General features: G+C 39.6%; 2 protein-coding genes across 4 annotated transcripts in view; both read right to left on the bottom strand.

Moving 5' to 3' along the window:
* olfm1b (olfactomedin 1b) overlaps positions 1-5,897 on the bottom strand; it is a 16,895-nt gene extending 10,998 nt beyond the window's left edge. Inside the window, exon 1 of one of the 2 annotated variants that reach the window (XM_072371991.1) lies at positions 5,397-5,897. In XM_072371991.1, the coding sequence (XP_072228092.1) occupies positions 5,397-5,462 (66 nt within the window). In that variant the 5' untranslated portion in view covers positions 5,463-5,897. Of the gene's footprint in view, positions 1-906; positions 1,846-5,396 lie in introns of those variants that run through there. The other variant, XM_072371990.1, reaches the window with a different exon arrangement.
* Positions 5,898-55,776: 49,879 nt separating this feature from the next.
* col5a1 (procollagen, type V, alpha 1) lies at positions 55,777-125,515 on the bottom strand. Of its 2 annotated transcripts, none has more exons than XM_072371446.1 (66): positions 125,037-125,515; positions 107,158-107,325; positions 101,925-102,138; positions 101,314-101,476; positions 91,429-91,554; positions 90,502-90,606; positions 90,019-90,420; positions 89,311-89,856; positions 89,135-89,191; positions 87,955-87,996; positions 87,489-87,551; positions 87,312-87,386; positions 85,633-85,725; positions 85,237-85,293; positions 85,013-85,066; positions 84,793-84,846; positions 84,637-84,690; positions 84,447-84,500; positions 84,310-84,363; positions 83,870-83,914; positions 83,087-83,140; positions 82,603-82,647; positions 81,925-81,978; positions 81,781-81,825; positions 80,768-80,821; positions 79,715-79,759; positions 79,456-79,509; positions 78,594-78,638; positions 78,215-78,268; positions 76,430-76,537; positions 74,645-74,698; positions 74,158-74,211; positions 73,359-73,403; positions 73,113-73,166; positions 72,986-73,030; positions 72,840-72,893; positions 72,693-72,746; positions 72,559-72,607; positions 71,872-71,984; positions 71,637-71,726; positions 71,030-71,083; positions 70,663-70,770; positions 70,451-70,558; positions 69,594-69,647; positions 69,404-69,457; positions 69,209-69,316; positions 69,056-69,109; positions 68,848-68,955; positions 67,356-67,409; positions 67,070-67,177; positions 66,880-66,933; positions 66,740-66,793; positions 66,599-66,652; positions 66,425-66,478; positions 66,197-66,304; positions 66,020-66,073; positions 65,884-65,937; positions 65,555-65,662; positions 65,260-65,313; positions 65,136-65,171; positions 64,974-65,027; positions 64,596-64,863; positions 62,842-62,954; positions 61,290-61,358; positions 58,285-58,518; positions 55,777-58,072 (listed from the first exon to the last, which is right to left on the bottom strand). In XM_072371446.1, exons 1-66 carry the CDS (start codon positions 125,134-125,136, stop codon positions 57,926-57,928), a joined length of 6,021 nt encoding a protein of 2,006 aa, XP_072227547.1. In that variant the 5' UTR covers positions 125,137-125,515; the 3' UTR covers positions 55,777-57,925. The 2 variants fall into 2 exon arrangements, with proteins under 2 accessions (XP_072227547.1, XP_072227548.1); XM_072371447.1 differs by lacking the exon at positions 61,290-61,358 and adding an exon at positions 61,162-61,230.
* Between the last annotated feature and the right edge of the window lie 18,664 nt (positions 125,516-144,179).

Below are 144,179 nucleotides of genomic sequence, written 5' to 3'. Positions count from 1 at the left end.
GTGTGTGAAAGAGAGAGAGAGATATGTAAGAAGTATGACGTCAAGAATTTTTTTCATAAGAGAGAACTACTCCATTCACTAACCCGCTGATCGGATAAGAGTTTGACTCTTAGATATTAATTACTGCATCTGCGGTTAAATAATGATAATAATATATTTTTTAAAAACACTGGACAGACCTGCTGATTGCTTTAATTAGTAAGAACGAGTGACTTCACAAAATCTAAAAAGGAGCAATCACAACGACTGTCTGTCAGCTGCCTTATCCAGCTACGGATGTGCTGACGAGACAATGGATTTCAATCTGTCTACTCTCAGCTTCTCACTGCAAAAAAATAAATAAAATAATGATTAATAATCTGTGCGGGAATCGTGATATCATGACAAAAACATGGTGCATTCAGGATACAACCCACAAGATTAACCGTATCCTTTGCTTTCACTGTCTTCTATTTTTAACCAGAGCGCGCGGGAGCATAATGAACGCTTCATTTTGACTCGAGCCACGGCTTTGAACGCCTCACTCATTCACACGTTCACATTCACAGATAGCGGAGGGAAGAACCGAGATTCCTGCTGTTTCAGAGGAGAAGTGATGACAGCGCTTTGACATTTCACCTCCTAATACCTTCTGGCAACTCGAATATCTAATTCAGATGAACACCAGAGAAAAATGACCAACTTCCCACTTAGTGCAGGCTGCTAATGTCCCAACAGCCCAGTGGCAGTCGGAGCAGCATCAAACGCAGGAGGAAGAGTCTTTGATGCCTCTCCAAGTCTTTTACTATTGCAGTCGCATGATAGAATCTCTCCTCTAAATTATGGACTACCCAAGCGCGCATGATTTATTTGCAATTCCTTCAGTAAAAAAAAGTCAATCAGTCATAGGAAATCTGTGAAACTTACTCCTGTACTCCGGTCTGGGTAGCCTCCCTGTGCCGCCGTGAGCCTGGTAGTATTGAGCCCCACCAGAGAGGGGAGGGTCTGCGACATCCAGTTGGTGATCATCGCCATGGTACTCAGCACGACCCCGATCTTCAGCAAAGGCACCGTCATCTTTGCGCTCTGCTCGGACTTTATTTAATCCTTCTTCATTCTACAAACTCCAGAGAGAAATAAGGGAGGCGAGTCTTGTTGCCCAGAGCATCCTGATGTTTCAACCGGGACTCCGGCTCGGCTCGTCTTTTCGTGGACATCTCCAAAGGAAGCACTGTCAGTGGCGACAGAGAAGACCGAAACAATAGGGTCGGGACAGAGACAAACCTATCAGACTTGATCCACTGAAGGACAAAAGGGCGCAAATTGGAAGCAGCAGCTGGAAACGTCCTCTGGACGGCTTTTCTTCCCTCGTTGTCCCGCGTACTGCTGCCTCTCCAATTCACCGTTACTATCTGGTTCACGCCCGACGGTCCGCCTCCTGCCTTGGTGCGCCCTCTGATTAAGTGCCACTGACTACACGCGCAGGCGGCTCCAAATGGATGTGAGGAGGAAGGAGGAGGTACTACGATCCCTACAGCGCAAGACGCAATGATGTCAGTCAGGTTGGGGTTCGATCATTGTAATATCCCATCTTGGACTGCGCTTTAGTCGTTCATAGTTGTCCGACACAGACTGTTTCCTGAGAGGGTGGCAATTAGCAGTGCGGCTGAGGTCAGCCGACTATGATACTGAGCGATTATTTATAGCAAACCCTGACATTTCTCTCTAAACTGCCCTGATTGTCATAGACGCGAGCCTCCTCGGCACACAGATTGTCAGAGCTTTCCATTTTAAAACAGTCACCGCAGAGTATGCCTGCACAGGCCACATAAACATAATACACTCACAGGATGTCGCGTTGCAAAGGCAGTGAAATGGCAGGGCTCATGCTTTATAGATGCGTTACAGGATGCCTTCAGCTCTAACAAAGAACGAGCATCTAATTCGCGTGACTCTGGCGCCATCGTGCAGCTAAATTTGGTGTTGCGGGAGGAAAATAAATGGTTTCTTTTTATCTTTTTTTTTTAAAGAGAACAAACGGCACACAATATGAAACATCTACACATTTGAAAAATATTTTTAATGAAACGTTAACGCAAGCAACCTATTTTTCATTTATTAATCTCATTGAGTTTGATGCATGCTTTTCCTTAACATCACATCTTTCAGAGTTGGCGTATTTATTTCAACAGTGCAGATAGACAGTTAATGAACGTTAATGAATCTTTGTGGTGAACTGTATAAAATACAGAGTACACGAGCCCTCCTAAGTTTCATAATGCATTTCTCGAGTAAAAAGACTGAAGGGAAGTTTGCATAAACCTTCTCTTGCCTCCCCCTTTGTCTCCCTTTTCCTTTCCATCCATCTACCCCACATTTACTGTCAGTGACTTTTCATATTTTAGCTCACATTGCTGGGATACTGTAAGGTACTGGCAGGGTCACAGAGGTATTGGCGGGGGTCAGTTCACCGCTGCTCTGCTGGCCTGTCTGAAGTTGTGAAATGAGGTATAGCACAGAGCTGATAAAAGATGATTCAATGGACTGATGAATCAACCATGTCAGAATATCAAGTATTTGTATGTTAAGGATAATTTCATTATGCACAAAGATCAAGGGGGTTTCATAACGACGACAAGATCTAAAATATCTATCTAGTACTTTTCTCAGCTGCATAATGACCATGCATTGTGGATTTGAGCAAATTGCTTGTTAGGTTTGACTTAATTAGTTTCACCTTTACAACAAGACACGTGTTATAAATTAAGGTGAAGGGAAAAGGTTTCGATTTTTCTAAACAAATAAGCTGGTAAATATCCAATACACATCAGTAATGACCAAACGTGGAAAAAAGACGAACAACAAAGCTTCATAAGAATAGTAGTGTGCTGTAGTAACAGTGTTTGTATTTTGTGTATGCAGTAGGATAACCACGGTGTCACATTCAGCATCCATTGTGTCAAGTGCTCATGAGGTAGTGAAAAATCCCATTTCCAGCCCGCCAGTACATTGCAAAATGCACCGTACCTCCACCTACTCCTCTTCTGCTCACTTTCGCTCCCCCTTGCTTTGTCACTCAGCCAGCCATACTGAATAATAAATAGCTTCAACCCCAGCTGCCAATCACACCACGCATATTGGAATGTAGTTAAACTCTGTCTCAGTTTCTCACATACCACCACTTATTTATTTATTTGCCTATTTATTTTCTTTACACCACAAAATTCTGGAACTTCAAAATGCTCCTTTACTGCAACCTGTGTATGTTGAGCACTGAGGATAGTTATTGCCATACACAAAGTCCTCATATTCATATAAACATCTCCCACACACACACATTTGCAATCATGCACACAGCCTGAAAGACTTATTTACAGCTTTTTTTCTGTTTGTAGGCTGATTATTAGGATGCATTATGTCCAAGGAGCGGTCCGAGCAGTGCCATCTGTTTTGTCAGGTGTCATTGAGACAGTTTCGGATGTCGGCCCGCAGCCATGGGGGAGCCACAAGGTGAGCAACAGATGCCGCTCTGCCTGCTATTCTTCTCGGTGTGAACACAGAGTAAAACCACCCAATCTTTCAGTGAGGTGGGACAGTGGTGAATGACTGAGGGCAGACTGGATGAGAGGGTGCGACTACTCAAACCTCTCACTGCTCCTGCAGCCAGATGTTAAGAAAGGAGCTGCCCTTGTTCATACTGTCCGAAACTAAGGCGTTTAATGTGGTCATTGAGGGCGCATCAATGCTTAACATCAGAGGTCAACGCTTTCTTTATACGAGTAACCTGGGAGTTAACGGGCGCTCTGTCTTTTTTTGTGTGCGTAGATACACCTCTCACTTTTTATATCTGGCTTCAATCAGAGATGAGATGTGGAGACGCCTGGCTTTCCTACAGTGAAATGTGCTGTGAGCTTTATGTAGGAGAGGTTTGCAAAAATAGAGCCTGTCAGTGTGTCTTGTCGTTCTCTTCTCTTGGAAGACAGCAGACAGGCAAGGTTCTCGTCTAATATTGACTTCCCTTCAAGAACATGACACACACTCTCAGGTCATCAGACAAAGACTGTCATTGTTATGTGGACCTTGACCTGCACTGTGCAAGACTCATACCTTCTGTCACACAACCCTAAGTGAAACCAGCTCGCTTTCCTAATTTTTTCCGATGGCTTCCATCAATCTATGAAGCTGTCCTGTGCTGTATGTCCACTTCAGATTAGAGACTGCAGGTTAAAACAGGCCCCCTCCAAATATAACATCACACCTGGGATAACTGTGTGTAATGATCAAAACAACAGCTCCACATAAATGAAGCAAGCTGATACGATCCGAATAATAATAATAATAAATAAAGCTCCCCTGTCAGTGCAGTGACATTTCACATCATTTTTTGGAAATCAATTGCTGGCATAATTCTCTCAAAGCAATATTCTGTCAATATTGTTCTAACACATTGGTTATCAGGGCCAGTGGGGCTTGCAGCAAACAATTTCACACCCACTTTATTGAGTTTGTGACTTGTGATATATCAGTGGAAACAGAATTTATTGATGGTTCCTTGTTCTACATTTTACTTTCTTTGTCTTCTTCTTCTTCTCCTTTTTGTCTTCAATTACCAACCACAATTGGATTCACACAACAGAGAAGCCCATGAAATATGGCTTGGTGCTCAAGCAAAGGCAGTTGAATAATAACATTCTTCAGGCCAGATGCAGCAGGCCCTGGTGATAAATAAATCCACCCTTCCAAGCATGAAAACCGAATATTTATGATGTGATGTTTATGACTGCTGTGCACATAGTTCCAACAAACAATCACACATACGCATGTTATTAACTGCCAATTGTGTGCTACTTCTGAGCTGAGTGGCTCTCCATTGTTGAATTGTTCTGCTCTCTGTGTCACTCTGTGGTCATTGGGCATGCTCAAAAACATCTCCCACTGTTTGACACACACAGTATTTGATTGTGGAGCCCTGATTTACAACACTAAAGAGCAGCAGCCCATCATTCAACGATGGTATTTGTAGAGAAAGGCACAAACAACATATCACACCAGAATAGTGCTGCAACTGATAAATATGACCATTTACTAATGAGAAAATTGACCGATCATTCAGTCTGTGCCCCCTTATCTGGCCCGTTTTTCAGCCCCGGCGGTGGAGAGAGCGGTTGGGGCTCTGCTGGATCTATCCGCGCCAGTTAAGAGCGATGCATTCACATCATGTAATCCCACCCGTTAATCTGTTTAAGCGGGGTAAAGGGCCAATTCACTGGGGCTCTTTATTCTTTTTTTATGAGTAACCTGGTAACCTGGTAATCTCTCGGCGGATCTGGAGCCAATTAACCGCGAGGTATAGCTTTTAAAATAGGAAGGTTGTGGCGTTCACAAAAAAAAAAAAGAAAAAGAAAAAAGAAACCTACTTGGGTGAGTTCTGTGCCCATGAAGATGAGGAGAATCAGAGTCAGGAGCTTGCTCGCAGGCTGCATCTCTTGCCTCCGGTGTGTGAGGACCAGCGGTCTCACATGCAGATCGAGTCCCTTCGCGTCCCCCCGCACAGCAGCCCTTTCCTCTCGGTTCTCTCTCTGCGCTGCAAGTCGCTCGATTCTTTTATTATTGTGCTTGTCGCTCTATACCTCAGCAGCCCGGTTGCAGATAACGGCAAATCTGTTTCACGGAATCGTCTCCGTGCATATTCATTTCATATCGGGAGCCTATCTTCGGTGCCTCTCCCTTTCGGTCGTGGCAGCACTTATTTAAAGCTGCGGCGGACTGTGATGAACATTGGGCTAAAGACGCACAGACAGTACACACGGCAATAAACCTTCACTCGGATATTGGCAAAAGTTTACCTCTCCGCCTCAAGCTGCCGTATAAGCTCTCGATGAAAAAATGAGAGACACGGCGCTGTTCATGGTCTGAAAGCGGAAGTTGCATCGCCAAGAGAGGGAGATTCAAATTGGCAGGCATACAGCAGAAATGATGCCTCTCCAAGATGATGTGCTGCCAGATAGTGACCCACAGAAAAAGAAACTACCGCCAGAGCTACATTTGTCACTTAAAACAATTTACTGATCAGATGAAACCATCTTAGAATAAAAAGTTTACATTGTGAAGCCTGAAAATACTGAATAAAAATAATGAACTATAAATCTAAATCTCCTGGAAGGAGCTCATGCTGGACTGTATTTGATTTATTTCCACTTTTCATGCACTGTATGTTGTAGGCTGATAATACCCTAAAGTGCCATATTTACATGTAATAAAGAAATGCACAACCCTTAAAATACAACACAAACATATGTTATAAAGGTCAGTTTTCTATTGAGAGGTTACTTTATTTAAGTGGAACCTGGCCTTTGTAAGCAAGCCACAAAAATACCATCTCCAAAGCAATCTGTTTTCTTTAGAAGGTTGAAAATGTTCACACTGTCAGTTTCTGCAGTCATCTTTACAGGCCAGTTACTGACACACCTGTGACACTGAAACTGCAGCTAGACTCTTAAAAGTTTGTTGTGAAGGAAGAGATCAAATGCGACTTTGGTATTTTTCATACTGTCAGCAACACTGAAACAAAGCAGGGAAGAAAAAAAACATGAGAAATGTGTCCAACTAGTCAACAGCTAGAAGCCAAATTAAGGTGTGCAACGATTGTAGTTTTTCCCCCTCTTCTTCTGAGAATATCTGTTTTTTTACATAAACTTTAGAGTATATTACATTAATGTAGTAAACATAGTCAGATTACAGTTATTGAGTTTTGTTCGTTCAGCTGTTGAATGAGGAAAGGAGGTACAAAATTGCTCCAGTTTTTAAACATTTTTCCCACAGATGAGGCCTCCCTTCATACAGACTGTGGTTGTTGACTTCTCCTTCTCCTTCTGCCTGTAAAAGCCGATGCACCACTTAGGGCAGGACAAAAATCACATCTCAGACAGTCCATCCATCCAGTTTCATCCGCTTATCCAAGGTCGGGTCGTGGAGGCAACAGGTCCAGGAGAGAAACCCAGACATCCCTTTCTCCTGCTCCTCCAGAGGCATTTTCAGGCTAGAAGGGACTAATAATTCCTCCAACAAGTCCTGGGTCTACTCCCAGTGGGACATGCCCGGCAAACCGCCAAAGGGAGGCGACCAGGAAAACTCTTTTCAATGCGGAGGAGCAGCGGCTCAACTCCGAGCTCCTCCGGATGGCTGAGCTCCTCAAGCTTTCTCTAAGGCTGAGCCCAGCCAGCCTCCAAAGCAAAACCATCTCAGCCACTTGTATCTAGGATCTCCTATAGAGTTCTCAGCTAATTCCCTTTATAGTGCAGCTTCATTAGAAGCAGACATTTAGTCAGCAACTGCAAATAAAGACACCTGTGGGTACAAACAGGGTCTGAAGTTTCTATTCTGAGGTTATTTAGGAATCTTTTTTGTTCCTGTGTCCATGTAATACTGGCAGGAAGCACAATCACCCTTCATTTCTGTGTGGGCTGTACAGCACTTATCCTCCTGAGAGCAGTAACAATGGACACTTAATTGGATGGTCATGTGGATCTAGAGCTGCTCTGTCTCTGCCTGCCTGTGAACCACATTACATACTAACAACCGTGGACTGCAGCACAGTTGTGACCAGTCTGCACATCTGAGACAAACTGTATGTGAAAACTTCTTCAGTTCTATCTTTAAATTGGCAGAATATTGATTCTAAAGATGATGAGATAAAGTGCATGGCTCCTTCTTCCTTTATGCAATGTTTTCCATCAGATTTTTAAACCAAACATGAGTAAGTGTTTTCTTGTACTACGAGCAGTGCTTATAACTGAGTTTCAGCTCATTCAGATAAGATTTGATTGCAGGGCAAGATAATGCATTCTGTGAGTAATGAAAGTGGAATGCTCCAGACATAAAGAGGAACATTTGTTTGTTGGCAGGAGCCCTCCCCTGCGTGGTGGTACACAGCCCACACACTGGACAGCAGGTGACACATTTCGCTGGCATGTTGGCCAATATTTAAGTTAATTTCAAAAGCACAAAGCTGCAGTAGACACCACTGAGATGAGCAGAACCTTAAATTATTAAAGACACACAGCTCCAATTACACATATTAATACACAGAGGGATTTTTTTTGGGGCTTATTCTTATTTTACAGGTTTAGCAAAAAGAAAATGATCTAATCATGGCACCAAGTTTCATTATTCAGTTTGAGATGGGGGGCGGTGAATTGTCTCTTCTTACTTCCTGGGGGCTTACAGAGAGAGGATGATGGTAAGGGCAGGGGTGAGCAAGTGACACATGGAAAAACAATCAGAGATACTGAATGTCGACAGGGGAAATAAGAGATGATGGAGCACCACTGTGATGTGGAAGGAATTCGATGAAAGAGCTGTTCAAACACATCAGAGCTGAACGGGGATGTTGATTCAATGCAGCTGCTTGTATTGATATTTCTCCTCAAGATTTATTTCCTGCCCACTGAGCTGAGAATGTAAATTATTTAGCTGTCTTGTTTGTATGCAGTCATATTTAAAACATCTTCATCACATGTGCATTGAGATTTGGTGGGTCGAGGGTGACACTCTTACCTTTAAACTCATGTTTTGTAGTTTTTCTGCAGAATCAACTAAAAAGCAGATAATTGGTTTTGTTATCCTAGTTCCACAGTAAAGTTGATTGCCCTTCTGAAATTAGCCTTAATTTCAGAAAGGCCCAATTCTTTCATCATTTGAGTTATTTTCTTTTTCACAGTTCGGTTCTGCGTGTGTGTGTGAAAGTGAGAAGAAGCAAGAGGCACAGAGTAAAAGAGCTCAAGTTTAAATTTAGGTCTAAATAGAATTAGTGCCTTTCCTCTTAGGCAAGCTCCTATTACTTCCCCCTTTCATCACTTTCTCTGTTCTTGCTCTCCACAGGGTTGATGCCACAGATAACTATTGAAGATGTGTTCCATTCTATTATATTCAGTACTGCTCTGTTCATTTACTGTGCCGAGGACCTGGCTGTGATAGGTCCATGACCTTGATCAGTTCTGTGCTAACAGGGAGAGCTCCATAAAAAGTATGATTTAACAGCCCCCCGTGTGTTGATCTTGAGTCAGTATTAATGCTTTGGATAATCACTCTATCAACATTCAGCTCTCAGACCTTGAAAAGACGAAGGCGAATGGGCCTGCATGCTGCACGGAGAATGAGAAACAAGAGCTGTGGAGGGAGGGGATGAAATAACGGCAAAATGATGTAAGATAACTGAAGTATGTGGAACAGAGATATAAACCATCCATCTGTCCATCTACAGTACACATCTGTGAATGAGTTGTGGTGGTGTTTAATAAGATACATGTATCAATTCAAAGGCTACATTTGAATAAAACCAGATAGCCAAAAAGTGGCTAAAATGAACTTGCTGCCACTCCTACAAACAGCACATAATGCTCAACTTCAATTAAAGAAGCACATATATTCAAGGCCAGTGCACATATAAAACCCTGTATAAATCCTCCACTGAAGATTTTTCCTTTTTTTGGGTCCATTCTTACTGATTTATGGTTTCAAGAAATAGAAAAAAATAAAGGTATTTTAAGCTCCGAGTCTCTTGCCTGATGTTGATGTTCTACTACACAGTGGAATGATACAGAGAGCAATCCACTGTAAAATGTTATATCACCGGATTACTTGGCACTGCTATTGAGAAGCTGAGGAATGTTAGACACCGTTTATAGCAATAGCTACACACAGCAGGTAAATACTTTACATCCAGTGTGCTCCCATACTACAGGGTTATAATGTCACAAAGCAAGCTGCTACATCCACTCAATGAGCACTTTTATCGATGTCAGAATCAGTCAAACACATTATGGGGCTCCTCCAATCACTAGATGCAAAATCCATTAAAACCCTTTTTGGAATAACAGCAGATGAATTAGATTTTCATCATCCGACCTTCTTGAGATAACCCTGCCTTCTTGAAATGTCTAACACACAGTATTAGAGTGTTAGTGAGTATTTCTTGATAAGGCAGCTGTTCAGTTAAGCAACCATATGAAGTAGTGGCAGGTCCGTGAAGATATGATTTGTCCAAATGCAGATGTGGTTATTGTGGAGAGAAATGAATCAAAAACACACACAGAAGCTGCAAATGAACCTGGGGACAATATGGACTCCATGTACTGTATAACCCTTCTCTTAACACTATTCTGTCATGAAAACTAACTTAAACTAATGATTTAGGCCATACATTTGACTCTTTATCTAAGTAATTAAATAATAAATGACCTTAGACCTTAATACAGTTGGTACTAGAATATTTAAGTGGCCTCTGAAGAAGGTTTAAACAAACTTCTTTTTTTGAAAACCAGAGCACACATCCATCTTTGAGCTGGTTCTATAGCCTCTTCACTTCAGTTAGCCGACAGTACCATTAGTCTGAAAGCCCTCCAGAGTTAAAACAGGTAGTGTAAAGTTCTACAGCTTGAAATGCATTGATTGTATTATTAATACGCCTTTATTTTTTATAGCTTGACTAATGTCTTACGGGAAGGTGACAGTGGATTGTTGGATATCCGTTTGGCTCTTATTTGACGTGCTGATCAGACACTTGTTGGCTTAAAGTGGAGCCAAACACTGGAGCCCAAAACAACCCAATTCTGCAGTGGATACAGACTGATAATGCGTGCACCTGTGCATGGTAAGACTCATGCTCAGAACATATAAGGTATGATCTTTTGCATGTTGCTGAAGTGGTTACTCTACAATGTTAGAGTTATATGTATCTGTGGTTTTAAGGGGTTATAAAAAAGTAAAAGGGGACTCTGTTATACTCTGCTGGTTGGGTTATGTTTTCACATGTTAAATACAGACTGAATCATAAAAGTAAAATATAACAAGTAGTACAGCATGACACTTGTTTTTGAGGACAGAAAAAGTATTTGAATACCATTTTAAAGTGAATTGCTCAAATTAATTGGCTATGATTGAATCATATTTACCAATACCAAATTAGTTAGTTCTCATCCCATTAACCTTTTCTTAATAAAGAGATTTTGAAACTATGAATGATTAATAAATCTCAAATGAAATGCAAATTAACATCTTCAAATGCATAAAATGGGATTATTCAATTTTCATTACAGTAAATTTTATTACTCATAATTAGCGTAAAAAAGAACAATATAAAAAAGAGAGCTCACTATTGATACAGTGGAAGAGCAGGTGTATTAAAATGTTTGAAAATGAGCATTTGGAACCCTTGTGAAACAGTTTTGATACAAACAACAATGAATGAAATAACAAAGGAACCTCTCAGGGTGTTGCAGTTCACCAGCTTTATATTCTAACGCCATACATGAAGGACTGCAGCTCTCACAGAGCATCCATTACATTACATCATCACGTGAGCATGTCAGTCTCATCTGATGACATTTGTAAGAAAAAAATACCATTTACCGTAAGGGCAAATATGACAGTTTTAAGGGTGATGCATTTGCCTTGGCATAACTGAAATGCTTTGTGAACAGAAAAATCATCGTACCATACTCAATGTTGTGCTTTCCGAGCAAATGCCACTCTGCTGTATTGTTAATCCGCTGGTGAGGATGCAGACATGAACGGAGGTTCATAGCAATCTTGTTTCAAAAGCTACTCAGGGATGGACTTCAATCAGACAGATTATGCCAATTAACAACACTGAAAACTGCAGTTGGGGTGTAATTATCTTATATTCGGACACTAAACTGTAACTGGTATATCATTATATTTCTTTCAACTCTTTCACTCAAACATGACTTACTTTGTCTACAATGTGAATTTATTTGATTTATCTTTAACCTTTAAGAGATGTGAAATTCTATAGGCCTCCTTTGTATTATATAGACTTAACAGCAAGGCTGGAAAGTTTCCTTTTTTCAAATTGTTTTGATGTTTTATGTGTTGTGAGAGTTAAATGGTCTTACATTTTATCAAATCACAATCCCTCTCTCCACTGGCCATAAGAGAATAAGTGAATTTGCTTTTGGTTTTATATATATCAGGGCTGTGTATGTACAGCTGCCAGCTGGAGACTGAAAGCCTAAATCAGTCTAATGTCTCTGTGAATTGGAGGGCTCATTGTTTGAAAAATAATATGAATAGTATTCGTTAAATCTTGTTATTGTACATATGACTCAATAACAGAGAGTGAGGCTGACTGTATATATTAAACAATGGTGAAATATTCCTCCTCCTCTCTCTGAATCCATCTTTTGCACTGATGTGCCAGCACATGATGAAGACAATTAATGCCAACTGACTGTTTCTGTAGGTGTTGTAGGCTGATGTGAGTGTTACTGAACCCACACAGTTTGCCACAGTAAACACAGGCAACTCTCCGCCTGGGGTGGAGAAGCCTACGGGCCCACCCTCAGGCCCTGCCTTTGATTCACTGATGAAGCCCGGTTATTTGACTAATGCAGACATTTACAGCAGCAGCACAAAACCATGAACTGACAAATGTTATGCATCCTGCGCACACACTCTGTTCCATAAGTGCACTCATTCCAAAAGATCCATTGGGTCTGGGACATTTTCAGTGTAGATGCTCTTTTTATTAATCCTCACAGTAAAAGAAGAAAAAAGATAAGCTGCTGCCAAACATTTTACAGCTGAATGATTATATGAATTTTAAAAAGTCTATATTAGCCTATTTGTTATCCATTCAGTTTCAACCCTCTATTAAATATGAGGTTTGTGTATTTCTAGCTTCATCTATTAATTATCCGTCCCATTTATTTCTTTATTCGTTAGATCCAGGGTCTGTGCCGATGCCCACTCAGCCTGAGCAGCCGTGCCTCATATTTCCCTGCCTGTGAATAGAGGCTGCAGTGCTGTTTGTGTATGTTTTTGCTTGGGGGCTCATGTCAGCAAACGACTGCTACAGCTATGATTTATGCTTGTGTGTAACATTGTGTGTGTCGGTGCCTGACATGGCATTGCTCACATCCCTGGGGAGGGGGGCACTGCACTGCCATAGAAATGAATGTATCATAGTGCATCAACTATAAGAAAATTTATGATCCGAGGTTACTCGGGTCAGGCCAGACTGAAAAAGTACATGTGCACAAGAGACGGGGTGAGGCCGAACAGATAAACATGAAATAGTCAGTGATATTGAAAAGTATAGAAGCAAAAAGAAATGACTGAAAACAAAACTGGGAAGAATAGAGTAGAGGAGAACAGGACGGAACAGGACGGAGGGTGTTCAGTTAACCTTGATGCTAGTAATTTTGTCGTATGGTAGAATCCTTTGTTTGCTCATCAAACAATGCCTCTCTGTGTGGTTCTTGTATTCATGTCAAAGCTAATTATGGGATGTTGCTGCCAGTTGCCAGATCACTAGTTAATAGGACAGAGCTGTATCTCAGCAATGTGCTTTCTACCCCACCGAGTTGCCAGGTTTGTGAATGTCTTAATTATGCTGCATGAGCTCGCAGCAGTGCCTTACCTTCTGTACCCTTCTGCATTACTCGGCTCCAGATTTCAGAAACAGTGCATTTCAGCGTTCACTTTAGTAGTTTTGTAATAAATGTTGTAAATTTCCCTCTGTCTTCTTCAGTATAACTTGTACAACATAAACCCTCAAGGTAGATAGAAGCCAAAAAAGAAAAAAAAATAAGTTAAGAGAGTGTCGGAAAAGAGAAGAACCTTGTTTCAAAATGCAGAACAACATATTTTTCCCTGACATAAGCTTTGTAGGGCTTGTTAATTCCTCTCAGTCAAGAGCTAGAATCAAAGATTCTAGATCACCAATGGATCAAATGATCGCTAATCTGGAAGATTTTGCTCAAAGAAACAAGTCCACTGACAATTGAAGCATAACTTTGCGAAATAGATTAAAATTATTGTCATGTTAGCTTAAATTGTCATTGGACTCTGACAGTAAAACGTGAGGGCAAGACTTTTAAGAATCCCCTGAGCCTGAGTGAAAACCTGTTAAAGCAATGATGAATTTTTTAAAAGCTTTGCCTTTTCTGGAGTTAATGTAGTTATTGACCTGTGTGTAAATGACACCTTCCTCTACAGCAATGGGCTTTGGAGGCAGGCCTGCAGCACAGCAGAGAGGGAGGGACTGGGAAAGAAATTATATTTAAATCCATTCAAATTGTTATGCCAAGTCCACTTTGTTCTCAAAGTTTCCAGGTTTTGCTCTCAAATCTACAGTTTCTCACAGCTCTCTACTTCAAAGTCTTTACATCTTTGATTTAAAAAGGCACCTCTGTTATTGGCATAATGAATAAAATGTTTTTGCTGACATTGCTTTAATAACCTATCTGCAAAGATAGTAACTAACTGCCTAAATATTAACTTTAATTCTATGTTAGACTCTATTGGATTTTCTCAAAGTGTTCACAGAACTACTCACTGCCTTAATCATACCCTTGACCTTGTGCTGACTTATGGAATTGAGAGTGAACAGTTAACAGTGTTTCCTCATAACCCTGTCTTGTCTGACCATTTTTTTTTTTAATTTACATTACTTGACTACACGGTTTCTGAGAAGAATTCTACATATAGAAGGTGTCTGTCAGAGAAAGCTGTAACCAGATTTAAAGAGTTGATTTCCTCATCCTTTTCTTCACTGACGTGTGCTGATATGACAGAGGACTGCTACCTAAATTTTACTCCAGTAGAACTTGACTCTCTTGTTGACAGCACTATAGCTTCAATGCGTACAACACTGGACAATGTTGCCCCTCTGAAAAGGAAGGTAATCAGTCAGAAGAGGTTGGATCCTTGGTATAATTCACAGCTGCGTGCGTTAAAGCAGACTGCAAGAAAGCTGGAGAGACAGTGGCGTTCCTCTAATTTAGAAGAGTCTCAATTAGTCTGGAAAGATAGTTTAATAACGTATAAGAAAGCACTTCGTAAAGCTAGAACTGCTTATTATTCATTATTGATAGAAGAGAATAAGAATAATCCCAGGTTTCTTTTCAGCACTGTAGCCAGGCTGACAAAGAGTCCGAGCTCTGTTGGGCCATGTATTCCTTTAACTCTCAGCAGTGATGATTTCATGAGATTCTTCATCAATGAAATTGTTTCTATCAGAGAGAAGATTGATAGAATCCTTCCCACTATTATCACTGATGTATCATCAAGTAGAGCAGCTTTAGAAGTATCTTTCAAACCTGATTTGTATTTAGACAGCTTCTGCCCAGTTGATTTTTCTGAGCTAACAACAGCAATAGTCTCTTCTAAACCATCAACTTGTATGTTAGACCCAATCCCAACCAGACTGTTCAAGGAGGTTTTCCCCTTAATTGACACTTCCATATTGGATTTGATCAATCGGTCTTTGTTGACAGGATATGTACCTCAGACTTTTAAGGTTGCTGTAATTAAACCTTTACTTAAAAAACCTACTCTTGATTCAGAAGTGTTGGCTAATTATCGAACTATATCCAATCTCCCTTTTTTGTTTAAAGTTCTTGAAAAAATAGTTGCAGTTCAACTTTGTGATCATTTACATAGAAATAATCTGTTTGAAGAGTTTCAGTCAGGATTCAGAGTGCATCATAGCACAGAAACGGCACTGGTGAAAGTTACCAATGATCTCCTCTTAGCCTCTGATAGCGGACTTGTTTCTGTGCTTGTCCTGTTGGATCTCAGTGCTACATTTGATACGATCGATCACAGCATTCTGTTACAGAGACTTGAACATGGTATTGGGATTAAAGGAACTGCATTAGGCTGGTTTAAGTCATATTTATCTGATAGATTCCAGTTTGTTCTTGTAAATGAAGAGTTCCTCAGGGTTCTGTGCTTGGACTAATTCTTTTTACTTAATACATGCTTCCATTAGGTAACATTATCAGACAGCATGGCATAAATTTCCATTGTTATGCTGATGATACTCAGCTGTACTTATCTATGAAACCAGATGAAACCAATAGGTTGGTCAGACTACAAGCCTGTCTTAAAGACATAAAGACCTGGATGACTCAAAACTGTCTGCTTTTAAATTCAGAAAAAACTGAAGTTGTTCGCTTTGGACCTGAGCGCTTCAGGGAGAAATTGTCTAGTTATATAGTTACTCTAGATGGTATTTCCTTGGCTTCTAGTTCTACAGTGAGGAACCTTGGAGTTATTTTTGACCAGAATTTATCATTTGACGCACATATAAAACTGGTTTCTAGGACTGCCTTCTTTCACCTTCGTAATATTGCTAAAATCAGGAACATCCTGTCTCAGGGTGATGCAGAGAAACTAGTTCATGCATTTGTTACTTCAAGATTGGACTACTGTAATTCCTTATTATTGGGCTGTCCCACATATTGTCTGAAAAGCTGATCCAAAATGTTGCAGCCAGAGTTCTGATGCAAACTAACAGGAGAGATCATGTTTCTCCAGTTTTAGCTTCTCTTCATTGGCTCCCTGTTAAATTCAGAATAGAATTTAAGATTCTTCTCCTCACATATAAAGCTCTTAATGAGCTCCATCATATCTTAAAGATCTCATTGTAAGATATTTTCCTAACAGAGCACTTCGCTCCCAAACTGCAGGTTTACTTGTTGTTCCCAGAGTTTCTAAAAGTAGAATGGGAGGCAGAGCCTTCAGTTATCAGGCCCCTCTCTTGTGGAATAAGCTGCCACTCTTTCCACTTTTAAGATTAGGCCTTTTTGATAAAGCTTATAGTTAGGGATGGCTCAGGTAATCCTGAAACATCCCATAGTTAAGCTGCTATAGGCTTAGACTGCTGGGGGACCTCATCTGTCACACTTTCCTCACTTTGCTCTCTTTTTCCCCGTTTAATTTCTCAATTGATTTTATGTACATGTGACATTATTGTGGTTATTAACTTGTGTTTCCCTGTTCCAACAGATATCCTTTGAATGGCGTTATGGTGTTTTTCCCCCCTCTTTTCCCTCTTTTCTGTCTTCTCAAACCCCAGCTGGTCGAGGCGGATGGCCACCCTTCCTGAGTCTGGTTCTGCCAGAGGTTTCTTCCTGTTAAAAGGGAGTCGTTCCTTTCCACAGTCGCCACAGGCACGCTCAGTACGGGAGATTGGACTTAAGACAAGTTTCGGTGCAATCTGTTGGTTTCCTTAGCTAGGATATTAATTTTTGAATTGGCTCTATATGAATTAATTGGATTATGATTACAATGAATTGAATTCCAATTGGCTTGAATTGGACTATATTACTTAAGTGCCTTGAGATGACAATCGTTGTAATCTGGCGCTATATAAATAAAATTGAATTGAATTGAATTGAATTGAACTGGTGAACACTATATTGACGTTAGAGTCAAATGTTGACCTTTGCAGTTTCATTCCCACAACGGTGTAAGTAATGTGTTACATGAATCTTTGCAGGACTCTATCAATGCACAGGGTTCAGTTGATTTCTCTCAGCAACTTACTGTATGTCTGACTAATTATTTCCTGAAAATTGGATTTGCAGTCTGACACCAACTGTTCCATACATAATTTGCAAAACAGTGCACGTATACACAACTATGTGTTTGTGCGTATAATGTGTATAAATTAAAGGAAAGATTAGCAGACTAGAAAAACAACTTTGTATTTGTAAGTCTGTGCTGAGACGTATTGCCACGCTCTTTACAGTGATTTATGAGTTTGAATATGTGCAATTTTCTGCCCTCTGTTCTAACAGTGATTTAAATGCAGCTCTATATGTGAGCTTTATACATGAGCATTATACAGTAGAATTGTGGAGTTGAGTTAAACACAATTTCAAAGCCCCTAAAAGGGAGTTTTTGGATTATGGTGATATATTAGCTACTCTGAGACAGCTCAGTGTGAGTCTTACAACTTCAAAGTGGTAACTCCAAGTTCTGCTCGCTTTAACACTTGGGTACCATAGATACCCAGGAAATAAATCCCTCCGAGTAGAAATATAGAAAGCACATATATATCAGACAGTACTGAACATCCGCTGTGCGCTGAAAACTGTTTATCTTTCAAACATCTGAAAAAGCTCTGGATTGTATCTGCATGCCCTTGTTCCTATTTGTTGGCTGTTTTTTGAAAATGTCAGTTGCACCAGCAGGGGGTGGTTACAATTTAATGAACATCTGTATAAACTGAGCGTACCACTTTGAAGCTCATGACATGTAATTTGCGCTGAGAGACCATGTCTCAAGTTTGTTGATATCTCTAATGTAACTTTTTTTTAGTATTTTGTGATATTATGATGTGTTGGGGAAACTGTTATTACTGTTAGAAAATCTGAAATTTAGTCTGGACAGTTTGTCTTGAGGTAAATTATTTTCTTTTTGCAATCAGGATCTGACACAGAGTGACAGGAAATCTGCAGAAAACTGATACGTCTTCCTTTTCTTCATTTGTGAGTTTGAGACAGAAATATCGTCGTTGTCTTCCTGATTAACATTACCAGTGAGGTTTTTCTAGAATCTGCCTGTTTGTTTGAGATTTTTAAATATATTAAAGGGCAATCTGATATTTCTCTAAGCAGAGACCAGTGAGAACAAAAGTTATCATTTCAGCTAAATTCAACAAGACTTGCTGGATTATTTCCCTTACAGGTGACTTGAAGGTGATTGTAACATGAGCTTGAATTGGAAAAAATAACTAGATACATCTTTTCACCTCAGTCCTTGCACTTTTCTACTTCCCTCCCACTTGTAATTATTTTTCGACTGAACACTCAATCAAAAATGGTTAAGTTTAGAATTAAGATACATGCTTACATGCTTACACATTCTACAATTCGTGACTCACACTCCCAAATGCTCAAAATTAAGATTCTTGCCCAGGGCCTTGAACATAACCAAATCAACTCTTAATAGGTAATTAAGTGGAGTTGTAAAGGTTTACAAGCACATTGCTTGGAGGTAATATATCTAATGTATGAACAAAACTATGCAATAATAAACATGCAAGCCTAAATCAGTGATAGAATGTTCTGTCTCACTCCCCCAAATGTTTCTGGAGGAGAGGATTTTAGGTAAGCTTACACAGAGGATTATGCCACGCATCCCAAAAATGTGATGGAATCTTTCCACCTTAACAGGTGAGGTCACATCTTCAGAATTACTGAAACATGTCATGTGTTGGGCATTTTTTACCCTTTTTTTTAACATTGATGGCAGGAAAGATTCTGCAATGCAGAAACTGAAAAACTGACCAAATCACCCTTAAATCCACCTGTGATTAACTGTTGTTTATTCTGTTGATACTCCGAGCAGCAATCCTGGCATTTCCCTTGTTTTATATGTATTCAGACTTCTCTCTGAACTCTGTCTGTGACATATTTTTCATATTTCTCTGCTGTATCTGGAGGGTGTCCAGGCTTGGAAATTCATCATCCTAATACACCGTGTATAAGCACTTGTTAAAAACCCCCACATTGCGTTTTTTCTATATTCATTATGGTTGTAATATTTCTGCTTTGGGTGCCTGAGGCAACTTCCACAGCCGGTCAGAGAGCATCACTGAAAAGCATGAAATCAAGTGGAATTTCCAGATATGAAAGAGATAGCTTTTCAGGGATACTGCTTTGACTGGAGGAGAAGACCAATACGCACAGTTAAAATTAACAATTAAAAAGAAAAAAAAACACAAGAAAATGTGTCCTTTCACAGGGAAATTACATCATTATCATCAACTTAATTTGAGTAGAACAATAGGTTGTAAACAAATGCAATGCAAACACATCTACTCACACTTAGAAAACAAGAAAATAATTAATAAAATGTATTGTTTCTTACATTAACTGTGACTTTCACTTGACTACAGGCTGTATGACCAAGATATTTCATGTTTTGTCATGTAAAAAAAGAAGTTGGCAATTTCTAATTGTGATTTGATACAAAAGTAGTATCCACAAAAGGTCACAAAAGGTAGAAGGAAAGACGAGCAAATGCACTCATTTATCAATAATTGTGTGAGAAAATAACTAAAATGTTGAAAAAAAACAATGTTGCTTAAAGAAAAGCTGGAAGGGAAAAGCATTTTTTCTTCCCTCTATGTTGCAGAATATCATTAAATGATTTGATGAATCTGGAGGAATTTCAGTGTTTAAGCAGTAAAGTTGCTGGCCAAAGCTTGACACTTGTTATCTTTGATCCATCAGAAGGCGCTGCATAAAAAAATCTCATTCCTGAATTCCTAATATAACCAGGAGGATAAGAGAGAGCATTCAGGAAACCTTTGCAAAGCGTTACAATACAGAGTTACACTCACAAATGCCACTTAAAACTTTATTGTCCAAAAAAGAATCCATATGTTAATCTTGTCCTGAGGAGACATTGATTTCTCTGGGCTGGGGGGGGGCTTCCTGGATGGACCATCACACAGGAAAGATGTACCATGATCAGCCCAATCAGTGTTCCTGATCTCTTTGTGGAGGAATTAGACATGCCATGCTGCAGATAAGATAAGTACCACACAGATGGTTATTCAGAACAAGACCTAAACTTAGGGTCTGACATGGTATGATGTTGTGTCAGAGACTTTGAGAGCCTGCACTGCAGCACACTTATTTTTAGTGTTTGTAGGAAAAAGGGGACGAAATAACACCTGAAACTCATCGTTACTTGGTATTTTCAATGCCAGAATGTCTTAAGTGTTTTAAGAAGGAATAATAATTTCACAAAATGGTGAAAGCTCAAAAGTCCCAACCTTTTAGGAAGGTCCTGCAAAAATGTATCGTGTATATTAACATATGAAAGAAAACAAAGAAACAAAGAAAAAAAATCTAAATATTCAAAATACTGTATTTTTACTTATCTTTCCTTCATTCTCTGATTTGGGATGGTACACATATCTGGACAAAAGCCAGTCAATCATCTTTGAATTTTTTAAAGTAATTGTACCACACACAAACAGAAATGCCTCAAATTGATTGAATAACTCAACAAATTTTCCAGACTCTATAGGTGCAGTTGTGGTCCTCTGGCTTGATGTCAAGCCAGAGGAGTTGATCACTGGAGTTGATTACCCAAAGAATGATTAAGAAGGAAAGAGAAAAACTGTTGGACATAATAGACAATGCTACACATCTTCTGCACAACATAGAGATCAAACAACAAAGTGTGTTCAGTCAGAGGCTTCTTCAGCTCTACTGCAACACAAAACACTATTGGAGGTCATTCCTGCTCTCAGCAGTTACTATACACAATTACTTTTTTCTTTTTTTACAATGGCCGATGACTAGTAACTGCTTTGGTTCCTTATACTCAAAAATAAATTCCCATTTTGGGATTAATTAAGTATTATACAATTCCATTCAAGTAAAGCCCAGTTTCTGTCGGTACTAACCACTTGGATCCTCAGGCTTGCCAGTTCTTCTTACTTCTAACAATTTGACTTCAATAACTGCCTGTTCACTTCCTTACTAAATATCACATACATTGAAATACACAATAACTTGAATTTTTTATTGCTGAAAGTTTCTTAGACGTGTTCTACATTGTTTGGTGACATAAACTACTGCTGTTACAGTAGCAACCTGTAAAACTTTGCACATCCAAAATTGATGCTTTTGAGGTACCCCATGCTTTCAAAACTGACACAGAGGGATCCTGCCCAAGCTTATATGACAAGTTGAGAGTGAGAAATGGTTGATACCATTATAATGAATGCTATTGTGACCATCTGTCAGGGGTTTTTGATATTGAAGGCCATATGTGTACTTTTTCTTATCAAACAATAGATAGTTTTCATTTGATATCATTATTTTGAAGTGTTGTTAGATGTCAAAGTTTCTCAAAGTTACATTTTGAAATTGTGACACTTTAATAAAGTCACTGAGCTGCCTAAACTGAGAACATAACAAAGAACATCAAGCAAAATGTTAACTTTTTCCATTCAGTTTTTACAACAATAATGACATTCTTTCTAATTTTATTAATTTATTTTTCCTGATCATTTATTAGTCCTGACCAATCTTCTGCTATACCAATCAAGCAAAAATGTCAGCAAATAATATCAAATCAACAGCAGAGCAGCTAACTGCGCTTCTTAACCTTTCATTGAGGGTTCTGTATGTACTGAGTAAAGACCTTATGGAAGATATGGCTGAGCCCCTGCTGGCAAGTCCGTCATACAGCACCAGACATTAGTGTTGATTGCATGTGTCCACAGATTCTGATCCAGTGAGTGTGAAATCAATAGGATAAATATTTGGACCAGCATGGAAAAAAAATAGCAAATAAAAATCAATCACCATGTCTGAGGCTTGTGCATGAACTAGTTACAACTGTGCAGCAGCACACACATGTTGGTTATTAGATATGAGCAAGCCTGTGTTTGCCGTTCAGCAACATCAATGTAACATTGCAATGTAGTAGTTTTACAACCCCAATTCCAAAGAAGCTGGAATTCTATGTAAGATGTAAATAAACAGGATGCAATGAATAAATTAATTCACATTAGAACACAGAAAACTGTCACATTGAAAGTGATGTTGTGAAAAATGTAAACTCATCTTGCATTTCATGACAGTAACATGTCTCATAAAATTTGGAACAGGGGCAACAAAAGGCTGGAAAAGTAGGTACTAAAAAAAAAAGACAGCTGGTGGCACATGCTGGAACAAACCGGATTACGTGGTTTATGATATTTGAAAATCATTGCTTTCTGTTTTTATTAATATTTTACACAACAGTCTGACTTTTTTTTTAATTAGGGTTTTACATGTGGTATATATGAAAAATGTATCAGTTGCAGTGGGTTATAGGTAAATATTTCACTAGCAAATGCCATTGTTGCTCTTTCTGCATTGTGCAGGTAAGCCGTAAAAATGGTCATTTACTGATCAAATCATTTAGGCACTGAAAACATGTACAGTATAAATCAAAGGAAGAATGGAGAATTGCAACAATATTTTACAGTATAAACAGAAGCTAGTGGTTTAAAGTAAATTGAGTGCTTCTACTTTAAATGTTAAGTTATTTGTACTCATTTGAGCTTTTCTACTCCGTGCTCCTTAACTCCACATTTATCAGACGCCCTAGTCACTATACAGATTAGATTTATTAAAACAGAGTAAAGGAGCCTATATTAGCCAAGTTTAGTAATGCGATATGAATTTCTCAGCCAGTAGGGTAGTATGGATTGTTAAATCTTTTCAGCAGGGATCTTAATTCAACATTAATAGAGCATGTCAGCAGATATGCTCTCATCTGGCTTTAGGCGTCAAACAGTTTCAATTACTCTATAAAGTCACTGCCTATTTATTATTTCAGGAGACTGCACAGTGAACAGAGTAAATCAACATAACCCAGTAGAGCTGCCTTCTGACAACAGGATATATATTTTATTCATTTTATAGAGGGAAGTTGTGGGTCTCATAGTGACATCTCCATATATCAATGCTGTCTGTGAGCAGAGCGCTTGCCTGAGTTAGATTTGTGTTGACAGATTTCCACCATGTTAGAGTGCGCTGATGTGCAGCTGGCAGGGAACAGGTAGCTGGTTTTCTGTTCCAACTGGACGCAGAGCAAATGATTCCATCTCGCCAAAAATCACAGTTTTGTATACTTGATGTGTATGAGAACAAGGCAGTGCAGAATTGATTTTGATGTGCACGCAAACTGGAATCTGATGCCCACAGCATGTAATATTGAACCACACCAACACTTCTCTGAATGAATCTGACACCATATGTGTCCTCAGCTCCATCCAGCTGGCAGGGGGTGTTAAACAGTCAGCGTGATGATGAGCAGGCCGGGCAGTGTAAAGCGGCATTCTGAAATAGGAATTCAAATGTAATTTCAGCAAACATCCTCTGGCTTCGATATCATTCCTTTCTGTGTTTGGCTTTGTTGTCAAAGCATTAAAAAAAGTTAAAAGAAATTCGGTTTTCTGGTGAATTTGAGCTCTGCTGTGGAACAGGCATCATTAGGACTTAGTTTTCCCCAATCTGTTCAGTGAGTGGTCAGGCAGCGGCTACAAATGAGTTATTTGCAACATGCTGGTTATTATTAGATGCCTTACAAATCTTTAGACTACAAGAATGCTGCTCTTTATTTTTCATTAGAAAAGAAGTCTTTCTCCTCAAACTCTGCAGGTTAAAAAGGATACAGCAGATTACATGACACTCAAGATGGTTCTTTTCTTTCTTCTATCTGGGAGTAATTTGGCAACATTATACAGTACACACTAAAGATAAAGTTATATCCATTGTATGCAGCTGACCCTTATCTCTGTTTCAACCTGAGTTGCTACTCCTTTTAAGTTTTTAACTCTAGCTAGCATGACATGTATACAGTTTACAGCTGACTTACCTCATCATGAGGTAGAATTTCTTTTTGATTCCACACGCTTGACCAAAAAAAGATGCAGAGAATAAGACAAAGAGAAATGTGTGTGTGCAGTCAGTATTCATCAAGTGTCTTTCTGAGCAACACCAGCCTGGTCTAACCCCTATTATCTGGATGTCTTCAGTGGGGGATGTCTATTCCTTTTCTCACAGTTACCTGTAATACATGCAATTTGATACCATTTTGTATTTTTTTATATGTATTTCACTAAGAGGTGCAAAGGCAAGCACAGTCACAATGGAAGGCATGATGAGGAATATAAAAGCCAGACACCATCCTCTTCTGGGAGATCACAGTTTTGATAAAAGAAAGGAGCTGCTGCAGCAAACAAAGCAGAGTGGTAAACAGAGAGGTCATTCTCAGGGCTGTAAAACTTACTGACTTGAGAAATTTAAAATATGAAGTCACTAAGATGGATTAGCAGGTTGTAGATCAGAGGATAAAACTGCTTGCTGCACCAGACCGTCACAGTCGCGAAGAGTTTCAAAATGCAGGAGGAAATTGGGAGCCGTTTCAGTTTCGTGACAATCCAAAGAGTTTAAGGCAACTGGACCTCATATTCCAGAGAGATTTCTTATATGAAGCATAATTTGAATGACTTGATGATCAATCACTTAGTGATCTCCACATTGTAGGTCTACTTTTCTTCAGGCAAGAATTTGTTGTTACTCAGTGAACACATCAACAGCAACTAACGTATGCACTGAATTCACTTTGGTTTGGTTCACTGTGTGTCAAGGCGCACACATAAGGCGGAGTACACTTCATAGGCCTACATATTGTTTTCATTTCTCTGTTTACCATCACATATTTTTACAGGATCTGGAAACTGAATGTTCTCTGACACACTGCATGCCTCGGCCAGGTGGTCCGGTCTTGTGAATTCCATGCCCAATCATATTATGTATTACCACACGTTATTTGTTTTTAGTGCCATTTCATGCTATGATTGTGAGAAATAACCTCCTGCCCTTATTTTTCAATGCAACCCAGTGTCATTTACCTGAGTTTTCCTGAGGCAGCTGCTATTTCCACAAAATGCCATGATAGCAGATCAGAGGAGGCATGCTGGAATTTATTTCTTCTTTGGATGGATTGGTAGTAAGGGTTGTTACTGCTTCAGAAATGCCTGAAAAAAAACCCCCATCAAATTAACACAAATAAAATGACAAGAAATTAAACTCTTGACATATGTTTTCTATTATGATGTGGTGTTTTCTGAAGTGTTGTGTTTTCCGTTTGCTTTTTTGTGCTCTATCAAAGTCTGATGTGCCTCGTGAATTTTTTCGAGGGTTTTCAGGCTTCTTCATGCGTTTTGCAGCGTCACTGTACTCAATGAATTTTACATAGATAAGTCGTTGTTTAGTCTTTTAGTTTGGTGTTGTAGTTAATGTTCAGAATTAAATACAGCAGGGGTGTAACTGTAAGGGGGGATAACAAAGGGTTCTTCTATTTTAGAACTAACCGTGTTGGCTTGACATAAGGCGGTGTGGCGCAGGGATTGTTATCTTCGGATGAGCCAAAGTAATCTCTGCTGAGCACTCTAATTCCACAAAGTTAATGCAGCTCCTCTTTATTTCAGGCAATTGGGTACACACAGGTATTAGAAAAAATTATTCAACATATAACTATTAGTATTTTTTACTGTGGATTTACTTAAAGCACAAATTCTATGAGATGCAAATGGGGTTTTTCTGGTGTGGTAAACCCTGGCCTCCATTGCTCTCGTTCTTGTGCCATGATTAGTGCCTTTTTCTAGCCACTGATTGATCTGTCAATCTGTTTTTGGTACTTGCCATAGAGAAGCTTATAATTCCATGATGGCTCCTCCTCTTCCTCCTCCCCCTCACTGGGTTTCAGCTGCCTGAGGCATTCACTTACAGTATATCACTGAGGTCCCATCTTCCTGATGCAATCCGTGATCTTTGTCGTTTCATCCTGGATAGTGGCTCTGATGCTTACTAGTCTGTGGCCTCCCTCTGTTTGGTGTACAGTCTCATTGTGTTAGACTTAGGGTGAAACCCTCCATGCATTGTCAGGAGCTCTGCTGTTTTGACATCAGTGGCTTCTCTCTCCTCCTTTGGCCAGGTTATTATACCAGCTGGATATCTGATAACTGGAAGAGCAGGGAGAAAAGTGATCTCTTATGTAAATGCCACACTTGATGGTAACTTGTGTCATTGCCTCTGAATAGGCCTCTAGAGTTGTCGTCCATAGGGCCATTGAGTTCTTGATAAGGACTCTCGGTGTCTTATTGATGTTATAGAGTTTCAAGCATTCCATGTGTTCAGCTCTGAGTCATAGGCTTTCTTATGGTCAATCCAATCACTGCACAGATTCAAATGTCTGATTTTAAAGTCTTGGTTGACAGTTCTGTCAACCAAGACTTTCAGTTATTGGTAGTTCTCTCATCTGGTGTTTCTTAAAATTTCCTTCTGGGCTCTGCTCATGTATTGAAGCATGTCAGATAGCTCCAGTTTCCAGTTCTCATCCTGTCTGTTATGATACCTTACAGTAGTTTCCATGTTATAAAGATGCGGGCTACTGGCCGATAGTTGGATGGAATCACACCTTCCAGTGATCAGTTTGTCGCCAAGCATCTCTTGGATCTGTGTTGCAGATGTATTTTTGTGTTTTGGCTTCAGAAAAGTTAAAAACATGTCTGACATGCCTCCAAACTCTGGCTTACAACCTCTTTCAGAATATCATGTCATATTCTATGACATATACATTTTTATAGAAAAATGTATGCAAAAAGTGTTGCTTAACTGCATGTTTCTTGCAGAAAATTCAACATACCATCATCACTGGACATGGCATGGACTTTTCTCTCAAGCCAGACAATGGGGAATTCGGTGTTAGGGGAAGTTAAGATGAGGATTCGCTTGGAGTGAAAGTGGACGCCCTGCCGCCTTTGGGAAACTTGAGACTTCCATCTTTACGCTGCTGAGGATGAGGCAGCTTTTAACCAAGTTGCCTATTAAATTCCCTTCCCCGCAGGAGAATGCACTGCCTTCGTTAAGCTCTATTGTGCGCTAATGCTGCTCTTAGCTGGCTAATACAGTCATGTGATCTTACAGGAAATGAACAGTTCACCTATACTGCTGGCTGGAAAAGAAATAAAATGTGATACAGAGGATATTTTTGGTATAAAAATGAAGGGGCTCATTCTGTTCTGTCCAGTGGATGTACATCATTGAACAGTAGAGGATGATTCTTCTTACATTCCCATCCTCTGGGCTTGTCTTGACTTTTCACCAGTACCATTAACAGTTAACAGTAAACAAAGTTGTCTAAAGAAGTTGTTGTCAAAGCATATGAGAAAAGAGACAAGCAGAATTGATACAAAATTACCAGTGCTTATGTGTTGGCTGCAGCTTTGAGAGCACCTTGTCTCCTGTCACACATTTCCCATCTGACATCTCTGACTTGTGTTTCCTGCTACAGTCCATGAGCTCTAAAAGTCAGTGAGAGCAAGTTTACTGCAAAACATGCTCAGCCTATTATCCTCTTCATAGCTGTTTAAACCTTTTAAAACACTTTACACTGAGTGTCTGCCAGTGTTTAAGATGACTTAGCCCTGAAGTAAATGTGCTTTGCTTTGTCACATGGACGTAACATCTCAAAAGCTTCCACTTGGTCCTCTACTATCCTCAGTTTATTCTTTGGGCTCAGCAAAGAATCTTCACAACATCAGCAGCTTAGGTAAGTTAACTTCTGAAACAAACAGAGAAGCTGCTTTTCAAATGTAGCTGCCATACTTTTCCAGGTCACCAAACTGTAATTTATTGTAACTCAGCTGTTTTTCTGTTTAGTCAGAAAGCACTCCATCCACTCAGTTAATTTGATATGCTGCATTCCAAAATCAAATGCTAATTTCCCCATCTAACAAAGAAAAAAAACGAGCTCATCTGAGGAAAGGACAACATTAATGCCCCACCAAACATAAAGAGGAAAGATGATGAGTGGCAGAAAATTGGCAGTGATGGAATATGAAAGAAGAGTGAGAAAAAAATTGATAGTTGGTGTTAAAAGCTATAGACAGGGGAGTAAACAGAGAGGCGGAGCAAAATGGAGTATATGCAGTCCAAGAGGATAGAGGGGGATTAAAAATCAGCTTAGCAATAAATGCTCACTGAAAGACTAAATAGAAAAATGCACAAAAAGTGTGAGGGTGGTATTGGAGTACATATAATGGGAAAGTGGGATGAGTGACAGGAGTGGACTGCATTCCTAGCAGCATCTTTCTTCTCTTTAAAAACATGATGGATCACATAATGCCACCCATCTCACCTAACTGAGACAATAATGAAATCCTCAGGAAAATGCTGAGTGCAAACAAATCAAAACAATCACAATCAGCTCAGTGATACAGTTAACTATTGTTTGTGTTCGCTTTTTCAAGAAACTGGTGTGGGCATTGATGTAATACTGCTGGGACTGTGAGCAGGGAGCCTCGTCTATGCTTTAACTCCATTTTGGAAAGATCAATAAAAACATATTTTTAAAAAAATGTAGCAAAGCACAGCATTCAAACTCCAGTTTTTAAAGTCTTCTGTAACGATGATATTCCATTGACAGTTTATGTGATTATTATTATGTGATTGTTCCATTTCATGTACAAGGAGCGGCATTAATTGACACTCATTATCTAAATATGATTTAGATGTACTAGCATTTATCTGTTGTATGGTAGTACTGGGTGCACACATTAACTTCCATAGATGATGTTGGGATCTGGGCTGCAAACATGGGCACAACCCCCAAAACAATCAGAAACACAAGTTTAACCGACCACATCATTTCACGGAGAGGCTCTGACACTGACAGAGGAGCTTGTGGATGAAAAAGAGACGAGTTCGATTGATTTTAAACAGCAGCTCACTTTCCTGCTATGTGGGTTGATGTCCATGTTCCGATAGACGAGTTTGATTATCTCATAAAGTTGTGATTATAGGGAAATATAAACAAAAAAAGTATCTGTCAAATATTTACAAGCTGTGCCTTGGAAGGTAGAGGTAGTTACTGGACTGCTGCTGAATACTTCATTCTTATGTGATTGTTATGTCATACTTCTTACTTACTTATGAATTAATTAATTCACTGATAAGCTGTTGAGGTGGAAAATAAACCCACATAAAAGCTGCAAGTTTTTGCCATAATGTGACTTTGCAAACATTTGTCAAAGTCATTGCCTACAACAGCATGCTGACAACGACCAAACCAGTCCAACTATCTGCAGTCATCTGTCATCGGCCAGATATTGTGGAGATATCACATAGTGTCACCAAAGATTTATGGAGGACCTTTGACAGTGTCACGTAATGATCGACACCAAGTTGTTGGCAGCAGAGCCTCCAGGAATTAGTCCTATTCCAACACAAACCGCAAAAGCTTAGAGTTTGGAAGCTTGTTTATTGCTAAGGGCTCTTTGTCATGTTCCTCAAGTTTTTGTCCAGCTGAGGTTGAGGAAAGCTGTTATTGTAGTGTTGTGTTCTTGATCAGTACCAATGTTCAGTGAGCAGTAATAGTATAAGTAACATCTGCATGAGTGTCAGAGCTCAAAGATTCCCAGCAGAGCATTGCAAATTCTTCACATCACCCGTCAGGGTTTTTGGTGATGTTGCTGTTTCAATGTTCATTATTACAAAATCGTTTTTCCATGAAGTGTACAAGACTATCGTGACTGAAGGCAAATATCATTCTACCAAAAGTACAAATATGTTCATTATGATGGATTGCACATTACTAGCCCCTTTTGATTTTCTTATAAGTTGATGAAGTACTGAAAAGTGATAAATGGCCATCTATAAGGAACGAAATCAATCAACAAAAAAAAAGCAGTTAACAGTACTATCAAGTATACAATATGTAATTATGATCTCAACCGTACACATCCACTTATATGATCCATTAATTAGCCAGTCCGTGCAATCATAAAACCTAGTTGGTGTTCTGCATTGCCTCTGTGAATTTTTCCTTGTTTTGTTGTGTTCTCCTGGTCTAAAACGCCATCTCTAATAAGAAGGGGGATTAGATGATGGGGATAATGTGTTATCACCAGCTTCTGTTGTCTGCCCATGCTTTTATTAGCTCAGCTCATCATCTTGGAATGTGAAAAGTGGGGAGGCAGATCTAAGTATTGACGGATTAATGCACTGCCCCAATACTCAAGAGGGCTTATGCAGGGTATAGCTAATACCAATGCACAAATGTATGCATTATACAAAGCCCTTGTGATTTCGTAACACAGTAACCAGGCCTTTGATGTCAGCTGCATGAACATCAGTACAGGAAGTCTAACACCTCAGACGTCTATGACATTTGGGTGGGGGAGGATTTGGAACATGGTGGGCAATGTGTGACGGTCACTGAATTGAAAATCTCTTTCACATCCTCATATTGTGACATAATAAACAGCCTGATGACAGGAATTGTGAGTCACTGCCGGTGCCATGACCAGCCCCCACCAGCTGTTTTGGCATCGTCTCACGATCCAATGTCTGGTTTTCAGTCACAAGTTTCATGGAGGGACTTTAATTCTTGTGAAACATTGATTTTTTTTTTTTGGCCACGTGCCTAAAAGAACACTGATACATGGTTGTGTGCGTGCCTTGGTCTGTGTGTGTGTGATGTTCTGCCTCTCCCTCTTCCTCTCCTTTGTGCATGTTTGTGGCATCGTGCTGCAGTCCTGCCATCTGTCCAAGCTGAGAATCAGGTGCTGAATGCTTTGTGACTTGGCTCCCAGCTAATTTTATGTTCCTCAACCTCGTTTTCTCTCTGAGGCCAGTTTATGCCTAAATGAGCCCAACTGAAATGACATGGATACTAGCACTGAGCTGCACACGTCTAATTTGCATCCTGAAACTAAGGAGTGTGCCAGAATGTAAATATCACCCAAAACTGCAATTTTTATCATTACGATTGCTTCTGTTACATTTCATAAGAAGCTTTTTTTTTTCTCATAGAAAATAGAAAAATAAAAAGCAAATTGCATCGTGAAAGTTGGTGCTCAGTGGGGACCCAATCATTAGTTCAGCTATGAGATAATGAATATAGTATTAAGCAGTCATCATGAACTGGGGCATCTTGGTGCCAAATACTGTATTTCCCCTTTGTGTCTCTGCACATCCTGTTCTGGACACTTGCAGAGTTATTGCAGCAGCATTAATAATGCATTGGCTAAGAGAGTCATATGCCACTGTGCAAAAGCCATTTTGGTGTCATGAAAATATAGATTTGTATTTTATTTACTTTTTATTTATTTATTCACTTTTATTTACAGCAAAATTTGCCACCACACATCTTTGATCAACTTTTAACCTGGTGTTTGCATTCGCCTGCTGCACTCAGGAGGATGCTGACAGATCTTCACATCAATATGTAGAGGGTTTCACAAGTTTCTTCTTGCCAAGGATTCATTGTTACTGGTTTAAAATCACTCCCATGGAGTATGCTGCAATCAGGAACTGCCATACAACATATAGTATGTGTTAGACTTTATGGATCGTGCAACCAGTCATCATCTTGCTCAGCAGCTCAGCTGTGCTCATGTCTTTCTGTAAAGACCAATACCCCACCTCCTTGCACCAATCTACTGTAATAAATGACATCACACGGCCTACTCTCATTCCCTCTAGATCCAATTTCCTTCGCCTGTAACCCCAGGGTATTTGACTGCCGTGCAACTAATTCTCCAACCCTGTGCAAATCACCTCACCCTCTTCTTCTCATTGAATTTGGCATTAATGGTTGAATGCCAGCACATTGCATCAGGTGCTAGGGCCATCATTGAGGAGAAATGGCAAATTAGGGAAAGAGGAGGAAAGAAAAATGAGTGTACGGGAGGAATGAAATGAGTCAACAAAGACAGATGGCAGAAAGACATCCAGGCCTTCTATTTCCAGAGCCATGCATGAACTGGAGAACAGATTTGTTCTGCTATTAGTATGTCTGTGTATAACTGCAACTCCCTTTATTTAACTTTGTTTTCTGAGACATGTTGTTCTCAAGCTGTTTATCAGATGGACACACAGTTGCACATGTTAATACTTTGATGTCCACATACAAAAAGATAAATAAATCAATCAAAATTGTGGTTGTCATTAGGACTATGGATATATGCTGTACATATTGATTAATGTCAGTCACTCGGAGCGATTTTTTCTGGCCATGTTTGTATAAACACAATTTTTATTTAATTTTCTCCATTCAGAAAAGAGTTCGACAATAAAGGGTACAAAATGTAAACTTTATAGAACTCAGTAAAACAATAAATACTACTCATGTTTGTCCATCTAAGACAATGATAAAACTGTCAAAAATCAACCTTTTTATGTTTAAGCACCAAAACTATGTGGTTAGGGGTAGAAAAAGATCAGAAATACTGTCATTTAAACCCTGTGGGTGTGACCGTGGATGTAGAGAAACAGCTCTTGTGATGGTGGCCAAAAGCTCAGCAGCTTGTGAAAATACATGGAAATGAATGATTCTACTGTGAACTAAAAATATCACCAATTTGACATTTGGAGACATACAAAAAGGTATGGACAACAGCCAAAAGATGAGATGTTCTTAAAAGATTATCATCATGGTATCTCACATCTGCTTTAACCTTGTTTCTTCAGCGTTCCCTGTCTGTTTGTGTGTGTGTGTGTGTGTGTGTGTGTCTGTGTTCTTTAGCCAGTTCTTGAACAGTGACTTCAGAGTCTGTTTGTCTTTGTTCAGAGAACAGAGTTTGGTTGAAGACAGTTGGATTCACAAAGAAACACCTCAGCTTGCCAACCTGCTCCTGTCCAACACTGTGCCTCAGCTGAAGGCGCATAAACAGCGATGCTTTTCTCCAATGACTGGACTACTCAAATCAAGCAAATATGTAATGATTTAAAGTGACGACTTCTGTACGGAGTTCCATGCTAACTTATTTCTTGTGACGCTCTATAAACTAGTCGTTTTTTTTCATATTGTTTTTCAATCTGGCATTCTAACCCAAAATATCCAACAAGACGTCACAATTAAAGCTGGCCCTACCTATGCATGAAGGCAATGCATATTCTCAATTATTGACACATTTTTACACCAGATTTGGTTTGATTCCATCCTTTCAGCAGCTGCAGCGCAGTCAATGCTGTTGCTACCAGCCACTGCTGGAGACGTGGCTCCCATAATGATCCCCCTGACTGCTGGAGGGTTTTGCTTTCATCAAAGCTAAAAATCCCCCTGCTGAATTGGATGCAAGGTACAGAGGAAGCCTGGCAGCTGCGAATGATCATGCCAAGTTACACAGGCTATTCACTCCCCTCACCCTGTCAGACAGGTAGAATGGTGGAATCCTGCAAATTGGGTTTAGAAATATGGAGAGTTGCCATTCTCCTCTGGAGATGTAGGTTAACATTTTGTCCCTAACCTTTTCCTCCAAACTGGGTCACGATATAATTTGTATTCAGTGCTTTGTTTGTTGGTCCTCAGAGGCCACGCATCACATTTCACTTGTTCAGAGAGCTTCACGTTGTGTCTTCAATAAAACTACTTACCTCACATACTGACAAAACGCACACATTCTCTGTAAATCCTGCTTCTATTAAAAACCACAGAATCATGTTTGTGTTCTGACACTTTCAGTGAGACATTGCACACTGAGTTTCTGAGCTGTCAGAGCTGTTTCTGCACCAAACTCCAGTTGCCAACTGCACACCTGTGCTGGCATCCACATGTCAGACAGGCACGAATGCACCCTTCTCTGAAAAGTGCTTCAATTGAACAGTTAGTGACAACAACAAATGGTAAGGAGGGATGCAGAAGCATGGAGAAGCATCTGGATTTTGCTGACAGCCTGCCACTTTATGAGAAACAAATGGCCAACTGCATTTTTTCCAGTTTGATGTTTAGCACTTTCATTAGTTAAGGATAAACATATGCTTATGAAAGGTTTTTGCTTTGTATGATAGGCAAGTTACACTCCAATGTGAAAGAAGTCAAGATTTAAATGTGTTGGTGTACATTTGGAACAGTATAATGAACAGTATAATGAATGAGTATAATGTTCAAACTTTTCTCTCAAAGATAACCATGTTGGCCCATTAGGAAATAATGAAATCCCATCTTGCTAAAGTATATTTATTTGCACATAGATGGATGAAGTAAGGGCCTACTTCAGTGGCTGACTCACATCTGTCAGCAGTGGTTGCTGCTCTCATCCCCATTACTGCCTGCAGATGTCATGTGAATCAGAAGGTCTTTGTTGTCAAGAATATGACCTAATAATACCGTGTAGGGAGCTTGGATATCTCCAGAGACTCAAATCGTATCCCTTAGCTGAACATAAAAACAGAGGAATATCTAGAGAATGTGTCTAGTCTTTCATCGCAGTTGCTGTTCACACTTAACAGCAGGAGATGTGTTTTTATAACAAGAAAGCTGGTTTCTTTTCTTCTTTTTTTTTGTCCTCATAGAGCACTTCAGGAATGGCTTGAAGATTTTCAAATACTGTCTTCGTGTTGATTTCACATTCTTTAATATATTAACAATATTGACAAGCGAGAGAGGAGCAACGTAAGAGTCAGCAGAAAACAAGAAGCAGCAACTGATATTAGCACACACACACACGTGCACGCACAAAAATGCTTAATAGTGGATTTTACATTCTCACACTCGCTGTTTTTCTGGACTTACTAGGTCCAGAAAGAAGGTATGATGGTATCCATAAGAAATCAGGAGCAAATGTGAAGAGATTTGCATCGTCATATGCAGCCCTACATGCTTTTACACAAAATAATCTATTTTAGAAAGGAGTCCTCTCTCCTTTGATAAAAGATTGGCAGTAAACTGCCAGGGGACACTAAAGCTAAGCCAAAGAGAACATTATGTTTACGAGTAGTTACACTAAACACATTTACATGACAGACAAAAAATAAAATAAGAATAAATAGTCTCTGTCCAACCAAAACCTGACTTAAAATATGCAAGAATGTTACACTGACTGAAATCATACTTAAAAGAACTTCTCAAAAATGAACCAATACATGGTTGGGGGAAGATCACTCTTGCTTTTATACACTAAATTATACTCAAATCCCCCTAAGCACTCCGAAAGTTCCTTCTTTTTGCAAATTTTTGTAGAAAGACTAAAGTGTAAGTGTATATGTTTCAGCCATATTCCCAATAAAGACAAACAGGTCAGGAATTGTGACTGAAAGTCAGTCTGTTACTGATTATGTAATCACAGCGTCACACAAAAATCACCATTCATGTTACTTAAAGACGACATCTGGGAATTTAGCTATGATCACATGTACAATAATTTACCACAGAGAAAATGAACAGTGGAACTGCTTGAGTGTTCTCTCACACTGTCCACAGCTTTGGACAAAAGTCATTAACTTGATTCCGCGCCAGAGGCTCTGTACTAGGATAAAGACGGTGGTCCGATTAAATGCCACAGTCGGCACATAAATGTCTCTTGACACAACTGTGCATGTAAAGTGCTGACTGTTAAAAGTATGAGCCTGAACAAATGTGCACTATCATCTGCATTGACGGTTTAAATTCTGTAGAAAACAATGAACTTGAAAAAAGTTCTTACCAGCAAAGTTTAGAAATTCTTTTTGTTTTGGGGAATGATTTCTGGACACAGATATTGTGTCGAATTTTATGAGTTTTTGAGATGTTTTCTCTTCTTTTCCATGCACTTCAAGCTGAATGCTCTTTGGAGAGAAGGCGGTTATCTATGGCTGATATCAAAAAGGAAGCAAATCAAAGCAAAAACAGAACTACAGAACAAAGGAAAATGAAAATGTGTCTTACTTTAAAAAATGGATTTAACTGTGTGTAACAACATTATGTTGCCTTAAGCTGTCCTTTATCAAACAGCTATTTACCATGTGCTTTGTATGTATGGCTCATCTTTCTTTTTCCGTTGGGTAACAGGAAGGCCAAATTACTTTGCTTGATTTTTTTTAAAGAAAAAGAAAGTGCTGCTTGTGAGCTCATCCTAACTTTCTCCTTGCAATGCGAGCAGTTTTTCCTATGAACATAGGTTTGCTGAGTGGTAATTTGCATATACATATTAATGATCAACAAGCAATTTGAAAGCACAAAGCTGAAAAGATTTTCAAGTAATAATTAACACAATAACCATCTCTGAGAAAGAGCCTCACAATAAACATAGGTGCAAGATACTGTCTTTTGTATTGAAGGCATGGCAGAAATAACAGTAAGTTATTGATGTGTATGTGACAATTGTGGAGTTTGCCTTATCATTTAAGGCTTTATGCACCTTTAAATGAAAGCTTTGTCTTCTCTGGAGTTTTCTTAGACACGTTCAGGGGACCAGTAAATTATAAATGGAAGTGGAAGACAAAGGAGGGTGAGGCAAAGTGGAAAAGTGCACCGCAGAAACAACCTGCAAATTCTCATTACATGGGTGTCACAGATTGAAGATAACAAATGGTGTTAGAACACCTGAGGGTGGATTATTTCTTAAAATGTTAATGCTTTGCGATGCGTACCTCAGCACCATGAAAGATATATCACCCACCAAAGATTATTTGATCCAGCTGGCTTTTGATGATGAAACATCTTTTTTGAGCCCTCTAACAAGGTATGCATTTCCTAATCCAGGTGCTCCTGGACTCAATAATCAAGGGTGATCAGAGTCACAACAGGTGGAAATGTTTTCAGGCTCTGAACATCCCGTTTGAGACCAATGAGCTTTTGTATGTGTGTTTTAAGAACCATTTGCTTCTCATTCCCTTGTTTTGACAAATTATGAAACATTATGTCAAATACAAAAAAAAAAAAAAATTAGGTCATATTCATTGTTGTTAGTTAGAGTGAAAGTGAGTGACGGAATAAAAACATTGTCTGGGTGTACTTTAGTTTACTCTGTGTAAACACACAGAGCAGCAACAGTGCGTGCTGCTACTGCTGGTACCAGGGGAGACGAGTGATGACAGCAGTGAGCCGTGTCAGCTTAATACCATTAGATGAATTATTCACCCCATCAGTCAGTCTGGCCCTGAACATTATGTAGCATGGGCTTGACGGGCTGTAGTCTAGCCAGTTCACTCTCACTAATCTTCTCAGTGTATCACTGATGTCGTTCCAGCACACGGGGCATGATAGCCGACTGCATGGTGAAGCATTCCACTTCAGAATAATACAAACTTTAATTTTTGCCATTTTTAATCGTATACACCGGCTTTTTCAACTGAGGACATTTTGACATGTCATACAGTAGAATGAGAAGCATTGTGTCATACAAATGACCTGCTAACAGCATTCGAGTCAATCTCTAACGAATATTCAAGCTTACTACATCATTGTGTTCCAGTTTAAGGGATCTTTAATTGAAAGAAACTGCATACAGTCCTGAAAACTAAACCTTTTTTTTTTTCCTCTCTGTCATACATGCTCCAACAGACACGTCAAGACAAACGTGCGGGGTTCAGTATCTTGCCCAAAGACACTTAAACTGGGAAATTAAGGGTTCAAACCATGTCTTTCAAAATCAGTAAATGATCAGTCTACCTCCTGAGCAACAGCTTTGTGGACAGATTTTTCTTTACTTTTCAAGGTAGCTGGAGGTCACTACCAAGTTTCAAGCTGTAACCTACTGGTGAGTTTCAAGTCTGATGATAGCTGAGGCTCCTTTTCACCAACTGGCTTCTTAGCAGTTTCTTGATCTGGGTGGTTGAAAACACCATTTAACAGAAAGTGTAAGAATCTGAGAACTATTTGCTTCTTAATGTTTTTCCAACACTGAAATTGGTTCATCGATGCAGTTTTGAAATGTTGTAAATAATGAAGGTAATGAACATGCTAATAAAACAGGGTTTGTAAATTGCAGGAAGCAGCAAACTTAAACCAGAAGCCAGTGTATTGTCCAGTGGTTAGGCCACTTCTCTGTAACTTAATTGAAACTCAACCCCCACCAAGCCATGGTTCACCACATCTTGAAGAGAGAATTTGTGACAGAGTTGACAAAGGTTGCAAAAGCTACTAACATGCCCTAATTGCTCTTTGTTAGACTGCCCAAGCAGAGGACCCAAATGCACATTCACGGATGGCAGGCAAATGAAAAATATAATACGCTTCACTTAACGACACCAAAAGCACTGCTGTGGCAGGATGTCCAAAAACAGAAATCCAACACAGTGCAGGGCAGGGCAGGAACAAAAAAAGATTTGGCAACAAGAAAACACACAGCAGCAAAACAATGTTGGTCATCTGGCATGGGGCAAAGGAAGCCTGGCAGGTAATATATATTCTGATGGAAGTAAAACAACACAGGTGTGTGGCAATCAGTAATTGAACCAAGGTGGGAATCAAGGCAGGAAGCAAAGCTAAACACACGAGTGCACAAGATAACAATCTCTACAAAATAACACATGAAGGCACAAAAGGAATACAAATTTAAAGATAAAACAGAAATCCCATAAGCTAAAATATAGGACATTGAAATCCACATGACAAAGACATCACACACAAAGAATATAACAAAAACCCTTTGAACATGATCACCTGTGAATACTGTCAGGCATAAGTCAGGCATCTCTTTTCGCTTTGAGACCAAATACCAGAATTTTTTCAGCATAACACAAAGACTGGATGCTAGACTAGTTCTGGCCAACAAAATCTGCTTGCACTGCAAATCAACCAATGCATTTACATGGAAAAAGTTAAATGCAGTGTAAAAATAACAATTCACTGTTGGATTGACCACTGAGGCGCAAGCAAATGTGGCAAGAACATGTGACCACCTCTGTAATGTCACATTCAGTGTCTCAGCATCAGCCATTTAACAGTTACCATGACAAAGGATCTGTTGGACTATAGAGTTACCTCCGAACAAGTTACAACTCTTTGTTGTTACAACTGAGGCAAAAATGTATACTCAACACGTAGTTATTATACCCAGTGGTAACTAAAACCATCTCATCTCACAACCAGGATCATTAACACGATGGCTGAAATGTGGGGAAGCTCATTCAGCAAATGAGCAGATTCACCTTTGTGGGAGGATGACATTAGCCTGCAAAAGTCAAACATTTGTAATGATCATCTTCCAGACAGTTCTGTGTCTGGCAGTTCCCTCTTAACTGATATTATTCGGTCTATGAAGTAAGTTTTACATTGTCCACAAAGTAAAAAGTCCATGAGCATTTTGTAGTGGCCTACAGTATGACAGTCTACATGTTTTTTTAAATCTTTATATATGACTGAACTTGTCTTGTGGTCTTATTGAGGTTTGTAATGAAGGGCTCACAATTTTATTCAAGAAAATAAACTCATATTGAAGATAACCACAAACAATAACTTAAATGTGTCACATTACTATCTTCAAACACTTGCTCATGTGTATCTGGATCACTCAAATGCACAGAATATCCTAAGGGCATCACACAAAGGTCACAAATTGATATACTCCTTAGATTGGTCATTTTGATGCTGATGCTGGAAATATGTAAGTGAAATACTGTACTTTGTGTAACTCCACTTAGTACACAAGAAAAAACTGGTGACTGAAGTTTACAACAACTTAAAAATACATAAGGCGCATCAAGTCAGAAAGCAGTTTTCATTTAGGATTATAACCGCCAACTGTACACTCCACAAAATAGAAATAAAAATGTGGGTTTTGCAGGGAGGACACAAGAAGTCCTCGTCTTCCCACACAGTCTCAGTGATAGCAGTGCAAACAATGATTACATTCTATCTGAAAGGGGGAGAAAAAAGGGTTAAATGATGCACTGTCAAAACAAGGATTGTAAATGATGAAAGGCAGGTAGTCTCAGAGGGGTTGGGAAACACTGCATTATAAAACCACATGGTTGGGGTGATAAATAAAAAGGTAGAATTCTATCACATACAACTGAAACCCATAACCAGTTCAAACACTGGCTTATGTGACTTTGAATGTGGTGTTCAAGAGGTATGGTTTATGCACACACGTATGTGATGCCCCAATTTAAAGAACTTTTAGTGGTATGATGAGTACCACCTTTGAAATGAGACCTGCACTGGTGTTGGGAATTTCAGCTTGACTCAGCCTGTGAGGTGACATTTAAAGTAAATCGGATAAATGAATCCATGATTTGGAAACACGATGTAAGGTTGATCAAAAGTTACACAGGCGTTAGTAGAAGGGAAAAGCTTGTGCAACTGAAAAAATAGAAAAAAAGAGACAGTAAGATGGACCATAAAGTTCAGAAAATTGTGGACTTCAAAGTCAATAATTACTTTCCAGAGGGCCTCAACACGCACCAATGGTATAGCATAAAGAGAGGAGCTTTAAACTTTGTTCTTAAAGGTAAGGACACTTAAATCAAATGTTTTTTCTACTGTTACTTTATGACTGCTTAGATCTTTGGCTTCTGAAGCAAATTAAATGTTTCAAGAGTGTCACTGTGGCAGCTATGGCACGATGTGGAGTGGAGACAACCCAACATGTGATAATCAGCTGTTACTACTGGTCTCTGATGGAAGCGGATGTCCGCAAATGGGTAAGTGACCGTACTTTTCCTTGTTCATGAAGGTCTACTTATGGAACACACTGAGCTGCATGCATTCTAGAGATCGACTCCATCAGTGGCAATATGTGGCTAAAGGAAATCATAGCTTTGGTCAATTTAACCCGGGTACCAGTCATTATTACCTCCTATTTCTCAACATATGGTGTCTACTGTGTAGTGATTCCAAGTCTGAAGACTGGTATTTTGCACTGAATTCTACATATGGTTTGGCCCCAGGTTGCCCAGCGTCCTGGCTGCAAAGCCAACGAGAATCTATAAAGCAAAAAAAAATTTGAATAAAAAAAGAAAAAACCTAATACAGGTGAGGGTATACATGCAAACTTACTGCAGATAACTGAAACTATAAATAATGTACTTTAAAGATAAATGTTTAACTGCTGCGATACTTTCAGGTAACAGAGCCTTTTCAGCTAATAGTACCAACCGAGGGTGGTGATCAATATATTTGTGTAATGGTTGATTATTTCACAAAGTATGCAGAGGCCTATCCTCTTGAAAGTGAATCAGCAGAGGAAGTGACATTTTGTATATGAATTTAATGTACCTCAAAGACTGCTTACAGACCAAGAAACAGAATTTTAAAAAAAACAGGAAAGGCATTTGAGAAGCACGATTAATTTCCTGGTATTGTACACTACACATGTTGACTCACTTGCACAAATTCATTTAAAGGTCAACTTCAGACTCTGTGAAGGCCCTTTACATTGAGGGAAGCTTCTGTGCCCCATACCATCCATACAGAAATTGTTTGGTAGAGAAGCTGAATGGAACCCTATGGAGAGAAATGAGTATTATGCAGCCCTAATGCTAAAAACTCTCATCTTGCATATCCTAAATTCCCAGGTGGCTCAAAAAAAAAAAAATGGGATAAATACCTCCAACCTATGATGTCTGGTTGAGGACAAAGAAGCAGCCTACCACCCAATACAATCCCCATTGTTCAATTTCCATCTGAGGTGGAACCAAAGTATGGAGTATGAAGTTCTATTTATAGTTGTACCATGGTTGTAAAGCTTGTTTGTAGAAGTTGCTCAGCATATGCTTTTTGTAGTGAAGTTTTTGTAGTGCATTATCAGCATTTTCAGATTATAACATAACATTATAACAACAGATTATAACATTTTAGACATGGCAAAAAGTCTGTTGGACAAGCCAGTCTTTGGGCGGTTGGCAAGCCGAGAGCAGATATACAAGACAATACAACAAAATGTGAAGAAATCCCAGGAAAAAAATATTACGTTTGATTGCAAACATGGGTCAACTGACGAAGTACACAAAGCCCGAAGAGCAGATTCCAGCAAAGCTAATAATGAAAAAAAAATCTGTCCTTCTTCCTGGCTGTCACCTACTTTATCTTGCCCTGCCAAGCAGACACAGTTCAAGCAGCTTTATCAAAACATCCTCCTAGCAAATCATCAGAGGCGATTCACCCTGCCCAAAGTAATGGCATTCACCTCAGTAATGTGTTTAATTCTTTTTGTCCGATGTCCAAGACATCTGGAGCTTAAATACTGAAATTGTGTGGTCAAAGTTGAGACCATTCACGACAGATCTCCAATCTAGCACCTGGGAGGAAACTGGACAGTGAGGTACTGACTGTGGATTTATTTTACAGGACCTACAATGAACAAGCATATCAAACCCTTTTTTACTTTTTTCTAACAAAGTGCCTCTTCTGTGAAAGGTCATGTATCCAAAGGACAGACGGGCTCTTGGCACCTCCCTGACTCAGCTGAAAAGGTGCAGGGACTGATGATTGTTATGATTCATGGTAGAGCTTAAGGTGGAAGAGAACCCAAACAGGAAAGCAGGCTTAGACAGGAGGTAAAATGATGAATGGATGTATTAAACAAACTGAAGCAATGCTGGAGCTAAATAAGAAAACTATAAACTGAAGGTAGAAAAACAAATAAACAACAGACTACAGGAGGAACCCTGGATTACAACAACGATGTGGCACTGCACAAAGGAAAAGCTGGAGGACATATACTGAGAGATGTGATCACGAACAAGGATCAGGCGTGGCAATCAGTAACTGAAGACTGGGTGTGAATAAGAAGTTCAAACAACAAAAGAGACATAAGGACAAACTCAGCAAGAAAACTCAAGTGTTAAAGGTAAACCAAGAAACCAAAAGTCAAATATAAAAACTTAAAGCATGACAAACCAGATAAGCACAGCCATGATTTATTCTGACAAATATTTACATGTTAAATCCCAACATGCAGTCTAAGAATGTCCACCAATACAAAGATGTGAACTGATTTTTTTTTTTAAATTTAACTTTAATGCAGAAGAAAGGTGTCCACATCTCTAAATGGATATGTGACGCTATCCAGCGCTTTCTCCTAAACTCTGTATTCGGGTATGGCCTGATACTCTCTGACATGGTAAAAGAAGCTTACCAAAGCCGTACAGTTGGAGACTCACTGCATGTGTCGATAGAGCCTGATTATTTACTACCTGTAGATTAAACTGCACAGCTTCTAGCTGCAACGCCATTTAATCGAGCCTAAAATCTGAATGAAGAATGCGTCATCACTCTTCCTACAGATGGCATCTGTACCTCATACGACCTGGAATTAAAATTGAATTTAAATCATCTATGAAGATCGATTTTGAAGATTCTAACTGAGGCGTATCAAAGATATCTTGAACTCAGATTACAGCCAGCCATTATTCAGATTCAGATTTTCTCATCTTCAGTATCTACAAATAACTTATAGATCTCTGTGATGTTAATAACTGATGTCTTATGTCCTGTGAAGACTGATGTTGTTGATATCTGAATGAATCTTTTTGACATATTGTAGCTAATGTTGACGATGCTGAGATCATCTTTATGGTATCTAAAAAAAAAAAAACAGATTTAGGGTGGTAATGGAGGTGCTATAAAAAATTAACACATTACTCTGTCTCATAGGTCTTCTGAACTCATGGCCACATGTTTGACAGGTGTATTAATCTCAGTGTAGATGTAATTTACTGTCTTGATTTTCAAAATATAGTACGGTTTCTCTGTAATTTGGTGCTCTGCATCCCTGAATGACACGTTCTTGTTCCAAATATTGTCAGTGATGACTCGGTCTGAGATATTAGTACATTCAAACCATTCAAGCCCTGATCTAATTGGATCAGTAAACGACTGAGGGCGTACAGCTGTGAGATGGTGGGGGAAGTCTGTCATAGAAATACAGATTGCCAAGACATTACTGACGATAAGGTTGAGGCTCATATGCTTTATGCCATGCGTGTCTTTATGAAGATGGTGTGTGAACAGGACTACGTCTGAAGCATTGCTGAAAAAGATCATATATTTATTCTGTTTAGTAAGGTGCTTTATTCAATCCTGTCATTATTGTTTTAGCAAAAGAACTGAGGCAAATGCATGTTTATTTTGTTAAATGCCTTTCAGGGCTTTAATGCAGAAGAAAGGTGTCCACATCTCTAAATGGATATGTGATGCTATCCAGCATCCCCGTCAGCAGCATTTCACACCGTGTGGAGGGATTGTCTGCAAAGTAAGATTGTACTGCAGTGAATAGTCTTAGGTTTAAAGACTTTGAATGGCACTTTGAATGAGGAAGTTGAGGAAGAAAAAGGAATTGATTTTTCAGTCAAAGATGACGGAATCAACTCCATGGGAAATGGTAAAGAATAATAACTATGGTAGGCTTGAATTCTTCCAACCTCAGCTAAGACTGTTCTGCATTTTACAAACTATTGACGTCTCGAATTTTTGACAGATGACCTCACTGACCTTTGCTACTCCTGTGTAAACATAGACACCTCTAACACTCCCCCTTTCAAATAGAATGCAATCATTATTTGTACTGGTACCATTGAGAATGTGTGGGAAGACCCATTAAAAACTAACACTCTTGTGTCCTACCTGCTCAACCCACTTTTTTATTTCGGCTTTGTGGAGTTGGCGGTTACAGTCCTAGATGAAAACTGCTTTCTGACTTGATACATCTCATATATCTTTAAGTAGTTGTGGGGCGTCTGTAGCTCAGGAGGAAGAGCAGTTGCCCACCAATCGGAAGGTCGACTCCGGGCCAGATCTCCCCAGGCCACATGCATCCATCGGTGTATGAATGTGTGTGAAAGCATGTAGTTATGCATAGACTAAGACGTGCTGTGTGAGTGAATGGGTGAATGTGGCATGTAGTGTTGAAGCGCTTTAAGTGGTCAGTTAAACTAGAAAAGCGCTATACAAGTACAGTCCATTTGTGAACTCTGGTCACCAGTTTTTCCTTGTGTACTAAGTGGACTTGCACAAAGTACAGTATTTCATTTACATATTTCCAGCATCAGCATTAAAATGACCAATCTAAGGGGTGTATCATTATGTGCCCATACATTCATTTGAGTGATCCAGATACACATGAGCAAGTGTCTGAAGACAGTAATGTGACACATTTAAGTTGTTGTTTGTGGTTGTCACGTCTTTAGGTTTTACTGTGTTTTTGTTTCTTGATTTTTTTCATGACTATAGTTTTTGTTTTCATACTTTAGGTTTAGATGTAGTGAATAGTTGCCATGTTTCCCCTCAGTCACTCTTGATCATCAGTTCACTCACTTCACCTGTGCTTTCCCCCTCAGCTGCACTCCATCACCAGTCACCTCCCTTCAGTATTTAGTTTCCACTTGCACTTTGCCAGATCCTCACCGTCATACATGTGTTCAGCTTGTCTGTAGTCATAGTCATGTTGGGTTTTTTTTGTTAGTTCATGTAGTTAAGGTTTTTTTTGTTTGTTTTTTTGTTTGTTTTTGTGAACCGACTCAGCCACGTGTTTTCTTTGAGCTCTAAATAAATCAAGTTTTTTTTTATAAATATCTGCATTCGGGTCCTACATTTTTGCCAAGCCACACCACAGCTAACCTGTTGTGACAGTGGTTATCTTCAATATAAGTTCATCTTCTTGATGAAATGGTAAGGCTTTGATTGCAAACCTCAACAAGCCCAGAAGACAAGTCCATGCGCATATAAATATCTCTAAAACATCTTCATATATGCTTTCATACTGTAGGCCACTGCAAAATCCTCATGGTTTTAAATTGCTTTACAATGTGTGTTGTTTCTATCTGTCTTGAAAGAATAGAGGACCTACATCTATCTATAGAGCTAGTGTATTTTGTATGTCCGGAGGAATAGCTTTATTACCTTTGCATTTACTGGGTGAGTAGCTACTGACCTCATGAGAAGGGCAGAGTGTGGGTGTGATGGAGCACTGGCTAAGCCTCCACCCCTCGAAACAGACTGTTAACAAATGCAGTGAAAACAGGGCTGAGACAAGAGCCACACATCTCAATAAGACCTCGGGAAAAATGTGTCAAATTGTAGAGAAAAAAAAAGAGCATAAAATATGTATAATAGTCTCCTTTAAAGATTATACAACTTGAACAGTATATATAATACAATATGCAACTAGTGGTCAGGAGAGTAACTGCAGGTGAAGGGTAAAATAACCAAGTGATGAGAGGCAACATGGAAATGTGAAAAGTACAGAAAAGTAGGGACAAGATTCCCTTTTGAATCACCTTTCATTCCTTATGCATACTTAGTGGTTTGTTAAATGAAAGACTTGACAATCAAGTCCATGTTGATGGGGCAATGCATATATATATTAGGCATATATCCTTTAAGTGTAAGTCCTATTTAAAGGTACGAACGGACGACAGTTTTGATGTTGAGAACTCGTTGTTTGATTAGACATGTTTAGCAGATAGAGGAAAAGCACCCTGCAGGCCATAGATACCTCACTGGTTTGATTCTCTGTGGCATCACTGTCTTCTGTTAATGTTTAATCTGAGGAAGCTTTTTGACCTGCCGTAGAGGTGTTGATGCCGAAACGACAGTGATGAATTACCTCCATGTGCGATGACCTCAGGTGGTACTTTCGCACTTTCATAATTCAATCTTCCCCTCTTTTTTTCAACTTTATGTTTTTTTTGGCAGGATGGAGGGAGGCAGTATGATTCCAGGTGACTCTAATCAATAAGAAATTAAATTTGGGCAAGATTGGTCTTCGGCATTTTTCAAAATTTGAAAGGTTACAAAAAAAAAAAAGCAGACGCTGTCTCTCATAATTGTAAGAAACAAAATGGGATCAAACACTTCGGTGCAGCATGAATGAAAAAAAGATACCAGTGACAAAAGTCTACACAGAATGTAAATAATTTAAATGGCCATTTGAGTATCTGAATGTGGTGAAGAAAAGGAGTTATCCAGTTTTTATTTCAAGGGACGAGGGTCAGTATCTCTGCCTGCAGCAAGCTATACAGATGGGCCTTGAGTTTCTGTATTTTCTTATAAAAATGTCTCAAAAATCATGATATGCAGAAGTTTGGATGTAAAAATATTTTATGTGAATGTATGCATATACCCTAGTGGCTAAATTTGCATCTGCAAATCATCAAGCCTATGAATAAATATTTTGTCATTTCACAAATGATTTAATAGGAAGTGAAAGCTCAGGACAGAAATGCAAGATGGTGTTGTCGTCTGCTTTTGACGGCATCATGAAATATTCAGTTGAGTGCACAGGCATGTAAATGATTTTATCGCTTGATGCATTTGAATCTTTTGGACATATGGTGATAGGGAGCTTCGAATTGTGGCCTCCCACCCAAGAACTGTCTGAATTAAACTGATATGGTCCCAATGATAACTTCTCTAACAATGTTGAAGATTGTTAAGAAATAACAAGCATTGTGTGCTGGTTTGTCACTCTGTTTTGCCCTTGAGCAAGACCATTTTGTTAATACAGTGCTGTGATAAGGGTTTCTTAGTAATGTCAATCTTACATGAATATAAATATCTTGCCTTTGAAATATAGATCTATTCCAGTCCAAGTATGTTTTTCACGTAACTTCTGCAACCTTAACCAAATCCTTGAGCTGCTAATGCAGTCAAAGAGCTTGGTGCACGGTTGTTGAAAATGTCCAAATCTGCTTTTCACAGCCTTCAAATCCATTAACAACTCATTCCCTTCCTACATGTGCTTAAAAGGCGTGTTCATCACGGACAGTAATGCCATTTGTGAGGTCATGAAAATAAAGAGAAAAAAAAAAGGAAAGTGAGCATAGAAGAGTCCAAGAAATTAAGATATCAAAAGATGTTGACAGCTTCTAGAACCACATATATCTTGACAGCGTCTGAGAGCAAGCAATTTTGATTTTGATGCCTACTAAACTACTAAAGGAGACTCTCTTCAGTATATTCAGTTTTTTCTTTTAATTCTTCCCTTAAATGTGAAGTTATAAAAGCGAGCTAATCTCCTCCCCTGAATCAGACACCAAAGCTTTCTGTCTGCATGGTTTTGAGTCAGTCTCAGGAAAGGCAAAGATAAAAAGAAAACCTCCCAGAATACATTTACACTAAGCTAGTAAGATGATATCAGGATGTTCTTGTTCTTCTCAGATAAATGCTTGTCGGTGCTTAGTTGCATTAGTTTCCTGTAGTTTTCCAGGATTGAGCTAGCCTAAATGCAATAACGATCCTTTTTTTTTTAGTTTAGTTTTTGCAGTTCCTTGTTATTCCTTATTCAAAAAAACTGAAAAGAGTGATGCCTTTGTATCAAAATTGGATGAGAGTTGAGCGGTTTGCATGCATTATATACTGCAACGCATTTACAGTTTTAGGGCAACTCGAACTGAGCAGCAGAAGTGCATCATTTCAGTGAATAATTGAATCTGTCCTTGTTGGTCTCCCTTGAATGACATCAGGAGAGAGAAAGTGCAGAAAAAAGACTCACTTTCACTCACTTTCAGGACAAGTAATTAATGATGTTGATTTGGGCCTGTCCTTGGCTGTTTGGGTGCTGTACCACACAGGTCTCTTTGACCCTGTCTCACTACAGGGGAGCAAAGTGTGGAGGAGAAGCCTGAAGCTTCAAAGCTGATACTCTGGGATCCTGAAAATAGAACAGAGCTACTGTATGTGAGTGAAGGGGAGGGAGAAAAGTGCAGGACCATATGCTCTTCCTTCTGGACGTGAAACAACATGATCTAATTAAATCAAGTGTTAAGTTTTACATGAGTCTGACAAAGCTTCTCCTACTGAGAGACGGTTCAAAGTCATATTGTTAGCTATTTCTTCCTGGCAGCTAACTCATTAAATCACTTCAATGCCAAGAATTCTTTCTTAAAGCCATCCCATATTTTGGGATCTCACCCACCTACATCCAGACATGCTTTAAAATGTGTTGTTCATGTTAATGTGGCAGACATTGATATTTCTTATTTCCTACTTTGAACAGTTTTAATTCTGAACACATCTGAGCTCTTTCACGCCTGAGGATCTCATCTTCGGAGAAACTGAACTTAACATCATCCCATATGTTCTTATCCCAGGCGACAATGGCTGAGAGGAACAAAGGACGGTGAGCCTAATTCAATCTCAGCATGCTAATCATATCTGCCGACACTTATTTGAATATTATTCGAAATCTGAAGCAAACTCATGAGTTATTTACCTGCGTGCCTGCAGGGAAAGCATCACCGACTATGTGTGGTGTATTTACACTTCAAACATCTCCCTCACTTCCCAATCACTACTTTCCTCTCTTTTCTTCTAGGTTTTCTCTGATTCTCTTGCATCTGCTCTTACACGGGCTTCACTTCTGCTCTAATCCTTCTTCTTAAAACTTTACCTCTCTTCTCCACAACATAAGACAGGCTGACCATCTGCTTATTATCCTAAAATTAGACCTGTGTAAATAATCACATTTACTTCTATTTGAATTTGAGCTTTGATATAAAGGCTCAACTATAGGGAAGGCCTAATGTTTGGATACAGAGGAAACATTAGGCAAGTTGACTGTCTGGCACCTGTGCTGTACTTTAAAAAGTTGAACTATACCCAGCTTTTCAGTTTGAGAGTAACTTTTGTATTCGATCTAAAGATGTCAACACATTCAAAGTGGATATATGAAAGTGACCATTCAAGGCTGAAACGTGGGAAAGTTGCCTATGTTCTACCAAAGAAACAACGTCATAACGTGTCTTTCATTTGTCAGATAACAGTAAAAGACGTTTGATTCTAGCAAACAAATAGTTTCAGATGCATCAAACATCACTATGCGTGGTCCGAACTGTTGTGCATGAAAATGCTCATGCAAAGCTCTGCATTGTTTTTGGCTCATTTGAAGCACTCCATTGTCACAGACATCCTTAATGTTGACTGGGAAAGCGGGTGTCAAATGGTCCTGCATGGTTGAAAACTACCCTCCCATCTAAGGTACAGTTTCTGTCACATGAGCACAACTCGTGGACACTGCATTACAGGGTAGAGGCACTTTCTGTGTTAAGATTACATGCAGGTACAATAGAAAGTGACAAGCTTCTCTTTCATTGACTAAATCTTGTAAAGAAGATGTGCTCATTTTACATCTTTGGGTATGATTTAAAAAACATCCCATCCCAGGGGCTAGATGCATTAAACTGTAGTTTGTGTGTGTGGGAACAAATTTTCACATTCAATCTCTTTGCTAGATTTATAAAGTTGTGTATATACATGAAAGAAAGAAAGAAATTGCCAGATTATAAACCAGCAGCCAAAACAGACAAAAAAAAACAGCAGCAGTTATAGTATTTATCTCACCTTCCTATAGTTATAAGAAATCACCATCATACTGAGTAGGATTTGTGAAATCCTTTTGTTTCAGGCTAAATTATTTTCTGTTTCTACCTCACATCAGAGTTACATTGCTATGAAAATATGTACATGCATAATCTGAGGAATGTGTGAGGTGCTCACATTCTCTCTTTAGAAATCCCAGTTTGTGTGGAAAAAAAGGCCTTCTGTGTGTCTCCATTGTTTATGCATCTTGTCTCAGATGGTGGAGAGGACACCTTTTTGGTGATTCAACCTAATAAAGTAGTTTTTCTCCCAACCCAAATGGCAACTAAAAATGCTATCCTTGAAAATACTGGGGTAACAGAGTTAGGATGAGAGGAAGAAATTCCAGTTGTGATTACAAAAAAAGCCATGAAATCGAAAAAGACTTAATTCCTTGTCATGCAAAGGCTGCAGCATTACAAGCCCTTCAACCTGACCCAGGTTGTAGACTACAAAGCAAAATGAAGACTGGAAAGAATTCAGAAAAATACATATCATATCTAAACAAAATGTAACAGAAATTAAAATCTAGAAAATGCAATACAAAAATGAGCATGGTGAGCTCCATCAGCTAAAGATCGATGGAAAGAAGCCCTCCTCAGGAATGAGTCCACACCCTCTCAGATGCAGCCAGTAAAGCTAATCAAGACTCTGAAGCCCATGTACCACCCAAACACTGACAAAGCTTTGTTGCGTGGTTTTTATAACAGTGCGACTGTAAAGGTGTGAGGCTGGTGCATGGTCTTAACTGGCTGCACCTGTGAGGATGAGCATTGATGGCGGAAGTTTGAAAGCCATCATGCTTATGTTTGAATTGAAGCTCCAAGTCAAGATTATTTTACTCGTTTACAGTTTTTTTAAATCAAATAAAAGATGGAAAAATCTATTTTACTCCTAAACTCTGTATTTAATTTCTGTATTCGGGTATGGCCCGATACTCTCTGACATGGTAAAAGAAGCTTACCAAAGCCGTACAGTTGGAGACTCACTGCATGTGTCGATAGAGCCTGATTATTTACTACCTGTAGATTAAACTGCACAGCTTCTAGCTGCAACGCCATTTAATCGAGCCTAAAATCTGAATGAAGAATGCGTCATCACTCTTCCTACAGATGGCATCTGTACCTCATACGACCTGGAATTAAAATTGAATTTAAATCATCTATGAAGATCGATTTTGAAGATTCTAACTGAGGCGTATCAAAGATATCTTGAACTCAGATTACAGCCAGCCATGATTCAGATTCAGATTTTCTCATCTTCAGTATCTACAAATAACTTATAGATCTCTGTGATGTTAATAACTGATGTCTTATGTCCTGTGAAGACTGATGTTGTTGATATCTGAATGAATCTTTTTGACATATTGTAGCTAATGTTGACGATGCTGAGATCATGTTTATGGTAGTTTTAAAAAAAAAAACAGATTTAGGGTGGTAATGGAGGTGCTATAAAAGATTAACACATTACTCTGTCTCATAGGTCTTCTGAACTCATGGCCACATGTTTGACAGGTGTATTAATCTCAGTGTAGATGTAATTTACTGTCTTGATTTTCAAAATATAGTACGGTTTCTCTGTAATTTGGTGCTCTGCATCCCTGAATGACACGTTCTTGTTCCACATATTGTCAGTGATGACTCGGTCTGAGGTATTAGTACATTCAAACCATTCAAGCCCTGATCTAATTGGATCAGTAAACGACTGAGGGCGTACAGCTGTGAGATGGTGGGGGAAGTCTGTCATAGAAATACAGATTGCCAAGACATTACTGACGATAAGGTTGAGGCTCATATGCTTTATGCCATGCGTGTCTTTATGAAGACGGTGTGTGAACAGGACTACGTCTGAAGCATTGCTGAAAAAGATCATATATTTATTCTGTTTAGTAAGGTGCTTTATTCAATCCTGTCATTATTGTTTTAGCAAAAGAACTGAGGCAAATGCATGTTTATTTTGTTAAATGTCATCTCTTCTGAAATAAAGGTGATTACGGAGATCACGCCGCAACAGCATTCAGAGGGATTTGGAGGTATATTTCAGAGATGGGGCCATGTGTAATGCTTGGGTGGCTCTTTTCTAATCACATTAGAAAGTCAGCAACTAGAACCACAGTCACTCCTCGATCTTAAAGTCTATTAGAGCAGAAAAGGCTGGTATTATTATTCCAATATGTCAGTGCCTGTGTTGCAAGACTATCTCTTTCTCTCTCTTCTATCTGATTTACATGTAAGTAGGTCAGTGGTGCCGGGGCCTGGCCATGAATAGGCTCTGTTAGCAGAAGATCCACAGGCTCAAAGCAATTACACATTAACTCAGGGGCTTCATCCCAAATTTCCATTTAACGTCTGGCACTCAACCCTTCAGCTCCTCCCCAACAAGCCCAGACCACACATTAACAGCACTCTTTAACACTTAATAATTACATGGACATATGAGAGGTACATTCATATGAAATAATTTTCCTAAATCCTCTTTAAATTTCTCATGGATACAACATACCATAACAAATCCGTGCTCTTCAAGCACGTCTCTTAATTCCTGAGCAATCACAGAATGGAGGAACAAAGAATGATCATTAAATAGCAGAGAGGAGCAGCTTATTATACGGTGTAAAAACACATACGGTGTGTTTAGATTCTGGCTGCTGTTTGGGTCCTCCAGGCTGCCTCTGAAAAGGCCTTCAGTTATCCCAGACAGAGACAGTCTTTGTCACTAAATGACAAGATGCCAATATAAACCCATAGCACACCCAACTGTTTTCACCCAACTGTTCCAACCCTGCTCTTGAGTTTGAGCTGTTACTTTAGTTTATGCCCAGCCCTGTACCTGTCACTTACCACTTCTTTGAATTCTTAAAACCACCTCATTTGCAGCATCATCAGAAAAATAGAATTGTAGGTCAATGAACACTGTCAAAAAATTAAAACAAAATTGCGGGGAGCCTGCATGGTCATTACCTAGTAAGTTGGTAACAATTTTAGGAGGAGAATGGTCTATTAATTTAAAAAAAAATTCTGCTTTGGATGATTAGACATTCAGACGTTCCTCTGGTTCCTCATCTTTGGTTTGTGAAAATTCCAGGAGTAGAAACCAGGTGGATATAAATATCAGGAGACCTGATTTCTGACCAGATGTTCATTTCTGTGATTCACTGATTTCTTGGTAGATAGATCCCCAAAGATCCGAGGTCAGCTGCCTTTAATTTAAGGGTTAGAGTTAGTCTCGTCCTGTTTCATGCGGCAGCCATGCTGGATGTTTAGCCACTTGGGGGAAGTCTCACGATAGAGGAGTGATATAGGTGCAAACACTTTATATAAACTTCAGTCGGTTTGGATGGTAGAACGTAATCTGAAGATTAAAACAGAAATCCTCTGTCAAAGGACTGATGTCTGATATTTCGCAGGATTTGTCCTGTAACACTACCAACTGAAAAAACATGTAGTTTGAAAGCTTGATATTTGAAGGGCATTCATCATTAAAAGTATTTATCTTTGAGCCATGGCCTAAGAAGCGAATTAAGGTCTAAGAAGTTGGAAAAAAGTTATCTGAGTGCTCAGATCTTTAAATACCTAAACGTCCAGCTCTTTTTATTTATTTTATTTTATTTTTTATGCACCATTATTATTATTATTCTAAAACTGTACAAAATATAAATGCACCAACCTCAAACAGTACTACAAATATATGACTTTAAATCTATGACTATAATTAGGTATCAAATATTGTGCAGGCCAGCTTGTCAGGAGGCAGTCATGCTTTATGAAATAAGAGCCCATTAAAAGCTGATATGCTTGTGTTAAACAGTGAGTCAGAGGATTGTTTTTTACTTTGACTCATGAAAACTGTTTATACGTAGGTGTTCTTACTTTCTGCATGTAGCTCAACAACAGATATCTTTCTCTCGAAACTTCTCAGATTTTTTTCCACATGCAGAATAAGTACCAATGTGCATTTTGCTGATATTTCTTAGGTATGTTTTTCGAACTAAGTTGAATGAATTTTGAAACAAAATTATTTTTTTTGCTTGGTAACAAGGAATCTGACTTTTTCACAAATCTGTCACTGAGTTGTCTGACTTTACAGCTCATCCACTAAGCCCAAAAGTGATCTTTGTGCCCATCCTAAATATCAGTGTGTCCTGAATCTTCCCCCGTAAAGTTTCTTGCAAGCCTGTCGTTACACTCGGGGGTTGCTATACTCTTTTGGACATATCACCTGTCGCCATAATTGGAAGGAGCTACATCCCAACCTGTTCTTCCTTCCATCCCCAACCCACTTAGATGCCCCACTTATCACCATTGCTGTTGTACGTAGTTCTGTACTTAGATGAGGTTAGCTTTGGTTTCTGCTTTACTCACCCAGGATGCTGCCTCATCCACTGTAATCGTCCTACATCCATCCTGTAAACACTGCATTAAATATTGATCATGGTATCATGCAGACAACCTTTTATTTATTAATTTATCTTTTTGCTGTGCTGGGCTTAATGCTCACTGTGCAAGGTTTTTTCCTAATGAGACACTTGAAGTGCTGCTAGTCATTTTTCCCCAGCACAGGTCTGATCAAAGCAGATTATTGAAATTAGTGGTGCACAACAGGATTAAAGCACATCTTTTATTATAATGATCACTGAGAAAAACTTGCAGGAAATGCATACAGTGGATAATACTGTACATATTTTTTCTGCTTATCATAATAAGCTGCAGGCAGTGTAGAAAAAACTAGCTTGAAGTGATGAAAGTACATACATTGTTGGTCCACATATAAACCCAGGAGGCCAGTGTTTGATGCAGGCATCAGCAGGGAATTGTCAGCAGATGGATTGCAGGTCTAATCACAAGATGCGGCCTGAGATCTTCCCTCTTGTGGTGTATCTGTGGAACTAGAATTGTTTTACACTATTGACACATATAGCAGGGCACTTGATAGCAGTGTTAACCCCATGTTAACATATTAAATATACATCCAACCATTAATTTAGCATTTACAGCATGAAATTCACTCTTACAAACACAGCCCAAAAATGAAAAAACAAGAAAACAGGACTGCTTTACTAATTGTCTGCAAGCAAAAGGCTTCATTAAAAGGAATTATTTCCACCACTTATCACGTAAAATAGCATGTGTTTTGTTTTCCTGTTAGAATATAAAGAGGGGGCCTCTTACACTTACACTATGGTGTCATTTATCATTTATTTTTCTTATTTTAAATAATACAATAAATATACTACAATGGACATTGGCTTTGGTAGAGTTACAAGTTCATCATTTTCTCTCCACTTCACAATTGTGAACATGATTGTTTTTTCATCTGTTGCATTATCCCGATGAGTGCAACGAGGGCTGAAGATCATGTGGCTCTACAAACTCATAACAAGAGAAAAAAACTTTACAATTTCATGCATACAGATAGGTTTTAATGCTTCAAAAGACATACAAGAGTGGATGGCCACAGTAAACTTGAATTTATTGACATAAAAACCAATATAATCTATCCTCTTATCCTTACACAGGTTTGACAAGACTGTGAAAACAAATAAACAGACATACAAATGAAAATCTACAAAATAAAACACAATAAAGGCAGCATCACTGCTGGTTCTGGAAATTTACAAAAAAAGTTGCTTGTCTGTTTTATTTAGAGCAAAGTGATAAATTTGGGTGTGCTGCAACATGATGGAAAAAAAGAAGCCAAAGATCTACAGGCATATTGAGTTATCTTAACAGAAATGGTTCAAGTCACATATTTGAAGATAAAAAAGGAAAAAAAACAAACAAACCTATGTATGAAGAGCTGTAAAAATTCTGTGGTAGATACTAGTGGTCATAAGCATATAGAGTGCATAGTTCGAACAAAGAGCATTATTACATTAAGGGCAAAAGAAGTAGACCAACAAGCATTATTTTTACACTGCATGAGCAAACTTTTCCATCTGGCTAATTTGGTGACTTTCAAGTTGTTTCCCATACAAAAACATGATTTTGAGCCTCTTAAAGCTATACGTGAAAACCTTTGGAAGGGTTCAAGGTCTCCTACACCAAGCAAAACTTTGAACCATAGCCCTTTGGCTCAGTCAAAAGATGTCCACTTTGCAACTCCGGCGGAATGATGTGGCACAGAGGATCCGACAGCAAGAGCCAAAAAAACGCAGAGTCACACAGCAATGATATGCAAAGCCAAATGCGCCATCTTAGTTTCCCCTCCTTTCATTATTCCAACACTCCGCGCAGACAGGCGACAGACACGATTCTTATCTGTGTGGTCTGCTGAAGCATAGGCCGACATGCTGCACTGATCTCACAGTAGATATGTAGAGAAATGCCATGCAAAACTACCGCTGACCATAAAAAACCCCAAAATGGATGCAGCAAAAATCCAACTGCGTCAGATGTGGTGGTGGAGTGGGTCAAGGGGTAGCCGGGGATGCAGTAATATCACCAAAAATATTCTTTCATTCAAACAACACAAACTAGAAAAATACATAGCACCACAGAAGAGAGAGATTAGCACCTAGGTTTTGATTTCTTTGTGTTTTCATTAAAATGTGACATCCCCTCCCACTGCATAGTCAGATAGATGAGTATTTCAGGAAAAATACAGAAACTGTTTATTAAGTTAATGATATTGCCACCGTGGTGGGTGTTTGGTTCAGAGGGCACAAAAAGAGGAATGTATTCTTCTTTTGTTTGCAAACCAACTGTCACGTCATATCACAGAGTATGTTTTCTTTTTTTTATTTCCATTCTGTGTTTAAATTACAACAAAGTGTGCTCCACAAAGACAGGACTTCCCAATTACTTTTTTTTTTTTTGTCTTTCAATTTACAAGTCGAATATCCTCACTTTCGATATGTTTCAACATTTAAGATGTTCCATGGTCTTCTACCTCACAATTAATAAAGTCACATGCATGTTTTGAAGCCAGACGCAATAAACATTAGCTGGGAAAATATACAGAATGTACTTACAAACATAAAAATCATTTTTATATATTTATATATATTTATATATATATAAGGTCCATTACAAGAGAATGGAGAGACAATTATGCACAAACAAAGCTCCTGTAGTGAATGAGCAAACAAACCAACAAAAGACAAGTGACAGAAGGCAGAGAAATGAGGGGAAACAAGAGATCAAAACTGAAGAAAAGAACCAAATCAGATGGAGTCCAAGGCAAATACTGCAATGGCTGCAGCTCTCAGGGTCGCCTTCGTTGTTTGGGACAAAAAAATAGAAGTCGAAATAAAGTGATGACATGGGGCAAGGTTGTGTGTGCAAGTGTGTTGTACAGAAGGAAGGATCTGACATCCAGTTTCAAAACTTGCATGTGATGGAGAAGGCACACTGAGGTTTCAAGGTTATTTCCTCTATTCCTATGAAATTTCACCATAATCTCGACATGATTGAATTTGACTCATACTTGATGCTTTATGGAAAAGTTACTTTTTTTTACAAATAGAATTGTCCTCTTGTTTTTCAATTGTTTTTTCTGAAAAAAAAAAAAAAGATTTTTTTTTTCTCCATTTGCTCTGTTGAAAGTCTTAGCCGATGAAACAGACAGGCCCCACTTCGAATCCGAACTTCTGCGTGGAACCGCCAAAATCATTGAACATGATGTCCACAAAAGGCACCTGTTCCACCTTTGGTGTGTTGATCTCAAGTACTGTCTTTTCATAGCCCTTTTTCATCTGTCAAGGAGAAAAGACACAGCGGGAAGGAGAATTGGTGTGTGAAAAACAATAGCAATTGAAAGAAATGAAACTTCACAAGCATTAGCAGAAATCTAACTGACGGAGTCACTTCAAAGACAACGAAAACACAAGGACAGTGTTCATTAATGGGAATTCTGCCCACCGCCCAGAGATAAACACAAGCTCACTCACACTCGCACACAACTTACCGCACAGCCATCGACCAGGGCGCGGATGTAGGGGTTGTTATCATAAGACATCTCCTCATCGTTGGATCCCAGGAAGCGGATGGCCTTGTCGTAGTTGTCCTGCTCATGGTCTTGCCAGGCCACTGACTGGTAGCAGTTGTACGTCATATTCTGCCGGGCAGCTGCACTCAGCAACCGCAAGAAAGTCATCTGGACCACGCCGATGGGGTTGGCCTCCGCGTCCACATAGGAAAGCTGCAAACAGTGACACGATACAAGTTGAGCGTCAAAACTTTAACAGCTGGACAGGGGAGAGGAGTAAATGAGCTCAACGGGAGGAGGAATATCCTGCAGACACGATTTACTGACCTATTGTCATGTCTATACTGTGTGGGTGTTTTTTTTTTTTATCACTTGGGAGTCAGTCTAATTTAATTTATGAGTTTCAATTTATATTATTATGTTGTACTGGGAATACCAGGACATAAACAGCAGCCTCGATAACAGGTTTCATCTAAGGATCCACAGTTACCATGATCTGCAGCAGTGCTGACAAATTTAACTTCACTTGGTAATAATGTGAGACATCATACTGACCGAATCAGGCTGGTGTTCATCAGCTGTCAGGTAATCCCACGAAAAGACCCGAAAACTACAGTGTGTAAGTTTGTCTTTTAGTAGGCTGTTTCTGTTTCCACTACCTAATGCTGCCATGATGTATACATAAATAATTCATTGCAATTATTTGAACTTACAGCAATCATTTTGCATAATTATTATAATTTCTGTTCACCTTCATAAATTATAAATGTAGTATCTCCATTTCTAATGTTGTCCACCATTTTGGTTTGACTGTCCCTGTTTTAATGACGTTATTATCTTGTGCTCCTGTCTTCTGCTGTTGTTTAGTGGCACCTCGGTGGAGAATTAGTGCCATCAATTGTGTATCTTGAGATGCTAAATTTCTAATTTTCAACGCAGCACATTTAGGCGAGGAACTTTTAAAATGAAGATCCTTTCTGTGGATTAGGTGCAACGCCAAGCTCTGCAGTGCTGCAGCGGGCATTATCTGGCTTTAACAGTCACTACTTTCCCTAATTTAAGATGTTACCTACAAAATTCACCATCCAACACAATTTTCTAAACTTGGAAACTTCAGGTCAAACCTGACAGTCAATCTAAAGCTTCAAGATTGTGACAGACCTAAGACCAATAATTCTCAAATGTCCCAAATGGACATTTAAAACATAAAATGAAAAGGCAAAGTAATCCACAGTTACAGTTGGGAAATGTAGCATGTGCTAATGTACTTATGTTTCTTTAAAATTGAATGTACATGTGTGTTTACAAAACTATGAGATTTCAAACACAGTACTTACTGGTACATCAATCCACGGTTGGTTTTGGGCTTTCATGAAATTTTCTGACAACTGAATAAAACCAGCCTTTTCCTGAAGTAACATACAGATATTTAATGCTTGTAAAATGATAATGATGTTCAAGGCTTAATGTGGAAACTCCAAAGTACAAAAAAGCAGAACTAAGAACTTCTTTTAAATCCTAATTGGGTAACTGTACATAATATATAAAGCAATATGAACTAATTATTGTAAAATAATGAAAATATAATCCTGAAAATAGGCAATATGTGGCAGTAATGATATGTTAATTGCCTTATAATTAACCTAAAATTTGGATTTTCACGCTCATATTACAGAAAACTGAGCTATATCCCATTAAGCTGATTATTACTTTGTATCCTAACTGATGAGATATATCTGGAACCAGTTCCAGTTTATTTTAATGTCCGTTAATGACAATCTGCATACCAACCATCAAGAATCCATTAGATCCACATGATCGCTTCGCCTTTCAGACAAACAGGACTTACTGAGAGTAGAGCACATGCAGAATTCGTGCCATGCAGCCAGAGCAGCAAACCGTCTGAGTCTTGGTATCCTTTCTTGACTCGTTCTTGCAAATAAGCCAGCATTTGTGCACGCATGCATATAAAATCACAGTACTGACACTCAAAGGTGACATTAACAAAAAGCAGATCCTCATTTTCATCTGTCTGAGCAACAGCTTAGTGCCAGGGATTGATTTACCTGGCTAATCAATGACAAGACGTCTAATAACTTATTTCTGAGTGTCAGTGCTGTAGATGTGGCCGGGCAGCCCTATGTTTTTCTCAGTTGCCCTGCCACTCTTTATCCCTTTGTCTCTGCTCGTCACAGTGTGAGGACAAAGTCCATCATCTCCGGAAAAACATTACCTCTTTATCATTGCAGTTTCAAGTCAACAATGACTGAGAACCCAGAAGCCACTGGGTGGTGACTGAGTGCCTGACCTGTTTGACTCAGAACTAATCGGACACACCGGGAATGTGAGTGTGGCTGATCTGTTTGTCTGTGTGAGGGAATAGATAGCCTGCTGAGGCAAAAAACTTTAACTTTCAGTGATGAAAACTCTTAAATCTTATGCTATTAAATCTATAAATACGGGATGCTTTTCGAGTCATGAGAGTGTCGAGTCACCCAGTCACCCTTATGAGATGCTCTCCTAATGCAGCAGAGGTGTGACAGAGTGAATAATAAAATGAGGAGTTTGTTGAACTCCATTAGATGCACTACATATTTATTAATCACCTGAAATCATTGTTTGTATGGTCCACAAACCTCTCCTCCATTTCCTTGAAAGAGCATCACTTGCATGTTGCCTGACTGAAGGAGAGAGCGGCTCATGCTGAATCATGCACCTCAAAAACTTAACAACCAACAAGCAAATAGCCAAGCTTGATACGTACTTCAAACTGCAGAACCAGAAGCATGCAAAGCCTCAGGCACACAGAGTCCCGACCTCACCCGGGACTCTGGAACCACAGGCAGGGCCACTTACCAGGGAACCTCTCTTGTAGTGACTATACCATGTGCCTGGCGAGTCTTTGGGCCATTTTGCCATTTTGCTCTGTAAAATACGAGAAGCATTCAGGGAAGGGACTTGGGAAAGTCGGGAGTCTGGCTTACCAGTTTACCACGTTTGAATTCACTGAACCAGGAACCGGGACTCTCCTTTACCCAGGATGTGAGCCTAGCCTGGGGGCATGGATTGACAAAAAGGCAGAGGAGGAAGGGAAAAAAAGAAGGGTTAAAGGAAGGAAAGAGATTTGACATAATTCCCACACCCCCTCTCAGCTTTTTTCTTTCTCCCCCTCTTGTCCTCTGAGGAATCCTCCACACCTGAAACAGCATTCAGTGAGATCAAGCAGATCTACTTGACCATGGCAGAAAACTTTAGTAAGCTACTATACCATTTTGTACAGTGCAAACTGTAAGTGGAAGCTAATTGCCACTGAAAAATTCATGAGTACACAGTGATTAATTAAGAAAGGATTGCCTGCAAGGAGCTCTTATACTGTTCCTTTGTCCCCGCTGCTCAGTGTTAGCTCTGTGAGGCCGGGGTGCACTAACTTTGTTATGCCATTAAAAGCGGAAACTCCGCCAACGGGACACACCTCTAATGGTCTCAGCTATGACAATGATGAATGTCTCTATAATTAGAAAGCAGTGTTTGATATGAAGCTGTCATCAATGGCTTAATGCGTTAATGAAGGATGGACTAGAGATCACTTATCGCTAGGAGATGGCATACATTAAACCCATGCTGCCTTGAAGGTAACCTTTAATTGTTTCCACAAGAGAGTGGGGAACATATCCTTGCTTTGACTTCTAGATTCAAAAGTAGCATGTCTGGCTTTGTGTATGAGTTTCTATACAGCATGTGGACAGTGTAAGTATGTGCTCTTGTAATAACCCTTTCAATCTCATAAACATATGGGTGTTTTTTCAGTCTCAAAGCTAAAACTGACACCATGGGCTATTCTTTGCACCCCTGACACAAATGAGAGCAGCACATCACCAGCATGCTATAAAAAGTCAGCTTCATTATTTTGAGCTTAAGCAAACCCCTGCTCCTCTGAGGCTTGGTGAGTGGGATCATTAATGTGGCTGTAGCACTGCACTATTACACAGCCTTCGAGTTGTCAGAGACAGTGTTTCAACACCCTGCTACTCTCCTCTCTTCTCCACACTCATGCATAATAAACCGAAAAAAATCTTCTCAATGTGCCTGTCACCCGCCAAAGCTTTCATATGTAATACAATTCTTGATATTCAGTCTAAAAATAGCAAGAAAACAAAAGAGTGTGGATGGGTTTGAGTGAATGTGTCTGCTTGTACAAGAAATTTGTTACACTGTAGCTATTCTTGTAAAATAAATAGAGACAACACACCAGGTGACTGTGAACAGTGTAATTATAATGCTTCATGATTAATGTAGTAGAGTCACTGTTTGCAAATGTTGAGATGTTCAGGCTATTCATACATTATGCACAACAGTTAGTCTGATATAAGAGTAGAAAAGGCAATAAATTACTTATCCAGAGCATCCTGCATACCTTCCTTTACTGTCAGGATGAAAACATTGAAAACATATATATTTTCTACTCCTAACCTGTCTGCATATTGTATTCTCAACTCAACATCTCTCTTGTGCTTGTGTGCATGAGGCCAGACGTACCCCTTCTGACTTCTTATCTGGGAAAATGCAGCTCTCTCCGCCTGCTGTGAAGTTGCAGTAAACCTTGAAGGAGTCCCGTGAGCAGCCCTGGTTTGGATCAATCCAGTATTCACCTGCAGAGATAAAGACAGGCAGAAAACACAGAGAAAGAGGATACCGTTACAGAGTGGCATATTTGATGCGCTTTACTGTGCTTACTTGTGTCAAAATGACGTCTAACATTGGATGTAATGTGCTTGGGTATCGTACAGGAAAATAAAGTCTTTATTTCTAAATGAATGAATATGTATTCTGTCTGTATTGAAAAGGAAAAGTCACCAAACCTCCTATAAACTTTTTTACTATTCTATTCTTAATAGTTGGTATTCTGTAGTAACTTTGGTGTTAGAATTAGACCCAGACTGAATATATCATTGTCATTACATCATACTATCATTACTATTTCATCTTCAACAGGGGAGGTTGAGGAAATCAAACCCATGATATTGTGGTTATGTAGTATTAACATATCACAAACCAGTCCGGTTGGTTCAATTAAGACTGATCTTTGAAGAACATTCCTGCTGTCCATTAACATCACCATCCAAATGATGCACCGAGATGTGTGTGACTGTACGTGTACTTGAGTTCACTGACTAATGAACTAGTCCATTTGTTAGCTATTGCAAATTCAACCACAATGGATAAGCCGCAGATATATTCAAGATGCAGCACATCGACATGATTGATGGTTGGCTCTAGGGCTTCAGCTAATTATCATTTTCATTTTAAATAAATCTGTTGTTTATCTTCTCAAAAACAATTAATCCTTTGGTGTATAAAATGTCAGAGAGGATTATCTAAAGCCCAAGGGAGTGCCATGAAATGGCTTGTTTTGTCCTAGTGAAAATTCAAAATCCAAAAGTATTCATTTAATAAATAATACAAAACAGCAGATGCTCACACAAAAAAGAAGGAACTGAGGAAGGTTTGGTGGAATTTACCTAAACCGTAAATTTTAAATGTTGCAATATATCATTTATACACCTTGCAGTCCAATAGTATACTATTATATCATACCTACTACTTATACTACTATATAGATAGGTTCATCGAGATAAGTGGTAGGTGGCGCTAATTCTCCAGCTGGAGCAGCAGAAGATGAGGGTTCAATGAGATAACATTATCAAAAAAATGGAAAAAAGGAAAACGGGTGAAATTAAGACATTCGTAAAAATATCCCGACTATCTACTCTCCTATTTGCGGTTACAAGTCATGTGATTTCTATTTATCACGATTTACTCCCTTTTCGACCATGTTAAAGCATAAAAACTTTTGTTGTTTTAATTGAAGTAAATTGAATTTGTGTAGAAAACTTAATGGATGGAAACACAACGAATCACCAAATATGACACCAAGTATTTTCTCCTTTTTTTCATTTAGACATTAGCATTTACATGATATAACTAATTAAATAACTAAGGGCTGTGTAATCCCCCTTACAGTCCCAATTCCCTTAACTATGGTTTTAAAATACATTTGGCTAATGTATTATTCACATTATATTTATGCAAATAGTATATATATGCATTCATATGTATGTCACATTGTGAAATCAGGCAGTGATGTGGACTGGTGCCCAAAAATGGCCTGATCTACCATTCAGAAGGTATCTTTTATTAAACATTTCTAGCTAGCTGCTGCATTATAAACTATTCAAAAGGAGGAGATAGAAATTAGGTAATGGGCCTTTTAGACAAAATATGATACAAACCATCAGGGAAATCAGGGTGGCAGAGCTGCAGGTCCTTGCAGGTACGAGCAGGGTTGCCCTGAGTGCCCAGTGGGTGCTTCATCTGCTCGATCTCCAGTTTAAGTGAGTTGAGTGAGCCAAAGATTTCCTCCATGCCATCATCATAGTCCTTATAGTTAGCATCCACAGCTGCATCATCCACCAGCTGGCTGGCATCAATATTCCTACGCGTTCTGCCCTTAACGGGAGCATGAATGGGGAGTGGGTGGATGACATCACCAGGTGGGCCCTGTTTTTGGATAGATGAAAGGTGATATGTCAAATAGATAGGGATCAGCATTATGAAGATGGCCTTAAACCAAGGGGATGACGATAATTCACACTGGGGCATTTACTCACAGGAGGGCCAGGAGGTCCAGGTGTACCAGTCTCTCCCTTTGGTCCAGTTTGACCCTGAGCAGGACAAATAATACCCATTCTTCATCTTGACAAGTTTATGGATGTCATATCACATATTTGTTTTTGTTTCTTATTCAATGCAGCTTTCAGAAAATCACTTACAGATGATCCTTTGGCTCCTTTGGGACCTGGAGGACCCTATAGACACAAATATGATCAAGTAATCAATACTGGCTCAGATATTACGCACTGGCTGTAGTATAACATATGAAGAAAAAAGACTTACAGGTAATCCAGGAGGGCCCACAGGACCAAGAGGACCTGTAGGACCAGCAATACCCTGATGGAGAAAGAAGAAAGTACAAATACATTATTGTTGACAAAAGAAAAATCATTGTTTATCCCTGAAGGATCCTTATCGATAAGCATTACAGCAGCGGCTACTTATTAAAATAATCAAAGTACAGAAAGGCTGTCAATAACTATCAGGGAGCTAAATAATTGCACAAACAGTGCTGCTGCTCTCTCTGTGTCTGTTTTTTTTTCCATGATTTAAATTACGTCTTTCTTTCATTGCTTACATTGTCTCCTTTGGAGCCGTGTGATCCTGGAGGACCTGGAAGACCTCTGTCACCCTTTTCTCCCTGTTCACCTGGGGGCCCAATAAGACCAATGAGACCCGGATGGCCCTGAGGGTAGAGAACCACAAATGAGCATCCTATCAATACAATAATTGATAATGAACCAAAACAAACATTCATAGATCAAACTGATACACCCTCCAATCATTAAGGAACCCATTTTCCAGCCAGAGGCAAATAAATCCCAATCAGTAAGCAAGTTCATTAGCTTCAATATTACTTTAATGTTCTCTCTTCAGGTCTTTTTGGTGCATGCTGGAGTTACTCACTTTTTCTCCTTTAACACCAGAGTCTCCTTTTAAACCAGGCAAACCAGGAGGGCCCTGTGAGAGGAATAACATTCAGATCAGATCAAACATTACAAAAGATACCTCATATCAAAGGCAAGAAGCCGCTTCTACTCGCCATAGGTCCAGGAGGTCCATCTGGGCCTGGAGAACCAGGAAGTCCTTGCTCTCCCTGAAAAGAAATAACATGTATCCAGTGTTTTTAAGACCAGCTGGTACCTAAACAGTATGGATAATTTACATTTAGCATTCAGCTGTGATGAACTGAGGTGTGGGTGAGAAATACACTACTTACAACTGCACCAGGGATACCCCTGAGTCCTTCAGAACCAGGCTTGCCAGGAGATCCTTGAGGGCCAACAGGGCCTGTCTTTCCTTGAGGACCCTCCAAACCAGACTCTCCCTTTCACATAGAAACAGAATTCATGCAAACTCCTTGAGTCCTACCCATTTGTTGGTTGTTTTAATAATATTTGTATATGAGAACATATAGAGAATCTTTTTTGTGTGTTGGCTGAGTTACCTTGGCTCCCTTCTCTCCTTGCCTTCCCTCTGGTCCTGCTGCTCCAGGAGGCCCCTATTCATGAATAGTTGATAATCAATGATATTGTGGAATACAAAGGCAGAACATTTTAGCATTTTGACACACACAGACTGTTGAAAGAGCAAAATGGAACAAGCTAAGAAGAGTACTTACTCTCTTTCCTGGTGGTCCGGAGGGACCAGACTCTCCAGTGGGTCCAGGTGAACCCTGGTTTAGAATGAAAACATAGCCATTTAAAATTCAGTTTTTTTCAGCAGTTACACAGCAGTGTGGAAAAGTAACACAAACACTCACAGCCTGACCAGCCTCTCCATCATCTCCCTTGTCACCAGGTGGACCATCCAAACCCTGCATTACAGTAGAACAGAACCTCAGTCACAAATATTTGTTTTAAAAACACTTTATTCTCAGATCAGAACTTGTAAGAAACTTACAGCCGGACCAGTCTCTCCAGGTGGGCCAGGATCACCAGGGAAACCACTTGGACCCTGAAATTAAATAAATAACTGCTTTACTTTTTTCATGGACATAAAACAATGATTGTTACATCGCTACAGTTATCCTCTGTGCACTGATTTGTGCTATAAATGCATTTTCTGGAGGTAAAGGAAGAATATAACTTACTGGACTGCCTTTGGGACCATCATCTCCAGGAGGACCTTTAGGGCCAGGAGGTCCAGCAGCACCAGCAGGACCACCTTCGCCCTTTTCTCCACGCTCTCCTCTTGGACCCTGTAATAATTTGCAGAATATAAAACAAGAGATTAGTGGCATAGGGAGTTTCATAGAAAAATAAATAGGCCATTCTGTCCTTGTGACCATAGTAGATAAAATTCCTCTCCTGCTGTGAAATTATTTTTGGTACTGTTAGTTCTTCTCAAGTAAAAATAAAGAGAAACAGATAACTCACTGGGGGGCCAAGTTCTCCCTGAAGTCCTGGCTCTCCTGTTTCTCCAGCATCTCCCTAAGAGAGAAGGTTAGGGAGGGGTATAAGTGGGTAGGAGAGAGACACACATTATCAGTAAGAGAATTTGTTGATCCAGCGTGGTTCAAAAAATCCCATAATTCGCAGCAGCCCTGAGTGTCCCAGTGCCCTTGTCACCCAAATGGGAAAAGAAAGAGATGACACAAGAGATTTCAATCCATCAAGCACAGGCAGATTGGGTGGCTAAAGCAAAGAGTGCGCTGACCCCACTGTTCTCACTAGACCCTGCTCATATATCTTGTCCACTTCCTCTTACCTTATCGAATAGTTGCCCTGTTGAGTCACCTATACACAAGATACTATCGTTATTCACTGTCACATGAGCCTACTGTCCTCCCTGCTGAGGGTTTACAGCAGATGCAGTCTGCCACACCTGTTTTGCAGAAACATATCAGTCCATGTCATGTTTGGAAGGCGAGGACAGCTCTATAAGCACAGCTCTACGGAGCCAGAGGAAACTGTGCTGTGATGTGTTATGACAAACATATCCACATCTCATGAAGCACAAACAACTATGAATGTTCAACATCAATGGAGACTCAATTAGTGTTGGGCCAAAACATATTTTTGTTAAAGTCGAGGAAATACACACTAAGCAGCTGGGAAGACTTTTGAGCTTTTTGAGCATGACTGATCCTCGTGTTTTAGCTACCCACACTGGTTTTCATGCAATGTTGCGTCTCAAAGCGCATCGGCCTTAACTCCATCCTTCTGACAACCTGCTTATATCCACCAAAAGGCTGCTGGTAAAATCTGCTGAGAACAGTGAAACCAAGAGCATGAAAGACAGCTGCTCATCACAGATACATGAGGGATGTGGTTACAGAAAAATCCTGAGCTCTGTTGCTTGCCAGCTTCCAAGGCTGGTGAATAAAATGCCAGATCAGCTGAACTGCGATTAGCTCGAAGAGCGTGGTATGTGTGTTAGCGCAGGGGGAGGACAGGCTATCTTTGGGGAGATTATAAAGGAGCAAAAAGGTGATTGTATTGACTGAACCAGATAAAACACATCACACCATCGCTACAGACAGAAAGTGATGAGAGAGCACTTTGCACTGCATTCCAACACCTGCCAAAGCAGGCCAGTTTATAATAAAACAGCAGCATCAAATAAAAGCTGTTGCTGATTTTTATGAGAGAAGCCTTCATTCATGCTGCATTCATCATTTTAGAATTGCAACATGAAGCCTATGACTACTTAATCGGCAATCCTGTTAGGGATAACAGCCTGTCGTTTAGATTTGCAGTGCATCTGTCACTCTGAGTTAGTAAAAATAATCATGTCACATGAGCCGTTGTTGTTTTTGGTTGAAGTTATGTTCCACAAGACAATAAAATCCCTACATCTCTAAAATTATAGGCTCAAAGGTGTTTTGGTGGCCATTGATATCTGCCAAGAAACAGATGAGGTGGTTACCTTTTCTCCCACAGCGCCAGGGTTTCCAACACCACCAGGGGGTCCCTGAGGGCCGTCTGCTCCTGGGGGTCCTGAGGGACCTCGTGGACCAGGGGGGCCAGGTGGACCCTATGAGTAGAAATTATTTAATTCAAAATGCATATAATCTGCATACTGCTTTTAATGTAATGGAATCAATGGTCAGAGTGTGGATGAATTAAGCTCTTACCATTTGGCCGACGTCTCCGGTTTCACCTTTCTCACCAGGTGGACCAGGCAAGCCCTGAAAAGTTAGCAGAGGATTTAATCATACAGATCTAATGTTGACTAATTAATACATTTGACCAGTGCCACAGTTCCTGTTAGTCATTGTACTCCGCACCTGCAGCCCAACTGGGCCTGGAGGTCCCGGGAAGCCTCTTGACCCTTCGTCTCCCTTCTGGCCAAACATACCCTGCTGACCTCTGGGACCCGGCTCACCATCTGCACCCTGTAGAAAGCAACAGATAATAATCAGGTGATGTAAGAGTCAGGAAAACTAAACCATCTGGAGGGTGGAATAATAAAGGTGTCTTACAGCAGGACCAGGTGCTCCAATAGGTCCTTGAGGGCCAGTAGGACCAGGCGGACCCTGAAGGGAACACACCAAAATACCAAATATTATTGTTCACCATATGAAAACAATGTTTTGATAAAGAAAAAAATAATTAACTGTTAAAGAAAAGAATGTAAAATGAAGAATAAACAGATTTTCTAAAATGACTTACATGTTCTCCTTTGTCACCTTTACTTCCTTTCTGGCCTGGCTCTCCGAGCTCCCCCTGTGAAGGTTATGATGTAATAAAGTGTCAAACAAAACAGTGATATACACCTAAAGTGAAATACAATTTGACATTGTTATGTTAAATCATACATTAAACATTTTCCATTACAAAAAAATGACACTAAAATCTAAAAAAATTCTTTCCCACAATTTTTAGACCAAACTATGAATATTCAATTTCAGGCTCTTCTTCTCTGACAAATATGCTTTACATCTGATAGAACCAAACAGAAGAGATAATTACTCCCATCTAAATCTGTTTGCAACAACATTTTTAAAAAGACGTTTGTGCCCTTTTTTCCAAAGCGCCTGCATGCTGTGGGTGATTGGAGAAAAAAATGCTAATAACTATCAGAACTGAAGGTTTGTACCTTTGAGGTTTAGACAGACAATGCTCTTTGTCTCGTAAATAAAGCTCTTAGAGCTCGTAGACAGGACTTTTAATGAGAAAGTGTATGAATGTGTGTAAACATTGGCTTGCAAGATCCTTTTTATCTGCATGGCAAATATCCTCACTACTTTCTGTGTCCGTCAACACCACAGGGACCGTTGTAAGGCAAGTTAAGAACTGTGGCATTCTTCAAAGGATAAGAGATTATCCTCTGAGTGTCTCTGCGGCTGATCTTCCTTGCAAATGTTTTTGGAGGGGATGAGTAGATGGTTTAGTTTCTGAATACTAAACTGTCACTTTATGGATTGTGTCATCGGCACAAAAATCTGCCCCTCTCCTCTGTCTGTACAAAGTCACTGAAATGCAGTTATTCACTTAAACCTTGAAATAAATCACGAAAAGAAAATCACCTTGTCTCCGTCCTCTCCTGGTGGTCCTGGAGGTCCTCCAGGTCCTGGCAGACCCACAGGTCCCTGAATACCATCTCTTCCAGCTGGGCCTTGAGGTCCTTTCTCGCCCTAGAGATTGTTTTTTTGGGACAGTTCAACACCATGTCATCAAGCAGGAAAACATCGGAGCATGTTTTGCGTTTCTGGCACATTTTGTACAGTGACATTCTTACCGGTCCGCCTTTCTCTCCAGCAGGGCCTGGAGGTCCCTGAGGGCCAGAACGTCCAGGCACACCTGTAGGTCCAGCTGGGCCAGCAGGACCCCGCTCACCAGGAGAACCCTACATCAGCACCATATTGGCAATGTTAGTTATCCCAACAGCAAAGCAAAATACATCAAAGCTAAAGCCTGACATAAGGCATATCTACCCTATCAAATAGGTCATGCCTCACTTATGTAAGTAGTAAAGTGTGCATATCATTATATTATGTAAGAGCCTGGAAACACTGAGGATATAAACTTTACAATGAAGGTAATTTCCAGAGATGGAAAGAAAGAATAAGGAAGGTAAGCATGGGGATGCAGTAAATTCTACTCACAGCAGGACCAGGTGGACCATTAGGACCTTCATTCCCTTTCAGGCCGTGAGCCCCCTGCAGAGGAAAATAAAACGAAGGCATCAGAAAACAAACACATCTGTTGTGGAAGCACACATCCTGTCCTACAATGGACTTCCTATTGTCAAACTGACTCAGCATGAGGTGAAAAGACTTCTGTAGTCTCCAGAGTGGAGGCAGACCAGATGGAGAAAACAGTTATTTACAAATACTGCAGTAAACTTCCTTTACATAACAGAGCAGCTGCTGTCGAATAATCAGAAGCATTTTGATAACTCTGGCTGTGGAAAAAAATGTTTCCACAAGTGATTTTCTTGCTAACATGTTTGCAGTAAGAAAATAGAATAAATTTCATAAGCACAAGGACATGAATTTAGAAGGTTATAAAAACATTTGAAAAGAATAAAGATCACAGCGTGTTGCTGCTTCTACTCTAAAGCCCAGAGATCTGATGTTATTTCGGATTTGAGATTCCACACAATCTTACAGCAATTCAAGAGCTCATGTCTGTTATGTAATAACCAGGCTTTGAGATTTATTGATTTTGTCAGAAGGTGTTATAAGGCTCTGAGCACAAGAAAATACTAACCACAGGGCCAGGCAGACCTCTCTCTCCGGGGAAACCTCTTTGCCCAGGAGGGCCATCCTTACCTGCTGGACCAGCAGGACCAGGGTCACCCTACAGGCGAAAGCACAAATTCATTGATCCTATATAACACAAACTCTCGGTAGAATGAGAAACAGATGGTAGCAGTTTCATGACATATACGTATTAATCTGATGGGGGTGCTAAGAAACATTTATGATAGAGCTCTGAGATTCACCTTTGCTCCTTCTTTCCCAGCAGCTCCAGGTAGACCCTGCTCACCAGGTGGGCCTGGGGGTCCAGGATGGCCCCGATCTCCCAGTGGTCCAGTTTCACCTGTTGGTCCCTGTGGTTTAGAAAAAAAAAGGTTAAAAAATAGCTCCAATAAAATTAGCTCCAAGTATTAAGCCAATTTGCAGAGGAAATGTGAAAACTAAACTACTGAAAGAAGAAAGCAGAGAGGAGAAAGAGAGCGAAATCAGCAACTCAAACCCAAAAATATGTTACAATTTCTCAATCTCTTACAAAACACGCCAAGGAGAAGCTGAGCATTTGCTGTGTGGGAGGCCTACTACTCATTAAAGCCCCATACAGCTCCGTTATTGTGAATGTTCTCAGCTGACATTAGCAGATCTGCTTGGAGGGAAAGTCGGTTAAACAATCATGCATAATGGATGAAGAGCCCAATAGTTATATGAAAGAGGAAAAACAACACCTAAGTCACGGTTCTCACAATATAGGTAAGAAAAAAATCTACTGTAGAGGAAGAAGTGTTGGTAATTATCACTTTAGGGTTTCTCTTGTGTTTTAGTGTATGCACATGTTGGACAGTGCATCTACTAAGAGTATAACTTAAAAAAAACTATACAAATTTGTCCATTATCAACAATGAGTAGTGATCTGTAGTATAAACTACTTGCCTGAGGTCCAACCACACCAGGAGGACCAGGAGGTCCTGTCTTGCCTTGGAATCCCTAATAAAGAAACAGAATTGCCACATCAGTAACTTGATGGAAAATACAGTTGACGAAGGCTGTGTAATCAGACCAGTTGACTCACAGTTTCTCCTCTCTGTCCAGGATGTCCTGGCAGTCCATCTTTCCCTGAAGGTCCCTGAGAAAGTCATACAAATCCATGAATATCAATTAATGTAAAAACTGACAAAGAAAATAACATGATAAGTTTCTAAAGAAAGTCTGAACTCACAGGAGGGCCCTTTGGTCCTGGGAAGCCAGTTGGTCCCTGTGGCCCTGGCAAACCCTAAAACAAGGATGATTCTTAGTCATGAACCAATAACGCATTTTAAAATTAGCATATTTCATGACTCAGGACGATGGAGTGATGGTACGTACCCTCTCACCGGGAGGTCCTGGTGGGCCGTCGTTTCCTGAGTTACCCTGAAGAGACAAAGTAAGACACACACTGTAAAACTGTACCGAACAAATTCAAAAAAGTTGCAGCGGAATATTTTTTACGCACTTTTGGTCCAGCTTTTCCTGTTGGCCCTCTTGGTCCCCTTTCTCCTCGAGGCCCCTGAAGAAAAGAAGAGGTAATTAAAATCATAGAGAGGCTACTAAAATATATAAATGACCTGAATATGGCAAGATTAATTATTGTCTTTATTATTGGATTTCCCTCAAGAACACCCAGGTTCAGACTCCAGTTTTACTCAGGTGCCAAGTTCGCCATCTGTAGATAAGCTCAGGTCTGCTGAGTAAGACTAACCGTTGGTCCTCTCTGTCCACGTGGGCCTGGCTTTCCTCCTGTTCCCTGTGGACACGAAGAACACACACAGTGATTAAAGACATGGCACAAACATTGTTAAGAGGTTGCCTCCTCCAGAATGAATCTAATGCCAGAAGACAGTATTTTTTTGCCAACAGATCTCAACAGAATTGGGCCATTACTGAGATCTGAGATCGCCTTTTATCATCAATTGGGGATTACCTGTTTATCATCACTAACAGTTGAGCCATTAATGCCTCAATAAATGACACAGAAAAACAGTAATGCCTAACATAATACTTATAGTGACTCTATAATCAGAGTGGGTGCATGCAATTTTAATGAGAAAACAATGTATATCTTCTGTGTGGCTTTTAACTTTTAAAAAAGTGCTGTAAAACCGTGTTAAAGGCATCATTATCCCTTTCTGTCTGAGAGCTTGGTCTCATAAACTTCCCAAATGTTCTGTGAAGATGAAAGGCTTTATGTGCCTAGCTCCACTCGTGGTGACAAACCATTACTCTTTCAGGCAAGCTAATGGCCCATCCCTTAAACAAAGCGAATGAAACATTGCTCTGGCACCACCAAGTGATAAACAAAGTTTCTGGTAGTTTGAAATGAGATGTGTTAGCTGTAATGAGGAAAGAATGCGATTGTCTTTCTGCCCTGGATAAAAAGCCACGCAACTTCCACTGGGTTGATAAATCTATATCTGGGAGAGAAACCTGTCTCTGGAGCCCTTCTTGTGTCCCAACTCTTGTCGGTCTAATACGAATAACAAGAGGTCTATTTGACATACCCGAGTTCCTTTCTCCCCATTGGCTCCAGGGAAACCTTGGAAACCCTGAGATCCCTGTGTAGGAGAAAGAGAGTAATTATTCTTCTGAGAGACAAAACCTAAACATTTAGCCCTTGTTAATTCTAGCCCTTCCTGTAATATTCCCAGCTTACTACTGTATATGCAACAGGAGGTTGCAGAATTTTATTGTTATCGTATCAGCAGCTCAGGGCTGACAGCAGATAGCATATTCAAATCCTTAGCTCTTTGATCAGGAAGCTTCAAGCATGTCCAATTGTCAGACTGCGGCTTTGCCTCTGTGAGGCTAAAGGATGAGGCATCCAAAGTTCAGCTAAGCAGCTCGCACGGCACATGCTGGCATTTTCCATTCTCTTTCAAATACACACAGAAACACTCAAGTGTAGTGACATTTTGGCAAGCTAAACTGCATCCATTATTCCTACTGATGTCAGCGAACAACATTGTTTAGTGATATGTGAGCACTTGCCTTTGGTCCTTGTCTTCCTGGGTATCCTGGCAACCCTGGAACTCCAAGTTTACCCTGTGAGAGGCAAACATTTGTTTAGATTTTTCAAAAAGGCCCCTTATGCTCTTAAATGACAACTTAAATCAAATCCAGGCTCACTGGTATATTACAGACACTACAACGATCATGCTTCCTACATAATTATAATCCACTTACACACAAAGAAAAAAGCCTTGTTATCTCATCGTGAGAAGTGATAGGATTTTGTCTCAATTCTTAGGAATTCATTGATGAATGTCTGTTTACGTAATGATACATTGCAAAAGGTATCTGGTGCCAGTTAACATATTTGATTTTTGTAAATGTAAAAAAGTATAACGATGCAACATTCACAGTTTTTTTTTCCTGTAAAAAAATGTCTCATATGAGTTAAGACTTTGCATATTTAATGTACGTTTTCTAAAAAGCAACAGCTACCTTACACCCTTACATCAACCGATATATTGTTCGTAAATCTGTTTTTGTCTTTTTCTGATATATTATTTTTTGAAATGCTTATAAAGATGCCATTTTCTTACATTTACACCATGATTATTTTGGATTAAGCAGATTTTAAAACTGAGATATCACCTGATTGGTGCAGTCACAGAAGTTTAAATAATCGATTTCCATCATTACTGTATAAATTGAATAAAAATGCACCCAGCCTGCAGATCTGTGTTCATCTCTTGCTGATCTGCAGCATCCAGACAATAGCATGATTTCTTATGAAAGCACTTCTCCATTTGCCAAGTTATTGTTGTCAAGCTTCCCTGTGACTGGCGCAGCTTCAGAGCGATGAAAGTGGTGATGCAGTGCAGTGTTAAATAACCACACCCTCTTATTTCTATCAACTTTATCTAGCCTTGTTGCCTGTTGTTCTGCTGCACCCGAATGAACCAAAATAGCGGATTCACTTGGTGATGCCTCCACAGTAAGGTTCTAAAATTATCAGCTAAATTTTTGCACAAAACTGATCTCCTCACACCCTCAATGCAAGAGACATGCTGACAGCTTCAGTCTCACATCATGCTATATTTTCACTTTTTAGGATGCAAACAATTGGAATAGAAGTAGTCTTATGTCAGAACTAACAGCAGTCAAATGTGCAAGAGCACCACTGCAGAATTTATTAGAACCATTTCTGCTTAAAACAAAGGGAGAGTGGCCGATGTGCAGATTTTAATTAAACATGACAATGACTTTCTATAAAGTAGAAAACTATAAAGTAGAACTGAAATGTAACCACCATGGTTCAAATGTATGTAAAGTAGGATTCCTTGTACTATGAAGAGGAATCTTGAATAAGAATAAGTGGTTACAGTGCAAATTAGTGTCAAAGCAGGCGGTGTATGAGCAGTCAGTGTCCAGTATCCATATATTCTACATCTGTTGAGCCAATTCTTTAGCCTTTTCTGAAAGATCATTAAAGCTCTCTTCAGAGAACAATCAATTATGTGTTTTATTCCACAAAAATGGCATTGTCATTGCGCACAGAATTGCACACAGCAGCCTACTCAGTATTCAGTTGATTCTGTATCTTAATCCAATAATGCTCTCAGCTGGGTGGAGAGCAGCAATGAAAATGTGGTTGCTGCTCAGATCAGAGCTATTGGCAAAACAACTTTCCCTTTTAAACCTTGCTGTGCCAACATCAAACATGTCTGAAGATAGAAAATATAGGCTTTTCTTTTAGCTCTCTTTTATCTGACAGCAGGATATCAGCATAGCTGAAACTGTGGGAGCCAACTTGCAAAGGCGGCTCACCTTCTCTCCATTGGGTCCAAGCGGACCAGCATCTCCTTGAAGTCCTGAGCGACCCTTTGGCCCCTCGGGACCATCTTCTCCTCTGGGTCCTGCTGGTCCGAGTTCTCCCTGGAAGACACAGGGAATGCAAATCACAAACATCAATTGTCCATACAGTGGATCCCCAATCCTTGTTGACACTGATTGTGGTTTTTTTCATCATAAACAGGAAATAAACACTAAGAGTCTTGTCCCATTTATGCAGCTCGCTAATTTCATTCTTAGCATATCTAGCTAGCTTAAGAATAACAAATCAACCTTTTTTCCGCTTTTATCTTTCGTCATTGCTTTTTAAGGTAGCCAATTGGATTTTACCAACAGTAATGATTACATTCAGCATGTATCCTTGAAAATTGACTAAAATGTTGAACGCATTTTATCAAGTTTATCCGTGCAATACTGCCACAACCCGTCTAATAGAGAAATGACATGACATTTAGTCACTGCCTTCTACAGTGTTCTTTAAAATGTTCTTTAAAAATTGCTCCATTAGTCAAATTGTCCACAGAAATTGTTATTAAACTTTCTAATTATTTGCTTTCCTACATCATTAAGAGATTAAATATAAATGCTGAATGAGGTCCAACACAGCGTATTTCTGAAAAAAAACACCATCATCTACTAAGAGATTTTTTTCAGCAAGCAAGTTGTTCTTTTCTAGGTGTTTTATGTTGCCTCTTTAAAGGTTTTTCTGAGTGTAAAGTTGCTTAAAGATTCCAGTTAGGCAATGTTCCACCTTTAAAGTACTTAGCGATCCTGTTATTACTGCTCTCTCTCAGTGTGCTCTGATTCTAGCAGGACACACACTAACGACAGAGTACAAACTCGCACTGACAAGCGGGCACTGCTGTAGAGGCCCGTGGTGTGTGAAAGGTATCTAGTTAAAGGACTGCATAGATCTGCAAAGCAAGCAAGTGTGCGCACACATCCACACTCGTGCACACATGAAACGGCATCAACCAAACTGTACTTGACTCCCGCTCGAAGGCTCATCAAAGAGAACACTTTAAATTGAGCACTCTCACACACACAAACACGCATACTTTTCCTAGGCCTGCGTCAAAATGAGTCATTTACAGTCTAGTCCACGTGTGCATCTCCAGAGCAGAGGGCCTCCTCATTTCTTTACTTTCATCCGAATCCGCAACATCTCCGGAGGAAAACAAGGATGAAGCCCTGTGTCTCTCTCGGGTTTGAAGGGGGTTTAAAGTGCCATTGATTTCTCCCTCCTTACGTTGCTAAGCTAGAGACAGCCTGGTCAGGACAGGATGCTTGATGTTTGAAGTACAGCCTGGTGTGAGTTATGTTTCTCACTCCAAAAGGCATTTTTCCCACAACTTGACAGGGTAAATCCCTAATGCACTTCAGAGAGAGAGAAGCTGTTGCGGAGTACACATGTCAAACTACTGCTTCTTATCTTCTACAGTTGAAGGGTTAGGAATGACTGGCATGGGGCCGAGAGGAAATTGAAATCTACTTACACTAAATGCATGCATACATAATAACAGCTTGCAACAGGAACAACACCTTATATTTGCTCATTACCAACAATTCTACGGCAGTCATAAAGGTTAACCTAAGAGAGGTGACTCTTGCTTTAACTCTGTGCAGATAAAGGTCCAACAAAGCAAAGCATAAAACAAGTTCAAGCTATCAAATAAAAGGGATTTATTTTATTGCTGCGTCCAATAATCAAGGTGTGATTGACAGATACAGCTGAGCAAAGTATAAACAAACAAATCTTACCCTGTCACCCTTGATACCCATATCTCCCTTGAAACCAGGGAAGCCGTCTTCTCCCTAGCATGAGAATGAAGAAGGCGTAGTGTTAATACAGAAGAAGACTTTAGTGGTGTACCCAAATGCACTCAGAAACAAAGTCAAACATAAATACACTGAGGTTTTGGGCCTCACATTTGTGCTGTTGCCATAGAAACTGTTGAGAGCCTTTTTTTTCCTTCTGATTCAGCAAAATTCTCACATTCTTAACAGGATTTATTGAGATCATTAGCGTGAAAATCTAATCATCCTTCAATATCATCATTATAGTCAAAATTATCCTAATCTCTCTGTTAAGGTTAGTTTAACCCATATAGAATGCACTTCCTGCATGCTTTTCATTTACCTTTTCACCCTTGTGTCCTTTGAGGCCACGGACACCATCAGCTCCCTGTGATGCAACGAAAAACAGATGTTTACAGGTCAGGTTACAATTCAACTTGGAGCATATATGACAAAGAGTAGGTATGTAGTATATGTTCTACAGTATATTGCAGAACATTCAGTTTGACGGGATCCAACCTTTTTTCTAAAATAGCTCTCCAGAGCCACATTGATCATCTAATGAAGCTAATTGTCACTTATGTGGCAAATAAGTAGGCTATGGAGAACACAGGGTTCATAGTTTAACAAATCCTCACACTTCTTTCATCCTTGATCTTAGAGAGCACACTCTAACAGGGTAATTGTTACTTCGAGGTCAAGCCACTTGTGTGATCTCCTTCCTCAGTGAGAGTTGGAATGATTGGATCAGTCACACCCACTTACCGAGATTTATTTGATGGGATTTCTTTTGTCTCACTGCTGTCGGCAGCTAATGACACCAAACATGAGAAGGGCTGTGCGCCTTGGACAGCTATCAGCCCCCGTGACTAGTCTCTGTCCCATCTTATGTGAAGAACAGAGGGTGGTAAATGATCAGCGGTTTTTTTAATTGATTCCTTTCTTTTAAGGGGAATAAGCCAAGTTGCAAAGTCTGTAACCCTTAACGAACGTCCAGATAAGTTTCCCTAAAAGGTACTGCTTCCTGGGATGTATAATTTAGATTCTAAAATGGTTTGACGAATTATGAAAAGAGTAAAAATGATTTATTTTGTGATGCATACATAAGATAATAGGGACACAACTTGGTCATGACAGACATTAATTGGAAAGCTGTCGAATATATCAGAATAAAATGAATTTCATATAATCTAGAATCAACTCACCTTTACGCCTCGGGGCCCAGGATAACCAATGGGTCCTTGAGGGCCAGAAGGGCCCTGGAGAGAGAGATGTTTGAAATGAGCTTGCAGGATAAACACACAGACACTGATATAGCAAATTTTATCTACACAAATACACTCAATGAAAACTTGTCTGAACAGGGACATCGGCAAGTAAATGAAACCCATAAAAGTTTAAATAAATGAAGAAAGACTAAATGCAAACTAAAGTAGGAGAAAGAGAGGAGGAAATAAATCTCACCATGTGTCCTTTCTCCCCAGGAGGACCCTCTTTTCCAGGGTGACCCTGTAAATTATTTAGAGTAATATTATTGCATAGCATTTCAGGATAATTACCACCATAAATACTATAACATCCTTATAACTGAGGGATTAGGTAGTAAAACTGCTAGAGGACGAATCTAACTGGAAAATGGAAAAAAGGACCTTTCGAGTTCAATCCCATTTGGGATTTTTTATCCTTAATGCACAGTATTACAGGCAGCAGCAGCTATTACTGGACTTTAAAAGCCAAGACTACTGCTGTTTCGGGACTTCACAAATACATTACATGGATACTGTGCATGCATATGAACAAACACACAATGCAGAGGTCCCAAAAACACACATAGAATACACAAGTGGATGTCCAGTAAAGTGAAGGCTGGAAGGAAATTGATTGCACTCTCATGAGACAAAGGAGCTGTGTTAAACCTCTGATGGGTTTTTAGTGTGGAGAAGGAAATAGATACAAAAGCGGAAGGAAATAAGGGGCAGGGAGGAGCACTAAACCTGAGGGTGTTGTGGCTGAAGTTCTATACAACAAATGTATGAACAAAAAGGCTGCGTGTGTAAATGGGTGAGAGCTGTTTCGATTCTAAAGAAATCTCTGAAAGGACCAGGGAGTGTTGTATTTTATGGTAAGAGCTCTTCCTTTTCAATAGATCCCTGTTTTTTGTTTTTTCAAATCTCGCAGCCCCTCTTGTCCCTGTTTCTCTTAGGTGCCACCTGGTGCTTTCCAAGAAACATCTGTCATTAGTGCAGGTGTCTGTGCTGTCTGTGCAGAGATGTGAAGGAGAGTGTTTGCATATAAACTCCAAGGTGCAAGTGTGTTGCTCTGCAATAACACGGTCGTGTTGAAGTGCAGTATGATGAATATGTTTTGGAAAAATACTCATCTCAATGTGTTTTGTACCGCGTTTACTATGTAAACTGGTTTTATATGAAAAGATTTTTTTTTAACACAAACGGCTCATCTCAAAAACAGACGGGGAGAGAGCGTGTGCTGCTTTGGATGTGTGATATCTCAACTCACCGGTGGGCCATCAGCTCCTGGCATTCCTGGCAAACCCGGCTTTCCAGTTGGACCCTTGACAAACAATAAATTACTAATCAATATCATAAAGGTTTTACGGTATTTATCGAAAAAAGTATGCAACAATACTGCATCAAAAGTTCACAAAAACAATGGTAACGTGTTGATGTTACGCAGATATAATGTTTTGCTGATACTCTATTTGACAAAACACATTTATTTTGTTACGGCAGACATGTGGATTTCATGGTGGCCCTTTAAAAGCCACCAGGATTACTCTGGATTATATCTGGATAACTGGATTCCTCCTCTGGTGACCATGAATGCCTGTATAAAGTGTATAATTCCATGTTTTCTGGATTAACTTGGCCACAAGATTGACAGTGGGAATTAGGGTTAGATGTACATATGTTGCTAATAACAAAAAGTAGAAGGCATCTTTCTTCTTGTTTTCATTGCTCTTTTTAAGCTCTTTTTTTTCTTATAAAGAAATTTCTGGCTCTGGAATACCCACACTTGCCTGTCTACTTCAAGAGTGCAGGATTACTTACATTTACATCCTGAACTACTACTTACTTCGTTGTACCAACACTTTCAAATAAATGGCTGAGCATTTAGCCTTTTAAAAAATCTGTTTATACTTTATCAAACAACATGGTGTCTGCTAACAGCTCCTTTAGAATCAGGGGAACATAAAACCTGCATTACTACTTTTGAAATTCAAATGATACACAGAATATTCTCCACCGAAGCTGGTAAAAGTTTTTTAGCTGAAATTGGATTAAAACGTATCTCTACTAAGCAGTATTCTGTCCTGTGCTGCATAACAGTCTGATAAGCTTTTGGAACTGCATAAGATAGCAACTCGGCTCTCTGCTTATGCTAATGAATGAGACAAATTCCTGCAATTTTACAGATTCTAGGTCTGGATCTATTAACATTTTATCGTGTTGGCAGTTTTTTTTTTCTCGGTGTAGATGCAGGACTGTTGCTTTTTGTACGTGATATCTCACCTTCTCTCCTGGAGGTCCAATTGCTCCTTGGGGCCCTGCGAGTCCCTGTGGGGGTGGAATGGGGGTTGTGTACAACATGTTTAGAGCTATTTCTTTGACATATGTGAGAAAAAGCTAATGTCATACAACTTGCTCGACACTTACCTGGGCACCTGGGTTGCCTTGCTGTCCAGGAGGGCCTGGCTCTCCTTGAGGTCCCTAGAAAAAAAAAGCAACACAAATCTTTAAAAATCTCATTATGAACAGAAAGACTGATTATGTCAGTTACTTGAGCAAAACAGCACATATGACCTTCCTAAAACAAGACAAACCATAATTTGCAAACAAAGCTGACGCTCACAAACATATATATATATATATATATATACGTGTGCATATATATATATATATATATATATATATGTATATATATTCTCAAACCTACTTTTCTAATGAAAGAAACTGCAGAACCACAAACGCTAAATGACTGGCAATCAATTATGTTGCCTCGGTCCAAGAGTCTGGGAAAGTTGTTGATCTTCCATCTCTACCTTGTTGGAAGATTCCCAAAAGACCAGACAAGCTGCTCTGCTCCAGTTAGACATTCTCTCATTACGGACCGGCGCAGGCAGAAATTGAGCTGCAATTGTACAACTAGCCGTGGATGAATCCTCCAATTGTACTGGTGCACTTGTGTGTGTGAGTGAGCGAAACAGCGAGAGAGGTCTTGTGAGGCTTTTTCATAGATTTGAGAGCTAAATAACCCTAAAGAGATAAAACTTGTGTGTTTTTAGACATTATGACAGTTGCATGTGCGATTGAATCAGTTCAATCTTCACTTACAATATTTCCTTTGGGTCCAGGGTGGCCATCCATTCCAGTAACACCCTGCAGCAGAAGAGATGAACAGAATATTAACAACAAAACTCTGTAATAAAATAGACTGAAAAGTAATCTAAGCACATTCTATCTATTGAATAGCTCTTTCAGCTGAAAATAAATTAAAAAATTCTCTTTATCTCCAAACAGTTACAAATAAACTCTGTGATTAATGCTCAATGGCCATGTTAAATTGAAAATAATAAATATTAGGTCCCGGCTTCTCTCCACTGCAGGCATTTCTCAGAAATGCTGATACTAAACTCAATAAAATTTGTCAGTTTTTGTATATTCTGTCTGAGATATATTGAGTTTTGTATTTCCCTGTGGGTGTTGTCTGTTGCGTCCTTTTTCTTGCTGCCTAAAAGATGCATTCTGCTCTCCAAACAGTAAATCTGTGGTTACAGAGTGGATTTGAAAAGATAGGAAGAGGGTAGAAGGGACTCACAGGTGGTCCAGGAGGTCCCTGAGGTCCTTTTGGTCCCAGCAAACCACGGGGCCCCTTTAAAACAAAAGAAGGGAAATGAAATTGAGAATGATATCACACCTGTGAGAGGGCTGATGAATTTTTAAACATCTTCAGCTAAATCAAGTGTCAAAACTACATTTCTGGAAATAGCCTCTCTTCCCAAATGTCCTTGAGGATGTTCTACAGTCTGATTGTGAGGAAAAACTGAAACATGTTTTTTTCTTTTTCTCACTCTCTCTGATATGCTTCCATTCCCCACAGCTATGCCTATCAAACAATGCAATGAATTTTTTGTGCACTGCCTCACAGCCACAGTTACCTAACCAGATGTAATGTCCCTGCAGTGAGAATCCAAACCAGTGTAGCACACCCTGGTGGACACAATAAATCATAGCAGTAGATGTCAAGTCCTTTCTGGTTATTTCCTTTCTTGCCTTTCCCCCCATTTGTACAGAAAATCCTTCCTGAGTAGGAGTGGGATGTTATTATAACAACCGTGATGCAAGCTGCCGACTTTTCTCACCTCTAGATAAGAAAGAGACAGTACTAAAGCCTCAGCAACATGCACTTAAGCAGTATAGAGCTAAGAATCTCACTGTATAAGGATGTGAGAAGTGAGAGCCATCTGCAGATGATATATGATACTATCAGACCATATGATTGTTCACTAACACAATTACATGATGACAGCAGGCTCCGTGCTCTCTCCTATAACACAATCTCTCAGTGTAAGAGTGAATGTTAATAAATGCGATTACTCACTGGTTCACCAGGAAGTCCCCTGGGTCCGATCTCTCCATCGTCTCCCTGTGAAACAGACAGAGCGGGTCAGACTGTAGAGCAGACAGTGAATGATAATGGAGGAGAAACTGAGGATGTTTGGGTTTGTGGGGATTGACAGATAATGGGATGACAGAAAGAAAAAAACTGTTGAAGATGAGATTAGATTGCAGAAGCTCTGCGTAATGAGGTCGGAGACTTTGATTAGAAACTGATAAAGATGTGCAGGGATCAAAACCTTATCAAGTATGGAAAGCAGAAAGGGACATAGGAATGTCAAATTCACAGGGTTGGTTTGGGAAGAGGAAGCCGTGCTCAGGAGTAAAATGGGATTTCTGTAGCAGCATAACAAATACAACCAACTCTGTTTCTTAGACTGATAGAGCAAAATGAGGTGTCAGGTGTAAAATAACATGTGTTACCCTCTCTCCATCCTCTCCAGGACCACCAGGAGGTCCATGGGGACCAGATTCACCCTGCAAAAGTAAACATTATTAAGTTAAACACTGCTCACATCAAAACAAGTATACCTTTTCATGAACCCACAAATCAAACTCACTCTGTGTCCTTTTTCACCAGGAAGTCCAGCCAGGCCATCAAACCCTCTGTCTCCCTGAAGAGAAACAAAAGTGAAAACATGTACAGCCTCCAAAAGCCTACTTCTAAACTGGTATTAAGAAATGTGACCCCCCCCCCCCCCCCCCCCCCCCCCCAAGTAAATTTCTGTAAGACTATAGAAGCCAAGATACCTTGGGCCCGGTCTGTCCGGGCATTCCTCTGGCACCATCAGCTCCAGAACGACCCTGCAAAAATATAACAGCAGTTGGGCAAAATGCCTCTGTAACTCTTTGTAATTAATAGATTATTAATTATTCTGAAATGTCAAGTTGTCAGCTGCAACTTACTCTTCTGCCAGGCTTTCCAGAGGGTCCAGGAGATCCCATGGGCCCACGTGGTCCCTAAAACAAGACGATTATGTTAAACTCATAGGCATCGCTGTTGTTCTGGATTTGCAGTCTCTGAAATCTCAATTATACTAAAACAGGAACATTTGCATTTCAGCTAAAAAGTTAACATTTTCAGCTGCTATATTTTAATCAGTAGAAGAAAAAAAAGATCTTGTACCTGAGGTCCTGACTCTCCAGACTCTCCCTTCAGTCCTGGTACACCAGGAGGACCCTGGGAAAAAAAATAGAAGTGAGTGAGAACCGATAGACACAAAGCAGATCTAAGTTCTTCAAAACATAAGCAAACTGTCTATATACAGTATTTGTTACAGCATGTGTTGTTTGCACTGCACCATCACATTTCTATCGAGTGGTTTGCTGTGAAGTGAGTTTGAAACATACCAGAGGCCCAGATCTTCCAGTCAAACCCATTGGACCTGTGGGACCGCGCATAGCCAGCTGAAGACAGAGAGGACAAATGTTGAAAAAAAAAAAAAAAAATGTTATCTTTGTGTACTTTCAGTGCATTTTCTTCTACTCACGTGCTCTCCTATTTACTGCATATACGTGTACATATAAATCATCATACACTGATAAACTGTAACAGTGATAATGATAACTGAGCCTAATATTGCATAAAATCTTACAATGGAAAGGCACGTGAAAAAAAAATTAATGCAATGACCAAACAATACTATACTTTTGCTGAAAAAATTATAAAAACTTTAGCCAAATAGATACAGAAGTTTTAAGTTTGACAACTTGACTCTGATGGTATGCTTAGACTTGAATTGTTACCCTGGCCTGCTGCATGATAGCTTGCATCTGGGCCTCCTGTGCAGATACAGCTGGTCCCTTCTGTCCAGAGTCACCTCCAGAGCTGAATCTGAACTATGGAGGGATTGACAGGTTTTTGAGAGGTCATTACAGAAAAGATTAAACCGGTAAAGCATGTAAAGACGCTAAAATATCAGCTTTTGATTCACAAAAGAATCGTCTGTATCTCTTGAGTTCAGAATTTCCAACAGATGTCAAACCAGTACCATCAGTGGCTGTTGGCAGGCTACAAGGTTCAAATTCTACTTCCATCTGGTGGTCAAAAGCCAGAATTACACCATGGATGAAAATGTATTATGATGCAACTCCTGTTTATTTGGGCCAGACATTTTGGGATGGATTATAGTACATGGCAGAGATCTCAGGCACTTCACTGTCGGCTGGGAGCTACAAATGCACAGCAACAAAACAGTGAAATATAAACAGTAGATTCAGAACATCAGAGCTGAGTCAGATCTCATGCTTCCCACCCACTAAAAACAAAATTTCCCCACACCGCAACAATTCAAAACTTACTGTGCCTGTCCCCTAGCTTCTTCTTCAGTCTAATTGTCAAATTTTCTGCTCAGTTAGATGAGTATTGAGCCCCTCTTCTGTCGTCCTTGCATCTTTTTCCTGGCTGCCTGCTTGGCCAGATTGTCTCTGGCTTCGCTTGTTGACATTCCTTCACCAGCATTGATCTCTTTATTGATATTCCAGATCAACAAAAGCAAACCCCCATTTATCTGTGACCAAATGTTCTGCGAAATCCGTCTTCTAACTAACACGGCCAAGAGGCAGGCAAACATGTTGATGCATAATAAGTGGTAGAGTAGTGGCTGCATCACCAGAGCTAACGTTTGTCATTTAACCATGTCATGTTGATTCCACAATTTAAAAAGATGGAGCCAAAAAGTCTTCGGTAGAAACAAGGGTGAAACAACAGTACATGTTTCTCATTAGACTCGGAGCTCACGGATCATATTTCAAGCTGCTCTTTTTGCCAGTGGATACACCAGAACAACTTGAGTCACTGTACAGACAGAGCTTGCCACATGGCTCAGTCAGACATCTTTGTGGTCAATTAAAACCGCAACTTCACATCTGTATAACTAATCAGAACCAAGATCATCTTCCAAGTACATGGAAAAAGAGAGTAGAGAAGGTAGACACCACAGGAAGTCATTAGGATGGCCGTGTAGCTATGGCAGTTAGATCACTGGATGCAACTGAGGCTTCGGTATAAATCGACTGCATTGCTTTGCTTCCGCTCGAAAACCAGACAACTTCCTGGAAAGAACACTGATAGCTTAAATTCTGACTGGAGAATGTCGGGTCAGTTAAAAATACGAAGGTATAGACAGGAATGTGAATTTTAGATTTGAGATTGTTGAGTCCATAGAGCGCGAGGGGGGGGTCTCACATTCTCACCACACCACAAGGGGCTGCTAAAGTATGAATGTATATCACATAATATTTGCAAGAAGTCCATTAAAAACTGTTTCACAAGTGATTTTCTTTACCCCAGTATTTCTAGTCATTGAAAAAAAAAAACAGAATTTAAGACCACAGAAAAAGATTTAGCACCAAACATGAAAAAAGACAGCACATCCATTTTCACTACTTTTTATTTGTTGTTTTAACAGTTGAAATTTACTTACAGGCAGCATCAGGACAGTACCAGGGGGTCCTGGCAGACCATCAGCACCGGGAAGACCAGAGCGACCCGGAAGACCCTTAAATGGAACACAGTACACGCATTAGCACACACATAGATAGAATTAGTATTTATTTTGTGTGTTTTTCGAACGTTAGAAGTCTGCGGTGTTTTTGCTTACCCTTTCTCCAGGATCTCCAGAGCTGCCTGGTGGGCCAGAAGAACCAGGGGGTCCGGGTAGACCCTATGATAAACAGAAAATCTTATGTGACTTCAATATGTACACAGTGGACAAAAAAGTCCCAGTCAGATGGGAGAAAGGAATGTATGTGGCTAAATGAGACAGCTTGTTGAGCTGTAAATCTTTTGTATGCTGATCTTCTTTGTTTGTACTGAAGCTCATTACTGTGGAGGGCTGGCCTCTGGAAGACTTCATGTGCAGGGTGTCAGTAGCAGCTTCAACACTGAACAAGTGCAAATCTCTTCAACACCACCGCTTTTGCTTTAAATTCATCAGTTTTTATAGCTCAGCATTAAAGTTTTCATTTCCCTCTAATGTAAAATAAATGAGTGACATGTAAATGTGAAAATTAGAAGAAGGTGCTTTAAAGCTTCAGAGTGAAAGAATCTAAGATGGATGTACTTACTGTTGGCCCCTCAGGCCCAGCTGGACCCTCTACTAACATTCCCTGAAACACACAAGCATAGAATACATCAGATACTGCAGAAGTTATCACATGACCTCATTTAAAAGCACATCTGTGCACAACAATGCCTTAGCACTAGAGCACAGCTTTGGTTAAAGGAGTTAAATATACATGAAAACATGTCCCAACACACCTGCCTATCAGGGTTCCTTCATTGCTTATCCAGAATACATTCCTGCCTGTCATTTTAGGTATGCTTGCAATTAATCCAAGGAGAACAGGAGGGTGAATAAATGGCAACAAAGGCAAAGACATCCTGAGGGGCTCCCCTACATGGATAAACTAAGTAAAGCGTTCATCAGATTCACACTGGCATAGAAACTCCTTCTTCAAGCGTCTGTCATGAAATCATTTTCTGTCTGTGTTTTGGCCGCATGGTGTGTGCAGCAGAAAAGGTTACCTCTCTACAAAACAAACAGACCTACATGAAATATGTTTGTATGTTCATGTGTTGTCTTTGACAACATATTATCATATTGTCACTTCAAGAGACAAAAACGCACTTGGTGGCGATGGGTATTCCAACATGCGCATACTCAGAGATGCATAGTATGTATACGTAATGGAGCTCTGGGGCATTTGTTTGAAGTGAAACAGCTGCAGTTGTATTTGGGATAAGAATTCAGTCTGTGCCTAGTTTACCTTTCCAAACTACAAACAAAAAGAAGTCATCTTCATCTTATAATATTACCAACAAAAGAGAGGGTTAGGGTCGATAAGGACCAATGCTGGCAGTACTCCAGCTGTTTGCTATTAGTCGAAGCCTCTTGTTTTAGCAGAAAAGCAGGAAATGTCTTCTTTTCCCCTTTTTCATCCTTCTTTCCCTCCTTCTACCCAACCCCCCCTTTGTGTTTACACATTATCCACCCTTGTTTGGAGGTGACTGACAATTCCTGCACAGCCCCATTCCAAATGTTTATGCTGTAGTCCTGATGAACAGCTGGGAGCAAGGCCCTGCACAAGGATCCTGTGAGGAAGGGCTATAGGGCCCGTATGATCAAATTTGGCTTGTTCGTTCTTATTCAGAAGTGTTCACACATATGTGCTCACATCTTCATAATGTGCACATGTGCAGCATTCATCTGCTGCTCAAGTATGTTGTTCAAATAGTGATACTCACAGGCTCAATAACAGCAGGCTCTCCCTTCTGTCCTTTTTCACCACGAGCTCCATCGACCTACACACCAAACACACAAACAATATCAGCCCCCATTCCTCTTCCTCACCCTTATCATGCTGGCCTCTCCATCTTCAAGATAATTTCTTTGTTTTATTTATTCTATAATTATTTTGCACCTGTCCATAATACTCATCGGTCTCAGCAGGCAGCACTTTGTCCTCTTTGTTGGTGTAATCTTCATAGTCACCGTAGACATCTAAATCACCATAGTCTGTGATGTCCTCCTCCTTGAACTTATCAAGATCCAGGTAGTCACCCTCGCCTCCCACACCCTGGCCGGTCCCAGCGGCAGTGGACCCACCAGCACCAGCAGAGGCTGATCCACCTCCAGAGGTGGAGGATCCTCCCACAGATACAGAACCACCTCCTACAGAAACAGAGCCACCACTGACAGAACCTCCTCCAGCTGACCCGTCACCAATAGTAATGGTAGAGCTGCTGCTGCTGCTGCTGCTGCTGCTGCTGCTGCTGCCTCCTCCACCAACTCGAACTGTAGAGCTGCTGCTGCCTCCTCCACCGCCAACTTGAACTGTAGAGCTGCTGCTGCCGCCTCCTCCACCACCAATTTGGACTGTAGAGCTACTGCTGCCGCCTCCTCCACCACCAACGTTGTAGTAGTTATAATCATATTCATCGCCGTAGTCATTGTAAGAACTTTCCTCCTGTGGAAACACAGATATGGCTATTGAGATATCGCATTACATGATACATGAGGGATATCTTATCACATACAGGCAGAACACACACAACAACAAAAGCGTCAATTCAACAGAACTTGAAGCAAAAAACCCACAACAATTAATTTAGATAAAATGTGAACTTACTCCTGTTTTATTGCTTGTGACTGTTACTGAAGTTCCTCCACTGGCGATCACTCTTCTCTCGAGTCCAGTACCGGTTCCCAACTCAATTCTCGTTCCTGTTCCCAAGTCCAGCTCACCTCCGGTGCCAATGCCACTGATGGTGATACGCCGAGAGGTGTCACTATCAGGTGAAGCAGTGGACTCGCTGTAGTATGAATCGTAGTTGCCATAGAAATCGTCGTAAGGACCGGTCTCCTCTCCATAGGCGTTGTCCCCTCCGGTGGCAGTACCGGAAGAGCTTGATGAAGAGCTGCTGGATGAGCTAGAGGATGTGCCCGATGATGAACTGGAGGAGATGACGGTGGAGCCAGCGCCACTCAAAACTTTATCTACTATGGTCGACACCCCGTCTCCATCTGTCACCTGTTATGCACAAAGAATATTGTTATTGGGAACTTTGAACATTTTTTGGATGAATTTGGAGCACATTTACTGGCAAATTACCCTGACTTCTTCTGTAATTGTGCCTGTATCCGTAGTTTCAAAAGGCTTGCCATCATCGTCATCATAATAAGGGTATTCATAATAGTAGCTCTCCTCCTCAGCAAGCTAAAAGAGAAAAACATTACTCAGACATTGAGTGGGAGCATGATGGAGAGAAAGAGAATAATAATCAATGATTAACAGCATGATTTTTAAATATGATGTACTGCTCTGTTGCCTGTGGCTGGCTGATGTATGTGCGACAGGCTGGCTATCGATCAGAAGCACAGAGGAATGCTTTTTGCTCGCAGTAATCGCACGCTGCATCTCCCTGTTGTAACTTGCTATGACTGAATGACTAATTACTTGTCCAGTTTTCTTAATGAGTCTGCCATCTAAAAACGGATCACATTTTGGGAACCTTGCAGGCCCCTGGCGAGGCGATAGATCAAGAGGAAGAGCTTCCAGTTATCTTGTAAGAATTCTTTGACAAACCTTTTATTAGCATGTGCACACTGTTATGCCATTCAGCACGCAGTGCAGGAAAGCAGACTAAGGCAGGCGCCACATCGTTCCTCAGCTTTATTGACTAACTGCACAGCCTGATAACCTTGTTCTTCCCACTCAGCATTTTCCTCTGGCAGCTTGTAGTTCTCTTGCATGTGCCAGAAGGCTCTTTTCAGCACAGGAGCCAATCGAGATTTCATTTGATCATCGGAGTCAATTATGGATTTAAAGAAATGAACTTAAGTAAGGTCAGCCAGAAGAGCACTAAATGCTCTGGGTTCAACAATGTTCAGCAATTTTTGATATGCAAAAACCCATCAAAACTACCTCTGGGAAAGGTAATATACAGCCATGTGTTTACAGAGTTGCACTTTAACTCTTTGAATTAAAGATCTGAATAAATAAAGAAGAGGTGAAGAGGAGAAAGGTGATTTTACTCACATCTGTATTTGGATCCTGGTTCTGCGGCTGGTCTGGCATTGGCACTTCACAATCGGGGCTATAATGCCCACAGTAGTCATAGGCAGCACGATGGTCTGCTACAATCATTAGCTGCTGGATGTCTCCCTGCAGATCACAAGAAACAGGATATTCATTGGAAACAGCTCAGAGTCAGGCATGTGCATAAACAAACAAGAGACAGTGACAGAGGTGAATGTCTGACATTCTAAGGGGAAACGAAATCATCAACATCCAAACATGTGATCCTGAAACTAGGTCAAGTAGAGGGTGAGTAAATGATGAGGTGCTTTGTCCCAGATCCAAGAGTGCCATTTTGCATCAGAGTTGAGAACCAGAAAGCTTCCAACAAGCACTGCGCAGTTAAAGGAAAATATAGAACAACTGGCCTCATATAGCTGCAGAAAACAATGCACACACACACACTAGGAGTGTGTCTTTAAAAGGCTGAATGATGTTAAACAGAACATGCAAGCTCCTCCCTGATCAGCACTGGACGTAAATGATTTTGCAGTGAAGATGATTGTGTAAGACGAGCGGATCAGCTCTGCATTTACAACATGGAGTACAGGGGCCGACATGCACCGTCTCATTTCAAGAGTTCTATACACTGAGTCGAGGTGAGGGAGGTAGAAGAGTAGAGGAAGACAAGAGATTTAAGAAAAGGAAAACTCATAAGACAGAGCAGGCAAGATTGATAGAAAATGAGCAGGAGAGAACAAGGGAGAAAAAGCAAAGGCTCAGAAGGATCCCCAGGCAACATAGGGAGCTGGGTGTGTTAGCCACATGTTCCTCAGAAGAATGTGTATGGCACTAGAACGCTCTACTGTATCTATCCAAACACGTCCTGATCACACTTCCAAACCCAGTGATGTCATTCTACATTAATCAAGCACAGTCAACATAGCTGAAGCAAACATATTTTCAGAGGGCAGGAGAATCAGGGAGAGATGCAACTATGGGAACAGAGCGACACAGAGGATAAAGTGTTTTTAATTATGTCCAATTGCCAAAAGTTTGAAATCCCTCAACATGTCCTTCCAGCTGAAATTCTCCATGGATAGCTTTTTTCCTGAGAAACAGAAATGAATTGCATTTGCGGTCTAATCCGTGAAAATTCACTGAGGAGCTCCAATTCCTCTACTACATTTGAACATACCACACTAAAGTCCCTGTCTCGGATCCTTTAATAGTCCTTGCAAAGCCCTCCCAAGTAGATGTTTCCTGCCTTGTGCTTATGTTGTCAGTGTTTTTTTAATGGATGCAGGAAAAAAACCCTTTCCTCCAAAACAGAGGGACATGAGTAGCCATTAGTGCTTTCATATATGAACTTCATATGTGAATCTCCAAGGAATCTTTCAAATATCTGTCTTAGCTGAGCAGCTAGATTTGGAATCAGTTTAACACGCTGTCTCTTTTATTTTAGTAAAACCGTATGTCACAGCTGCACTGAAAAGGGATGACTGGTGCTCAGTATTGGAAATGAGGTCACACTCAATAAGAAATAAGCCCTGTGTACAACAAATCAGCCCTGCAGTCTAATGCATTGCAAATGGTTTTCTATTCAAATTCCCTTCTTGTGTTTTTTGTATTTCTTCCTTTTTTTCTCTACCTTCTTTTTCTTCATCTCCCAGAGCAACCAGCGGAATGTCAAAGTATATTATCCGGGCAAGCGGTGAGATCCTAAATTCGGCAAGATGAGATAATTAATCATATACCTACGATTTAATGAGAGCACCCCAAGAGCATCATGGGAGAATGTGGTTAATGATGTGTGACACCAACATTGAGAAAGGAAAGAGGCTTGTGCGTACCTGCTGTCGAAAGAAAAGAAGTCTTACTGAATCTAGAGAAGATGGTGGCTTCATCTAATGGTACAGACTCTATAACTAAAGGACTGTGGCCTGTGGAAGCCCATTTAGTCTTCTCTGACAAAGAATTTGGCTTTAACATGTACAATCTGTGGAGTGCTCCTTTAATGTTTTACCACACAATAAAATCATGCATGGCAATAACTGTACATCAATGATTTCTTTTATGTTCTGACTTTGATCATTAAAGGAAAATGATGGGTAGTCATCTTATCTGCATGACTTGAAAGCTTCACTATTGTTAAAGTCTTCATCTGCCATGACAAGACACCAAAGCTGATTCTGATTTCCTTCTCGGATCTTTCCAACACACATCACTCAACCAACTCTGCCAAATGTTATATAAGCTGCTAGTTTACAGATACAGGAAAGGAGTAAATATTCTTACATTGGACTCCAGCAGCATGCTAAAGCCAAATTTCTTATTTTGTATTTTGGTGCTGAATGGTTCAGCAACCCATTAAAGCAGGAGGTATTTCCCCATTGATGTAAACGGATGCTTTATTGCCACAGACGTTTTGGCATTTTGCAGATTCGGGAATTCAGGTTGAATTGAGGCTGATCATTTATGCTAAAACTACAACAACAACAAAAAAAATCAAGAGAAAAAAATAAAGCTTAAAAGAACCAAAATTTGGATCCGATGTGTGACTCAGAGGCAGACTAAAGTATGCCATGTAAGAGGTGATTAAGTTACAGCATTACATGCAAATGCAGACAAATAGGTAGAAATAAACCTGCACCAAAGCAGAGTAAACAAAGGGATTAAGAAAGAAAAAAACCACCCTGGAATTATAGCATCACACCCAAAACTCTGTCAGACCTGCAAAATACATGCAATTGGCCATACTGTCCGAGAAGATAGTCATTTTTTTTACTCTGGAGCAACATTAGACACATCAGAGTGGTTCTTAGGCTGAATTTTTAGACAATAACAGGGCTGTTGTTGTGAGCATCTCCTTGACCTCCACTGAAATTTGACTCTTCTCCCGGCCAATGCTCTCCTTGTATGAAGCTCTGGGAAAAGCCTTTGCCTGTGGCTGAGAGTAACATCTGACCTCACCTGACATACTTCATGTTAAAGAAACTGTTAAAGACACTCACATACACACAGATCATGCACAAGTATCCTCTGGTGAATGGAAGTCTTCATCTGATATTTAGATAATGCAAGCCGAGCAAATCTAAAAATGTTCTTCTTTTTCAACAGTTTCTGTATTTTAACCAATAGAAAAATGACATCATCTGTTAGGTTTTTATTCCTCAACCTCACCCTGTTGTGCCCCGACACGTCAATCTCTGCTGGATTTTCTGATTGTGTCCAGATGGGGGCAGGAGAGTGCTCTGGTGAGCACCAAGCCAAATATCTGTCCTCATCTGAATTTGACCCACAATGATGCAGGGTGGACCGAGTTCATTGTGTCCCTTCTTCTGAATATGATGCACGTGATAAAAGACCACATTGCTTTTTAATGTCAGGACTCAACAAACAGGAGAAAATTAGGTAAAAGGCTAAATAAGAGTTTAGAATTTCAAAATGAACAATACACACATGCATATTCAGTTCTCTTTCTTTCAAAAGGCCTACCAAAAAGGCTGATCAGTTTACCTGGGCTTGTTTCAGAGCTCAATAATATTTCCACTTTCTTCAGCTTAGAGTGACCTAAAATTAAATAAACAGCCCATGTCAATCTTGATTATTTCTCCATATCCCCAAGGACATCTGATAAGATCTCCCGCATGTCACACGAGATTGACACAGTAGCTAAAAGAAGGAAAGACAAATCTAGTTCTCATATTATTTCTGCTCCGATGTCAGCAAAGCAGAAGGGGCAAGTGGGGGGTCTGAGCTCTTACATTATTTCTTATGCAAGCTACTTTCACTGCATATTTACACAGACACCGCTGAGCTCTGAGCCAGGTCTTGGTCCCACTGCCAGCCCAGGCTGGCATGGTCCCAGCACCTGGGCATTCTCCAACCTGACCAAAAAACCAAACAACACACTGCGGAGGCCAGCTCGCTCAACAGGGGCCATAAATCAACATGGACACACAAACAAACTAGACGTATGTTGTCCACATACCTGTGTGAGACTGCATGTGCAGAGCTACAATGGTCGCGCAGATTCAAACCTTCACCAGACATCAGCTACATTTTTTCCCACATAGACTTTCCCCTCCAGACTCACAAAATCTTAGTGCTCAGAGCTGCAGCCAAGAGAAACAGGCCTGTCTGCCACCCTTCTTATCCAAGTCACACCACCTTAACCATTCCCTCATTTCGTTGCCACTGTCTCATTTTTGGATTAATCTCAGTGCTTCGCTACTTTTTTTAACCCTCAGTGTCCCAGCCCCCATGACACTCTCTGCTGTGTAAGATTTGAATCCCACATCTCTGAGGACTGTGGGCAGCCGTACTTCCATTTCCTGTTCTTTTGGGAAAGTGGAAACCTAAAGCAGCTCCCCTCACCTCAGAGACGTTGGTCTCAGTGTTTGGCTTGGACATTTTCTGAAATCTACATAAGAAGTGCTGAAGGCACACTTCAGGCTTTGCTGACACAGTGAAGGAATAACAGAGAAAAAGGGGGTGAAAGACAAACATCTGACATGATTTATGGAAATTCTCCTAATTATCCATGGTGGAACCTCCATCTTCCCTGCAAGCTACTGAAGTCTAACATAATCGTATAAAAGTAGTGTGCTCAGTTGGTAAAGCACGACATATACTATGGACAAGATAAATCAGAGAATTTGAGTATATCCAGTATACGACTTATTTACATACAGGTTTTTCAAAGTACGTAATTGACAAAACCACTACCCACATTACTGAATAGATGTTATAAAAGTCTGGTTATGATCCATCATTAGCTTCAAAACTGTATGAAGAAACATCTGGATTACTGTCTGCATTCAGCTGGGACAGACTGCAGTTCTTACATGGAGTTGGACTGCCCTTCAAATCTATCTCACAGATTAGATTTTAGCAAAGGAGAAACTACAAACTGACAGTTAAATTTCACTGTTTTTATTAGGTCATCTCATCTGATGTTGAAATCGTATTGATTCAACTTTGTCATTATGTTCGAGGTTGACTTTGTGATGCTGCTGCATTTCGTGGTGCTAAACTGACAGATGGATAAATGCATTATATCCACCAGAGAGTAAAACTGGGCTAAAAATCAAACACATATCAAACCACAAGCTCCAAAATGATCATTACACTGAATCAACGCCTCAGAAAATGTCTAAACAAACAGTGAAGGTAGGATCTATGTCACATTAGGTTTCAGGAACTATTTAATCACTGAAGTGCATTGTTTCTCTTAGGAATTCTGTTGTATGCCATCATGTGGTATTATGCAGTCATTAATTCAAATGATGGTCCATTGATTACTGTGACACATGTTGAACAATGGGTTATTAGGTGGTCTGAAGACAACCTGAAGCTAAATTTAGGATCGAATTCCTACAGTGTGACTGCTGCGACCCACGCCTACACACCAAACACTCAGACGACATGAAGTGACACTTAAAAACGCACCAGCTAGTAAACTTTTAAACAGGTTTCAAGAGGTAAACGGAACAGAAGATACTGGCATGTTTAAACAATAGAGCTGCTGAATAAAGAACATAGCATTACAGTCAGATGAGACATGTTAACGATACACATTTGCTCATTGTTTTTTCTATTTACATTGCTGTGCTATGATTCACAACACATTGCTTGCTCTTTGTTGTTTAGTTTTACACAAAATGAAGCCCACAATAAGCAAATGTTGCTCTTTATTGCTGGTCTTTATTGCTTTGTTTAGCTTCAGTACATTCTAAACTATGCATTTGTTCTAAAAAGACCTTTTACACTATCCACTTGAAAGCAGATCTAAAGCACCAAGATAGACTTGTTTTTTGTTTTATTTTCCTTTGGTAACAAGGGCTTAATACCCTCTCATCATTTTTCATTGGAGCTGCCATGAAGGCCCTAGCAGGGCATCAAATTTCCAGCTCTACTCTAATGGGGCTCCAGGAGAGAAGCCATTATCCATGCATTAAACAGTGAGCTAACTGTTACTGCTTTTTGACCTCCAGCAGGCTTTTTATCACAAAAAATCTGAGGGCCAGACACATTTCTAAAAAGTAGAGACACAAATTCGAAAGCTATTGAATGGAACTGTTTAGAGGCAAAAATCACAACTAAAACACAAGCCAGGTCAAGACCCAGCCAACTTAGCCAAGCCAGAAACAAAATTTTGTTTAACCCTGTAGTAAATCTGGAAAATCTACTTCAAATAAAACACATCCCATCAAATCTTTACCTCATATGACTGAGACACATGAACTGCTAAGAGGCTGACTGAATTGCAAAAATATGATGAAAAGTCCTGGGGTAAAGATGAGGAAACAGGATGTATAAAACTCATCAGGCTTTTACAATATAAAAGCTCATTACGAGCATCAAGCTCATGTGTTGCACGTTTTTACAACTTTTTCCTGGCTCTGGTCGCACCATGGGAGCCCCACAACTTACTTCATCCCAGTCCTATTAAAAGCTTCCCAACTCTGCATTGCTCCTCTTCTCTTATCACACTGCTTCTAACTCCCCCACACATCTTATTTTAAACTGTTATTGTCTTAACCTCATATCTTTGTCCCCATCACAAGGACGGTGGTACCTATCCTTCCAAATTTATCATTCAAACACATGTACACGCCCCCCCTCCACACACACACACACATTTCACAACAGCCTTGGACAGTCTATCAGCGGATACCAAGGAAACCTCTGGATGATGTCATGTGGTTCGGCTGTTGTTCCAAGACTGACATCAGAGGAGCGAGAGCTCCTCATTCTTTCCAGAGAGTGACCCAAAATGTTTGGCCCCTCTAACCAGACCTGCTGCTACAGCTTACCCAGTCCTCCAACCCCTATCGACAGATATCGAAAAAAGCCCAAAACAAAACAAAAAAAAAACCTACAACATATCTTTGCCCACACTCATACAGGATGAGGATGTGTTTGGCTGAGATAACAGCGGCTAGACAAGAACTACTGTGTTTGCACCGCTCCTCCTCAGCAACCTCAATTCCCTTGTCATCCCCTGCGGATTACCTCTGGGTGAGGCCAAGTGGTCCATGTGTCCTGCCCGTGTTCCTTCAGACCAACCACAGACTTTTATTTCACTGAATGCTACTGAGGACCAAAGGACAGGCGTTGAATTATCTCTGTTTTTGTTGGCAAATTTACATGGAAACAACAGTGAGCAGGGGAATCAAGAAGACCCTGTCAAATAAGCTTAAGTTTCTGAACAACAGAGACAAAAAATAAACTTAGGAATCAGCATCCAGCTTGCAGTCAAAAAGAAAAAACAAACTGGAGTTTGCCAAAGGCAAAGGGAGACTCTGGATTACTACTTCATATGCAACAGATGAGTATTGATTACCTGGTAAATAGCTATCGTCTGACATAAACACATTAACACCACTTGAATCATCTCCCACTGGCACAATCACAAGCACAGCACTTTTATGTAAGCAACAAAGAAAAAAAAACATTATGGTATTTATAAGGGGTAGACAGTCTTGTTGTTACCACAATAACCTTATTAGAGACCAAACCACAAACCACCTCAGCATATAAGTACCACTTATCCTCCGACTGCTGTACATTAGAAAAAGGGACAGGCTCCAGTAAAAAAACGTAACAGCAGATGAAAAAAAATCAGAGCCAACCAGATTATCTCGCTTCTGTCTTTAAGTATGATAAAAATCTAATTTTTACCTTAAAAAAACTGATTCTTTTCCTATTGATTGAAGGGGAAGTTTCAAAAGATAATACATAAAAATCAACTGTGGAAAACTTTTTTTCATGGAGAGATTGGGTGGAAATCACAGGCCTTTCAGTCAACTGAAGTTTAATTGGCCGACCAGTGAAATGTGTGTGTGTGTTTTCATGCTGACCACCTCTTGGTGGTAGCTGACTCTGGCAAAAGTCAACACAGGATCAGACTAAACTACAAAGAGCAAAAGGGAGTAAGGGGCGGAAAGCAGCGCAGCCTGAGCATAATTTGGAAACTATGTGGCATATTTTCCATTTTCTACACGCACTGGAGCCTGTCCTGTCTCCCAACTGGCAGACACACAGCAGGAGGGCTTTAAACATCTCTCACAAACTATCTCCCCTCTCCCACGGTAACCACTGGGCTGTAACTGTGACTCTGATAGCTGGCTAAGACTTAAACTGTGTCTTTATCACCTGGTGTTAAGTACTGTATGTCATCGTTGGCAAAGAATAGAATTGGAGCATAATTTCAACTGGATAAATGCAGTCATCTTGTTGGCAACTGGGGGAATTAACAATCAACCATCAGGGGAAATAACTACAATGCACAATGCAGACACAAACACACTCAAACTACAAAAACATCTGTATTTATGCCTCATCAAATAGTCCACAGTTTCACTAGAAAAGCCAACACAGTTCATGAACAGTCTTGTACTTCCTGTTTCCCATAACACTCATTAGAGAAAAGAACTTGCACAAATTACAGATATGTTTATTTCTTGAAACATAGCAATCTGATTTTTGTTGCAGGGCTACGATTGGTTCGCAACTCTGAACAAAGGCAAAGCATTCTCCCCTTGGCTTTAACACCCCATCGTATATCTTTCCCTCCTGTAGCTCTGCAGGCTAACTTTAGGGATTGCAGAGGGAGGTGATGTCATATTTCTTTCTTTTTATCTGTTCTCGCTCAGCACCAGTAAGGTTAAAGGTCAGCTGGCTCAGCATCAGTCACATCAGTCAGTCTCTGTTACTAATTATTATTGAGGGCCTCAGCCTCACAGACTAATCCCCCTTTAAACAAGCACAACTCCAAAGGGACAAAGACAACACTATCCCTTGTGCCTTGTGCGTTTGGTATATGCGTCCCTCACAAGGGTTGCGTTTACGAGCCACAAATAATCACACAAAATCTCACTAGATAACTATCCAAATGAAGTCATACTTGTAGCACTCTGTAAAGCAAATTGTATTTAAGCAATATCAGGTATTTCCCCGTAGTGTAAACATAAAAATGGCTTCCTGTTACCAGTTAGAGTAAAATAAATCTAACATCCCCTGTCGCAAAGACGTCATAAGCATCAAGGGCTCACATTCTAATAATTAGAAATACCAAACTATTTGTTTACAAACTTTGGTTGAGAAATATTTGCAGCCTGTTAAGACAGAGGATCTGGACATGAAGCCAAAAGCAGAGATGCAACAGTTTTTACAAAGTACAACAGACTTTTAGTTTTAACTGCTGGCTGCCACGATGCAGCCAGAACTTTAAAACAGTCACAACACATGCAGTGTTGAGCAGCGAGCACATACAGCATGTTTGGAAACAGAACAGAATTATGGGATATGAAGCTCATTTGTGGACAATGTGGAATTCATGGCACCTAAAATTAAGTTTGATTTGTGATCGTGTGGATTAATTTGAGTGGGTAGCAGAGGTCGGCGGATTAGATGTTGGGGCCTCCACAAGCCAAATCTGCACATCAAAAAAGGATGTGGCCGCCACCACAATCCTTAAATTTATAGAAATGGGTACTGGAGATGACCAACACTTATACCACAGGCACATGTGTCTGTTCTGACATTAAAATGAGGATTCTACTTTGTTTTTATTTCATCTGTAAAAGAATTAGAGTCAAGCTGGTTGAAGTTGGCGTACTGTGCACAGAGAAGACTGGTATGTGGATATATTTGTGAACAAATCAGTTAACAGAACATTTAAAAAAATGCATTAATTGCCCAGCTTTGAAATTTGCTCGACCCTCTTTTTTTAAAGTCAGTTTTACAGGTAACAAGTGTGCATTATAAAGTGGAAAGTCTGCATGGATCTGGCATCCAGCAAGCCATCACACAGTCCCAAATGATCTGATCAACTGCTAAGTCAAACAATTATGCAGTTTTAAAAGTGCAGATAAGGAATTACAGTATTAGGCCTACCTCAAAGACTTCTTCATCAAGTATTCTTGTTCCAAACACTATAATTCCTTTGGTATCAATGATGGGGTGGGGGCTTCTGAGCAGCTTCTGGGTGGTCTTCTTTTTACAGTCCAGAATGAGGGTGATGGTCTGCTTGTGCACACTGATGGCCACTCGATGCCACCTGGAATGGGAGGTAAGTTAATTCACACACTTACTAGGTTACATGCAGCCCAGTTACAAAGCACTAACAGGCTAATGCCCTCCTTTGTGTTTGTCTGTTCAAATTCAAATATATACCACTCTTGTTTTCCAAAGTGACTCTTATATTTGAGCTTTTGTTGTTATGAATACAAGTCTACACTGACCACAGGCAGAAGTTACACGACTGGAAATTAAAAGTGCAATATGGCAGATCATTGCTGAAAAAGAGGCACGTTGCAAGCAAATCTGAGACACCTGGTTCAGGTGCTGCTAACCACCAAAAAGAAAAAAACAACCATTTAAGACTGGCACAGCCACCTGGAGTCTGATTAGAGGGAAAGATGCATAAACATAAAGCAGAGCCTCATACTTGTTTATTCAAGCAAACTGTACAATGAAGCTGGAGGCCCAGTGGTGAGTGCACCTACTTTCCGTCAGCTAGGTTGACGCCTCTGAAAAGGGGGTAGTCCTCTGGACTGGGTTTGCCTGTGTGGTCCTCATACAGGAACACGGGGGATCGACCCACTTCTAGTCCAAGCTGCTGGATGCCCTGTTCATTGTACACAGACAATAGGAAGGACTGGCTGCCCTTCTTAGGCTTCACTGTGGCCAAGATGGAAAAATCCTCAGGGAAGACATCACCTGGCAGGACAGACAGTGGGTTGGACAGAAAGAAAGAAGTTTTGGAGAGTTACGAGCCGCAGTAACTATTCATCATCATAAGAGGAATGAAATACTAGTATGTGCTTGGGATATAGTTGTATTATTATTTCAGGAGACAGACTATGATCCTCTGAGTCGAGAGAGACTATAATGTTTTTACTGTTATTTAAACAGACAAGGATCAGTTCAATTCGAGGAATTGGTAAAATGGGCTTTGAGATCCAAAAGGAAACAACAGCAAAGAGCAAAGTGCCCAAAATGTAACAGGATAGGATTATAAAGGGGTGGCTGGCAGGCTAGAGGTTGGTCAGAGGAAAAAAAAAGGTAGAAGAAGTACAAAATGGATGATTTCCAGTGCTGCACAGGATGAGAGGCAGTAATGACAAAAACATGTGATCCTGGGAGACTCTGTCAAACTATTCGTCAAACCCCTCCTCTCTACTTCTCTCCTCTCCCGCAGCTGATGCATCTAACAGACACTGAGACTCTCCAGTGACGGCTTGGAGAGGAGCAAGAATTTTTACAGGGAAAATAATTAGAGACACGTTTATTTGGAAATGGAAATACCAACAATATATTGGTATGTGAGCACATGAAAGATATGAAAAAATGTGTTAACTTCCATCTGCATGGTTCCACTGAGCGGCTTCAACTATTTCCTCCATTTTGCCAAAGTATGGAACACATCTGTCAGAGAAATTCCCTTAGTGGGGTGTACATAGGATCCCAAAAAGAAGGGGTGGGCGTTCCAGCTATCTGACGAGACATACAACAATTGAGCTTTCTGATCTTTGAGTTTGGAAAAAAAAAGAGTTAATCTGAACATATTAAAGCTACAGGCTACAGGCTACATCATGCAGAGAGCACATGGTTTGGCAGTGTGCTCCTTCAGGAATTCTCCTTGGCATCATAAGAAAAACATTGCATTAATTAATTGACAGCTTCACTGGTGCCGGAGAGAAAGGACATCAGAAAAGGGAAGACAAGACAGAAGACAAGCCTTCAAAGATCTAAGGTGGAGGAGTTTGATAAGAAAGACACATTTCAATTCTATAGTTGACTGAATGGATTAAAAAAAGAAGGTTGGAAATTGTAATATTTCAAATAAAGTTTTATTACTCCATTCTTTTGCACATTGATCCAGCCTATCAGAGAGAGAAAAAAAATTCAGTGCTGGCCCAGGACAGGCTGTTTGAGTGGGGCAAAAGGTCAGCTGAAGGGTGAAAGGGAAACCAGAGAACAATGAAAAGCAGGAAGGGAAGAAGAAGAGAGAAATGGGAAAACTAAATTACCAATAAAAAAAAAGGAAATTCAAAATAATGGCAAAAGTTGTAACTTGTACATACTGTACAAAGCAAGGTTGTTCATTTGTGGATTTGTGTTCATGCACTGACCTGATACATCAAAATGAGGAGAGAACATGAATGGAAGAGGTGACAAAACCGAGAATTAAATGAGCTATCTTCCACTCAGAATCCCATAACCAGGTGGCAGGTTGCTCAGAAAAGCTTTGGTTTCTCTGGAATGTGTCTTTAAACCTACTTCAGGCCACAAGAGGAGAGATACCTCAGTCCTCATTCTTTGTGAGTATTTGTTTTGTGTGTGTACGTGTTGACACAGTAGTAATGGAAGACTTAAGTGTCAGAAATGCAGGGAGTTTAAACTGGCATCTCCACCACTGGTGTCAGGCCAAAAGAGGTCTGGGAAAGGCAGAGACCCAGTTACAACCCCAGGCATCTGAGCCAGCCGTGCCAGCTGAATTGATTGAATAACCAAATAAAGCTGCTTACATTATTTTGATCCAATATCTCCAGTATAGTGCAGTCAGCCATTCTCTGAGACAAGTCTTTGGTACAGTAAGAATAGTAGCATTGGAAGTTAGGGGTCTGATTTTCAAATTAGACAAAAATGAGAGATTTGCTTTCTGCTTTGACTAATTTCACAAATCCAGCAATCTATATTTAACTTCAGTTATTCTACCTCATATACTAAACTTACAAACTCTCAAAGAGCAGTTAAAAAGTCAGAGAGAAGCAGGAGTTGTGCCAACATATGACTGATGACCTTCACCATCTGTCAGAGTGAATACAAGCAGCAGTTAAATGGGGTAGAAAGTCTTCCGTCCTGTAATTGGTCATTCAGTCATCACTGTGTATAAATCCCTCCTACTGTATCTGCATTCCAGTGGTACTCCATTTTGCTGCAGAGTTAACTACCTATAAAAGAGTAAGTGGCTATAACGGAAGGGTAAAACGTGAGTTTGAGAACAGTCCAAATCCCATCTTGTGACACAAGGGCTTCCAAGAAAAAAAACTTTGTCTTTTCTTTTTCTTTCAAAAGTAAAAAGTTGGATTTAAATGCTTGTTTTGGTTTTATATCTGTCTGTGAACAGCTCACATTAGGTGTAAATAGAATAAATAAAATATTACCAAACACTAAGACACCAGAGATGCAGCAACCTCTAATCTATCATCCTCTTCAGGTGTGTTTTCACTTCTTACCTAAGATATCACTCAACCTGCTGTCATCTTACAATACAAGAGGCTGATAGAAAATAAGTTAATGTTAAGTAACTTCTTTTTTTAAATTAGGCATGAGGAGTAAATGATCAGTTCTGTAATTAATATCAGAATAACTGCATTATATAAACTAAATATCTGCTTATCATATGTCAGCAACAACATATCATGATTGCTTACTACTAAATAAGACTTTTTACATATATTTGTGTGTTTTTTAACTAATATAAAGTCTCTCAATTGAATCATAATAAAAAAAGAAATCATACAGTTTTCATGACTTGACTGCAAAGCTAGCCAAGTCACCACTGTCTTTGACCGGAAAGGACAATCACAAAAAAGCCCAATAGTGATATGCCGAAAGGGGGAATATGGTCTATGGTAGCAGAATTGGCCGTGCTTCAGTCAATGAATCGATTCTCCTCCTACGTTTGAAGACTGGAAAGGCTTGGCGTTGTCAAGCTCAGCTTAATTGTGCATGTAAATGTAAATGTACTGTGTGTGATTGTAGACATTGGAATTTCATTGAGTGCCTCAACTGCACATGCCAAGGTACAGCTCAATCCATTCAGACAGAATGCAAGAGCTTCAGCATTATCCCTCTCTTGCTTTTTGTTGGCTATCATCCACTTTATAAACTTACATGGGTGCATATGTTTTGTGATATAAAAGTAGAAGAGAGCAGAATATTTTCCTTTTGATTCACTTCTCATTCCCTTAATGAAGGTAAGAAAGGTCTCCTCTGTTTTCAGATCCTCTGGAGTTTCAAATGAATCATCCCTTCCACATGTTTGACTAATGATTGCATGTCTGCACTTGCTCTTTTCCAACACATCATCGCAGACTGTCTGTGGTTATGGGGTCACAGGCCGGTGTGTTCTCAATAAGCTGCTGTGGTTTTTATTACCAACACTATAGTCAAAACAAAAGGAGCACGCATACATGCCTTTGTTTTTAACAGTATACTGTGTCTTTATCTCTAACTTCAACTCAGAATGCAGCATTGATAATTTCGTCAAAAAGCACTTCTGGGCTTTGGGCCAAAGTCATAACTCAGTAACAAACTTAGTTAAATGGAGAAAATTAGATGAATAAAATGATCTCACAAGTTTAGCTGCCTTCTGGAATATATTAGCACTACATTCTTGTTATATTCAGCCAAAAGAAGGGCCACATCACAAAGACTGAGAATGGATTTCCAGCCTTCAAGTGACAGACAACTAGCTAGTCTGTTTGCACCTTAAGACTATGTGGTGCCTATTATGAACCCTTCCAGTTGGTTTGTTTTATGTGGACTGTTATTTTGGATGATCCAGAGTAGACTGTGTGTAATTATAGAATGTGTGTCTAAACAAAGACCCATATGTTGCTGTTCTGTCATAGAGCATCAAAGTGAACAGTATTTGCTTGATTGAAGAGCATGTAGGGGCATGCAGGCCGCAGAAGCTTTGTGGCTCGACTTTAAGCCCAAAGGAAGAGTCATGCCACTGATCAAACGTCCGCGAAGGCCAATTCAGCATCTGAGAGGGCCAGGAATGACGATGTCATCCAATCTAAGCTTTGTGGAAGCTCAGATCACTAGAAAGGTTATTATTTCTCTATCTAGACCATGACAGCGTGTCATATACAGTAAGGCTACAGAGAGGGGAGATCAGCATGTTTCACTCGACAGAGGTTAGATCAAAAAGAGGAACACATCACTGCAAGGCAGCGCTAGTCTTCAAGAAATAACAGAGAGGAAAATTATGATGCTTGAGGGGAAAATAAAGGCAAGGAAAGAGTGCCGGAGAAGGAGGAGACAGAGAGGAAAGTACTATTGCAGAGCACCAAAGCAGCAGCTCTGAGCCACGTCAGCACAATAGAACAAGGCAGCAGAGGAAACTCAGGCTTCCCTCCCCTCTGCCACCCCAGTTTTTGTCGCTATTGTTTCGTCCAGCTCCTACTACACCATCAAAAATTATAGGGCTGGATCCCATATATCTTTTGAGTTTTCAAGGAGTGGGCATTATCTTTAATTCTCCAACATGTCAATGTGTGACTGAGCATTTAAACTATCTCAGTCACAGATATTTTTGACTTTTTTAGAAATGGTGATAAAGACCTAGAAATACTAATGATAAACATATTAAGAGGAGAATTATTAAACAACAGGCTCCTACCACCTAAAACTCTCTGAAGTAAAGGTAGAATTGACATAAATGATCAATTTGTAGGAGCCAATAAATCTGCTACCTGGAGGGGGCAAAAAGTGGAGACAATGTGGAGTCAAACGCAAACTATTTTCCATCAATATTAAAACATTACATCTGAATATCATTTCTTAAGAAAACCACAATGTCTGTAGAAAGTGTACTAAACCAAAATCAGTTTAAATATCTTTGAGCTTATTTGTTTGATGTTTGATGATACGAGACATTAAAAAGTCCCTGGATAAGTTCTCAGATGTAAAAAGACACAGTGGGTTCAGTCAGATACTCACCTGGGTACAATTGTTTGGTAGGGGCACTGAGCTGGGCATCTTTGGATACTCTGTAAGCCACATCGGGTCCTTGTGTTGACCTCCTATGTGAGCAGAAACCCGTTGTTTTTGTAACACCCTCAGGTAAACTGTGAAAATCTAAAATCTTCAAGAGGTCTGCTGGTTCTGCTACAATGAAGAAAAGAGAGACAAAGGGAGATAGATGTTAGATTTATCAGGAAAACTGATTGGATTTGTCAAAGCATTTTGTAAAAACACTGTTAAATTCATAGTCAATATTGAATTGTTTATGGAGCACAAACATAGTCAATACAGAAACATTACCAAAATGCATCACAGAGGAGGTTTAATTATAGCAATTTTTTTTCACCATTCCTTCTATTTTCTGACTTGTGCTGACTCAGAGAGACAAGTTACTGTGCAGGACACTTCACAGCTGGGGTTGGAAGCAGATTTATGTTATCCATTTAAGCACTAAAGAGAGATGTGCCCATTTATAGATTGCCATGATCATGGGTTACAGTTGCACAAAAACCAATTCTTCCATTCATTTTGCTGCAGCGCTGAGCCCACCGCTGACTCTCTTAGACCACAACCATGCAATTAGCACACTCTCAAGCCAGTCGCTTGGCTGTAACCAGGCCACCACAGAAGTACACTGGGTCAGAACAATGTGACATTGAGTTTGACCCTGGACCGCACCATCACACGCCAAAACCACCCAGGACAAACAGCTGTTCCTGCAGCCAGTTGCACACATAACAAGCTACAAGATTACACAAGCAAGTCTAAAGCCTTGACCAAGCAAAGATCTGAGCAAAAAGGGGCACTTGGTCATCAGGGGAAGCCTACAGCTATGAAGAGGAGGTATAAGAGTGCTTAAGACGTGGGCAAACACTAAAATTGAGGAAGCATATCGAAGAGAGAAAAACAAGGATATCTATTGTGTTTTAATTAATCAAACTAAATTGAAAGTGAGAATATAATAGCACTTTGGGAAGAAGCAAAAACAGAGCCTAACCCACAGGTAAAGCAGTCGCTGCGTCAGTCTGTAAAGACCACACACCGTTAAAAGAATAACCTTTTAAGAGCCGCAACCATTTAAGAGTGAAAGGGCGGCTAAAAAGGTGAAAAGATGAAGGGGCACATAGGAATTGTGCTTTAGAGCCGCCTGCATTGCCCCGCAACAGCCTCCAGCTGGATGTCATTAAGCATGACTCAGTGCAGCAGAAATCAATTTTAAAAAAACTGGACATTCTTAAACAGAGCTTTCCATTTAGGAACACTTTGGCTGCACATGTTTCCCTACAGCTGGGCAGTTACAAAAAAAAAAACTTCCTTCTCATCAACTGAAGTTTGACTGCATGTTTCCTACATAATCAGAAAGTTAAGAACTCAGCTAAAGAAGGCTGAAGATTCACCAGACATCCAACTACTTGGTGCTTAACAAATAAAACACACTAAAGTCTACACAAACTAGATGTGCATCTAATAAGGTGTGGGGTCATTTTCTAATTCATCACAGTATTGCTTTGAGAGTTATATTAAGCAGGCGCACAAATATAGTAGCAGTGTATTTGTGTAGACAGCTTACCTAAGAGAAATCTATCAACTATCCACTTGAAAACCCGCCTACTACAGTCTTTAAACACAAAGCCAGAAAGACAACTACTGACATACTCCTGTCAGTCAATCCCACAAGATGACTGAGCTTTTAAAGTGAAGGGTTTAAACAAAAAGACAGCCTGATCTGTCATCAGCTCACAATGAAGAGACAGAGAGACACTAGCCCACCAGGAAGAAGATGTGTATCATTTGATATGATGACAGAGCTTCATTTAATGAGAATGGAGCTCTGCAGCAGAGTAATGTAACAGTGTGTCACACTGTCATCTGAAGAGCAATTTAACTTCTGTTCCAAATGCCCTGATTAATCTGTCAGAAATCAGCTTCCACGGTTTGTTTACATCCTTGTAACCCTTTGGTTAATAACAGATTTGCATGATTCACAACAATTCCACATGATTTAGTGTCCAATTCATACAACAAACCAGCAGAAAAATAAACATGGCCGGTGGGTCAATTTGTAAGTCAATTGGTCAAAGTTAATGCTGACCATTCCAATTAGTGGAAAATGGTCTCTACTTCTTTTATGACTCTTTAGAATAGAAACGAATAAAAAAAGAATAGAAAATAGAATGTGTGTTGCCCACCAAAAAGAAAACTACAGTATGAAACAACTAAGTATTTTATTTCTTACATAACTCCTGCAGTCTAAAGCAAGCAATTATTTTTCAAGGTTTTACAAACTCATATCATAAATTTACTTTACGACCAACATACTCAAACAGCAAAATGATGTAAACCAACAGAGACAGCATCTTAATTCAAGGACCAGAGTTGTCTAAAGGCAAATCTTTTCTCAGACATCCTCAAATGTTCACGGTAAAACATTGAACATTGTCTGTTTTGACACTACAGTAATTCCCACTTGTCCATCAAGATCTAGAAGCATACTATCCCTTTGGAAATAAATCAACTGATCACAAACAGCTGCACAGAGGCAGTCCACAGAAGGCATGGAAATAAATCTATTATAGCTGACAAAGGGAATGCTGTACAAATAATGAAGCTTAACTGTGGTCTGATTCAAGCCAAGCTATAGTGTTACAATCTGATAGTGATGTTCAGATGGTTTTAACTATCCAGGCATAGGCTCACTTTTCACCCCCCCTTACCCATCTTCTTTAGTGTCTTCTTATCAACACAGTGTCCCCTTGACCTTATTTGGATACAGCCGCGTAATGCCCTACTTACATCTTTCAAGTATTTCAAGACCATCCAGGTCAACATGGCTTGACATTAGCTATTGAGTCATCATTTTATCTGGCAATGACAGACATTTTCCACTTGTTTTTAATCTTTCAAGAAAAAAGAAGCAGAAATAGTTTATTTGTTTTTGTTTATTTGAGTTATAATAATCAATGTTTTTTTTAATGCTTGAGATGTAGTATCAAATTTAGAAAAAAAGTAATGGCCTAACATGCTGTTTTAAGCATTGCATCCCTATGCCCTGTGGCAGAGCGGGAGGAGAGCTTCTTCCACAAATATTCATCAAGATACAGTATATTATGGGAAAAATGTCATCTATAACATGGTAGAGGGGGAAATTAAAGGGTTAAGGTCTGTCTTCTTCAAATTAATCCAACAACCATGAACCGACAGTAGCTGATGTATCCAGCGCACCACAAGCCACTTTATTAGATTAAAGATCATAACAACACACAAATGTTGCTAAATGATTCAATAAAGTATCTCTGGGCTACAAAAACCCAGACGCACAATGCATCATAACAATGTCTCCTGTCATAGATGCAATAAGAGAAACATAATAACATCCAGCTCGGTTCCGCGGTGGAGGAAAAAAGGAGGAGCGGGGGTGGGGGGGTTTGGGGAGGGGTTAGTACGGAGCATCCAGCCGACGTTAACTGTGTCACGACCCATGAGTGTGTGTGTTGCCATTGCTAATCCACACTGACACAATCCAATCCCAGGAAAGATCAACAGCTTTGGGAAAGGAAACAACTGTCATCAGGATTCTTTTCATTCCATATCAGTTGACCATTCTTTACAACACCAGTCTAACTGTTGCACTTTCTCATTTACATTTAGCTGTTTCCTTTTATCGCCGCATAAATGCAGTCCCTAATTTCATTAGAGATTTTGATTCCCCATGGATCTGAACATGACCACACAGGGAGGAGGGGACCACTGATCAGCATTCAACAAAGGCTAAAAAAGGAAAAATGTATCATATTATTGGCATCAACCAAAAAATAAATGACATTTTGAAACCCATCAGAGAAGAAGCAAAGGTAAAGGAAGGATTCACATGGTGCGTGACAGAATCCAGTCGTTATCCAGGATGTTATCAGTGAAATGTCTCACCTCGCTTACATATTTTCACACATCTTCATTCATGGATTTCTGTCACCGGCAGTCGACCTGCCAGCGGAGGCTACTCTGACCACATCCGAAACCGCAGGTATGGGTCTCAATCCCACCTTGTTAAACTGAGATGTTTACACACTTAGCATGGCAGGTCCCTTGAGAAGCCAACACCTCTGCCACCGGATACTAAAAATACTTTTTCCTCTGACCACAGTCCCTTACATCCAAGAGGCAGGTTCACCATAAGTACACAAAAACTGTTTATATGACACGGTCTTGTGTACATTTGCTTTTGGCCAGTCTGCCTCTCATCTTACGCCACTTTAACTACTTTCATGCAAGTCAATAAGGAAATGTGACAAATAATGAAGACGGTAAATACAGAGCAGCCTTTAAGCTTCAGCACTCCAAGGAAATTACTTTGTGTCAATAAAAATGTTTGGGTTTTTTTATTTTTATGTTATCCATACTTCTTTGCTCTTTGCTTTGCACACTTAAGCAGTTGTAAAGTATGCAATACCTCAATCAGCCACAGGGCTCCTGCTGTAAACAAGTAAATGCAATTACAGCACAGTTACAGACAGGGCAGCCAAGGACACCCATGTTAAATTAATTTCTAATGGGAATTTGGTTAGGTCTGACACTGGATATATTCATGTTACCTTAGTTGAAAAGTAAAAACAACCCAAGTAGCATGCGCTCGTGTTCAATGTGCCACTATTTTCTTTCTCTTACAGTTGGGTCACAGCAAGCATTGTGGCATGGAACACTTGTAAATGAAATGCATAATTTAGTCAGAAAACTGGCGATATCTTCAGTTTATCTTTAGTGTTTAGCTTTGTTTCAGAATTTTATAGGATTATTTGTCAAACATGAGCTGAATGAGGCTTCAGTAAAGGAAATTAATTCATAAAAGTGTTGTTTAAGTGTGACTTAATTTTAAGGTATGGAGATGATTATGTTAGAACTGTTGCAGAAAGCAAAAGGCATGGTGTGCATTTCTATATATCTCCCTCTCCCTATCAGACTTCTTTCTACCTTTTTCTTCACTGTATGTGAGCAGGGGCTTGAGGGCCAGATTCATGATCCTAGTTTGGGCTCAATGCCAAAACTGTGGTGGATCCCATTCCCGTAAGTACTCATCCAACTGCATCCAATGCATACATATCGTACTTATACACACACAGCCTCTGTAACAACCCTTAGTGACTCCAGACAACACCATTTCATTTGACAGGAGGAGGGGTGCCGGACAATGAGTTAGGACCTTTTCATGGGGGGGATTAACATTCTTCCCTCTTTCACTGCCCCCTATCCTCCTCCAGCCCTTCCTGAAGTGAGGCATAACTCTCCAGGCACATGCTTGACCTGTTGCTGAGGACAAGGAGTAATTAGCAGCCATAAAGAGGACCCTGCCTCTCTTGGAAACCAGCACAGCCAAATACAAGAATGTCCAATGAGAGACTTCCCCCTCCTAGAGTGCATCACACACAGAAAGGTGTAAGAGACTTTCTCTTTTCTTTCTTTTTTTCTTTTTTTAATTTCACCTGATTTTGTTATAAAACTTGAAGCTAACTGTTCTGAAGTTGGAGCCTCACTGTGAGTACAGTAGATTACAATTAGGTTCTGTGCTTTAATTATCTTTAGAAAGAGTGTGTAACCTTTAAAAAGTAGAAGTACAACATTCTTAACCCTGCAAAGGTAACCAATAAACTTTACTTTTGCTTATTACATAAGACTCACTCGCACCTACGCCTCATTTAGTTTAGTATAACATGTACTTCATGCTGCAAAATGTTAGCTGATGCTTCCAATTCCAAAAAAGCTACTTCCACGTTACTGGCTATTACGTACTGTTAGGCCAAGAATATATTTGCTTTTTATTCACATGCTGATGCGAGCTACTTGATTTGTCATGGACGTAATTGTTCACTGTTTCGGAGGATTCTACTTGGGGCCACAACAGATGACTCAAACTGAAAAAAAACAAGCCATCTGCACCATCTCCGATCCAACATTTTCCTTTATGCATGGATGTTTCCAAACTAGTATTGATCTCTCGCAAGCTATTTAGACAAGCAGATTCATCGGGAAGATGCAGAAAAATAATAAAACTTCCCACCATTTTACCTCTTTACCATTTTACCTGCATCCAATCAAATTTGGCCCTACCAGTCACCTACATATTGCAGCTTGCAAACGCATATCATGAATATCTGAGGACATGCCCAAAAGACACTCCAAATTAATGCATGACTATGTGAGGCAGCCGTGATAAATGGATCCTTAATTAAAGCAAGAAGACCTCTACGTTTAGATCCACCGGAGTGGATGTAAAGCAAAAGGAACAGAGGCTTGCTTTACAGCCTGCAACCTCCATGGAAATTTCTCAGAGCCTGACACAACAAGATCTAATAAATACTAATATCAATTCTACATAAAAAACATTTGTTTTGATAAATGGTGACTGATCTTTTTCTCTTAAGCCTTTTTAACACTTGTGAAAAATACTTCCTAACTGCTAACACCTGACCTTAGAGATCAAGGGACAGAGATAATATACAGTCCCACATCAAATGACTCTGCAGAAGTCACTGGTATCAATCAGCTCTGGTCTGCATTGTTGGGGACATGAGCCGTTGGTGCACATGTTAGTTTTCAATGAGAATGCTGCACTCAGGGCAGCGATAGTAGGCATATCTCCCTTTTTTCTGCACAAAAACATAGATTAACCCACCACGACATCTCACATAAGGGATCTGAAACTGAAACTGGGAAAGGCTTTAGTGACCTTGTTTCAGAGTGTATAAACGCTCTACTTTTGGTATTACAGATTCAGCTTTAAAAGAGTTTGCAAAGGTATACTTTGTGAGATGGCCGACATCTGCTCTAAAAAAGCAACAATAAACCTAGATTTAAAAACACGTTTTGCAAATTACAAAAGTATTCAAGGTAGGGAGTCTGAAAAACTAGGAAAAAAGGGTAAAGACTTACGACAAATATCCATTAGCAATAACCTTAAGTTGCTGTTTCAGGGTTTCATGTGACCAGACACAGGAATCATACTGCAGGCATTATACTTACGCTAGACTGAGCACAGCACACAGTCTGCATGGGCACACATTACTGCAGACGTGCAACACATGAGAAAACTAATGCAAACACCTGACAGGATCCAACACTACTTAGAAAAAAAGAAAGTACTCACACTAACCTCCTCCCCTCAGCTTCATTAACACCTAAACCACACTGTCAGACAGTTTTACGATATACTGTCCTCACTCTAAAGACAAGATTACAGGTGGAAAGAGACGACAATATAACTGAGTAACGATAAGTGTCAGAACTGTTCCTGCATGGGGGAAATCACCTTATTGTACCCTCTTCTTTTGCAATTATGGCAGGACAACCAGCACCACCTACCCCTTTTCTTAGTCAACTAACCTTTAACTATCTCGTAACAGTCTGATTGTAACACCTGTTGAAACGATTTTATTTTTCAGTTTATAATTTACGACACAGTTCAACAGGAACCCAGCTATTGACTCAACGCCCTCACTTAAACTGAAGGAAAAAAAGCCTGAAAGTTATAGTACGAAATAACTTTCACGTACACTTAGTAGATTCCACGAAAAGCTTGAAGCCTCGACCAATAACTTAACACGATAATTACAACTGAAAAAAGAAGGGTTTTGTTTATAAGGATAAGTTCAACAATGCAAGCTAATTTTTGCCAACTTAAGCTTCACATGGGGTCAGTCTCACAACTTAACTCTGGTTCTGGTCTGCTAGGATTGGACAATTCAGCGAAAGTTTCACAGTCAAGCTTTGTGTATTTTTTCTCAGGGATTACAGTGGCATTCACCTTATTTCTAGCAGCTTTCTTTTTTTTAACGAAGAGGTAGCATGAATGCAATGTAGCTGCAAGTATATGTGAAGTATTTTCTTGGCTGACAACTACCAAAAGCAAGAGATGTTCAGGGTTAAAACTAGCATGAGCAAAAGTCTGTAAGGGACTGCACATGCAAGTGTCAGTTCAGTTTCATTTTATCGGCCACCCTCAGTCCACACGTTTCAGGACACTGTGACCCAGTGACCTGGGCTGAAAGCAGCACATGTAAAAAGCAGCCAGGTGGAAGACTTCATGAGATATTAACACAAGGGAGATATTTTGCTTTTCATATAAACTGAATGCATTTACTTCCCTCTTTTTAATAACAGGATACCAAAAACATTCTCACCCTCAACTTACAAATGAAAAATATAAAGAAGTGACATGCAGTCAGAATTAAACCCATAGATAAGCTCAATAATCATAGCATAATCTGCTGTCCTGCACATGTAGACCTACAGCCACAGACTAATGATTCACATGCAGGCACACACACCTGAAAAGTGATCCAGAGAACAGAGAGTTTTTCAGACCAGAATGTCTCTTGTGTTCTCTGAAGCTCAATGCTTTAAACGGCCTCTTATTGCTTTAACAGTGGGAATACCAGATGGTTTACTTCACTGTCTCCATGCTGCAGCTCACAGCAGTGGGGATAAATCACTGTCTACCGCCCACCACAGACTGAGATGGAAAAACTGAGTCAAGATTCCACAGTGCACTTCTGAATGCTCATTTTACAGCAAGAAAGTAAAGAAATAGCAATTTTCAAGGCACATATGCGATCACTTTTATCTCAGTCTTATTATCAGTGTTTCTCATTTCATACTTGTTGGCTTTATCTTCCTCTTCTTCGCAAATTTCATTCGGTTTGACTTTTAATAACCCTTCAAAGACACGTTTCCCACTGCCTAATTTATCTTCTCTTGTGAGTTCTTTCCAGCGGCAGATATGGTTTTAATGGCTGCCTGTTGAGAAATTTACGATAAAGGGAAGGCCCTGCAGCACTGACATTATAGAACCACTACCCCTCAGCCTACTTCACACATAAGTATTATTCCACCACCAACACAATGATACAAACTAATGAAGAAGATTACAATACGTGCCAAATCCTGCACAATATTGAGGATTTTATTTTTGTTAAGGGCTATCCTGCATTGGCACATGCAAGGCCCATCACATTCTCATGTAGTTCATTAAGGTGCTGTGCCTCCTGATGATGGCAATCAACCAAAATATGAAATCTATTTTCACTCAAAGGAAAAGTTGCATAATATTTAGTGAACTCAATGACACAAAAATACCGAAAACATAGAAAACTCCTTTAGTTGAACCCAGAACCTCTAGTTTATTTAGTATAAAGCTACAATCCCTCAAATGATATTTACATGACAAGAGATGTTGAAATGCTGAGGATATGAGACAGAAATGAAGTGAGTGTAAGCTGAGCATCAAAAACAGAATTATTTGAAGATGTATGAGTAATCTTGTCAATGTTGTCAGAAACAAAAGGGAATTATGAGAAATAATTGGAAAGGACACATTAAAAAAGTAATTCAGAAAGGTGTGGCAAAGGAGCAACAGGAAACAAGAGGACTATTTATGAATGTTCCTGTAGTAGTAATAACACAACCTGAAATTAAAACCCGAGGAAGGGAACGCTTGACATGTCAGGAGGTGCCAAACAGCATGCACAAGTTGCAATGACAGCCAAGTCAGCCATCAATTCATCTCCTACAGACACTTCAACCAGTGATGTACTTGAGCAATTTCAACCTTGTGGGTAAAAAAGTAAACTATGTGAAGGAAAGCCAGCCACTTTGCTTGAATCATCTACAATTAAAGCATCAGAATCAGCTACTGAATTCTTGTCTCAGATGGAATCAAATCCTTTTGTTTAAAAGAAAGAAAATACATAGTGGAGCCGTCAGTCAACCAATTATCTCTGCCCAAACTTTCCAGCTCCACAAAAGTTTGATGCAAAAGTATGGCAGGTCTTAAAACAGGTAGGACAATATGTCCATGGTGCACCATTCATCTTATATTATATTCAGAAAATGAAAAAAGAAAATGGACAATACAGAACAGCAGCAAGGGAACACGCATTCTGAAAGAGATGTTGCATAGACCCAATTAGGAATTGCCGCCACTGTGAGATTTTTCTGAATCAAAAAAAGGACAAAAACAAGATATAGACATTTGTGAGATATGCTTTTAGGCTTGAGTTGAAGTTGGAGACTTTGTATACATGAGTTCAGCTAATCCTAGGCGTCCTGATCACCGAGCCTAACCTCTATCTTTAGTTTACCTATAGGATGAGGAATACTAATAAATGGCTGAGTTAGTATTATTTTCTAGCCCAGTTAAAGACTCACCAACCCACAGCGAGTAATCTTTTCATTGTCAGAATAATGTGTCAGTGACATAGTTAATGCTGCTATCAAAATGTAGATGTAAATGTTGGTGGTGGCAGTAAATTCTGAGAGACTTCTTGAACAGATGCCGCAATAGCACTTTTGGACATTTTTTTCATTTTTGTAGCCTTTGTAGCCTTTGTTTGTTTAAGATCAAACCAGTATAACTCAAGCTTTCTGTGAGGAAACTCCTTTTAAAGATATTAAGAAGTCTCCAACTAGTTTCATGTTCTTAATGTTTTAGATTGTGTCTCACCAATTGCTAAGCAGTAATCTCAGATTCAAAGATGCATCTACTTAACATCAGTCTCAGTTGATATTCAGTTTGTTGACCGCAGTAAGCAAATACGATAATGTCCACCAATGGCACTGGCTAAAATTCATCAGGTGGGGCCATGACAGTGCTGAAAACAAATTGAGAAGGCAATGATTTAACAAGCTGAAAAGTCCTTTGAAACAATTACTTTTCTTTACACAAATTATCTTGTGATAATTGTGATCTTGTCATAAATTATTAAGCTTGCTCTTTATGTGCTTATTCAAATGGCTGAAATACTCTAAGGCAGTTAATTTTTATATTCTAAAGCACATTTCATTGTTCCCCTGTCATTAAAGGGGAAATTAATAATTAAAATTCAGTTCTGCCCTTTGGCTAAATTATCATTTTTATTATCAGTATTGGTATTGACTTGGAATTTCAAATTTGGTACATCCCTAATTAAGGTGTTTGTTTTCCTATTACATTAGTAATTTCAGTACACAGGTACACAAACTTTCCACTAAAGTTTAACAGTCAGAGGTGAAACCAAAACATATATGTAAAAGATGGACGTATTAACTGCAAAGTCACAAGTCACGCACTGGTTTGTGAGCTTCCTTTTTAAGCCATTTAGCAGTCGCCTTCTTTGGCAGTCTGAAATTACACTCAAAGGATAGATCAGAGGGAGAATCCAGGGACACTGTGCACATCCACGGAGTAACTCCATTGTTAACTCAAAACAGTCTCCTCCATAATGACAGAAGATGCAACAGATTTAAGACTCTAACTCTCATCTTTTTGTTTTAACTGAAAATTATACTGTATGTAATAACATACTGACTTGAAAAAAAGTCTTAAATTTTCTCTAAAAACAGCTGCAGCAAGACCTTCTCTCTCAGTCACCAGAAATCTATAAATAAAGTGCTATAAATAAGGTGACAGGACATAACAATTTTCTTCAAGCAGGTCCTTAAACTCTTTTTTTACACAATACAAAAAATAAAAGCAATAATAAAAGATATTTTATGCCTGACATTCCATGAGTTCCTTTTTTAGTGCTGATATAAATCAAAGACAGCAGAGGCTGCTGGTATGTTGATGGTTGTGAGCGCTTGCTAGCACATTGGGCACATTCGGCGGGTGCCAGGATTTTTATGAGTTTTAGGGATTGATCCTGCGAGACTCATTTTCAGCGTACAGGTATCACAAATTGCTCACAGGGAAAACAAATGTGTCTGTGTCGCTGTGTGCACAATGTGTCGCCTTTATTGGTAAAAAATGGGATTTCTTTAAATCTGCCAATAACTGCCTTCCAAGCTGAAAGCGACCTATTCCTGTCACCAGTGGAGCTAATGGTGCATCACTCGATAATATTGGAAAAAATCTATTCATTAAAAATATAAACAGGCAATGCAGAAGTCTGTAAGTCTTTGTAAGTGTCCTCCTCCCAAAAATTACTTCACTGGTCATTTGCTCATGCTGGTCAAAACAACTCTAATACTTATACTCAAAGAATACGTGACCTCACTTTACTGTGAACTGTAAAAATGACATCCAAACATGACGACTGCATTGTAAAAAGAATGTATTTTGTCCCAACCATGATCATTTTCAAACTCTAACCAAATACTGCTAATGCTTAAATCAACCAGAAAGTGGAAGAAGTGTTTAAGTGAAGTGTTGTTGTCTTATCAACTAAATAGAACTCTCAGTTTGAAAAAAACCAAACATGTTTCACATGGTTGAAAACGCATAAATTATAAATAGCACGGCATGTAAACACACTATCCAGCCATCCCTCATGCCTCCTTGTGAGGATTTTGTGACTTATTAAAAGAAACACTTGAGAAGGATGTTTGCTAAAATGTGCAAATTCTCAAATAAGTCAAACTTCCCTCCTGAAGCTTGGATGGAGGTTCAGGAGATACTGCGAAGGGATGAACAAATGGCCCATATGGAATAATTGATTGAAACAGACGAGATACTTAAAAACTCACCAACTGCTGTCATTAAAAAGAAGACAATAGTAGCTGTGACTCAGGCTTTATAGTTGTCTTCCGACCAGAAGATGAGTCCAAGCACTTATTGATGCATTTTTTGGACAGACCGAGAATAGGTCTGGCTGTAAAGTTGGCCATTTTTAATTGGAGGTTTCTAAGGGTTGACTCACATATGGAACCAGCCTCAAGTGGCTATTCAAGGAAATGCTTCCCTGTTGCATTTATGTTATTAAATTATTACATAACCTTATCTAATTTTCAACATGGCCAACTATCAGTTCAGGAAAGTGTTTTCTATCTTTTTCTATTTAACAGATGAGCTCTGTGAGCTTCCTCCAGCACATACAAGTGTTTGTGGTGGAAATCTTGTTCAGTCCCTTGCTGTAACAAGACCAAGTTAATTAAGCATTTGGCGTAAAAACAAGAAACTGCTGAAAGGGCAAAATGTCTTACTTTAATACTGTTTTTCCATGCTTTTAGTAATTTCATCACATAATAAATTAAAAATAGAATACATAGACTACAGCAACCACTGACCAGAAACTATTGTGTTTTCCCTCACTGGGAAAAAATGCTTACTCTCAGTATTTCTGCAACCAAGGCTGTGGCTAGCTCAAGCTGGAGAAAGGGGGGAAAGGGTTGGAAAGGATGAGTCATACATTGCTTTCCATGCTCAATGATTATAATACACCATTACAGAGAAAAGCACTGTTTCCCAGTTAAAGTGAATACTCTGCTTGTAAGCCTGGACCATTTTCATAGACTCCATTTTCACTCTGCCATGCACCACATCCTGCATCAATGCATCTTGATAAAAACCAAATGCAGGAGAGGAGGCTGCAACGTGGGCTAACAAATCCAACTTTTACATCATTTGATGTTTTCTTGTTGACATCTTGAGCTAGCACTTTCTCAATTTTATGGTTTTGTTCGAGGAGTAAGGTACACATCGTCCATTTCACTCGTAATTTGGAATGATCACTGTGGGTCTTGAGCAAATAGTTCTTTTCAGAGAAAATCTGCAACTGGCTTCAAATCAAGCACATTGTCTCATGAATACAAAGCACCACTGAGCAGTTCAAAACAATTATTTGACTCTTAATTAGTCTGGAAAGGAATAGACGATATACTGTCCAAGATGTGGTAAATAATACACCACTTGTGCTACACAAAGGGTCTCCTTAACTCTGACATTGGGTCAAAAACTTGTCCTGCATATTTTGTTTTATCTGCCGTGTTATTATCAGGCATTAGAGTTGATTTACAGCGTCCTTTCCACAAAGCCTGCATTTACAGGCTGAAGTGGCACATGCAATTGCAGGGTCACTGCGTCTCTCCACAGCCCAGATTCCTTCCTCTGCGCCACAGCAATAGGCACACACAAGAAGCCACTTTTACTCACTGTCACTTATCTGATTGCATAGGACATGACCTCAGGGATTGCTACTTGAAGGTGAGGAAGAAAAAAGCTACTTAGATCCCAAGTAAAAAATGATTACTCAGGAGAATGAATGTGCCTTGGTCATGCAAATCTATGAATGCCTCTCATATTCAACAAGTTGCATTAGTTTTTGACAGGTCGAAATTATTTCATGAATGAAAACAAGCTTAGTTCTATAGTATCCTTCAGGGCAACCAGCTGTCCATACAGTAAAATTCACTTCTAAAACATACAAAGGTATGCAATTTCAGCTCTGCCTGGACTCGGTCACTCCTATGAACTTTTCTAAGAGGCCTTGTAAAAAACATTTAACATGTGAGAAAAAGGCAAATTTGACTAATCCATAAAACTCCTTTTGAAGAAGAGGTATCCATATATAAAGAGAATGTAGATGAAAAGCAGCTGTGGACCAGCTGTAGTCAACCTTTAACCCTGTCATAAAGTTGGCTAAGATAAACAAAAAGAACCTTCTAATGACCCTGGATGTGTATGCGCAAACCGAGATGAAGCAAAAGGCACGTTATTATTACACTTACAAGCTTTTCTATGAGTCTGCCGCTGTAATTTGAGTGAAGTTTTCCCTAAAACCAGCACAGAATGGTGTATTTCTCTTAAAAGAAAAGTGCAGCCGTTTTTTTTTCTTTCTTCCATTTTTTTTTTTTTTTTGCATGGTCCCCTGGTCCACCAAGAATGGGAAGAAAACATCTGGAAGACATTTTTCCTGGCTTTTTGGAGGGCTTTGCAGACAGCACAATGGACCTTATCGAATCCAGATGGGAAGGCGCTCAGTGAAACAGAAAGGGCTTTTTTCAGTTTATCCCTTTAAAACTTCTATTAGGAATAAACAAATATAAACTCATAGCATAATTCTTAAATCATGAATACATTTTGTAATGTTTTGGCATAACAATCGCTCCATTCAGTGCTGTGATATATCACCAACAGGGGCTCTGGCCAAAATCCATCCTTGTTTTCATTTGCACAAGGTATTCAAAGAATGTTATTTTAGTATTTTTGATGACTAAAGTGCTCTGCACAAGTGGATTATGGCCCTGTGTGAATATCTGTTATGGACGAAGACTATCCAAAAAGGCTGTTGGTTGATTAATAATAACAAACTTCAGAGGAACTTGTGAAAAGAAACCATTGATTGACGAAACTGAGTTAAAAAGCAACTCGGCAGTAATGCAAAGGAAGTCTGATGGAGAATAAACTTCATTTGTTCTACAGCAGCCATGCTATCCCACAGACAGCTTGAAACTTAATAGTGACAATCTTGACAGCCAAAACATCTCTTTGGCCTGAATCAGTCTTACTTCTGATTCTGCAGGTTTGGCTTTGAGAAAATAGTTTGAAATACAACAAAATATCTACCGCTTGTTTTCGTTAAAAACACACATACTCCGTCTTCTTTCTTTCACTTCCAGGAGGGGTCATAGAAGAGTTTACTGAAACAAGAACAAATGGACCAACAACAGAAAGAATGCTTCTCTTCAGGCAATGAAACTGTAAAGTTTAGAGAGAAGCTGAAAGACCTGACCTTCACCTTTCAACTCTGACCCCTCTTCTCATTCTTGACCTTCATGTCTTACAGGACCTCTGTTATTACCACATTTCACATAGCTTTAATGTTTCTTCTCTAATACCACAACAAGATGACCTCCCAAAAACCATGAACTGGGATTCCCTCATACCAACACAACTCAACTAGCATGCAGTATGATCATCCACTAAGTTACCCTGGAATTCTATGAACTTCAAATGATTGAAAAAAAAAGGATGCAAAATGGCCCATATATGAAAAGTCAAACCAAACTTGTTTATATCTTTATAATAACTCAAGATTATGGCCACTAGTTTAACTAGAGATCATTTTAGCAAATTTCCCCTAAATGGTTTGATTGACACCATGCAACAGTAGGCTGACGTTTTCAGGAGAAAAACCCAGATAAACTGACTGTATGCTACCTGCCCAAAACCACATGTCAAACACTGAAGTTAGCAACTAGCTAGTGAGAAATGAGTATTGACATTTCATCTCCAAAGTATTACAAAGCAAAATTGTGTTTTCAGCTTATTTTGCTCTCCTCAACTCATAAAAAATGTATTTAAAGTAGCTTTATGAAATAAAACTTGTAAATCTAAACAATAAACCTTGCACCTTACTTAAAAAGTAGGTATGCTACTTACATGCTATGACTATATGACTAAACGTTCTATAAGCATTTAAAAATAAGAACTAAACTATTTGATTTATGAGTCCCCTGTAGGTAGACATTGGTGAAAAATAGGTGAAAAATGTAATTATTTTTTTCTACATTTCTGTAATTCAGATTTATAATTGGTATAGATAAAAAACTTAATGTAATCCAATGTTGTATTTGAAGCTAACCTGAAAGCCAGTGAGCTAAACAGTTGAATGGAAGTAAAAATGTTATAGTTGACGAACAAGATAATTACTTTACACAAATCTTGCATGCACTTGGCATGTACTACCACTTAATCGTCAAGTACTTCCCATTCAGCATGTGTGAGGTGTCAAATTTCAGGAAGTGTATCAGAACCCTTGAGGATCCTTAACATGAGTCTGGTCCTCTCTGTCAGTTTTAAAAGATAATTAAATCCAGCCTGCAGCATTAAAATTGCTTCAGAGTTCTGAACACCCTCTCAATGCTCAAGTCTTCCCCTGTCTTCAAAAATGACCCAGATCCAATATGCATGCCTGGACCTCGGGTTGTGCTCCGTTAACAAGCCGTCCTAAAAGGTCCCGTGAAAATAAACAACATGCAGTCATTTCTTTTTATATTTAGCAGTATGTATAAGCCTTTAAAACCACTTCAATTGGATCTGTTTTTATTGTCAAATTGTCTCCCTCTCAGCACAGTGGACATATCTTTAAAAAGTGTTTAGGCTTCGTACAGATTCCCACCTCATCAGCAGAATCCTGGACACTTTCTAACTGTCCACAGCAGACAGAAGAAGCCACCTGTTCACCTCAACAGCCCGTGTCAGAGCCTCAGGAGAAAGCGGACCACCAGCCATGCCAGGCAGTCTTTAAGGTGCTAATAATATAAAAAGGCCCCATTGCCTGACCTCTGACCCCATCAGAACAAAACAGTGATAAATACCATCTTTTCCATCAGGTTTATAAATGAACTGAACTCTATGTGATATTTCAATGAAATGCCAAACTTTACAGCCACATTTTCAGACTTTAATACAACAGTAACTTAGAGTCATAAAGACACCCAGCAGAGGGCAATTAGTTAAATATGTGTCCTCACTGAGATGTAGCAAACCCAAGTGCTTCAGAAAGTGTGTCGCCTGATGTTGGAGCACGTCTGGACTCCACCCTACCACTTCAGATGAGCTGCAGCCCCTCCCTCTTATGAAAGTTGTGCTCATCCTTCTCATCAGTTGGGGGTTGCTTTAAAATCCTCTTTTTTTAACTCTCTTAAACTGCACCACAACAATTTTGCAACAATAAAAAAAGTCTGCTAAAACTCTTCTTAAAGGGAGGCATAAGTTTTATTTCATTTTTAAACTGTACCATCTAACAATATACAAGTTTTCCAAAACAACTCATTAAGATAATTTTAAAAAAAATGCATTGGCCTAACCCAATAATAAACGAGCCGTCTAAGTGTTATTTTCTTCCTCACAGACCGGATCCCCATAAGCAGATAGAGAATAACTGACCGTATCATCAGCAGACTTTCTCAAAAGCAAAGACTTTCTCTGAAAAACTCAAAAGCAGTGATTTGATACTTTTGACAAGTCACATAGTTTCGGACCGAGCCCATCAGAGCACCAATAAAGGAGGAAGGGCAGACATCAGTGATCCACTACCAGCGGAGAAAAACTTTTCGGCGCAGCGCTCCTCCAAAGCGAATCCACGCATCTGACGGCCGACGCATCTTACCTGAACTTGCACGCGACGTGACAAAAAGCAGAATCACCGCTAAAGTGATTTGGGCGTCCCTTATCCTCCGTTTAACTTTCCATCTTATATGGGTATCCATGACCGCCTGCGCCGTCCACGGCAAGTGGATTTATTTCTCAGCTTGCAGCAACTGATTAGACTTGCAACAACTTCAGGTCAGGACAAAACTAAAAGTCAAAAGTCCCAGAGAAAGAGAAAAAGGGGGAGGGGGGGTGTATCGTTATTTATCAAGCAGCCATAAGGTATGTTAGTGTGGGTTCCTCCAGCTGGTTGACGGATGAGCACCGTCTCTCCTGCACTGCTCCTCTCCTCTCTGCTCTTCTGAAGTGGCCCGCACCGCTGCGCCTCCGAGCTCAAGTGTTGCCCCTTCTTTCAGTCGTCACGCAGAGCCTCGTCAAGTCAACGGGGCAACACGCGAGAAAAAGTCTCCCCCCAGGATGTCACTCACTCCACGGACAGGAGACAGGGGCAAATCAGAGGAGTCCGCACACTAGAGCCGGCCCTGTTATTGGCCGGGGGAGGGAGGAAAAGTTGAGGGGAAAGTTTCACGCCTACAATTCTCGCGCTGTGATTTTTTTTTTCTTTTTTTAACATGGTGTCCGCTTTTTTTTCCAGAGAGGGTCAGAGCGGGAAAAGCAAACTGCTTTTGGGACAAATGATGTAGATTTGGGAGAAATGATGTAGCTGTTTAATTACCCCCAGTTTGTTGGGATTCTAAAAGCTGCATGTGATTGCCAGGGGCCCTGGTGAGCCATGGTGAAATTATGATGCATGACAAACAGGTGGGCAGTCTTCTAATTTGAGCCATAGTTCTGTTGAACACCTCCATGACAAATAGTCCGCTAACAATAGCCTTTGTACCAGCTATTTTTTTTTTGTTTGTTTTTGATAATTTCAGAATTGGTTACAACAGTAAGACTATTGCAATAAACATACACACACACACTCTTTCTCTTTCTTTCCATCCAGTTTACTGAACTCATGTTGTAATCAGGTACATCATGATCCTGTTTCTTTAAGAAAATCACCACAAAAATTGACATTGCTTATGTTGTTATTTATGATAGTGTCTACTACATTTAAAAGTGTGATCATATATACCATGAGATACAATAAATGAAAGGAAAATTGCTGTATTTCCTTAGTCACTGAAGCCTATTTGATAGATTGAGAGTATTCACATGTAAAGTTTAGTACATTTTTCACTACAAACAACTTTTAAGAGTCACAGAAAGCTTCACACTAGTTCTTGCTGCTGTTGTTTCAGGACGCATAAAAAAATGGCAGCTGTCTTTTATAAACTGTCATATGGCTCCTGCAGTGGGGGACAGGTTTCCATTTACAGTTCAGTAAACGTTGGATTTAAACACAGTAAACAAAAAGCTCTGATGCTGTGCCGACATCTGAGACCATGACACGTTAGCACTGTGCCAAAATGGGTTTGAATGGGGACAGTCAATGGGGTCACTATAAAGTTAGATGTACATATTCAGACGTGGAGGTTTCTTGGTGTACAAACTACAACTGTCAAGAGGAGAAGCTTTAATAATAGAGTTTATTTGGTAGGTTATGAAAGACTTTGGAAGATTTTAATTTATGGATGTTCGACAAGATGAGGCGAAAAACTAAAATAATCCGTCTAAAAATAATGCAAAAATATAATGGTGCCAAACAGGAAACAAACCTCAGGCTCCTGGGTGAAAGTCCTGACACCAGAAAGAGAGTGGACGGTCAGATGATATGGACACACACGAACAGAGAAGAATATGCAAAAAGAAAAAAAAGAAATGAAGGAATCTGAAAATGTGAGCCTTTTTTAGGGAAACAAATCTGCTTGGACTTTAGAGCAATGTAGCTATCACCCAGTTTAATTTGAGACTGGTTATATTGCATCTTACATCTTACAAAAGAGGTATTTAGCAAATACATAGCAAATGCATCAAATTCTGCCTTAGATGCCATCAGTGTAAGACCGCAGTGAAAACGTCTTTGATTTATGGATTTAAAGATGTCAGGTCTTTTTGCTCAGCTATATAAGTGCAATGGTTAACATCAAGACTGAACCAGCATTTTTTGGACCACTTTGACATGTGTCAGTTACGTGGTCAAATATAGGGATAAATTATGGCCTGTGCCCTGTATTTAGGGTGGGTTTATGTCTACTCCACGCTACTCTCAAAGCTCACCAACTGCTCCTTTGCTCGCCATCACTGACTCCCTTAATTTGTCTTCTAAACGAAAACATGTTGACTTATCTGATGCTGCATTCCAGATGGTTATTCTTCATTCAAGTCTGACTTTCATCTTTTGTGAAAGAAGTTCCTGTGAGACAAAAGAGAGGACAGACTGTCTGAAACAGGAAGTTGATGATTAGTGGTCAAGTGTCTCTTTTCTTTGTAATTCCACAGCCACAATAACAGCTGTCAAGGTGTTTATAAAACCAAAAAACACCTAATACAGTCCACATTTCTCCTCCACGCCTAAAGTAACCTGTTATTATTTTTTCTGGATGTGAAATTCTTGCATATACCCACTTTTTTATCTACTGTTTGGTTTGGTTTAGTTTAAGCATTAAAACCACTTGGACCAAATCACCGCAAATGTCATCTCAAGGCACTTGGGCACAATCCCCAATCCTGAGCATGCACAAGGCGAATATGGACAGAATAAACTTGCTTTTAACAGGAAGAAACCTCCATCAGAACCAGACTCAGGAAAGGCGACCATCTGTCTCGACCAGCTGAGGTTTGAAAGGACAGAAAAGAGGGGACAACAAACACTGTAACACCAGGCCATTGATACCTGCTGAGAGAGAGAAATACAAGTTAATGGCAGCAATGTGTACATGAAGAGTAAAAGAGAGTGAGGAGAGGTGCATCATGGGAGGTCCCCCAGCAATCCTGGCCTACAGCAACATAACTATGGGATGTTTCAGGGTCACCTGAGCCATCCCTAACTACAAGCTTTGTCAAAAAGGAAAGATTTAACCGAGAGAGGCTGTCTGCTTCCTGAACCCAAACTGGCAGCTGGTTCCAAACAGAGGGACCTGATAACTGAAGGCTCTGCCTCCCATTTTACTTTTCAAAACTCTGGGAACCACATGTAAACCTGCAGTCTGAGAGCAAAAAGCTTTATATGTGAGGAGCAGAATTTTCGATTCTATTCCGAATTTAACAGGGAGCCAATGAAAAGAAGTTCAAACTGGAGAAATATGATCACTCTTGCTAGTTTTCATCAGAACTCTGCCTGGCCGGCAGCCTTTTGGATCAGCCTCCAGCTTTGATTTAAAAAGCTCTAGAATTGGACATATTGATTGGTGTCAACCTGATTTCATCCCAACAGTTCCAATACCACTTTGTACTGTTACCTCTTGTCATCTTTGACGTTGAGGACTTGACACACCAGCTCTTGCAGTATTCAGCTCAGGCTGCTAATGCTCCAACATGATTTGGAAGTATTTACTTATAAATAGATGAAGTCCTCACAACAAAGGTATGGAGTTTGTAAGCCACAGGGCTTTTAATTGCAAGATGCATGTCTGAGATCAGTTTGGAATGGACGATTCCTTGTGTTCTTTTAGTCAGGTTTAAGAAATTATAGTAGTAGTAGTATAGTAGTTGTAACCAATAGTTTGGCTAAGATTACACTGCTCTGGGCAATGATCTGCAAATACACAATTTTACTATGTTTACATGGCACTCAGTGTTGATTTGTAATCCCTGTCCTGACAAAACTGCAGCATGTGACACAGTTGGACAGAGAAAACAGGTTCTTTGTGGAGCTCACATGGACATGAATTTGGAATGGAAATGAGCTTTTAATGTAGAGTCACACCACATAAATTATTATTAATTCTTTGCATTTTGCAGAGGTGATTTCGTTTGTGTATTTAACAAACACAAAAACATGACCTTTAAATCCTAGAAACTGTTAAGTATTTCATGCCGCTTTGTGCTCATGTAAACAGATCCCCTTATTCATGTCATTCTTCATTAGTTTTTGTTAGAAACACTTTGAAGAAATGTGTGTTTTACCTTGAGTTTTATCTGATAGTAACTTCTAGAAGTACATGAAAGATCTCAGACGATAACCTGTTTGAGTAAGACTATAAAAAGTGGTTGCATCTGCACCTCTTCTTCCTGCTCAGGTTCTCTATAAACCAGCATTTCATTTGTTTAGCAGCTTGTAAACTTTGTACAAGCTGAATTACACATATTTAGACCTGCATGTTAGATCTTTTCAGTCTTTTCAAAGACAGCCAATAATTTTTCACAGACCCCACGTCAAAGCATTGCTATAAAGTGTTGTGATGGAGATAAATTACAGAATGGAGTTTATACTGTGGTATCGCTTTAATTATAGTTTGTTAAGGAGCAGAGGAAGGGGGAATTCAAATACAGCACACCAAACAAACAGATAATCTGGAGCAGCTTGTATCAGGTACAAACAGTGATTTGATTTTCATGCTGTTAGAAGGTTTTATTGTTTTCTATACAGTGTTTTTTGCAGAATACGCTATCTAAAAACTTTTGACATTTCTTTGTTTTAAGTTTACTTGAAATAAGCTCTTAGATCATCTTAGAAAAAAGAACCCAGAGCCTTTTCTGTCAGCTGCACACTGTTGTTGTTATGCATTGTTAAAGCCTGATTGGCATGATGCATCATGGCAGGACACCATATTTTCCATTCTACAATGCGTGACTCCTCCTTACAGATTTTATCACGGCGGTCCTCCCCACTATTGGGATGTCTGCTGCAAGTCAAGGAGAAACAAAAAAACATCTGAAGCTTACACAAACACCTGGGTTGTGGCAAAATTGTGTCTGTGATCAAAGGAGAAAATGATGGTGTTTAATGTGTCACTCACCTATCTTCACTACCAGCTGCTGCCTATATCCTCAAATCTACTGCATTGGAAAAAAATGTAAGCGCAGATTTCCTCTTGTAAAAAAGCCTTGCCAGAAATATGGTTGCCAAGCATGAATCTGTCAACAGGCACAAATGAAGCGAAACACAACAAAACACTGATGCATGTACGGCCTTGTATGACTTGCACAAAAATACCAGTAACTGTAAAATTAATAGGCTCACGGAGTATGACAGTCAGAGCTGAGCAGTCAAAGAGACATGATTTTGTTAGAGAGGAACAAGGGGTTAAATTAATCTGCCATGTGTCCAACTCTTGTGTTCTATACAATCTGTGAGTTCAGTGGGGTTGCAGTCTTCCTGTTTCAACAATACTGAGGTCGATCCAACATGTGCTATTGAAGAAAAGCAGAACATCTGCTTACACTCCTCAAAAATATTCGCCTCTGAGAATCGATGGCATCGTCACCCTGTTATTTCACATTATTTAAGTGGTGCCCATTGAATATTCGGCTTTACTTCTAATAATTGTTATAAAATGATTTCCCAACATTTACATACACTTTCTGCAGCTTTAAATATTCAACATATTAAATCTATGCCTCCAGTTAAACAGCCAGTTTACTCCTGGTTGAGAGTTGTTGGTTGGGCACTGCAGGGCGCAGCTGGTTATCGTCCCTAATAATGCAAGTTGATGTCGATAGAAGAATCATATATTCAGTAGCAGAAAATGAGCTTGAAGTTGAGAGCTATAGTCTTATAAAGCCTGGCCTATTACCATAACCCTGTGTCTGCAGTCTGTAGAGAATGGTTTTCCTTGTTGGGGAAAAACAGTTTGACATGTTTGTATTTCTGTAAACCAGTTGCAGTCATTTTGGCTGTTGCTAAACCCATGATGCAGCAATTGTATATCTGCAAAAAATAGAGACAGATGTTTGGGTTGAACTGGTGGACAAAGATTACCCATTCCTGTTAAGCATCAAATGCTGTAAATAACTTTCTCTGCAAAGCTTTGTAAGCATTCAGTGAAAGAACCAGGCAGACCTGTCTCACTAAACAATCCAAATCTTCAAAGAAAACTTACCTTTTTTCTATTTTTTGTATATGTATGTGTGGATTCTCTTCGGTCTCCTTAGGAGTGAGTGTGAGAGTGCATGGTTGTGTGTCTCGTTTGTCTCTGTGTGGCCCTGTGATGGACTGGCGACCTGTGTGTGCCCCGCCTCTCGCCCAATGACAGCTGGGAAAGGATCCAGTCCCCCCTGTGACTATAAATTCAATAAAGCAGGTATAGAAAATGGATGGATGGAAGGATATATGTTTCAGCCCAGAGTTTAGGACTCAGGACGTGACAGACATTTTGAAAACTGTAATATGTAGCGAGCAGACATTGTGAAGAGTACCCCTCAAACTGAATGGCCAATCAACATGGCATTATACTAGTTGTTGACATTCAGAGAGTCATCCTTAGTAGAATGATAAAAAATTAAGAATACAGCTAGCCATACCCTTTCATGAAGCCTTTCATTTTACTGTACGATTCAGTGGCTGTTTTTGTTCAGTTTAAATTCCATGCATTGTATGACAGATGACCGCTGGGATAGGCTCCAGCCCCCCCGCGACCTGACAGACGGAAAAGCAGGCATAGAAAATGGATGGATGGATTTATGACAGATGCTGCATTTCTTTGGACAGCAAACTAAAGAATACTATATTCAGCTTTTTAGGTGAACGCAGGACAAACCCAACCCAAGCCTTCCAGTCTAGTATGATACAGTCCTATATATTCTTTGTTCATACCCATGAAATATTACCCATAGGGGGCCTCTGCTAATTTAACATCCCACCAGGTGCTAGGAGCTTTTGCCTTCCTCAGAATTACACATGGGGTTGTTGTTACTCCTTAAGATTATCAATAAGATTATGTTATTATCATACCATAATTCTTCTAGTTTGATAAACAGTATTGGTAGTACCAACAAGTGCAGGCCATCAAGATTTGCAGAAAATCAGACTGAATATGTGAGTAAGTTAACATGTATTCACTATGCAGACATCTGAAATGTAATCCAAACCTCAGTAGATAGAGGAAAAGTGTTTGAGAAGAAGTATCTCAATATTCAGCCTGAACAAAAAAAACAAACAGGTTTGCATGTGCAAAACATATCAATGGAAATGAGATTTTTAAAAGGAGTCAGAGAAGAACAAAAGCTAGATGAGGAAAAAAAGCATATTGGTATATAAGTACTATACAGCTGAAATAGAGGAGCTTCAGGTAACATGTCAAGATTAAAATTAAATATGAATACATATCCGACAAAGATAGAAGGAGCTTGATCATTTTCATGTTTCATCATGGCTTTGTTTGATGTTTATTCAACAGTGAAATTAAAAATCTAAAACTTTTCAGCAACATGAAGTATTGAGCACTGACTCACAGGAGTAAATGAGGATGGTGAACACGAGATAGCTAAAAAAGGTGAGCTGTTAAACATTCAAGAGCAGCAAAAGAAAGAAAAGCTAGTCTGTACAGGTATTTTGAGATGGAATAGAGGAACACGTTGACAAATTTCACTTTGCTCTTGTTTTGACATAGATGTAGATTACACGAAGCTGTCAAGCATAATGGATGCATGTGCTGTGACTGATTAAATAATCTTGTCATAACAGAATTAAAATTCTAAATTCAAGTATAATTTGCTAAATTTACACAGAATAGTCAAAAGTGTCCATGACATTTTAAAGGCCCAAGCATTTTTCTTGCTAAAAATGTATGTAATTTTGTAAGCTACTGTATCTCACAATGAATGCTCAGATTTTCCGACTTAAATAAAGTCACCCAAAGCAATCAGAATAGAAACGCCAAAGTTGTTGCCTGTCATCTATGAAAATTAACTAACCATGTCTCCCTCCCCAGTCCCCTGAGTCCAGCTCCGCCCTGTCGGCTGTTTGTAGTGGTAACTGTAATTATGGAGGGCAGTTCATACCCATGGATTTTAACAAGACGTGCTTGTGATGTTCCTCTCCCATGGCTGAAGTCACTTAAGTGCAAAGGAGCAAGGAGTGACAGAGTGGTGCAAACAAGTTACCAGTCTATGTCCATTTAATGACCAAGGTGCAATACGTGGTATCTTTACAATAAATATTATATTGTATTGTAAAATAAAAAATTTGACTTGTTAAGTTCAGAATTAATCCTAGAATCCTTTGCTTACTCCGTGGTGAGAGTCTTCAATTTATAAGTGATGGAAAAGGTATATTTACCTGTAGAAATCAATCATTTTCACATTCTAGCCTGACTCCAGGAATTTTCAGTGCTGGATATGAAACTGAAACTACATACCTACACTTTAAAAAATGGAAATAGCATAGTTCTGCTCACGAAGGCCAAATTCGACTCAGGAGATTCAGAAAAATGCAGAGCAGTTTTTATTTCATTCACTGCTTCAGATGATTTTCCGTCTTACGGAACTCCAAAAAAGCTGATGGCTGGCAGCACTTATATGACTCACTGCAGTCAGAGTTCTTCACAAGACTGTAACACCTGAAATCAAACTGACTTGCAATCAGCATGATGAATAAATGCTCTCCATCCAACCTCATAATTCTCCCCTATTTTAACCTTCGTGATTAGACCACACAACATCATACAATTTATTTCTGTTTTTATTTTGATGCATGGCTTCTCACAGCTGAATGAAAAGACTATCTGTATAAAAGAATACACTTCCTTCATTTACAGCACAGTTTGAATTCTACAGGAAAATAAGTTAAAAACAAAAAAAGACTCAGATTCAGTAATGACAACTATCTTTATGGAAGCTCCTCAAATGTACCCTTATACTATAAGCTTGAATAAACAGTGTGCTGCATTTGATGGCATCTGCCAGTAAAGTTGCAGATTGCACACAGCTTAAGACACCCTGCCTCACTTTACCCTTCCAAGCATAGTATTAACTGAAATATAAAAAGCATTACAAATAAGTCGAAAAATATCAGTTTTATGATGTAAGTGAATTAATTATTCTTAGTATACAGGCCGCAGTTGTATACTTATCATGAGGCATGAATATATTGTTTCTATCTGGCCTTACTTAAAGGTGCAGTGTGTAACAATAACAAAGATCTATGGGAAAAAAATATTTAACTTTTAAAATCTATGTTTCTACAGATATCTCGTCATGTTGCTAAATTAATTCTTGTGTTTTCATTAGAAAGGTAGAAATTGTTAATGAAGAACAAAGGTCTTAAGAGTGACAAGCTGTTTATTTTCTCCTGAACAGGTAATTCAGCTTACATTCGTGCAATTTGTAGGTGGATGGTACTTGCGGTGGTTGCTATCTCCAACTTGACCACTAGGTGTCAGTAATTGTGACCCATTCAGCGAAGATCTCTCAATATCTCACAATATCTTCTATTTCCTGCTGTTAGGATGTGGATATCATCTCTGCATTTGAAGAAAACAAATAAAGAAAACATTTTTAAAAAGCGTATTCGGGTCAGGATCATATTCTATAGCATGATGCCTCTCAAACAATTGAAAAATGTTGATGGAAACTTCCCCAGTTTAACAGTGCTTTAGAAACCCTAAACTTGCATTTATTAGTCCCCTAAAATGAAATCTCTTTTAATAAAAGTTATACAACTTCTAGTTTTTTATCCCCCGTTGATAGTGCCAGAATAGTTTTTTGTTTGAATGTTTGAATTAACGTTTCAAGCAATTATGGTATAACAATTATACATTTACAAGACCAACTGAATGAACGAATCAAACCTTTGCTTATGAACCCCACCATCACAGTCTAAACAGTCAACTAGAAGATGCAGAAAGGGTTATGGGTGCAGTTATGGATATATGTCTTGGCAAGTGAAGCTAAACATTGAAAGCAGAAACCCAGCCACAATAAACCAAATTTAACAACATCTCATACAGAAGTGTATATATCTTGACTCTCTTTTTTGAAAACAAAGGCTAACCTACTTCATCCATTGTGTTATCTTAGAAAACATCTCCCATCAGTCAAAAGCCAGGAAACAGAAACCAATTTTGTTATGGGTTCGTGTCTATAAAATGAAAGCTTCCTCTTTATGTTACCACATAATTAAGCCTTTTCTGTATTTAGAAATGTTTATTTTTTCAAACAAATCCAATGAGGAGGTGACGAGTGTCAGTGAGAGGTAGACTTTATGTTTATTTAATGTTTCCCTGCAAAAGGTTCCGATGGCTGCTTTAAGGCACCTAGACAAACACAAATAAACTCAAATGGTGCCTCTCCTGCTTTTGGTGTTTGTTTTGATCGGGATGATATCAGTGGACATCACAGTTTCCATTGGCTTGTAGTTGAAACTTACCTCAATTGAAATTTATCATGTGTGCAGAAAGGTAGTGCACATGAGAAACTGTTAAGCAGCTGCCTGCAAGAAAGTAACACATCAGATTGGAACATGAATGCATAAATATGCACACACACTCCATATCACACGCTCTACACATACACATCCCACCCTCTAAACACACTCTTGACACGTTGTCATGAACTCGCCAATTTCCAGTTATCACTTGAGTGCAAATCCCCCACTGGCAGCCTTCCATAGACTGAGGAATACCTCTTCCCTGAGTGTGAGCGCTATCCCTGTGGAAAGATTTGCAGTATAAGACTTCTAGATAATAAAATCAGAAGGATTAAAGGTTTCCTCATCCTTGAATTTCTAGTATCTTATGTATCTACCCTAACAGATACTTCTATGTTTCTGGCCACAAGCTGTACGGTTCATTTTTGCTGATGATTTCTCAAAGAGGACCTGTCTTGTCATTCAGCTTCTCCTCTGGTCTCCGCTCAGTTGAAGAGAATTGGATGGCTTCACTCCCAAAGTCTGAGAAAATAAAAACATGTGGCTGGAAAAGAATCAGTGACCTGAGTCAGCTTTGTCAAAGATTGCACATATCTACAGATTTACTTTCTGCTTGTTCTGCAGGTGTTTCAGAAACTGCCTGTCTTGCTGGTGGATTTAGTTGCACTAAGGGATCAAGCATGGAGTCCTTTGACTCAAATAAATTCCCACAAGTGTGTATCATTAATTCTGAAGTTTGCTGTTTGAAGAACTTAGCTGCACTCTTGTGCAAACAGGTGGAAACACAGAGAACAAAAATCAGAGGCAAAAATCACCTCTCTGACCGTTTTTTAAGTGGAATATTTGACTGCAACCTGTTCTGTTTGATCAAATTCAGTGATAATATCTCTCTATGGTGACCCATACAAGAGAGTTGCTGCAACAGTGTGAGTCCTTTGACTTAAAAGTCCCATAGGCTGGTATCAAGAACGGAGCAATGGTAGTTGTGATGTCCAGGGCTAGAACTGGCCTTGGTTGCAGGACTGCATCTAACTACAACAGGGTGCAGGCTAATGACAGCACACTGCTGATCCAGGGTGAAGTGCAAGCATCAGTCGAGGAGGAGCAAGGCAGCAGAAATGGTTTGAATGCAGCAGCAAGGAGCCTGGAAGAGATGGGAGAAAGTGTTGAAGTGCAAACCTCTCATGGGGCGAGAGCTGAAAAGCCAAACCCAATCAAAAAAGTCCTAATGTAGGCTGTGTATGACATTCTACCAAGCCAACTTGTTCTGCTGGGGGAACAGATAGTCATTAACTTGTTTCTCTCTGCTTTCTCAATCCTGAGCACAATGCCAGGCACTTCACAAAAGCCAAGTTCTGAAGGCCATGGAGGTTGCCATCTGCAGATGGATTAATGACTGCAAGCAGCTCAACACAGTTTGCTTCCAGGACCACCTCCTCTGGCCTGCAACAGCACAAGAGTGGGAGGTAAAAGTCAACCTGGGGAGACAACTGAGGTTTCAGAAACTGCAGTAAGAGCAATGTCAAGATTAAACTTGGTTCTGATCACAGAAACATCCAAACAAATCATTTCCTCAGAACTTACCATTCATGGAACGACTACACTGAACTAGTGGAGGAATGCAAAAGCAACAATAGCGGCCTGAGCATACATTGGTGAAATTTACTTCAGAAAGATCTTATTTGATTAGCTTTTGAAAACATGTTTTAGAGTATTTTTGCATGGAGTTAATAAAATCATTTTTGAATAAAAGAGAAGAATGAGAAGAGAAGGATCTTTCAGTCCATCACCCATCAAGATGATATACAACAAGTACTATAACCCCACATGATAGCAATGTAATAGACCCATATATTCACCTCTCTCAACCCTCACTTCAAAAGTTGCTCTATGGTGGCTGCTAAATACACAAAAATGTAAAGATACCTCAACAGAACCAGTGGTTGGCTTTTCTATTCTGGTCTGCTTGGATTTATGTCTGCAGGATTTGTCTGCATTTGTCTGGTCTGCAAAAAAGGCTAGTTTTAGAATAATGAAAACACAGGTTCAGATTTTCACTTGATTCTACAGAAAACATCATTTTAAATATTACTGTGAATTCCTGCCAATAGGTCTCTCTGAATGCTGCACTTACACAGTAAGTTTTGAATTTTCTCATATAGTCAGTTTCATGTAATTACGTCCTGGTATGACTGCCTGTGTTTCACAAGCACTCCCTTTTTGAGCCACCATTGGGGGCAGGGCGGGCTTGTATTAAATGTGTACGACACTGTCATGGATAACACTGCAGATAAAAAAAGACATGTTCCTCCTTCACATCAAGTAAAAATAATTCATGTCACATGTTTTTTGACCACCTGTAACTCTGGCTCAGAGCTTCTTTTTTCCATGTAACTGAATGACCCCATTGACTCTGTGAACAGCTGAAAGACACCTTGGATTGCTCCTTGCCTGTGGGCTGACTGTAAACTCAACTCTGCCAGCAGGGAATCACTCAGATACACTACCTTGGTCTCACATGTGGCATGCAGCCCCTGATCTTGGCTCACGTTGGTCCTGCTGTTCTCTGTATCGCTCGGTTATTTTTTTTTTTGTACTCTTTGGAGAGCTGATGTCATAAATTAAACATCACATGCAGGCTGTAATAATTAGGAGCAAGCAGGATATGCTAATCAGAGATTCGAAGTGAGAAGTGAAGTTTAAGAGATAGAGCACATGTCAGCCCTGGTGGGTGTGCCTTAGCTGGGAGGAAAATGCTCACATTACATGTCTGAAGTGGTGCTGTTGAAACATTGGTAATGCCACAAGAGTGTGGGGTGGGTTTATCCTGAAGTGAAAATCAAATCTTTCAATTATTGTATCTTAATTTCTGTTGGTTTTTTGTAACTTTGATGATTTTGGAGTTTTGGGAGAGCCTATGCACAGCTGGCCTGCCAGATGATAAAGCAGATGCTGTCCCTCATAAATGCAAAACTTGAAGAGAAAATGCTGTGGTAAAAGTTGCTCATTCAATTAAATGGTTTTAAGTCTGGTGACTACAGGCTTTGTCAATCAGTTGTAAAAGGACATATTAATTATCTTCTGCAAGTTATCAAAACTTAATACTGTTGAAGAAAGACTCATTTGTTTTTACAACTCAATTTATTTTTTATTTTGATTTATCTGCGGCAGATTAATTATTCTCATATTTCAAATGTTTAGTCCTGTTTGTTGGACTGCTGCAAAATGTTGTACAGACAGAACTTAAGGTTGACTCCTAACCTTTTCAGTTATCTGCTGACTTTTCTTGTCACAACAAGGTTTGTCAGTATTTTTTAGTTTCTATTTTTTTCTATGTGAACGACTTGGCAAAGATTGGTTGCGTGAGGGTGAAGGATTTGCTTTGCTTTTTTCTTCCAGTGTCATTGTGAGACTGACATTTTTGGTTCTGAAAGAAAAACACGTTTAATGTAGTCTTCAGTGAACTGTCTTAACAAAGATGCATTTCTTAAAGAGCCATATTGTGCTCATTTTCAGGTTACTAATTTTATTTTGTGGATTTATGAAAAAAAGCCTTACATTTACCTTTTCTGGTATTTCACAGTGCTTCAGAACTTCTTGTTTGTGCTTATGTTTATGCATTTGGCCGATGCTTTTATCCAAAGTGTAGGTTTTATCCAAACCTACACTCATATCCCAGGTAGGCAGGTAGCGTAAGGGAGTCTTGCCTAAGGACCCCTACTGGAGGCAATACCTTTCATGCAGAGGCGATTCAAACCCTGAGCACCCACATGCACCACTACACCAGTCACTCTTGTCACCTTGTTGTTTAAAATGCTTTGTTGTTGTGTCTGTCTCTTTAAGCCCCGCCCTCCCAAAAGACCCAGTCTCCTCCGATTAGTCAATGATGATGGCGTGCAGCTGCGGAATGACAAATGATGCTATTGTATTTGCGATTTTGTCTATAAGTATCATAAGAACAGTAGAATATTCACTAAGTGTTTCAGGTAGTTCAAGAGCAGTGTCCTTTTGACTTTGAGCTTTTTTACTTTGTAGACCTTTTACATTTACAAAAAACATGAGACACTGAGGGGAGTTAAACACCCTAAAGCAGAATATTATCTCTTTGAGCTTTCATGTGGTATCATTATAAGGTGAAAACGTTGCTTTCTGCATGACTTCAATGACCCGGTGTCAACTCTCCTATCAACCTTAACTGTGCTTTTTATGTTCAGGCAAACATGATGAAAAAAGTATTGTAATCCTGAGCATGTTTTGTTCAATGCTCAGCACTGCCTAAGTATTTAGCCTCTCAGAGCCACTGCCACAAGATGGATATGATAAAAATCTGTTGGACAATGCAAGCCAAATTTTAGGCATTTCAGACTGTTGTGATAAATTATAAACGACATGTACAAAATTGTTGTTACTTTATAAGTAAAAGTATATGAAAGCAGAACAAAGTCAGTTTGTTTATAGATCTAAACTTTTCCCTTTCTCTTGAACTCCATTTGCTTTTGTGTGCTCATGTGTTTGTGTTTTAGTCTTTGTTCATCAATGGTATACGTGGCCTGTTAACTGACCCGAGTCATTTTGTGTTCTGTTCTTATTGGCTGGTTTGAACAGCAATAGAAGCAGCAGTTACACTGTGATAACTCAATCCAAAATCTATGACATTGTCCAAATTTTGCTACAGGCCTTCATCGGCAGCCTCTAAAAAAAAAAAACTGAACCAGTCGTTGGTGAATGTTTCTCACAGTTTTTGGCGGCTGTAGATTTTATTTCATTTCCTTACTGAACTTTCAACTCCAACATCCAAGATTACGTAGTGCAAAAGGCTTTTTTTTTCAACATTCCAAACTTCTCTTTGAGTTAAGATTTTCAGCTTAAGGAGATTGTCTGTGTATGGAGTGTCGTAAGATATTCAGGAATGGCTGGAAACAGTGAGATGTGCTGAGTCAAGTAGCCTGTGGTCATCTTTTTTTCTCTTAAGTGTTCATAATGCCATTGGCTTGGATTCCTCTCTGACTAAGAAAACTAATCTGCAGGTTTGGATTCAAACTCTTTCAAACTCTCTTATAAAAGAGACACTTGGAAAAAGACCAATTGTTGCCTAAAAACTGATTCCAGAATACGGGACATGTTCCTTCAAATATAAGGTAAAGTTGTTATTAAAACTTGCATTTAATGATTCATCCAAAATGTAGAAAGTTCAGCAAGACTGGTACCTACCTGACTTGCCCTCATATCTTACTCAGATCTGCATAGTGGAGTTGTCAGCTCACACATATACAATAATTCTAATACACTTTTGTCCTATTGCAACTAAATGGCCCTTGTGAACTCCAGGAGCACCCGTTTCAGACATTCAAACTATTTGCCTGCAGTGTTTTTAGCCTGAGGGAGGAATCTTTCTCACCCTCGTCCTTGTTTCTGCTGCCTAAGAAAATCCCACGTTTATTGTATGCATGACGAAGCATATTAAGAAGAAGTATTAGCAGCCAGGTGGAGGTGCTTGCAGACTGGCAGACTGGAGGGTGTAAACTTGATTTAAACTTACCAGTCCCCCCCCCTTCTTTAGCTTTACTTCAAATCATCACAAAGAAAACTGGATTTTGTGGTATAATGCATGTTTATACAAACACATTAAAATCATGATTTTTTTTTATTGATAAAAAAGACAAAATGCAGAAGCATTGTGTGAAAAACCAAGTATACCCCATAATTCAATAGCTTGTAGAAACCCATTTTAGCCTCTCACTGCTTCCTATGGGAAGATGGAGCTGGACAGTGTTACTCTGCCCACATCCAAACTCATTTATCTTGTTACCAACTAATCCCTAACCATGCCTCTTTGCCATATGCCTAGCCAGTCATATTGAATGTGGTTGGAGTTGCATTTGAGTGGATTTGAATATAACAAATTTCAGGTGATTCAGCCAACGTTCACAGTCAGACACACTTTCCTTAGCAACAATTACTTGAAATAATAATATTCCATATGCTTCATCAGTCCCTCATCACTGTGGAGGAATTTTGACCCACTCTTATATAGTTGCTCCCATTTATTGGGGCTTGTTTTTGAACAGCTTTCTTAAGGTCTCACCACATTTTGATAATGTTGAGGCCTGGACTTTGATTGGACCACTGCTCGACCTTGATTTTTTTAGCCATCCTGTTTTGATTTCTTGCTGTGCTTGGGATGATTGTTCTTGTATGACTCAAATTGGGCCAAGCCTCAGCTGTATGACAGATGGTCACACATTTAACTCTAGAATACTTTGGCATACAGACGAGTTCATAGTCAACTCAATGATTGCAAAGTGACCAAGTCTTGTGGTTGCAAAACAAGTCCAAATCATGTCCCCCTCCAACATTGTGGTAGACGTATGACGTGTTTATTTGTCCCCAAATGAGGTGCCGAAGGACATTGTTCTCTAAGTATTGTGGTTTGTTTAGATCAGACTTTACAAACCTAAGTTGTGGTTGTTCTTGTTAGAAATAATAAGATTTCATTTGACCAAAACCTTCAAAAATCTTATGTAAAATTTTACATTCAATAAAAGGGTATACTTTCTTTTTTTCTGCACATATAAAATGCATATGCATATACAACAGTTCTCTCTTTTTACAGGTAGTCTCTCTGCACAGCCCTGTTTGATACGCTTTGGCAGCACTCTGATGGAAAATCTAAACACTGGGCCATGAGTGCGTATTGGTCTTGATAAACATGTTGCCTCAAAAGGAAACTCAAAGCACTATTCAAGGTCCTTCTTGTTGTGAATTTAACTGCTGAAATATATTTAGAAATCAACATTGTCTTTTTTCAAAGCTTAGATAAAAGGAACATAAGAGCACAATTAGTTCTTTCATAATATGCTTGTTACAGTAATGCCACTCTTTGGAAGTCTGTCATTTTATGGCTGCTGCTTTTCTTGCAAAGGTCATAAAAGTTGGATCTGTTACCATGTAATGGTCTGCAGTTGAAATCCAGATGTCTTCTGTTGAATTGGAAGAATAAGAGGAGAAGGGTCTTTTCAGTGGAAAGAAGAGGGAGGGAGAAAAGAGCTGAAAGAGCCTGGGGGGTCCTAAAGGGGATACATTTGGTGAAAACAGACAATGTTCAGGGAAAACTAATATGTTAAAAGTGTTTCTGCTTCTTCATGAAAACACAGATGGACACAAAAGATGGCAAAAATATGCAGTCAGCCACAGGTCATGATGGTCCAAAGAAAGACTGGTATAAGGGGGTAAAATATACGTCAGAAATCCCAGTATGACGGTTGTTTCATGTGGCCGATGACACACTCACGCAGCCACACCACAAAACTCGGCATTAACAAACAGTGTCTGTACGGATTTTCCTCTTTTACAACTCCAGACTAAAACAGGCTAGCTTGGAATTAAGTAACTTACTCCATAAACAAGACATAAAGTATAAATGTAGATACTGACGGGCACACGACCATCCTGAGGCTTCTCTGTAGTGTTCAGTGGAAGATTGTTCTCACTGTCAGTTTAGTGGGACCACCTCAGTCCAGTCCCATCCAAAAAAGTCCCTGAGGACTTGTAACCACAGGTGAGGGAGGAAGAGGAGATACGGGGAAAGATGAGGGATTTTCTCATTCATTCACTCAATGTGTGTTTCAGGCCCTTTTCCATCTCACACCTCTCTATTCTGGTTTGTTCCGGGATGTGTTCATTTTTACAGTTTTATGCTGTCTTTTATTCTACTAGCAACAAGGCGATAGAGATGGCAGTGGTGATCTCAGCAGACTTGTCAGTTCATGGTCCTTTTAAGGGTGACTTCTGCTGACTTCAGTGATTCCTTAGATTTCCCATTTAGAAAATGATGTCAGGGTTTTAGTGAAATGGAACAGCAGGGCATCAAAAATTGTGTTAATTTGCTGTTGATGTGTTTGGGTGTGTACGTATTTGGTGAAATTTGGCTATTCTTTTCTAAAACCACTGGAGTCTTTTGAAGTCCACTTTCAGTACAGTGACTGTGGTAGTATTACACACAAACGAGGAACAACAAAAGTGCACCTAAGGATTTCAGAGAGGTAGTGGTGTGACTCACAGAACCAAGCATCACTTTTATGTTTCATTGTATTTCCTGGTCCTACCTTGTTGTTCCTAACGTTTCACTCTCTACACATTAAACCTGCATGTCTTACAAATTTAAAAAAATGTCAAATGTAGCCTTATAGGGAATATTCTTTATGAGCAGCAGTACTCTAGCTGTTCACTTGGACAAATTAGCAGCAATACTCAATAGTTGTAGCCATCCAGCTTCCTTGAATATAAAAGAAATATGTAGTTAGCGTGGCATCAGCTGACATTTGGCCATCACTATCTTGGGTCCTTCTCATTTCCCAGCATTTACTGTATCTACTCTGTCTTTCTGTGCAAACGATAAATAAAAACCTTGAACCTTGTTGGCATGTGAGGAGATGTGAGTCCCACTCATGTTGTCCAAAACAGGAGGACTTCTAGATTTCTCTCTATTGAATAAACCGAGTTATTCAGCTAAATAGTCACCTGCAAAGGGAGGGATGAAACCAGAGTCAGCTTTACACTCTTTTTTCAAAGCTAGTCACTGCTTACAGAGCTGTAACTTTAACTTTTAGCTTTGGCTCTGTTTATTTCAAACTAAGATTTTGCTACTCTATTGCCACACCCATTTGAACCCAATCTCATGGTCCATAACAAAAAACAGTTTAACAATGAAATGCTAAATGATTGCACAAACACCATGTTTCGCTAACTTTGTTCCCTACACAGATGCAAACATGTTTCTTTTGAGACCTGAATGTCCTGTGTTATATTTGAACTTGAAGAATCGGAATGATTGCATATTCTAATGTGTGCATATGCTGAAGAGACATTATGAATTAAATAAAAGGTGTGATGACTTAAAATCCCAAT

The sequence above is a fragment of the Leuresthes tenuis genome, unplaced genomic scaffold (assembly GCF_036924035.1).
Source record: "Leuresthes tenuis unplaced genomic scaffold, fLeuTen1.0.hap1 SCAF_19, whole genome shotgun sequence".
Classification (NCBI taxonomy): Eukaryota; Metazoa; Chordata; class Actinopteri; order Atheriniformes; family Atherinopsidae; genus Leuresthes; species Leuresthes tenuis.
Note: the sequence above shows the minus strand (reverse complement) of the source record. Positions and strands in the feature narration are given on the sequence as shown.

Excerpts from the sequence above, each read along its gene's own strand:
- col5a1 (XM_072371446.1), bottom strand. The coding sequence starts at position 125,136 with ATGGATACCCATATAAGATGGAAAGTTAAACGGAGGATAAGGGACGCC. Across the intron at positions 67,178-67,355 it reads AGGGAGAACTTGGCCCCCCA|GGTCCAAGAGGAGAGCGTGG; the intron begins GTGAGTTATCTG and ends AAATTATTACAG. Across the intron at positions 66,934-67,069 it reads ATGGTCCCAAAGGCAGTCCA|GGTCCAAGTGGTTTCCCTGG; the intron begins GTAAGTTATATT and ends ATTTAATTTCAG.